The sequence below is a fragment of the Ischnura elegans genome, chromosome 3, assembly GCF_921293095.1.
Source record: "Ischnura elegans chromosome 3, ioIscEleg1.1, whole genome shotgun sequence".
Taxonomy (NCBI): Eukaryota; Metazoa; Arthropoda; class Insecta; order Odonata; family Coenagrionidae; genus Ischnura; species Ischnura elegans.
This window is the reverse complement of record NC_060248.1, coordinates 47,549,881-47,694,059: the sequence shown is the minus strand read 5'-3', so window position 1 is coordinate 47,694,059 and position 144,179 is coordinate 47,549,881.

Below are 144,179 nucleotides of genomic sequence, written 5' to 3'. Positions count from 1 at the left end.
ATCTGCTTCGCCCCTCCCGTGCACTTCCCTCCCTCCCCCATCGAATTTGAATCACAGTGCTGAGGACAGGCCTCACCCCTTCCCATTCCACACGATCCACAGCCTCCCCACCTCCTCATCTGTTTGGCGACTCATCCGCTACATCCCCCCACCCTTCCATCAAATTCCCTTCCTCACGACGACCGGCCTCCTGGGGCCTATCACCGCGTCCCGTTGCGACTACGCGCCACCAATCGCAGCCGTCCGTCGCTGAAGCTCATTTTTTTCGAAACGGGTTGTCACCTATGAGAATAGGTGAGCCGGGACAGCTGAGGAAGGGGATCCCATGGACCGTGTTTGAGGTCGGCTTCTTTTTTTTTTTCTTTCCCCCGTTCGACCCTTCATTTCGTTCAGTCCCTCACTCTCTCTCTGCACAGCCATCAGGCCCAACAATGGATGATCCTCATCCCTTTCCCCAATAAAAGGTGATGAAGATATGAGCACTTTTTCCGCATCGGGAACGCGTAGTAGTCCGTACCTACCGAATTCTCTCCCTGCTCATCCTCGTGCCCTGCGGCTCATTGGTCGAGCAACTCCTCCCTCTAACCTTTTCGCTCGGGAAATCGGGGACATTTCTCTCTCGCCTTTATGTATTCATCCTTCTTGACACCGCGTCTTTCGCAGCGAGGGCGACGCCGGACACAAAGCGTTGTCAGGGTCGCGAGCAAGTTGTCACTCGGCGGTCGTCGCGGTTGTGGGACGCGGTGTTGCCAGCTCGTTTTGTCTGGGAGGCGGCTATGATGATTGGAGATCCGTGGCTCAGGTATCGGGGTTGCATCGGGTGGTTACGCTCAGCGTCTCCACGGTTACCTATCCGATTCTGCACACGCTTTTTTAGCGCGTGATCCTTTGTTTTACAAAATCACTAAGCAGACAGAAAGAGATGAAGCGAGTGAGAGAACTGTTACACGTGATACAACGGTGTAATACAACAATTTCCCATTGTCCACATAGCTTCAGGGAAATTTCAATGTGGCTGTCCCTCTCCTGAAATTTCATCATGCACTTTTATCTCTTCCAGGGATATTTTTTCTTCTACGTAAATACAAGCGATGTATTATCTTTTTCCAGTATAATTGGACAGTCCACATTGTACTGTGCTCCGTACACTACTCCATTTTTTTTTCAAGATGACTGGATACATGGGCTTACCCAGCGAGGGGCAGGAGGGGCAGCTGCCCCCTCCCCCCTAGAAGCAAAAATCGTGAAGTCTTTAAGCAAAATCAGTACTGATGAATCGAAACGAAGGTATTCAACAGATTTTCTTTAAACCCACGAAAAATGATAAATATTAGTATTAGATATGTAACTAAAAAAACTAATTAACTAATAACGCGTTTTTTAATTAAAAAAAAAATGTTGGTTTCATTCACCTTTTCCATGCTAAAAGGTCACAACTTGGCTTGCCCCCCTTAGACCATGGCTTGCCCCCCCTCCCCCTAGTTACGAGCCTGGGTACACCCTTGACTGGAAAGATTAGTTTTCCGTCCAGAATCTATGCTTATGTGTCTGCCATACTTAATTGACCTTTCAGCCTCTCCGAGTAAAATGTTTTTTGATATTTATTTGTAATTGATGCATAAAATATCTTCATAATTTCAAAACCATTAAATTTTAAGTTCCACATCACCGAAAATGTATTGGTAATCATTCTTAACTATGAGGCGGTATCATCATGTTATTTAGAAAAAATAGCATTCTTATAGACTTTTTTTCAAAACGAATATGGAATTTTCATTGGGAACAAGCATTAATACACCTACCGGAACAAGCATTAATACACCTACCTACTCAATGGTATGTATTGTGTGTCAAATATTTGGTTAGAAACCTTCATGCTTACCTTCTCAACATGATGCCATGCAGGGTTTCCTTAGAATATATTTTTATCCATCGCATATTACTAAGATATTCATTTCGATTTTTATTTCAAGTGTCATGATCATTAACTTCTTTTATTTTCATTTCAGGTAATGAATGCTTCAGAATTCAGGCTGGTACGGTTCCGTAGTAGTTGAAGGTTATAGGTAACGTACACCCACGTCATATCTTTATTGGTACGTATTATATAGTGCCAGAAATTACTTAATACTAATACTATACTACTACTGATTTTTTATTACTAATAATTATTTTATGCCAAGGATGTGAGGAGATGATCAAGGATTTTAGGATGGAGGGCTGCGTAATTGGAATAACGATTGAATAGATACTATGCGGTAGATGTGGTGCGTGTTTTACCTGAATAATATTCATGGTATTCGATTGCCTACTGAAACTCATCTTCTTCTGTGACGGGATAACTAATTGCCTACGTAGCACTTCAAATATTCATTTTTATGGCCGGGCTATTTTCATTGCCGGAATAGAACATGAAACATTCTCACTCATTCTATTATTTGATTAGTTTGTACTGCGAATTAATGTTTTGAAGGAATGATTTTATTAAATATTCATTGAATAGTGCAATAAAACCATATCCAAAGGAGTAAAAATGCCATACAACGAAAGCTAAAACTATGAATAGTTAATACTTGAATTTCTGTTATGATGAACTTGAAAAAATGTATCTTCAGTTTAAATGTACTCAAAAAGGAAAGAAAGCGCTTTTAGCCTATGCTTTTATGAATTTATCATCTTATTACTGCATATTATGCACTTTCCTTGTATTTCTCTTTGGAGTTTTAATTTTTTTACAAAATTTTATGTCTGTGAGTTAATGTTTTCTTGGTGGTAGGAAATGTGCAGTCCTGCAGACGGTTGAAACATATAACATAAGTACGCAGATAAGTTACGAGTGAATTTCATGCTGTTTTCCGAATTCCTGTTTCTCTCCACGGTTTCTTCGGTTACGCTGGCAAAAGGACATAGCCGTGGTCCATACGTTCGGTGACCCTCATGTTTTCCCAATGACTGCGATCGCCCCTTAATATCTACCTGCCGCCATTTCTCTTCCCAGCCGCCCTTTTTTTATGGCTTGGGCCAGAGGAGGAGGCAATTCATTCCGAATCTGACCGCCAAGGGACCAATAAGAGTTGAGGATGTAAGTGCCATTTGTCGTCAGAAATGACTTTTTCGCCGGAGATGTTTTATTTCCGCTCTCGGCCACCAGAAATGTATTATTTCATCCTCAACTCCGCCCGTGGTTCCTACCATGTAAGTAGGAAGGAATATCCCGGGAGAGATATGTGCCAGACCCAACGGACCAATGAGGGGAGGTTACTCCATTTGTTCTCCCTATTTCCCCCCCCCCCCCACCGAAACTTTTTCAAGCTACTACCACCACTACCAACCCTCCCCTTATATCCCTACTCCTTTTTAGTGTGTGAACTTTGTGTGAGCGAGGATAGCTCCTGTGTTCGGGTAAGGTGGGACGTTTCCTTTTTTATGGATGGGTTAAGGGGAGAGCTGAGGGTGTCCAAATATAGTCCCCAAGCTCGCCGTTTATCACAAATGAACAGTCCCCAGAGTGTAAGCCGCATGGAGAATTACCCTCCCAACATAGTTGTGGCGAGGGGAGTCCTTCTGGGAGAGGCGGTTCGGGCCTGCTAGACCAGCAAGGAGAATATAGGCGGGAGGGGGTCACTTTATGGCGGACTATCCGGAGGTTTGTGATGATGCAGGGGAAGGCGGGTTGGAAAGAGATAAGGGAGGCCATTGAAATACGACGTAAGATATACTGCATCGGATGAAGGATCCAAACGGCCTAGGTCGTGGCGTAAAAAACACTTCCACAGACAAAGGAGATATGATATACCTTTCCGGGTTATCTTTTTCATGCCTCGAATTATATACTTGACCACGCTTCTTTGCTCTTCTCACATTGATGCATCTCTTTATTACTCTGAAAATGTCTCTGAAGAAATATAGATATTTCTCCCCTGGGATAGTTCCTGATCCGATTCTGCCTCAGAATGTTCAGGTATATTTGTATATGTTTCTGCAAGATTTGTAGCACTTTTAATACTTAGTTAAATCGAAGGATATAGATAGGCCATTAAGATACTATTTGGAAGAATATGTTTTGATGTAATGCGTGACTGCCTGAAGAGGAATTGATAATTCGATTACAAATGGTAGCGTGTAAACTACAACTTACAAAGAAGTTCAATCGCAGTAAATATTTAATATGCTCCCACAATAGTCCAAGTACCTTAAATTACATTTTCGGTATTCTTAGGTGTTCTTTACGCAGTAGAGCAGAAAAATTAACATCTTCGTTGATGCAAATATTCTTGACGTGGAGTTGGACTAGGGAAAACGTTTTGCATTCCTATACTAAGTCACGACTCTTGATGAGTTTTGACGGCAAACATTATTTAAAGTCATGATATGATCAAGCCGTCGAGAAAATAATGAATATGGAAGTATGTTTTGAGAGATAACAAGAGAATGTAAAAAAGTTGAGAGAAATTTACATTTTGCTACAACATAAGCAGCCGCATTTGCTAAAAGTTTTACTATCATTTGAAACACATATTTTGGCTGATTTTGAGTAGACGCCATCTTGCATTTTAGTGGTGAAGCGGACTACTATCTTTTTGTGAATGGATATTGAAATAATGTATTAAATGTTGCATACTAAAATTTTGGAAATCGACATTTGAATAGTGTATTACACGTTAGTTAAATTTTGTAATACTTGATAGCCTACACCATTCTTTATTGTGAAGGAAAATTATGGGAGGAATTTTGGGGGAATTTAATGATGCATAAAGGACTGAAAACTAGTGTGATTGATAATAATTTTACAGAAAGTTGTTTCGACAAATTGTCGGCAGCACCATTGATGTTAGGATGGTAGTGATAACAAAATTTAGTTATGTATATGCAATGACGAAGTATAAGAGAAAAAATGTGGCTGATCATTTGTTCCGATAGAAACGCTGAAAAAGAACAGTACTAGTGTCAATTATCCTCTGTCTTTTAACGCATACATCAATGAATGATTTATTTGAATCAGCGTTTCATTAGCATTAGGAAGAAGCCATTTTCATAAAAAAACAGCAACTCAGTAAGATAAAGTCTCCAAAATTGTCTCTTTTTTGCGAGGGATTATTTCCCTTGCCTTAACAGATCGCATCACCCCCGCATGGTCGGACGCAGCATTTTTCAGTGAAGTATTAAAAAAAATCAAATTAAAGTTATCATTATTTTCACAATTTCGTTTAGGGTATTATAAGGAAAGAATTTTGAAGTTGACGAGAGTAATGTCAATATTAACCTTTATCTTAAACATGAAAGATTTACTTCCGAAAAATACATAAAATACTATAATTTTCACATTTGATAGGAATGCAAATAATTTCTGGGGTCTGCTATGCATATCCAGAAAATAAATGTTGTTATTGTGAAGGAAAGCCATGGTTAACAAAGGAAATAATAGTCGAATTACACTTTTACCAATTTTGCTGCCTCAAAATTTCTAATATATATACATTCTTTACCAAAATAAAAAATAATAAAACGTAAATAATAACTTGTTATAAAAGAAAAACACATCGAGTAATATTTCACTTCTGAAAAAAAGTTAAGGAAAGTGCGTTCCGGCATTGCTAATTTTGCTATGACATCACTGCAGAAAATATCAACAGGAAAGGGATAAGTTTAAACCAGAAAACTTTCACGAGAATATACCGTTCGACTGGAAGTGATCCGTCCTCTTAAGAAGTCGCTCGGGAATTCCTAGCATCCCTCCGTCGAAGAGGACGGATTCCGGAAGATTCTTGCAGGTGCGAGGGTGTGCCGACTCTTCTCCGGCCTCGCATCTGTTCCACGCCTTCTTCAGTGCCTTTTTTTCGCCGCCGCCTGTAATCCGTTTGCCCACTCCTCTTTCTGCACTTCCCCTGCACCAACTCCCTCCTCCCCTCCTACCCACCGAGAGAAAGAGAGTGCCTTGGCATAAATCCTCGACCGGGTCCCCCCCTCGGGCTCTAGGCTAAAGCAGGCATTATGCGCGACGGTGGTGTGTATAAAAAAAAAGAAGAAGAAGTGGGAGGAATTTCATATATGTAATTTTTCTCCTAAAACGTGGGCGGGGGAAGCGCTCGTTGCTCGAGGCGCGGTCTTCGGGGTGTGCGGGGGTGAATGGTGGAGGGCGAGAGGGGGTGGAAGGGAGGGCTGAAGAATTGTGTTGCAGACTGGAGAGAGAGAGAGAGAGAGAGAGAGAGAAAGGGGTGGCAAGAAATTGGTGGTGAAACGGAAAGAGGTGAGTCAGCTGCGGGGAAGTGGGAAAGAGGAGAGGGAGGAGGGAGAGCGAAATTACTTATGAGAATAAAAAGAGAGGAAAAGGAAGGAAAGCCCTTTGATACATTGCGTAGGGAATATCAGTTGTATTAGGCCGGGAAGTACGGAGTCACCGAGTAGTGTATTTTGAATAGCGCTCTGAGGGAAGAGATTTGTTAAAATTTCTGTTTTGAAATTTACGGAATTCATAACATAGTTATATCTTCGGGTGACCTTCAGGACCTGAAGATGTAACTATGCTATGAAACTCGGGTCATGCCTTTTTAAATATATTAGTAAATCTGGAAAATTGTTATTCTTTTATTTTCCTTACTGGAAAAGATTCAAGAAGTTAAACCTGAAATTATCGGTAATAACTTAAGAGTAAGATTATGGAATAAAAAAAGAAGAGAAAATATTGGAAAGGATTACAGAAACATTTAGTTGTATGCTCTGGGGATTCAATTAGTCTAGTTCAAGACCTGACAATATAATAAAAAGACCACTAATTGTAAAGCAGAGATTGAGGATGGATTTCAGGTTTTCAGTTTGTTTCTATCCTGAAGATGGCTGTTTTATACACCTGACAAAGTTGTCCATGTTAACTGAGAACTGAACGTTTAGGAGCATCCTGAAACCGTTCATCGGGAATTGTCTTGTTTTTGAATACTGCCAGTCGCTTAAGCAATTATAATGCTGTTTTAAATTTATTTTTAGGTAAAAATGGGGTTGTTGTCCATCCAATGGTAGGCTTTGTGACTGAAATGGTCATGCAAACGAAAATGACATATGAAGGAGCAACCAGTCAGGTGGAGCAGGTACTTCACACCATATTTTTAAGAATTTGCTTCTCATGATCAACGTGGTGTTCAATTCAATGGTGTTATAAAAGAGATAATTTGCTTGACCAAATAAGGACAGAGGCCAGAAGAATTACTTTACAGAGTGATATGGAGAGCATTACCTTTGAACCGTACTATACATATATCGGTCTGATAAAAGCGAAAAATATTAGAGATATTTCTCCGAACGAATTGGTATTGATATTCATTTTCTTCCCAAAGCAGGCAGTAAAATATCTTACAAAGATTACCAAAATTACCATTATTAATTTTTTACTATAGGTAGTTTAACAGCCGGTGTCGTAGACCCTGCAACCACCTGACTACTGTGGCGGCTCGTGGGTTAAGCCTGAATTACTCCATTTTTTCCATCCCTTTGGAGGGATAGCTACAGCGACAACTCTAGGGTCATTCTCCCACAATCGTAAAAAAATACGTCCATGGACTGCCATAAAAAACCAAAACTGGTAAATCACAAATAAACTGGCATATTATTTTATGTACTCTTTTACTAATTTTAATGAAAAATTATCTAAGAAAAAATTATATTCCCCAAATTTAATTTCAATAGACTATGATTCGTCATGTCCAGAGACAGTCCCACATAGATTTTCGAAGAGTTTTTATTGTATTAACAACCTTTACTAAATAATTTATTATAAAATCTATGATTTAACAAGTTGCAAGTATATAAGCATTCCAAAATAATCTTTTTGGACTGCTTTTTTCATAATATTTATTACAAAATAAAAAACATTTGTCCTACAGAAAAAAGCAATGCCCGTGGACACAGGAAAAAGGTGATATTATTCATAGGATATGAATAACCAGTGTGTTGAGGAGATAGCCTGATATTTTAGGTTGTTTGAGTTTAAACTTGATTTAGCGAATGTTACGCTGGAAGAAAAATTTTGGTTCATTTTTTTTTTAAAGAGCCAAGATCATCAGTCATGTCCGTGGACAGGTAAAAATTAGTTAGAGTAAAATCTTTTACTAATTACAATTGAGATATCTTTTACAGCTATAAAATGCAAATTCAATGTTGCAAGGACAGTGCCCTAACTTATAATAAGTTCCAAATATAACTTAATTTAGAAAAAATCGTCATGTCCGTGGACACCATATCCGTGGACGTCATATCCGTGGACATCATTTTCGTGAAATCTGCAGTCCATGGACATGAAAGATGGTAACGGGCATGATGACACCTACACTATGACTGGTTACAGAATATCCAATGACAAATTAAAAAAAAATTTATCGTGAGTAAACATAATATTCTGCTATGCCCGTGGACATATATATCATGTCCGTAGACAGCACATAGGTAAAAATTAAAAAAAGTGTAAATATTGCTAGCAATCTCTGCCACTTACGTCATTAGATTGTATGATTGGCAAACTGTAGTTACACAATTTTGGTTATCAACAAACAAAAATAATTATTTTTTTGATTTTGCCCGTCAAAAACGTAAATTTTTTAGGAGATCGACTATCTAGCGTTGGAGAAAAAAGTGACCGTATCTTGAGAACACTTTCCCTGATGGCTTCAGGGATCCATCCATTTTCCCATCTCTCGGCGCGTTCCTTTGTCCGTCGCAGAAACCATAGTTGGCACCGTCCTTCAGTCGATCAGAACAAAGGGCCGCTAAAAGAAATGGTAACACCACGCTTGGCATTCAATTAAATGACGATATTGTGGTTTTCTTTATTTTTAATTGCCTTTTTAAAGTCGAAAGATTATCATTCCTGGAGTACGTTTTTTACGCTTTTAGATTTTTAAATGACGATATCTATTTTTCGCAATTAAATGAAAATTGAAAAATTTCAGGCGCGCGAAAATCAAGTATGCGATGGTCAAGTATGAATGCTGGGAAAAGCCCGTGTGACGTCATTCTAGTCCCAGCTGCCGCCGTGTGAGGCCACCTCGGTGCGAGGCTATAAGCTTCGCCACGACGCTGGCTGCTAGCAGGTAGCCCTTGGCTTAAATAAGGATTATTAATACCCTATCAAACGAAGGAAACTTTCCGACCATAGGAAATTTTAATAGGCGATTATTAAGAAATGTTTCCCTGAGCTCTGTGCCACATGCATGCATTGGTAATCTCAGACGATGCAAAACTCCTGACTCCTCGTATTACATATTGGTCCCTGTGACGTCACGTGGAATGGCATCGCATGGGCACCAATCTGTCCTTTTTCAAATGAGGTTAAAATTGACCATTAACATTCGTTTAAACTGGGATATCTGAAACCAAATAATTTTTTTATTATGAATACACTAATGGTGAGTAACGAATCGCAATCAATGCCTTTCGTTTACTTGATGAAGGAAACTACCCTATTCTAAATACGGAAAATGGCTTAATTACCGATGGAAAAAGGGACAATATAAATGACCTTGTGATTCAGAAAATGAAATGGATCGAGTGATAACTATTTTGGTCGCTGAAAATCTATCGTTGAAGCTATAACTGAGGGACGGTTAATATGATCTCATGCAGGCTTTAGTAAGTATGGATTCAATTTTGTTCTAACTAATAACATACCTCAATCCTTCAGTGACTTATCGTTAGGGTTGCCCAGTGATTCTTGCATTGTATAACGGACGATTAGTACCGTCATATGGAGCTAACGTCTACTATTTTATATTAAAAAACACGCATAGGTGGTTGAAGTTCGAGCGTATTCATATCGATCTCTTATCGATTACCGACTTCACGCGGTCTTCCTCCCGCGCCCTCCTCTCTCTCTCTCGTGGCCTATCTGAAACTTTTGGTCCAGGCGTCCTAGCGTCCTCTTTTTTTCGAACGCACTTCGTTATATTCCTCCAGCGGCCCATTTCTTCCCATCCGATTTTCCCTTAGGCGATCCCTTTCTTGCCTTCCTCCCCCACCCCCAAACCCACCCTATCCTCGAAATGCCCGTGATTTCCTCGCGCCCTCCCTAACAGGCGTGTTTAACCCCCTAATCTCAAACCCTCCCTCTTCCCCCCGGTTATGCTGGCGTGCCGTTCGGAGGCGTATTATTCCTTTTTATTGTGCGGTCGCTCGGCTATGCGGAATGGTGGGGTTCGACGAGAGAACCGAAGCCGGTCGGTCCATAGCGCACGCCCAGCAGCCATCTTCCCAGCATCTCCTCTCCAGTGGTTTTCGTTGTCATGTCAGGCTTTAGCAACTTGTGTTTCATGTTGCCATGAGGTGAATTAGAATTCCTAGCAATTTTTATTCTGTTTTTCTCTCTTTCTAAGTATTTTCATGGACTTGTGGACGGATTAACAGTAATTCATCCTCATCTACATCTACAAAATACCCTGCGAGCCACCTCTAGGGTGTTTGGCAGGGGGCGATCAATCTCCAGCATGCAGCATGCAATTTGACTCCCTCATGCACAGCACACGGTCCAAAAAACGTCACGCACACTAACAAATTATACTACCATATGCTGTTAGAAATAATAATAAAATTCAGAAAAATGAATTAAGTTTTACATAAGTTAGTAGGCTACACTACAAGTCATCTAATTTATTTATGAGTTCTAATGCTGCCGTTATAATATCTTATTGATTTCTATATTTCTAGGAAATACACTGTGGATTGCATTCATTTCACTGATTCAATTCAAACCTTTACTTTAAAGGAGCGGTAGACCAGTGGTTACCGTATCCGACTCCTACCCAGGGTCCTTAGTTCGATTCTTGGACGCGGCATTTTGCTGCCTTCGGTGGCGGGGGTAAAGTCCTCCCCTACCAAACTGTAAGTCGTGGGTTCGAATCCCGCCTGGATAGGTAGTCCCTATTCAGTGTATGGATGTTTGTGATGCTCCATTGTTAATGTTGAAACCCTCGTTGTAAAGTCCGTTCTGTGCTGTTTACGGGGAATCCGAAAAATATAAAGAAATACTGCTAAGAAGTCAAAATCTATGTTATATTAACAAATATCTTTATGAACCATTGCAATTCCTTTATTTTCTTATTGGAAACCGAGTATATATCTCAGATGATAAAAACTATTCAGATATTACATCTGAAGATCGGAGGCTAGGAATAAATGAGGAGCTTAAAATGACTACATAACGGCTAAAAAGTGCATATCTGCCATACTACCGGAAGAGTCATACTAAATCTAAATATTGTTGCTACGATATAGCCTGATTTTACAAGGCTTGTAAGTACATGTGACCCATATCCCTTGCACAAACCTTCAACCTAACCAATGGATATGGTGGAAATACCTGAGACTCAGAACTTGGCGTGATGGGAGAAAGCCCCATCTTCAGCGTTATGGCTCGATAGCACTTTGGTGCAGTAAATATATTTTTATTAAATTTGTGCTTTTATAGGCCTTAAGACCTTAGGCTTTTTTTTAAGCCGAAACTTCAGACACCCTTTCTTGCCCAGGACTTCTTCTTCAAATCCATTGATGCCGATTCTTTTCATATCTGACCCTTCTAATCTCGGTACAACAGCAACCAACCCAAATCCACTCAACTTTTCCCTTCTTTTCCAAACGCCATTTCCCTGTTCAGTTTTTTTGCATCTTCGATCTTGTTTCCATTCGTCCTAAAGATGGTTAATGTTTAACTTATTTTGGTATGCTCCTCTGGAATCATAATTTGTAATACTCCCTCTAAAATTGAAATTTGAATAAAAAAATCTATCGAATTCTCTTTTAAGGGAAGATTAGGTTGGGATGAGCAAAGTGTCTCTTGAACCTACATAAATAAATATGACGATGTACGTGCAAGAGAAGCAAATTATTTGTAGTTTCTATAAAAAAGTTAAAATTACTCATTAATCATTCAGTATTTCCCAAAGTTATAAACATAAAATGTATGATGCATAAAATTTTGGGTTAGTTTTAGGTGCTAAACAATGGTTTTGTTTAAATGTTAGACGTCTGAGTAAATTTAATAATTAAAAAAAGAACTATAACTTAACATGTTACCGTCAGATGAGTTTAGTTATTCTAGTTGTAAATACAGGAACATTAAGGGAAATGTAAAATAAATGGGCTTATGATATTTTTTTTCATCGCAACTTAAATAACTCACTGAAACTTGATCGACATTATATCGCGTATTATTACGTCTTAGTTTTTTTCCTGTTTCTTGGCCCGATTCTGGTATTTTTTTAGGTTGATAGTACAGTATATTTCCATACAGGCCAGTATTAACCTGTGCATGTTCATAAAAATTACATCGTACTCTCTACCAATGACCTCTCATTTCTTGTATTTTCCATCTTTGTGCATATCCTTGTATTTTCTACCAGTCAAATGAGTACACTCCACCAACTATTTCCTGGAAATCACTGTTTATTCATCATTAATTCTATGGAAATAATGAGGAAAAAGAATAAAATGCCATCAATTCTATTTTCTACTTCCTATGTCTCGGAACTTATTATTTACCTCTTTATTTTTATCGACTATCAATTGTTTCGACCCCCGCACGTGAAGTAGTGCACGTCACGACTCCTCCCTCACTAATCGGTCCAATTATGCACTTGCTCGAGGGTCTTTGAACCTCCGATAACGCTCTGAAATGCCTTCCCTGGGCCCTCTACGATTCTGGCCGCCTGCTCGTCGCTCGGGGTGCTACAGGGTGCCCTGACCGTAGGAGCACGGTGGGAAACCCCGCAAGGGTTTTTTTTTTTGGCTTCGCACCTCATTTCGCCACTGCACGGCTCGTTTCCGATCCCCCACAGTCCGCACGAAGAGATTTTGCCAAAAATAAAGGGAGCTAGATCACGAATTCGGCCCGATGGGAGGCGAAGGGGATAGCAGGGAAAACCTCACGAATGCGCTACTTCACACTGTTTTTCCTCCTCCTTTAAGAGTCATTATTTCGACTTATGACCCCCTTCGTCTCCGTTTCATAAGGTTCTCCTATATTTCCGTGTATGACCTCCTCCTATGCTTCGGTTCATGAAGTTCTCGTCTTCCGATTCCTAATATCCATGCCTCCCGTAAAGTAAGAGTTATTCAAGAAACCTCTTTCACTCATTTTTTTCCATATAACATGTATCCAAATTTTTCTTGGACTTCCTCTACGCGGTGATGCGTTTTCTTCTTCCTGGGTTCCATTGCAGCATATCGATCGCTAAGTTCTAACAACACGTATCTCAAAAATAGCAACTTTTAAGGAGAGAAAAAAACTATTTATTTTATTAATTTTACATAATTTTAATTGAAATTAAAAACCAAAAATACATTAAACTGAAAAATAAGTATACATTTGCAAACAAAAAGTTGTTTTTGCTTGAATTTCATTTTTTATTGACAGTATTAGTAGTATTCACTCGGGCCTGCCAAATTTTGAGATACGTGTTGTTAGAACTTAGCCATCGATATGTTTCAGCTGTCTCTCGTTTCCAATAACTTACACGCGCCCGATCAACTTCTTTCATGTACTAGTGTTTCATCCACTACAAGTCACTGATATTCACTGTTACACTGGACCTTTGAAAACTTATTATTTCATTTTTGATTTGCCGGCTGCTCTTTGCCAGAAGTCCATTTCTGTGGTCAATAGTAGTTTTACTGGTTTTCCGTTATCGCCCGAAATTCACAGCTGCATGCTACAAATTCTCTTTACTATTATACTGTAGAATTTCAATTTTTATTTACGTATTTCTGATTCTACAGTTAGATATTCAGTAGTGTTTTTGCCTTTCTTTTTTCATTATTTGCATCCGTACTGTGGCTTAGCCAGGTGGGTTCTGGGGGTCCGGACCCCCTCCGAAATATAAAATCAAAACTATTTTCCTTCATAAAAGAAAACAAAATATTGAAAAATCAATTTTCAATCAATTAAAAAATAAATTAACAAAATATTTCTATAACAAATGAAGTTATTTTCGATTATGAAAAGTGTTGAAATTAGCTTAAAACCCATTACTTGGTAACCCATTTTTCAAAAAGTTTCCCCCCTGGTTTCGGTCCCCTCTCCCCCAACAAAATTCCCGGATACGCCACTGCATCCGTAATTGCTGTCCCCATTGTTTTATTTTCTGCAATCTGCATCTAATCCCTGAAGGTTTTTTTTTTATTTTTCTCTTACAGTCCCAAAAAAAAGAATATGGCGCTCTTTCCGAGTGACTCTGTGTACCCTGTGTCTAATTTAAAAAAAAAACATTTCTTCTTCGCATGAAAGGAGAGAAGAAAAAATCGTGCGTGACCGCGAGTCCGATGCCTCGTCAGAGCGAAAATATTTCATTTTTGAGATTTTTCGAACGTTTGCGGGATTTCGTGTCGGTATGGGAGAAAGAAAAAAAATACTTCTCTTATTCGCTCTCGGAATACGTTGTTTCGGAAATTGGAAAGGAAAAGCTGTCAAGGCAGATGTCTTATTGATGAATGCCAAATCGCTTCCACGGCACGGGTTTACAATTACCCTTTTTTTCAACCCGCAGGGCTTCGTTCCGTGTCGTCGATTGAAGGAATCGTCAAGATGCAGATCCAGGTTTTTTTTTATATTCCCCGGAGGTGACTAGCTGCTGTGGCGGAGATTTTTTTTATTCCGAGGAAAGTCGATGCATGATGCAATGATTCATTGCTGTGAGGCATTTTCGGTCGAATTTTTGAGTGGCCTGTATCTCAAAACGGACGTCGGCGTTGAACCCGTCATCCTTTTGATATCCTCAGCACGTGATCGACATTGAGGTGAATATCGCCCAGAATTTCGTTCTCCCGATTTTTACTCACGCAGAAGAGAAAATTTGATTCGTGATTGCAGGTCAGAGTTAGTTTTCCATTTGTTCGCATTTGCCTCTGGACCAATGACAATGAACATGAAATACAATAGGAGCAGCAAAATAAACTGTAGAAATAAAAATAAATGTTATAATAGTAATTAATATGTTGTGTATTAATTTTCGCGAGTTATCCAACAAATGTTGTCAAGATTTGACTCTCGTTTTGGTTTGATAACATTTTCTTTAGTTGCCGAACGATTCGTAGTTTTTACAGGTATTAATTAAGCTGAGAACCGCAAGAAGTATGGCGGCTACGAGCAAGCCTAAGGCTACTTGAACATATACCTTTCAGGGCAAATCGAAGAACATTTTCTCGGAACTACACTACATTTTCCGGTCAGACAAAAGCGTTAGATTAAGGCGTAATTTACTGAAAGGGAAAGAGTAGCAATTCGTGTTTCCTTATGAATTAAAGGACTAGAATGTTTTTTCGGTAAAATTAAGGACTCACATCCCTAGCAACATGCTCTTTTATTTAATAGTACTCATTCTCTAACCTTTCAGCGGCCGGTGTCCAAACATCTCCCGCCACTTGTTTATAGAGGCGGCTTGTGGGACACTGTAGAGCTGGCTTAAATTTAGGGGTCAATAATCTCTCAAAAATTATGGTGCCTAAAATATGTGGACCTTGGTTTTATGATTGGCATTTTTATTAATTATGCCTATTGTACCCCATCGTGTGTATCGGTTGGGATAGTTACGGCGGGGTAACGATATCTAGAGTTTTACTTATTGCATGTAACAAAAAAATGCAGCATAATTTGTTTATCGTGATATTTACATAAATTAATTTTGGAATAAGCAGTAAATTGCCTCTATTTGACTGAAGATGATCTAAAAAATTATAACATATATCCCGTAAATATTTAACTTCCAAAAACAATTTGGAGCAAGCTTTGGTGGTAAGTGGTCGTACTCTATTTTGCCCGTTTTTCTTCATTTTCAGCGTTAGATATTCATGCTGAAAATTCTAGTTAGAAAATGATTTTTCTCTGGAACTCTAAAATTATTTCCCCCTCCCCTTCCGCCGGAAGTAATACTTCCATGTCGCAGCTGCAATTACTCTCTTTGATAACGTAAAAATAGTTGGTAAGTACTTACCTACCCTCTCGTCCATGTAGCTTGAAATTCTTGCTTAATATATACGGTGGTTTTTTTGCTATACCTTATATTTTACACGTAACCCAATAATTAATGTTAAATATTGTAATCCATATGGGCTGGACAAATTTCTTTTCAAGTCGCAATAGCATATTTCCATTTTCATGGAGGTAATCTCCAAAATAATTTTTTAATCGCCTAAGAAATATTGACCAAGTTTTGATGACACTTCATCTTGCTGTATTTGACCTGTTTAGCACCATTGCAGGCTCCATCAGCTTATCATGCTTAGTACTTATGTTAGTACGAGTATCTTAAAAGAGTATCTTCTCACTGTATTTAGCATGCTGGGCACCATTCTCGACTTCATCAGTTTATCTTGCTTAGAAGTCATGTTAGTCGTCAATGATTTTTTTCTCTCTGTGGATCTGTGCAAATATTGAATTTTCCCTCTTTAAATGATCTTCCAAGTTTGTATTGCCATTTTAGCTATATGAAATGCTTAGCAATAACGTAATTAAATAATATAATAAAATAAAATAAAACAAATAATTATGTAACTTAATGAAGGATATCAAAAATTATAATCCATATTGGCTGGGTAATTTCCTTTACGAGTTGCCACTATTTGTTTCCAATTTGGTATATATAATCTCAAAAATACTTTTTTAAATGCCCTAAAAAATATGAAACACGATTTGATGACACGAAATCGCACTGTATTTGGCTTATCTTCAGCTTATCATGCTTATAACTCATGTTAGTACGAGTTGCGTAAAAGATTTTTTTCTCTCCGTCTTTGGCACTCTGCAAATATTGTATTTCCCCCCTTTAGCCCGGGCTAATTCTTCCATGTCGCAGTTTTAAGCACCCACCACGGCGAGGACGTTTGAAAGAATGAGTGTGCCCGTATTTTGGGATCGCCGCGGGGGGTCTCCAAAGAGTGTCCCGCCCCTCCGCGCCCCAGCCAACCTTCTCGCTCTCGCAACTTAACTCTCGTGGACCGCTCCGGGGTACCTTATGCGCTCGGGAGAGTTTTAGCGACCCACTCACGGCTTAATTCCGAGAACATCGACACCCCTGAAAATGCTTAAAACTACACTTGGGCTAAAGTCATCCCGCTGTCAAACCCATGGCCCCCCGAGTCAGCCTTCCCCACCCTCTTCAACTTTTTCGTCTCTTAAAAAATATCACCCACTCCATTCCCTTTCTCTCGCTTTATCTCCCTCTCATAAATTACGCACACACAGACAACTGAATGTTATGCTCCTACTGCGCACCCGTCTGTCCAATCTCCGCTCTCCTTCGCCACGATTGTTTCGTTCACGAATGAATCTTTCTTTTTGATGAATTCATTGGCATGAAACAAATGAATTGAATCGTATTTCCATTACGCCGGTGTCATTCAGTTCGTACAAACCGGTGAACATTGTTTTCTGAGCGCTCTATTTCTGCTCACTGGTCAGTCAACATGCTTTATATTGTGCACCGTAGGTATAGAATGTTGAGTTAATCAGCTTTTTTATACACCATAGGTATAGTAGTTAGGTCAGCGAGACCGGTGACCCAACGGTTGTATCTACGAATGAATCAGTCGGTCACTCATTGATGAAACGGTTTTACATTTTCGGTTAAATCTCACAACATGTCCAATGACGAATGAATTACCATGGGGTATTCAATGGAACATTTACTATGGTTTGTTTCGACTGAAGGCGGTTAGAATGTCCGTGAAAATGATTACTTAGAAATTGCATGCGGGCTAAGATCGTCCCAATGTATAACCTAAGTCCCAAATCACCCCTCCCAAACTTTTCTCTCTTAAACTTTTCCGTTTCTATAGCCCACTCCACCATCTCCTTCACAAACCTCTTATCCACCCAATTCGTATTTTGCCCGACGATCCATCACTTATGTCGGTCATGAATGAATCATTCCCAAGAATGATTTATGATCAAGAGCCTAATGAGTTGAATTACAGCTTGAGGTATTGCAGTTATGTTATGTTTTCTGTCATTCTTTTTGCCAATCATCAATTAATTTGCAAGATTCACCACTTATTTGGAATCCATAAAATAATTTTTGAACCACCTCGAATATTTTTTTTACTGCCAAAACATCGACTTTCTTGAAAATACCACGTGTTAAATTTCAATCATGTACGTTATGAATCTGATTATGGACGAAAGAAGATGCATGTATGGGTTAATATTTCGGCCACTACAGTAAGACAATGATGATATTCCCTCAGTAACTGAATGGATAAAAAATTACTAATTTACGTCAAAACCGATGAAGGATTAATTACAGTTATGCATTACAAATATTGGAGGCATTAGAAGAGGCTTTGTGCCCATAAATTAAATCACTTTAGTAATTATCTAGCACGAAAAACATCATTTCACACTTGGGATACCCTTGATAATGCTGAAATGTAGTTATATATCATTTGGTGACCTTCACACCGTTGCGTCGTCCAGGCCCGTACAAGACCCCTTCTTAGGGCGGTGGATGTCCGTGGCCAGAGGGCGCTGGTACTTTTCAGGGTAAGGACTACCGGAATGATTCAGAATAAATTATATTAATTTAAATTATTGTCTTTTTAATATAGACGGTGTTAATTATGCTATTAAATGAGGCATCATTGAAATCAAGTGACTGGTCAGTGTTGGTATTCTGACTGTGCAGTTAGTCAGTTTCGGAACAGGAGGGCACCAAAGATTTTTAGGCTGGAGGGCGCACCGGGATACGTCCCGGTATCCCGCCGGCCCAGCACGGGCCTGGCGTAGTCCAGATTTTTAGGGATAAGTATAGCAATTCGCTTTACCCTGAAAAAAGAAAGGCTTTCGTAAAAGCTAGGTGGAACTTGGTTAGTGCATTTCCTTCTTATTTGCAAACGGATGGTAACCTATTCCTAAGACCCCTCGCCACACGCATATTCATGCGGCTTGTGGAATCGTATGCAGTTGTATATTTTTGGCTATGACCTGATATACGACTGAGTTAAATTAAATCTTCAGAACCTTGATCTACCTTACTTCATTTTAACACATTGCAGACGGGTCTCGAGTTAACTCGTGTTTCCAAAATTCTGAAATTATACGTCACCTGTAATGATATATCGCAACTACTTTGTCTAAGCACTGATTACATCAGTAGAAAATGCATTAAACTCGAATGGTTTTAGGTTTCCGTAAGTTATTTAGAAATTAAATTAATTTTGACTGCAAAAATACAAACTTCCTGGAAAACATACCCGGCCACAGGGGTAAGTTCGAAAAAAAACATTCGGTCTTTAATGTGTTAACTTCCTTCAGTAAAGAACGATTCGAAGAACCGGATCACTAATATGCTCCAAGTTACGAGAACCGAATCATTGAAATGAATCGCAATTCCCACCTCTATTCTCCCACGTCCTATTCACCCTTCCCCACCTGCCGACCCCTCACCTTAGCCGCTCCAGCACCGTAGCGCCAGGCACGAGCTCGCATGCTTCAGCACTCTCCACATTATTGTTATTTTTTTTATTCCCGCGTCTCCCTCTTCGGCCGCACCCCGTGGGCGAACTAAATCTCTCCGGGCAACGCGTTAATTAACTTTCACCACACTTCCATGTGTCCCCTCGTCCCCCCCCCCTGCCTCCCTAACCGACACTTCGCTTTCCGTACTCTTTCTCCCTCACTGTGTCCCTTCCTCTGCTCTAGCTTTTATTAAGCATTCGCTTGTCCCTCTGCGTCTTTTCCACCGTCCCTTCCTCTTCGTCGTTGGTCCGGTGGAATGTATGTGGAAGTGAGATCTCTCTTCACCCCCTTTCGCTCGTGCTAGGATTTCCGCTGAGGGGATATAAGGACGGCTGAAACGGTAATCGCTAGCATCTTAGAGCTGCTATTAATAACTACGTCGATGAAATACTAGGTACAATATTGTGCATGGGAGGAGAGATAGCTTGAATTCGGAACTCAAAGATCTTGTTGCAGTGGAAGCCATGGGAGGGCATTAATGTTTTGCATTACATATCTTACATAAATTACTGCCTTATATTATTGTCTCCCTTGAAACATGTTGTGACCTGCTGCTGGCCCGACAAGTAAAAATAATGATAAAACATTTTTCTACACGTTTAATTCCAAAGATTCCTGGAAACCGTTTGTATTCATAAATGTATAGCTTCTTAGAAGAATATTTGTACATTTCTAATTAATATAAGGGGAAATTTAAGAGTGCATGTTAAAACTGCATTGGATATCTGTAATACTGTCGCAGTGAAGTGTAAATATTTTCCCTCCTTCGGTCTAGCCATTTTGACCTGTTCCCTTCTCTTCACTACATCGCCTCGATCCCTGAATAATAAGGCAACAGCTAAGTTTTATCATTTTGGTTCATTCTTGGTCCCCTGCAATGATTGGAGAAGAGGAAATTTCGACACAGAACAGCTCCAAGCCCGTTTTCAGCCAGATTCATAAAAGAATATAATTTTAGAGATTGGACCTACCTATTTTCCACAATATTGCTCTTCCCCGCTCGTCTGATTGTGTTATCGTCACTCGCTCCCTCAGTGCTTCGATCTTAAGGTTGGTTTGGATTTTGTTGATCGAGATATTTAGTACCTCATGAGAAAATATGATAATTTAACGTGAGTTACACTTTTTGGCCTCGAATAGAATTAATGTAAATATCCTGAGAGCACAAACGAAAATGGAATAAAGTAAAAAGTTGTAATACTAATAGCTGTCAAAAATGCTTCTCCTGCCCTTGATAAGTTTTTTTAGGGCCTAGAGAATATAAGACAGCATTTCGATTTTTTTTTCGCCACCAAAGGTTCTTTGCAGATATTATTTTCAAGAGTCATTTTGGTATGTACCGTCTGTAATTGTTGGGTGTACAAAATCTCTCCGAATGTGTAACGTAGGAGAGGATTTTACAGGAGATGATGATTAAGTAAGGTACCCGCCTGGGTAAGTTACCCTTATCCAGGGCATGGATATTTTTGATTCTTAAATGTTATCAACCCCGATGTTAAGGCCGAAAAGTGCTGTTTTCGTTGGTGTGTGAAATAAATAAATATTAGGAACCAACTATTGCATATTAAGGAATCCTCTGCCATGTGTGCGAAAATAAATATGGATGTTCTAATGGACAGTCAGGGCCAGCCTAACAATTTCCTACACTAAGAAAGCATTTTAAGATTACGTGAGGTTGTGGTAGGGAGGAGAGAGGAGGCCAATATTAGGAAGTGGCATTTTTTTCAGTTCGCGAAAGGAATGTAAGTGGATGAGGAAAGAGGAGCCTGTAAAAAATTTGATGATGTCATCTGGGTGAGGGCGTAAAGAGATTCGATTCATCGGAAGAGAAATGCATCTAATAGGGTAATTGACTCTAGTTAAATAATTTCAAAACAATTTATGATATCGGTGGATAAGTTCACATTCAAGTTTAAATTATAATAATATGGCTATCCTTTTCTATATTAAAGCAAACGTTCACGAATACTGCAGCTCTTTCGAAAATTTTATGGGCTACAAAAGGGTGTTGATACTGGTAACATTGTACCCGCTAGTGCGCTCGAAAACATTCTTTGTTTTATACATGACCAATAATCGTGTGATTAACAACATCGAATCGATACAGACGTTTTCTATACTGTGCTTACGACAAGCAAAGTGATACATTAATCTGGAAACAAGTTGCACTCAAAAAGATTTTCTTTCGACAATATTTAATCTTACTCTTGGCATATCAAAATGGGTAAAAGGCGTTTAAAGAAACAAAATTTGAGGTAATCCTCTAAAAAAGCATATCCTCACGGACTTCATCTCTTCCATGAAAATTTTGTGCAGCCTGAAAGGTTGTAAGTTATTCTTGTGGCAAATATTTTTCCTCAAGAATATCTTACAACCAATGAGGTGTGGCAATTTCAACATATCTTAAGACTATTAAGTATTATTATTTATTTATTCATTTGGGAGCATGATAGTCTAGTGTGTGAAGCTCTGGGCTGCTAAACTACGTAAATTACTCACAAAAATCCTCGATGTGGCTGGTGGGAAATGAACTGTCATCCCTACCCTGAAAGTATGAATTTCACACAGCCCTGGCCAAGTCCTGGCTGACTTCTACCCTCTTCTTTCCTAACCAACCTACAGTTTGAATCTCAAAGTGGTGTTTATTTATTTGTGAATGCAAATATTTATTAATTTTTTATTCCAAATCCTCAACACTTGGATATCATCACTAGTCTTCCTAAGTAAGTTTTGTAAGTGGTTAATCATTGCTGTTTTATTGAAAATTTATAAAAATGTCTCAATAAACAGTTTTTCACTGTTAAAACAATTCCTATCAATATTCAGAACAAATATAATTTGAAACAGCTTTATACATTTTTTTCTATAGAATAGAATTTTTTTCTATACAATGGGGGTATAATTCCAAGGTAAACAGTTGGTTCATATGTAATTTTTTTCCATTGTGTAACACGTGTTTAGGAATTAATGGGAATTATTTCAGTGAAATGATTTTGTTTCTGAAACATCTAAGAGATATTGCATCTTGCTCCTTAATCTACATTCAACAAAGAAAGTCGAAAATCGTGTTAGTTAGAACACTTATAACTCGAGAATGGCTGCACCAATTTTAATGATATTAAGTTCTTTGGATTCGTCCTAGCCCCGGATAAAATGTAGAACATTAAGAAAAGTTAGCAAAAAAGAAAAGTTCACAAAAGATATACCTTTTTCTTAGGGATATGTTTTTAGAGGCCTGGTTACACGGTACATGAGAATGTACAAGAAAATGTGAGAATGTCTGAATCTCAGAATGAACGCGAAAATTCACCGTGTAACCACGCAAAATGTAAGAATGTATGAATTTCTGAACGCCTGCTCTAATTTCATTCAGACAATCATACAATTTGAACTCAGAGTCACCTGGTGGCAGAATATGAAAACGACACATTCATTTCATCTGGCTTGTATAGGCGACTTCTTTGTTTACGTACGGCCCCGATAGTTATTTCGATTTGATATGATCTTGCTTGACTTGGATATCTCACTGATTGGATATAGGTAGCGAAAGAATGGAACGCAAGAAAAGGGGATGGGTAAAAAGAAGGATCAGATGGAAAGGCGCTGAATGTATGAACCGCGAGAATTGTCCAAGATTGAGATCCAAATGATCGTTAAAAGGTCATAAAAAGCATGTGATAGGCAAAGAAATAAGATTCAAGTACTATTTACGCTGTATTTACTCAAGTTCCTGTTTTTGAATCGAGACCGACTGCAAAGCGAGTCAAAATTTTAGGTGTTGCGTTGACATGCAGCGAACGTTATGGGCATCGCAGTAATAAATATTGAATTTACCTTGCCAAAAGCCTCATATTTCTCGTATATTCCTGTAGCGTGCGCCGATTCACAGGAGAAGGATGGAGAGAAATCACGACACACTCGCTTTCAAATCTAAAATTCAACTGCCTTTATTATGTCCTGTTTATTATATCACATGGCTTAAGGGCACGAGAAATTTTGAAAATGTGCTTTTATTATGGAACACTACTATCCAACAAAATTTTAACGATATCGGCGAAAGACACTTTGAGAATATTCCTTGTTAGGGGCTCCTTGTGACGAGAGGCCGGCCGCCCATTACATTCCTTATTTTTCACCGTGGTTTAATCGTAATCAGTATTTATTCTCGTAAACAGCCACTTCCTTATAATTTGATCCTACAATGGGTAGAATGATAGGTACATTTATAGAGTTGTTTACAAAGTGAAATAAGTAACTTGATAAAATCCTGCGGTAACCCTGATTTAATAGTGTACTTACGTTGAGGATATCCCGTTGACAATATAGATAATATATTTGACTCCATTCTGTGGATCATCAACCACTCATTACTCTTATTTTTGTCCCTTCGAGCACAAGCAAAAAACTTCTCCGGCGAGTAAATAGAGGTACTAGACGTCGGGGCACTTTATATGGTTTTATGGGATACACTATTTATATGGTTTTCACACGTTTTTCTATTGAAGGTCCATGCTACAATATACTTACTGCATTAAGCAAATGATGTTGGTGTGTAACGTAGATCACAATCTGCAATCAACTTATTTTAATTTAATCTTTCCAAAGCCCCCCAAACAATCGCCTTTATTTAATTCAACAACGCCTTGGCAACCCAATATATTCACAATCCGAAGTTTGACGTTAAAGCAGCAATTACATTCGCCAAATTTGCGTTTGAGTCCCTAAATAGACAGTTTTTCTATCCACTTCCTCAGTCTGTCATCAGTGGATTCCAGGCCGTGATGTAACGGGCGCACGCTCCGTCACGTGTTTTCAAACAGTCGATGAAGATTATTTTTAAAGACTCATATCTCAGCTATAAAACCTTATTCATCCGCGAAATTTTCGGCAAGTACATTTGAGGTGAGGATCTTATTACTCTAGTACTTTTAAAAAAGTTTGCATGTTCCCCATTGGTTTATATTTGAAGTTGAAATAATTTGTTGCGCATTAAAAAATGTACGAAAAAATGTCCGAAAAAATGTACCGTGTAACCACCTACTCGTGGATCTTGTCCATGAGAATGTACAAGAATCTGTTCAGAAAACCATTCAGAAAAATGTACAGATTCTTGTACATTCTAATGCACCGTGTAACCAGGCCTTAGGAGTGGGTAACACTACAACAATTGATAAGTCGGACAAAACTACAAATTAAACTATTTCCTTTGTTTCTACCAATTTAATGACTGAACTTCGTAACCACTTAATATTTTGATTTTTAAATATATATTCAAAATATTGAAATTGTATGTAAAAAATTAAATTCAAGCTTATTTTAGCCCAGCTCGAGTTGACTCTTCACTACCGTGTTTGTAAACAAATCTCCAAGCAATTGTTGACAATCGGTAATGTCCGTGTTCCTGTCGAGGAATCGAGCAGTTTGATTTCACTTCCTCGGAATGTTTGCAAAGTAGTTTCATCGGAAGGTGAGCTCATCAACAAAGTGTACCCGAATATGATTGATCACCACAAAAATCAAAAATGGTTGGTTGAGCGAACAATGTTTACGGCCTAGAACGAAGATGTGGATGACTAAAAAAAGGTAAATCAGGATCAAATAGTTGGTACTCTGTATGGATTCAATTCTATTAACTGTGTAACAAACGAAGACCTATTTAATGTCCTTGGACGTACCTGGCTTACCACGACACGATTTACAGCTAAAGGTAGGCTCTGTGTTCATGATCTTTCGAAACCTAAACCAACCAAAACTATCCAACGGAATGTGTTTGGTGATTAAAAAACTGATAATGATTGTGATTCATGCGACTATTCTCGGAGAAAAATTCAAAGATTAGGAATTTCTCATTCCGAAGATTCCATGATCCCAACTTACATGTCCTTTGAGTTTAAAAGAATTTAATTTCCGATTCGTGTTTCATTCGTGATAACGATTAACAAATCACATGGCTAGTCTTTCAGTTTTTGTGATGTTCGTGCTCATGTGCTAATAAAAACCCATGATTTTCTCATGTTCAATTATATGTGGTATGTTTACGAGTCGGAAAACCATCCGTTGTATTTCTTCCTTCACATCAAGGGCGCAGCTAGGAATTAAGGATAGGGGGGTTTTAGGCGCAGCTAATACTGGCGGGTCTGGAGGGTATAGAAAACCCGCCAAGGTAAGCGAGAAGTGTGGGGGCCTTCCCCCAGACATTTTTTATGATAAATGGTTCAAAATGGTGAGTTTTACGGCTGTGTGGATAATTAAATATGTTTTGTTAGTGACTCCTCCGTCCCCCTAATTATAATTACAACTTTTTTTATAAAAAAATGCTCTGAGCTCTAGGGGGGGTTTTATCCCCCAAAAACCCACCTCGTTGCGTCACTACTTTGCTTCGCTATATTTATTTAGCTTCATCCGCTTTATTTTGCGCCTGATAACTAAACAAAATTTTTTTTTTCAGAAGGTGCTTGACGCAAAACATTAAACCCGAATGTGTACGGCACACCGTGGTGCGTTTACGCATACAGTACGTTTATGCAGTGCATTTTTTCCAAACAGAGAGACTATAACTGGCGCGCCTAAAGTCATTTAATACGAATGCTCCTTCATAGAGGCTTTTATTACACGATTTTGAACATCAGTCAAGCGTCGGTCTATCGTTGCGTTAACTGGCCCCGTGAGCGGGCCAAGTTTACGCAACACACTTAGACCTAAAAACATCTTTTTACGGCTAAGTAACAACACAAATAGCCAGCAATTGAATGCTTATAATTTTGATTTCATTTACTGCTCTATAAAACCACACAGTCCAACATTTCTTAAGTTAAAACGTTAGAAAATTCATTGAAAAAAATCCGCGTAAACGTGCTCCGATCCACCCCATGTAGATTCAATAAAGAAAATCTCTTTCTGACCAGCAATTTTGATACTCATTTACGTAGTTTTATTTAATGTGTATCCTTATTTTATTATAATAAATCAAATATGATTTAAAATGATACAGCCGCTTTTGATTTGTAAATGGTGTAACTAAACTGTAACTTCATTTATTGTTTGGTGGTACGAAGTTCGCCGGGTCAGCTAGTCTGGAATAAAGTTAAGAGGTGTCTTGCCCTTATCGTAAGTTTTGATAAAATACTATGCGTCGGTTCATTTATTTACTTATATTTGTCATTCAAAATACTGGAGTCTTAGTTATGAGCTTGGAAGCCAAAGGAAGAGGGCATTTCATAGCAAAATAAGCAAATATATGGCATTAAATATACCTGCATTGATCTGGTTTTCGCAATGTTCCTTCCGTTTTGACAGGATCATTTTCTCACCGTCACCCTGGTTTCCGTTACCCATAGGCTTCTTTTCCTCCTTATGACTAACGCCCTTTATAACTTGGCGCTGTTAGTACCCCATGTATATTGCCATTTATTGAATTACCTTTCTTTCCAACTCCTTCCGGGCTCCCGATCTGGTAGACTTTATGGCTTAGTTGTAGAAGACATCCCCTCGGAAAAATGGTCGCAAGTTTAGATAAATATGAATTGCCGTAGTATTTTAGTCGCTTTACGTATTTTGATAAGCTTGATGGAAGTAAGAGTGGAGCAATAAAAAAACTTAAAGGAATTGCCAATTTTAATCGCGAAATTTCGCATAGATGAGCTACGAGTATAAAATTTAACTTTATCTTACTTATTCATGCGAATTAAATGTAATCATATGTTGCACAAGATCTTCATTAGTAAACCGAAGAACGCCAAAGAGATTTCAGCGGAAGGAGAAGCAAACTATAGATTCCTATGTACTGATAACGCGTTGTTTTTCCTCTCTACCGTCAACATCGTCCCGAGCTTTTTTCTTTTTCATCCTGTTTACCTTTCTGCTCAATGTTTCTTTCTCTCTCCTTTCTTATCCCACTCCTTACGCCTTTGAGCACTTTGTTTCATCTTGTTCTTTGCCCTTTCATCCTCCTCTTCTTCCACATGTTACTATCTTCCCGTCTCTCTTCCTTACTCCTCTTACCTCCCGTTTTCGCGAGCCCACCTCTCTCCTTCCACATTTCCCCTCCTGCGTGGTTTAATGAGCGCGTCACTGCCAGATGACTCTTGCCTGTGCCGCCATAATGGGATTGTCACTCAGGCGGTTGTGCGGCGTTTTGGCGACGGGGCGCGAGTGGGCGGGGGCGCGCGGGTCGGGCACGAGGAGGACGCAGGATGGGGGGTAAAACATTTTAGGGATCAAGGGGTGGGAGAGGGTGGAGGAAAATTCGTTTTTATTTTTTGGAAAATAAATGGAAAATGACAAGGGGCGGTTCGGTTTGGTCCAGGTTGACAGGGCACAGGATGATGGATCAATCAGGCGAAAATTGTTTACGATAGTCTATCCTGTGGTTATTATAAAAGTTATTCTTCCGATTTATGTAGTTTTAGGTAGGGAATTTTACGGATCAGCCCCTCCTGTCCCCTCTTACAAATGAAATTCCTTCACAATAATTCCGTTAAAAAATTCCCCCGGACAGGAAATCGAACCATATACCCTTTTACTTTCCGGGACACAGCGCAGACCACTACGGCATTCAGGTTCATTTACACCCATGATAATTTTTCCCGGTCCCCATTTTTCCTTGCGTGTTATCCTTGAATGATGGCAAGGTCCCAAAATCTAGCTCCATGAACCGTGAAAAATTGCCATTGGATTTACGGAACCTGGATAGCGTAGTGACCTGTAGGTGTGCTGTGGTCCATGGTTCAATTTCATTCCAGGGGAATTCATTTCCATGACGATTAACGTGAATTTTAACGCCGTTGAAAGGGAGGACTGGAATATACAAGTTAAATACCTTAATTCGAATAAAATGCATTATCGCTTTCATTATATCCGCAACACTTATTAGTGTGTCCCTCTCTTGTTAGCTTACCTAATATCCTTCCCTGTAACATGGTTTTAAAAATCCCCTCCCCGCTTAATACTCGCTTCATCCAAACTCATAGTATAGTATCTACGGTATCTCCTCTTACAAGTTTCCGCTGTTCCCCCACCTTCATTTCGTCGTTTCTTCTCTTCTCAGACTACTTCACCTCCTCCTCTCTTCTCATCATCATATCTTAAATACCTTCCAGTCTTTTTTCGTCCTCTTTCCAAGTCATCTAAGTTTATGCACTGTTGATTCCTACACTCCAGACTAAAATCCAAGCCTTTTGTGACCTCTGTAACGTAAAAATCCTGTAAACTTACATATAAAGTTTATAAATGTATATTTTACAGACGCAATTCTTTTTTATAGCCTTATTGTTGTAACCATTTTCCTCTAATGTAATTCCCAGATATTTGAAATGCTCCACCTGCTTCAGTTTATGCCCATCTACTTCTCAGGCGCACATTTTTTGCTCAAGATGCTGAGCAAAATCGTGTTGAAAATAAGGAAGATAACCTTTATTGATTCCGCTAGTTTATAGACGGCCCTAGTTTTATCTTGGGCTCACGCCATCACCGAGATTAGGCTAACATCACAGATTCACTTCATTATTAAGTCTTGGCCTCATGGTAATTCCAAATTACGTGGAAACTGCGGCATTGTGCGATAAAAAATAAGTTTTGCTAAAGATGTGTTTTAATGAGAATGGAAGGACTCCAAATAAACCAATAAAAAGTGAGATATTTATTATTTAGTGCCGTCAGCGGTTATAAAATAATTTCAGGAAAAATGGGAAAAAACGTATAATAGCTAGCTAGCGGATTCGTCATAATGTACTTACGTTTTTTTTATTTTTGAACTGTGTTCGTTTGTGATATAAAAATCGGAAGAGTAATTTTATGAGTACCAACCGCGGCTTTTCTAGCGATTAACCTTCACCTACGGAGTCTCCCACGGATTCATACGAAGTGTACAAATTTTATAGATGAAACATATCTCTCACCGTGGCCTGTACTAGACCCTGAATCATTCCTCTAATTAGCGCAGAGTACTCAATCGGCTACTATAGCTTTGTAAGCTAAATTAGTTTCAGCGGAATGTGCGAATTCGTGGTATCTGGTATGATTCCAGGTCAAGGCAATGATTTATTCTCTGTGGAGTATATGCTTTTAGGTATTATGATGAATTCATCGTTATAAAGCCTTTCAAGTTTCTAATCATGTGTCGTGCTCCATTTCTGGAGAAAATGATGTCTGTCATTTTCAATTGCCAATATTCGTCGATTTTAATTGGTCAGTAGTTCTACGCGGCTTGTTGCTTGCAAGAGATAAATGCCACAGTTGAAAAGTGTGCCAAATGTAGGATTATTGAGGGCATAACGGATAGAAAACAGATCATTGCGGGAAGTTTGTTAAGCCGAATAGTTGCAGAGATACTTCATTGTGAAATGGTTAACTTGAGGCACAAGGACAACATATGATGAGCCTCTAATCTGAAAAAAACCTGTTCAAGTCTATATTTCCTGGGAAACCATTGTTTGCTTTACTTTGGTATGGATTACGAAACATACCTAAGTTCAAAATAAATTGACCGATTTTCCCTTCTCTACAAGTCCATAATCAGCACTGATTCTCGTGAGCGATATAAAATTTATTTTTTCTCACTATCAAATTTACCTTAGTTTTCATTTATATGTAGTGCAAAATTCACCCAAAAGTCACGTTTATATTTATATTTTTTAATAATAGGTTTTCTTATTTTCTCATGAAATTTTTGGCTATTTGCGTTCCTACTTCAGAGGTTCGAGGGAGAGAGTGTGAGAATAGATTGGAGCAAACCGTCATTGTAAGTAGTGGTGTGATGGTGACTGGTGGAAGGCGGGGAGTTGCCACGAGGCTTTCCCCGGTCCTCGGTGGTTGTGGCCGACGCGGACGCTGGAAACGGAAGGACGGGTCGGCGCCCAGCCCCCGGAGAGATTCTCTCCTACACCCTCCCTTCTGCGATGAGATCGGCTCTTCTGCCACGCGCCAGTGTATATACCTACGCTTGGGCATATATTTCTGTTGTTCCGTCGCTATAGGCTAGCTGGTATACATAGATGGCGTAAGATAGCCATAAGACAACAATTGTTGCCAGAGTCCGTCGCTACATCCTTCGCTTACTCGTCTTAGCAACCGCTAACGATGTCAAAAATAAGCACACTTAGTGATACCTCGAATAGAATATCGTGATATGATTTCAGTAAGCACTCCATACGTTCGACGATTTTGCCAGGGTAGCTCAATTTATATCCACATAGGTGATACCTCATATGGAATATCGTGGCATAATGATTTTAATCCAGCGTATTGATGGCGATACGGTATTTTAGCTCCGCCTACATAGTCCTGGGTGGATTATCAAGTGGAGTAACGCATTATTGCTCACGCTCGCTTATCCCGTAAGATGCGAATTATGCGATGTCATTTGATCTTCTGTCCAAAAAAACATACGACGATGAATATTCATTCCCGATTTGGTGAAGTCTACGGAGTATAGTGTATGAGTGTTCAATACCTGCACAATAGTGTAGAGAATAGGGTACCTTCCTTCATCAAAGAAAACGAAAGGTATTGATTGCGATTCGTAACCCACCATTAGTGTATTCATAACGTACAAATTATTTTGTTTTAGAAATACCAGTTTAAACGAATGGCAATGGTAAATTTTAACCGCATTTGAAAAAGTCAAGATTGGCGCCCATGCGATGCCACTCCACGTGACGTCACAGGGACCTAGTTTCTATACGAGTAGAAAGGAGTTTTACTACGTCTGAGAATACCAATGCATGCATGAGGCACAGAGCTCAGGGAAACATGTCTTAATAATCACCTATTAAAATTTCCTATGGTCGGAAAGTTTCTTTCGTTTGATAGGGTATTAATAATCCTTATTTAAGCCAAGCACTACCTGCTAGCAGGGTACTCTGCTACGTGCTAGCAGCCTCCCACGCCGACAGCGGGAACCAGAATGACGTCACACGGGGTATTCCCAGCATTCATACTTAGACGTCGCGTTTTCGCGCGCCTTAAATTTTACAATTTTCATTTAATCGCGAAAAATAGATATCGTCATTAAAAAATCTAAAAGCGTGAAATACGTACTCCAGGAGTAATAATATTTCGATTTAGGCAGTAAAAAAATAATAGGAAACCACCCTATTCCAAGATTGCCGTTTCAGCCGTCCGTAACAGAAAGCGTCCTGGAGGCTTTGGACGAGAAAACAGGAAGACTCGATCGTGTAAATTTCGAGCTGTTCTCCGCGAAGCTCAATTTTATTGATTCCCGTGTCAATGCCTCCTAGAATGTTATCAGGTGGCAAAGTACCTAGGTCTCGTTCTAATCTTTTTTTCACACAGACCTCCTCTCGCAATCAGTTCTCTCATCAATCTCGGTATAAGTTTTTACCATACCTACTAGCTGTTTCTCTTTATGGTCCTTCATTTATTGTCACTTCAATTTTATCCGAGGATTTCCCCTTTGCTATTCTTGCCATTCGATGTTTTTTCGACGACTATCTTCAATCATTTCTCAAAATTTGGCCGGCTAAATTTTTCAGCTATTTTCTTAAAATTTTCATAATAATTCTCTTTTTCAGACTATTTTTAGCACCTCTTTAACTATGATTATCATCGCGGAGTATATCGATATTTTATGATGATTTCTATTGATAGTTACAAAATGATATATCTCGATCATTGCGATTATTGTGGTTAAGCCTGGTTTACATGTCGAAGTTGTCTACTACAGCAGTCAACTATTACGCTCAACTTGTACGTGTGGAAAGGGGCTGTAAACCACTAACAGGACTCTATTTTCGTCTCAGTACCTTTCAGTCACTGTCCATACGTATTCCAAGCCGAACGTACTATGATCCTTTTTAAATATCTTTGCGACTGGCCCATTCGCGCAAGCTCGGAATGTTTCGAGTGTCGTGGCGGCAGAAGGTGGGACCAGCGGCATTAGGGATGTGGGATGGTTTAAGGGAGAGGCGGCAGTTGCCATAATTCCTCAAATGACTTTATCAGCGCATGGAAAAGTAAGACTTCATTCAAAAAGAGGGCTCTTTTCATACTTGGAAACACAGCTAACTTACAATAAGACACCAATGGTACACCATGGAGGTCTAAAAGCGACTGAATTTCCTGGAAGCCAGGGTTTTTTCATCCTATTTTAGTTGTTTTTTTAGGAAGTCACGTGCCCCGAAATACTTGGGCTTGTCTCTCAATCGAAAAGACATTCTAAATGAACAAAACTGACTAATTCTTCATTTACTTTGTGGTATTCCATTATAAGTGCTCCTGGATATCAGACAATTACTTATACCACTTATTTTTTGTCAGAGCGCGACCCGGACTTCAATGAATTATCATCAAAGAAGATGACGAATAATAATAACACCTGAAGATGATGACAATTCATTGAAACCCGGGTCGCGCTCTGATAAAAAATAAGTGGTTTAAGTAATTGTCTGATATCCAGGAAAACTTATTCTAATTGAACTCTAGCCGACTGCGATAGCATTCCGCAACCACGCATAAACCAGTATTATTACGCCTAGCATGAACACCACGGTCATATTTAAATTTTCAAACATCAATATAGTCTTCGCGATATTTCAAATTAACGCGAGAGTTGGGGATAAGGCGATATATCTCCTAGGCCTGCGTGTTTACAGCGAGAGAGTGCTCGGGGCAGGAGTGGAGAGGGTGGTGCGTGGGTGATGAAGACAATGGACCCATCCGAAGCATTTATCGCCGCGGATGGATTGGGAGAGAGAGAGAGAGGGAGAAGGGAAGCGAGAGAGATCTGCTCGGGAATGCATATTTAAAAGTTTCGGGCGTGACGGAATGCCACCGATCGATCTCGGAATTAATTGCTATCCGCTTCGGCCCAAACGCACGCCTTTAAATCGATTCATATTTTAGGGAGAGGGAGAAAAAAGTGACGATCCGTATTGCGTGCGAGCACCTTCGGATTTAAACGGTCGCGAGCGTTAACGTTCATTCGAAATTCATCCAGAGCCTTCAGCTTACGGTAACAATGGTTATTTTATGGGTGGTTTAAGCGTGTGTTATATACTGGTAGTGAATTATAAATTAGAAAGCCAATATTAAAAGTAATTATCGTGCCCTATTCACCGGTCTTTAATTGTGACTTATTCCACGTTTTAATGTTACTTAATAACTGGATTGGATACGTACGTACCTTGGTGAAGCCGTATCGTTACGTAAAATGAAATAAATGCACTTCACCAGACGCTGTTCCAAAAATTGTTGCACACAAAGAGGATATGTAAACCATAAGAGGTGTTTTTATTTTATTATACCTAAGTTATACACTCCTCTTGCGTATTTTAGAGCACATTTTCATGCATTTTTACCCATAGTATTGCTTGCATGCATCTCGAAATTGAAAATTTCATTCAAGTAACTTCCCAAGTATGAATTTTATGAATTAGAGTAAAATTAAATTATCAACAAATATATACCCAATGTATTCTGGAAATTTCAGGGTGATAGCATACGTTTGCATCAAGTTCTTTGCAGTTGACTTAAAAAGATAAGAAGACTGGTCGAAATGAGGAGGTGTGTCCTTCCTCTTCATGGATAGTACGATTTGGTTATTTTTTGCGTAAACAACTATTTCTCCTAGAAAAAAATCCCAATTTCGTTATAAATCGCTAGTTTTAGTCCGGGAGGCTGTTTCGGCTTCAAAAATATTTATCATACTGCACGTGCGTAAATTGAAGGTAATGAATTCAAGATTCGTATGCAAAAATAAAATACTTACGCGATTCAGTTATTCTATGATAATAATTGATAACTTCCCAGCCAAGGGAAATTTAAAACGCATATAAAAATCAACATCGCCTTTATGAAGTTTTAGGGAGCCAATACGAGTCAAGAGAAAAATTTATAGAGAAAAAACAGGGATAAATAAAGCATTCAAAGATATGGTTCAACACTGTTCACGTATTAAATGTGAGCTCATATTGTTATGCTTGCTTTTATGTTAATTTATTATCCTTGTTACTTAAATATGACTGGTTGAACAGGCTCATTTGCAATCGAGAAAAGCTAGTGCATGCCACGGTATTTTTAAATCTCATGTGGAAAGAAATGAATCGTAATAAAATGCCAGCTAACTGTGACAAGAGACATTTGTTTTCAAGCAGAAGCGTGGGAATATGGTATTCAGGGCACAAACAGCAACATCTCTATCTGTAAGTAAAATTGCTGAAGCAGTTACGGATAACTGCTAGCAATAATTGTTGTACTCGTTTCCATTGATGATATATGGCTTGTGTGATTATCCTGCAAACATAAATCGTTTATCTGATACCATAATCACGCGTCTGACGTATTCATGGTCATCGTCTGTCGTATTCATTGGTCATAATTCGACCTATCACAGCTGTAGGATGCATAGAACGCCTCTAGATGATGCAGCCGCATCGTCTGTATTTAATGCTGGTAAGACATTGATACCATTCAGTAATCATTCTTAGTCTTATTAAAGAGGAAATACTTCAATTATCATTGGTAAGAGTGCCTACCTTTCCAACCTTTGTGCTTTCAAATTTTCATAAGTATTCATGCAACTAATCTATTCATATATTAACATGTTATGATTATGCAGTATTTATTATTCTGCTCGACATTTTCAAATTACCGTTTCTCTATATCATTTTGTGATGACACAAAGATCGTGTCTGATCTGATGACGTCGAATCTGTTAAACCCTATAAATTATTTATATATTTGTGAACTATTTTTTAGCCTACTTTATGACCGTAAGACGAAATGTAGCGGGGAATGAATCCTTTTACGTGAGTCATAGGTCTCGTGTAAGAGCTGAGTTCATGTATTTATATATTTTCGTGTGGATACTCAGTAATAATTGAGAAGGTTCATTGAATTAAGCATGGTATTTCTGAAACTGGCTTATCAAATAAGGGTCTTATAATCTTTGTTTCGTAATACACTGTACCTACTTCGTGAAGACGCTATTCAAGTTCTGTCGCCTTTGGCCCAATCGAAGGTGTAATGTAATTTATTCCGATTAGGGAAGCCTGTAGTACCTTTCATATTTGTATTATTACACCACCCGAATCGCCTCAGCAACCAATCAAGATATCTTCTCTGATTTCTTCAGACAACGATTCCGGATGATAGCCACAGGTTACGGCACCAGCAAAGTATGAAATCATCAGACCCATGCGTATTCGTGCACGGTCAAGCAGGTTTGTTGTTTCTACGAAACGTTTCCATTTAATTTTGCTCTTCCGTTAATGAAGCGAAATAATTTATTCCAGGTGTAAAATCTTATGAGCACAATGAGTGTACATCCGAAGCAACGATACGTGCTCAGTATCTCGGCAAAATGCGACGATATGAACCATCACGATTCCCCAGACCACCTTGTGCATGGCGGTACTTATATTTTTCTGTACATTCTGACGCAAGGATGGATGATTGTGGTTGAAAAGAGGCATTTTTCATTATTAAGTTGAAGCCGAGGAAAAATAGAATTAAAATTAAGATTTTACTCAGTTTTACTATTTATATTCTTGCATTGTTGACCCCACAAATGAAGACGTCACGTAATAGCAGCAAATACTGGTCCTTTATCTTCGAATGTTAGTAGCATGCATTATTTCATTTGGGTTGAAGAAGATTTATTATTTATAAAAGATACTTACGGATATTTCACGATTTTTCTCTGACACTTGCTTAGCAACATCGATAAAAATTAAAATATGTCAAGTATATTCTATTCTACGCACTTTTGGGTGTATTTTTAGCATTGCGAAGAGCTTTGATACAAAGTTGAGGGAAATCACTGGTGTTTATTTTCGAGGGGCGATACGCTTTTGGGTAAAGTAATATGCCCCCTTGACGCTGGTGTGGATACCCAGGTACCCTAATCGCTGAATTTTTCATGCATAATACTTAAAGGAAATATTTATCTTTTACCTCGGCTACGGATTTTTCCAGTAAAGCTATAACAATAATTGAACAATATAAAAAATCATCAAACGCTCAGCGGACTCGAAAAATATCAATTTGCCATATGTTTTAAATATTTGTTTCTAATTTGGTTCCTGCATTCGTACATGTTTCGTTCAGGTCCGCAAAAATCATTCATGCAAACAGACATTAACTTGTACGTGTTAATGTATGGTGTAAACAGGCCTTTAGAGATGAGCTGCAAGTAAATTATTGATTATACTGTACTTTTCTTGCGAGCTGTATTTATGGATTTTTCTCTTGTTTCACACCTGGTAATTTAGCCTTTAAATGCATGTAATTAGAATAATTTGTACTTAATCAATCTATCCACATCCTTAATCCATTGCTTACGAAGCTCGATTGCCACGCAAATTTTATAATTATTATCATCATTAAATTGTTACAAGTGGGCCATTGGCCTGGTACTAACATGAACATACGATGGAAAACAATTAAAAACGACATAACGAAAACCTTAGTCGCTACCTCGTCAACCGATTTAAAAAAAATATGCAAATCGTTTGGGAAGGGCTCTTACAGTTTTTCTGATAGGTCTTTCCAGTCCCTTATGGTCCTATTCAAGAAGGAGAACTGCTTTGCATTAGTTCTTTGTGATCGGCACTTTATCTTGAACTGGTGATCATTTTTTCCAACAAAACTGGGTTTTGTAACGTCCTTCCAAAACTTTTTTAATGTCTTAGGATAGAGTATCATGTGCGGCAATTTTATTTCATCATTTATTTCTCTTTTTCCTTTATCAGAAGCTTGCGATTCTTCGATATTTTCATCATCTTCACTGAACATTTTTATTTTATTTTATTTCAACACCACAACCACTGGACTACGGCGAAATATTACTAAGGGCCAATTTGAAGGCAATAAATATGACCTGTAAATGTTTAAATGCATTTTTGTAAATGAGACTATTAGTTATGTAACCCCTTAAAGGGATTATTTGAGGACAGGGCCTGATAGAACATAACATTACAAAGCTTGATTGAATTCTGAGACTCAGATTTCAGGCAATTCCCCTGTAGGAAAATTCAGGTATCCACAAAAGGGTTTACGGTAGAAAATATATCTCGAATACTTGATCCCCGTACGTGCGGACGCGGTGGAGTGGGGGTGTAGCCAGGCGAACAAATCGCCTCTTCAGTATCACGATTTCACAGGTGTGTTTTCTCCCCCTCAATTTACCCCCTCCCCTCTCCGTTTAACTCACCACCCTCTCCCCACCCCTATGTATCCCCTGCGGTCAATTCTTTCCCCTCCCCTCTTCCTCGTCCAGACGACTAATGCCCGCATTGCCGTGGAAACGCGCCCTGACATTCGGAAAGGCCTTCACATCTACATAATGACTCGGCCAGGAACTGACCATTCCGTGACAGTGGCTAGGAGCACGACTGCATTCGAAATCGGAGCGAAAAGGAGATGAAGGAAAGAATATTAAGCATAAAAAAAACACTGCATCCCTCTCTTTCCCTTTACCAGAATTCTTAACTTTCAATGTGCTTTCCCGGGATAAAATACTGCAATTACCCTGTCATATTTAGCCCGATCTTTTGATAATGTTGGGCCAGACCAAGAATAAAAAATAACCGTGGTTGGATGAGCATCGCTCACGATGTGGGATGAATAATATTGAGTTCTCCAATTGGTGGCCGGATTTGGTCGAATGCTTTTTCGAGAATCTCGTTTCGTTATTTTTATCGTGGACGTTGGATGGAATTTTTTATTTTAAACAGGTGCACTCGCGCGGAGTGGATTGAGTGGATGGGATTCATTAAAACGTTCATCAATTTGCATAGGTAAATTTTTGTTTGAGGGATGAACGAAATTAAATTCCTGTTGGCTTTAATTTTGTGTGCTTTCCAGATGAGATAAATTTTTCTCTCCAGCTCAATCTTTGAGAGAATAATTCCTAATGCCGGCTGATGTTCGAATAATTGTTGTGTTTTAGCTTGAAGTATGCGTGACCATTTCAGAACAACTGTCTCATCAATTAATAAATCTAAGTCTATTAATCCAACTTATGCCTAGTAATTATTAGGATGGCATTCATTCCCAGGCGCGTGGCCAGGTGTTTGTTTCAGCTGCAGAGTCAATAGAAACAAGTCTTTAGGCAAGTCTAGTTTGTTTGGGAAAAAACAGCCTTCGTTTTTTTGGGTGTCCGAGAAAATAAATCCCATGTATTTTTTTATTTCTTTTTTATTTCATACAGCAAACAGAATAAGTTTTTTGTACATGAACTTGTGAGATTATACGTGCTAATTAGGTCTGAATTTAAAGCATGCCCAACATTTGTGTGGAACCTACCATAAAAATCGGGATGCAACTTTTTTCTTTCTTTCATTTTTCTGTCTTTTGTCATATATAATGCATATATTACGTGATTCTGGTAGCCTTTTCTTCCTATCTACTTGGCTATTGTTATTTTTAATGCACTATTTTTTACTATCATATGAACTACACTATTATTAACTATAATTTCTACCACACTATTACTTACCATTCTTTCTACCACACATGATTACCTAGTGAGTTTCAATCAACTCACCATCACCACTGACGAGTCCTTCGACTGACGAGTACTGAACCTCTGCATGGATGCAACCTCTTTTAAATCTTGTTTTCAGTCCTAAAACTCCGAAAATTCCTTTAGTAAGTAAATAAAGCATCCAAAAGTCGCTTGAGCTAGGTAGCGGGGATGGTTTTCTTTATGAATTCTGAAATTTTGATGGCCCCTCTTCAATACTTCTGGGTGCTTGCTCTCGAATCAACGTAAGAAAGCAATTTTTTATGCATGGCATAAGACTGGAGATACCTATATTTTCCCATTATTAAATTCCGTGTTCAATAAGTCGAGTGTTTATTACATTCTACTCATTATAAATAATTCAGACTTCTCTTAATTAAATAAAAATCTCTTTTGAAATATAATATACCGCATTGAAACAAGTCTTTTTTTAAATTTTTTGTGACACAATCACCTGCTTCTTTCTTTTAGGCACTTGGTAATGTAGTACTATTCCTTCTCTCAGTAATTTTGATTTCAATTGTACTTGAATTCGATAAAGTTATTACCGGATTAATAATATAATTTGCGAAATTTCCTGATCATAGATTCGAGGCAAGTGCATCATTTTTTTCGTATTTTTGTGTAAGGACTTAGGCATGCCACGTAGGATGGTTATCGAGCATCTAAAACCACTGCTTGTGTTTGGAGCTTCTTGTGCTTTCAGTGCGCTTAAACCCCCGACTTGAACCATTCCCCGAGGCAGTCATCCCATGGAGTCAGTAACTGGCCTGCCCAGGAATCCGATTTGTCGCCGCTTGTCGGGGACCGCGCGTGTGGTTGGCTCACATTTCATCTTTGCCCATCCGTCTGCCTATCCCCACCCACCTTTCCGTTTAAACATTCAGCCGCGTCCTCCGGTGCGCGCTAGCAGAACCTTCCTCACTTGGCCCCTTAGGGTGATTAGCATCGGGGGCCGCCGCATTATATAATCACAAGGGCCCCGTCACGGATCCATCATGCTCCAGATCGCATCGCGGAGATAAGGGTAATTTATATACAAGATGATGGAGCTTCGCGAGAGGTCGGAAAGTGGGATGGAGAAGTAAGAAGCTTTCACTTGAGGTGTTCCGAGGGAAGGAGAGAGAGCTTCCTATGTTCGGAGGAGGGAACAGAGTTTGAAATGTAGACGCGACTTGCTCCTCGAAGAGCTGATGTTGATTTTGTCAAGGCATTCAATGTAAAGGGCGTAGTTATGTAGAAGTTTATTCGGAAATTGAGGTAAACCACAAGCGTTTTTTCACTGCTATAACATGGACAACACAGGCCTTTGTCTTACAGCAATACGTTCAGTTGATATTCAGTTTCTCTAACATTTGGAAACGGATACAGTCATAAGGACATCAGGAAGAGAATTGCATTAGCAAAGTAGGCGTTCATGTGAAGGAAGGAGCTTTTGAGAGGTTCGCTATGTAAGAATTTAAAGAAAAGGTCAGTGAAGAGTCAGATCTGGAGTGTAGCGCTTTACAGTGCAGAAACGTGGACATTTATGAAGGAGGACGAGAAAAGACATACGAGATGTGGGAGTGGCGAAGAATGGAGAAGGTGAAGTGGACGGAGAGGAGGAAGAACGATGAAGTGCTGGAGATGGTGGGTGAGGAGAGGCAGCTTTTAGATGAGATACGGAGGAGACAGAAGGTATAGATGGAGCGGGTACTTAGCGGGGAAGGGATGTTGAAAATGGTTTTTAGAGGGTAGAATGTTAGGTAAACGAGGGAGAGGAAGGAAAAGAATAGGGTTTTTAGATAGAATGAAAGGGAGTAGGTCTTATTGTGAAATGAAGAAGAAAGTGCATGATGGAAGGGGAGGCTACCGGAATTCTCCTTAAGCACTCAATGGAATCCTACCTCAATCGGGAGAATACTTTAATAATAATATTAATAATAATATTAATAATAATGATATTATAATTAATAATAAAATTTGGAAGAATTATGCCAGGTGAGGTTAAAATGCAACAAGAAGATATATCTAGTGATAGGAGAGCTATATATTGGATTAGGCTTTTATACACCAAAGTTTATGCAAACTTAGCAGAATGTGTTTTTGCAAAAAAAATTTCGAGTATGGTGCACTGCCTTATTTTTATCAATGATTTCAGATGATTTGTATGCAATATGGAGCAGCGTACTGCAATTCAGGACAGTAAAGAAAGCATATTGTATATCATGATGCTTTACTTGAAGTGTGAGGAGGGAATGAACGACATCTTCCAATGTTTGGAATGGTGAACTTGTGACTTCAATATCATTTTCGATGTAGAAAATGCTAAATTAGACTCTAGATTTAGCTATGCTGCATTTTCTAGAAGCTTGAAATGTTTCCGCTAAATTTCGATAGTTTTCGCCAGTGTTATGCTCTTAAAAATTTTTTGAACTAACGATAAGTAAACATTCTTTTTCCATTCGCTTAGAATGAGAATTATGTTTCATTATCTAAGTCTTCTTCGCCATTTAGTGTTTGAAGATGGATTTGATAGTTTTAATCAAATAATTGCTCAATTTTATGAAGCGGTGTGCAATGCATGCGGGAAACGGCTTCTTTTTTGAATAAATGAGAAATTTAAGATACTTTTATGAATATGTTTAGATATCAATGTAGCTTCACATTCAAACTCTTAGGTATGTAGGAAAATATATCTGTCTTCTGCATGAATAAACTTCTTCAGTCTTAAAAATCTCTTATATACTTTTATAATCCTAATGCAGTCTGTAATCTTTTTGTTTTTGATTCCGTTTGGGTCACTTTCTCGGTCTTTCATTAGATCCCCAGCCGTATTCATGAATAATTTATAATACTCTCTGAAAACATACCTTATATTGCATTCAAATTAGTTACTCCTGCGCTTCTCTGCGGCCTTGTCCAATCGAAAATTGAGTCCCTTGCAAGTCAATGTACTTAATCAAAGTTTTTAATATCATAGTTTACTGGTCTCAGGTAATGACGTTATCATGAGGTCTCTATTACAAGGAAAATAATGTGACAAAATGTTCATTCTAAACATTACCATAGGTATAACTGCTGCTGAGAAACCTTAACATTGATAAAGCATTTTGATTACTTAGATGTTGCAATAGATGAGTAATCATTTGCATTATTACTCAGTAATAGTTAATATCATTTATCATAGCAATTGTAAATACAACTAGGTATATCAAAGATATCATATGTAGGCATTATTTTTTCATGGGATATTTAATACTACAAAGTTGATAATTAATTATTTTAAATTTAATATTGAATTTTCACTACTTACGTACAATCACTATCAATTAAATTTTGAGTGTATTTAAACTAGGATAAGATAGATCTATTATTAAAGCGGTTATTATGCAAAAACGATGCGAGTTTTATCCTTTGGGGTGGTAGTGGTCTGTGCAGTGGCCCGGAAATCCATAAGTACGTGTTTCTATTCCCGGTCCAGAGGAATTATTTCTCCTCCCAATCCATGTGAATTTTTCCACCAGTCTCGCGGCAGGATTGAAATATTGCACATCAACGCCTCGTGCAGCATAAGCGCAGGTTTCAGGCTCTCAGCAGGTTGTGGTTCCTTGAAGTCCTTTCTCCCTCGCGATGCCATCTTGGATGGACCGTAGGGGCCTAACATCTCCATGAGCCTCGGTACAATTGCCATGGGAGATAAGGAAAATGGATTGCAAAATGTTTTTCGCAGTGGCCCGGAAATTCAAAGGTCTCAGAGAGCATTTTATCATGACAAATCATGTAAAAGATGAACCACGTGATACCTATAAATATTGCTGCGGAGCTTGAGTTTTTGTCGTGTGTAGCTCGAGAAGAAGACGGCGAATTGAAAAGCGGAAAATACTTGTCTACTTATTTTTCAAACTTTATCGCAATTGACAATGAAATAAAATTTATTAAAAGTGCCCGTTGATTAATAAAAGTCGGTTTGAAATAAAAAGTAGGTATTTGCGTAATTAAATAATATGTATTTTTATAAATTTTAGTATTCCCGTTCAGCTTAGCTATTGTTTTCCGAACACATCCCGCCGCACACCACTTGAGGCGGCTTGAGTTATTATTTGTCGATGCAGACGTAGAAAGGAGATGTAGGGCATGAATTGATTCGGCAGACGAAAGCAAGAGGATAGAACGAGCGTATAAGGAGTCCTTCGAGGTTGAATCTAGGTGGGATGGGCGTCGGGGTGAGTGGGTGCGGACTCTCGTCTCCTATTCGTCATCGCCGCTGCAAGGGCCATTAAAGATTTGGACGCAGCAGCGTCCCGTGAGTGGCGTGCTGACAGGCTTATCCTTAATACTGATTGCTCCGTAATTCGTCCCGACCGTGCCTTCGCCTCCGTCGTCATTTATATTCCATGGGCGAACCAGCGCTCGCCGCTTGCCTACCTATCCGGAAAACAAGTGAGGTGGGGGCGAAAGTACTCCCAGGGCTTTATTCAAGTCGACTGTAAGCGATTAGCTGGTTGACAGTGTGTTTGGTGATGCCGCCGGTAAGGATGGCATCCGTTTATGCGGGGCCATTGTCGAGAAGATCCTCAGCTGAGTCTCCTTCGACGACTCTGATGCGTTTGACTCTAGGAATGCTTTAAGTCGACGGATAGCTAAATAAATTCAATGTGACTTTATTTATATTTATTTTGCTCATAGAAAAATCTATCTCCTCTTTAAGGATCTAGAATTTTTGCCCGTCTACACGACTATTACATTAACATTAAAAATACACGGCTAAAGGATGTGATTAAATAATTTTGGAGTTTTTTTTACTTCTTTTTATGCTCTGTGGCCATGAAAGAGTATTAGCATTTCGAATAAAACTATGAATTTTATGAAAAATAATGGAAGTGTAAGTTATATGCTTTACGGTACTGCGAATTTAATAGTTATAAAACAGTATTGCACCTAAGAGCCGGTGAGTGAATTTCACGTTGGACTACGTCCAGAATCGTTACCAATAGGTACACGATATGATGAAAATTCGGTAAAACTGGTATCGTGGTGATGTTAATGAGAGAGATAAATAAAGGCTAACCACATTTACTTTTAGAGCCATATCGTATTCAAGGAATTTAAGTTCTAAAAGAACTAAATACAATGCAGCCCACTTGAACTTACGTTTTGATGTAATAGGACTAATGTCTGTAACTGAATTAATATTTACTGATTCTTCAATTGGTCGCGGTGACTCTTAATGCAATAGTAACTAAATTATTTCTATTTAATGATATCTCATAAATTATACACGATTCACTTTGCCACGATAATTTTCCTGCATTACGTATATCGAGGGTGATTTTGCTTAAAAATTTATTTGTATGCATTTCATGTGATGTTTCTCTACGTAGCCTGTTTATTTTTGGACAAAGTCATTTTTAATAGTCATTCATTCTCACCTGTCGTTAGAATTCCTCTCTGTTGCTATCAATAAACGTTGCGATGCGTTGATAGCATCTAATACATAATTCTGGAGTTGCGAGGAAGCCAGTAGCACCCCTACTGCGAAATTCGAACTCACTTGGCTTAGCTCAGCATGAGTTCTAACGTCACCAATCCAAAAAAGCCAACGCAACGAGTTGAATCACTGTCTGCGAGAGAGTAATTGTTCTACTTTTTGTCGCAGTTTTCGAGAGCGCATTCTGACGAGACATCGGGGAGTGACCCAACTGTCTCGGCATCCCAATCCTCAAATCCTCAGCAGACTATTTGCGTCTCCTCGATTTCCCTTCCCCCCTTCCCATTCGTTTCTCCTCGATCTTCATTTCCTCTCTCGTCCTCTCCATTCTCTTTTCATTTTATTTCTTCCAATCGACTCAGTCTCGTCCCTCCCCGTATGCCTGCTTTGCATATAACAACACGGCGTGTACGGCGCGCGAAAGCTTTCGACGAAGGGGGTGCGCGGTAAGTGGAAGTAGCAAGGGGGAGTGGTGGGTAGGTGGTATGCAGAGATAGGTTATAACTTGGTTACCGGTAACCATTACATTTTTGGTAACTTCTGCCTCTATTAGTCGCATTTTTATAAATGTAAAGACTGTTTTAGATTAAATTATTGTTATCTAAATACGTATAAACTTAAACGTGCATAGGCAGTTACCCAAACCAGGAAAAATATTAAATATTCTCTTAAAATTTTATAGTACTACATGAACTTTCTTAAAATTGAGGCTTATATAACTGAATTAACAAACGATAAGGAAATAATTACTGAAATAAATTGAAGAAAATTTGTATCATTTATCGATAGCACCATTTTTGTTGGAACAATATATGATGGTGGCCCCAAAACAGGCTTATATTAGGTACCTAAATATTCTACTGTTTGTACAAAGGGGAATGCTATAATTTTGTAAGAGTAAACTAAAGTTGTATTTTATGCATCATTGCATTATTGTGAAAACCTATAAACTTTCGAGCATGAAGCTTAGTGGACATTTTAATAAGTTTTAAATTCTATCTATATACAGCATATTATACAACAAATTTTATCTTACCTATTTTTTTATTTTATTTACTTTTGAGACCTAGTCCTACATTAAGGTACCTCGTGCATTTTTGGAAATTGTAATTGGTACCTACAACTGATAGGAAATTTTAAGAAGCATCCACAGTTAAGCCTAGTCACTTTTTCACGGCACTTAACCCATCTTTGGTGGTGTGCTAGGTGAGAGAAAGGCACAGAAGTGGTGGTTGTGGATTTTATTTCTTCTACGGGAACGGGGATGGCGCAGGGCGGGAGTGGATACGGGTGGCGGTGGTAGCGATGGGGTTGGCGTGAGGTTTCAGCCGGTGGAGAAGGACGCCCGTGGCAGAAAGGGAGCAAAGGATGGGAGGGGAGGTTGGGGGGAACGAATCACATTTATAAATTCCTCTGTCCTCCGCTCCGAACACCCACACGCACTTAAGCCCAGCCATCACTCTCTCCTCCTCCTCCTCCTCTTTCCCCTCTCTCTCACACATTTTCCACTCGCTTTTAGATACCACTACCCCCACTTCCACTGCTGAAACTCATTTACCTATCACTTCAAGGCTCTTTCCTCCAGATCCATGGAGTAAAATTAATTTTTTATGGTAAAATATAAACTGAAAATGGTAATTTCCACACCACAACATAAAACTGTACTACAGACCATGGTTTCGACATTCTAAGTCATTTTCTTGGAGTTTGCTTTAGATAAATCTTAATGAATTTAGGCGTGCACAGTTACTCACAATAACGACCCTAAATCTCTAGAAGGAAACAATACGAAACATGCTCTTATTATTTATTAATGCTATATGAATTTTGGCTTATAAAGCGCTTTACATTTTTAAGCATTTAGCTCTTTGTAAAATTTTAATAAGATAACGATGGCATATACAACGATCTCTCATGACAAGGTCTTGAAAATGACAGACATTGTCGAAACCATGATCGGCCCTGGAGTGTTCTATTTAAGTGGAGAAACCACCGTTCGCAGTTTATATTATATCATGGAAACACATCGCATTTCCACCAAGTCAAGGATGAAACGATTTCATAAGTAAAATTCATTAGTTTCGTATCAATTTCGTGTCTTGTGTAAATGGGAAACTTGTGTTTTAACAACGTAAGCGTGTCATCATATGGTCTACTCTTACTTAGCGATAAAAAATTACCATCTGTTCCATCAAGTCTAGTCTGACTGACTGTATACTTCAGAAGATCGTTCATGGTGTTTTGTTCGAAGGATTGAGCGAAGTTGGTAGTCTTTTTTACTTATTCCCATAGGACTCATACTTAATTGTTGAACCAAAATCCTGAGGAACAGTTCCACATATGAATTTAATGTTTGTGTCGCCTTATACTGTAAAGAGTTAAAATTAACGAGAGTTAGAGCGTTCTAACATTCGAATAAATCTAATATTATGTGCCTAATGTCGCCATTTTCATAATTCCTCAAACAATCTAAGCCTAACACATATCCTCCGATGTTCTAGTGACTCTCAACCAAATCCGTGTACAAACTGTGCTACGCTTTCTATTTAATTTGTTTTTAATAAGTTCTGGCGAATTTCATCGCTTTCATTCCAGTTCTTGTGCTTCAATTGCCCATTATATCCTACTCCCTTTGCCTCGTTTTTCCATTCAATCATTAAATCCTTATCAACCAGTGTTTATCTTACTCCTTTGCAAACCATGTCGCTGAGTATGTCCTCTGTGTGGTAGCTTAAGTGTCTTTCGTCGCCATATGGCAGTCTGGCGGACACAAGCCCACTATAAATATTTCCAGAGGATTGAAGACTACTGGACCGTCATTCACTTGAGTTAACCGCTGCTGGGGTAGGTGGAAGGTCGGTTAATCTGGAATACCCATCCGTAGTATCAAACAGCTCTCGTAACAAGCTTCACTGAGGGAAGCTACATAAATCACTTCTGAAGCAATATTCTCCCATCCATTTATTGTATGTCTTGCACAGAAAATGAAGGGTCACTCGATTGTGGAGCCTGACCCAACCTGGATATATTCACGACCATCACTTATTTATCGCTGTGATTAATAGTGTGTGTATGTTATTCATCTTACTCGAGGATGATGAATCTTTTTGTCATGTGGGTTTTGTTAGTGTGGCTGTTTGTTTCATCCGATTTTTGTTGACTTTAGTTCTTAGTTCAGCAAACGCCAAAATTTTAAGGTTAAAGGTCGTCAATACGATGCGAAGTACTCTTTTCTCGTGTTTATAATTTATATGATGATAGAGTGTATTTGATGTGATATTTCAGTACTTGCTCAGTCATTTGGGTTTTCATTTATTTTATTTTATTTTTTTTACTTTTTATTTTTGAAGCTTTTCATATCAATTCCGATAAAAGTAGCATTATACATAAAAGAGATATGCTTCAGGGCCAAGTCAAATTTCACCGAGCTTATTTACCTGAAGCAAGCTGAATAAATAAAAACTGAAAAAATATTAAACCTCATATTTTTTCCTGATGAATTGGTTAAGACGATGATGCTCTTTCAAATAAATTCTCAAGATTAATGGTAATTATGGATTTTGATGGATCACAAATTTATAGGTATTTATTCACTTGGAGGTCAATTTTATTCTTTAAAAACTTGGCAAAAATGAATTTTTGACTCAATATTGTAATTCTGCTATTGGCACTCAGTGGGTAAGAAAAGCAGTCACAAGGCGGGAAAATTTTCAATTTAGCATGGTACTGCTGAAAAGTTTGCCAGATTTATAACGAACGAATTGCCAGATTTATAACGAATAAAGAATCTAATGCAACATTAATGACGGCAAGGGCGAATGTTACATGAGCGACTCAAATATTATTCAAATCTCAACAAACTTTTTCCTAAAAAAATTAAAATTCGCAAAAATGGCTAAGAATAATCCACCTCTCAGACTTATGCCGAATCACACGTTTTTATTAACTCATTACTTATTCTTCAAGTAAACATGGGCAGTGAACCATTTAATGAAGCGCTATACTCATAAAGAATCGTGTTAAGCATTGCTTTTTTTTCGTAGTCCTGCTAAATGTAGTCTACTTTCCCCGGATAAGAATTTTTTTCATTTTTCTAAGAAAACTTCCAAGCGATAGCCACACTAAAAATATGTGATGGAGGCTGAGATTTGTAATTCAATTGCTTTAAATATAATCCGTGGTTGATGCGAACTCTCAATGATGGGCGTTCTCGGTCCAAACGTTTCGCGGAACTCTTGGAGTGGCACTTTTGTGCGACGAGAGGCACTTAAAGTTTTCGAAATCGCTTCCACGGGGAGCCGCCTAATAAGCATATACTACTTTTGAATGGTGCGACGGGCACGACCTTGGTGGCCTTTATTCGGCGGGTGAAGACAAACTCCATATAGGAAGAGACTGAGGCGTGGTGAAAGAAAAATGTAAATCGGCTGGAGGCAAATGGATGGAGTATTACTTGGTGGTCACACAATTTGACTTCAATTTCTATTCGTGCATAAACAATGCAGTGAAAAATGAAGATTTCTTTGTCACGATTATCTTTTTTTATCAAATAAAGATTTGGAGGTACGGTTTTCTCTATTGTTCACGGGTTTGCTATGCCGAAGTTGATTTCAGATTCGTTTCGTGGCCTATACATGCGACATCTTCAGATCAGGTCTGAGTCCCGGTAGATGGAAATGGGCCTCTGTATACATATATCACTTGTATATCACTTAGGGTGGGTTACCAGAGGCGCGTCCAATCAGCGTCGAGGACCACGATTTTATCGTGCTTTTGGAGTCTTTTCCAGGTTTTTTTAGTCGATGCACATCATATCTATTTATATTTTCTGCCAGTTTTTCAATTTCAATAACCTCCCGATTCATGCGAGGGAAATGATGTTTTTCACAATTATGATAATAGCCTCAAGCAGAAAAAAATATATGCAAATGCTTAAAATAACTTATCAAATCGATTCGATTTTCTGATAGTTTGATACATTCCTTCATTGGAGCGGGATGGTTCGATAACGAAATATAAGAAATATGTGGAACTTCAGAAATTTTGTGAACGAAATCGAAAAAAGAAACGCTTTGTCTGACGAAGTAATGATTTGTTCAAGTTTCCTGAGCAAATGCTTATCTCAAAATGAATAGGGAAGTAAAATAAAATACATTTCTTTGAGGCGAGTCCTGTATTTCTGTGGAAAATTGGTTAATGGTCCTTCTCGTGATGTACATAGCTGTAGTAAAATTAATCCTAAATGAAGGAAAGTGAGTGGGGAAATTGTGGCTGCTTTCCATGAAATCTCCCAAAATTCATAATAAATTATTGTGATGCCATTGGAACTTTCATAAGTCCTTATTCTGCTGAAACAAAAATGTTGGCTCGTTTGCACTTGGTTCTGGTATGGAAATGAATTTATTTAGTGTGATTATATTAGCTTCGAAAATTTATTATCATTCCTTTGGGCAATAATATAAAACTTACTATTTTTAAGCAGATAAAACATCGGATTATCGGCACCAAACATCTTCAAAAACGCAAGTAAATTCTGAAAGATTCCAATGGATTTGATCGGATTTACTTTTTCGAAATGGAGCCCTGATCTGAATGACGGTAAACACTCCAGTATGACACATTAGCGTCGAAACGTGTCGTACCGATAAAAACTTTCTGTGGAAATTTGTAAAGGTTATTTAATTTCATTCAGCATGAATTTTCACCAAGTTTAAGCTGGATCTTTTCATTTAATCCCTGATCTGCCCGGCTCAACGTTCTTTATGTTTTGAATGTTCTCAGATTCTTAAAAAAATCTCAAGTCAAGGGGATGGGCAAGGAGAATTATTTATCTGCACATCCTTTCCAGGCAGTCATACTCATTCACTCAATTCTGTTCAAGAATGTTCGGGAGGCGCTGTGTATGTTGTAGCTCCTTCCCTGGACAATTTGACAGTGAGCCAAGCGATCCCATGATGAAAGAAGAATGTAAATCGGCTGGCGGCAATTGGAAGGGGTATTGCCTGGCGGTATCTCCATTTTTTCCAGTTTCAATTTGTGCATAAGCAATGTAGAGAAAAATAAATATTTATTTTTCATGATTAACTACACATCATAATTTCTTTCTTTATCCGATTAATATATGTCATTTCTTAAAATAGCTAATCAAATCGATTCGGCTCTCTGATGGCTTGGTACTGTCTTCCATTGAATCAGAATATATCGATAATGGTAGATAAGTAATATTTGCAAATAATCGCAAAAAAAAAACGCTTCATATCTGACCTAGTAATGACTTTTTGACGTTTCTTATGCCAATGCTTATATCGAAGTGAATCATCTATCATATTTTGAACAAAAAAGACGCTATTAAATTCTGAAAGATTCATATGGTTTAGATCAGATTTAATTTTTCGACGTTTTGAAAGAATCTCTACTTCGTCCAGCTCAAAGTTTTTAATTCCGTTACCAATTTCAAATCCTTATAGAAAATTCAGACCAAGGGAATGAGCAGTGAGATCCTCAGTGGGCAGTCAATCACAGTGGGGCAGCGAGGGGGGGTTTTGGGGATTAAAGCAGATTAAAGCCCCTAGAGCTCAGAGAAATTTTTAAGTTTAATTCATTTTACTTTATTGGATAAATATTACTTATAGAATAGTGTAATGATTAATAAAATATCCCTCAGAAAGCCGTAAAACTAACCATTTTGAACCGTTTACCTTAAAATTCCGCAAATTATTAATCTCGCACCTACCGCTTATCCTGGTGGGTATTCCATACCCCCACACACCCCGGTATTATTTGTACCTAACCCCCCCCCCCGCCTTAATTTCTAGCTTCGCCCCTGGTAAATCATATGCACTCAATTCTGTTGTGTAATATCCGTAGTAGGTTGTGTATGGTGTGGATCCTTCCCTGGACAGTCTGACAGTGAGCTAAGCCATCACTCCTCATCTCGCCTACCAGCGTATCCCTCCGTTCAGCTTCGTCCTCCCCGGGTTCCAGCAGAGAGCCCTCCGCTTCCAAACCTCTCATTACTGCCCACTCGCGGTCTCGCGGCAACGAGACTGGCATTCTTTCGGACAATCCCTGTCGCCAATCCTCCTTTTCTCTCTCAACCCACTGCGCCTCCATCCACCTCCTCCTCTAACTCTTTCCACCTTCAATTTTCTACCGCAGGATACTCGACGCGGCTCCTCCCCTCGTTCATTCGCTAATGAAATAGGATTACCGGATGCCGAAACTGAAAGAGAAGGAAAAAAAGCATGCCGAGTGTTCTCCGTGGCGTATAATAAGAAGCAATCACTAGGGGGGGATGTGATGGAGATGGTGGGACGATAAGATGATGGAGGGGTCAGATGGAGATGTAGCAATGGGCTGTTTGGACGTTAAAAGGGATTGTTTCTCCTCTTTTAGGAACGCATGAAAAGTTATTTTTCGCGCATGGGTTCTTTAGCCAAAGGAGTGGCTCGCTTCGCCAATTTCGCTGCGGAGTTGCCCAACCTTTATGGGCAGTTGTTAGGTCTTTTTCTCCGTGTGGAAGGAATGTTACTCTCCCATCAACCGTGGTGGGTCAAGCAAAATGGTCATTTACGTTTGTAATACCCAAGCTTTTGGCGGCTGGTAGTCAATTCGTTCTTTAAGTATCTATTATCGCTCATTAAAATGCGGAATTTTTCTACTCCCGACAGGGCGTAGTTTATCTTTGTTTATTTTCTTTTTCTATCGTTAATTTAGATTGCTTCGATATAAAATAAATCCCGTATTTTCCATCCCCTGCTCTGTCACCATATTATTGCGGCGAATTATTCTAGTCTCGGGCATTTTAGCAGAAATAGATGAGGATATAAAAAATCCTTCCCTCACATGCTAGCGAGCTAATTGGACAATGGAATGATCTCTGACATCATGATCTTTTAAGTGGGCAGCCTCTTTAGCAGTTTGCTTGATGAACTGTATCTCTAATGACATCTAAAGCTATCTTATTGTTAGTGCTTTGTTCCAATCTCTATCCCATTCGAAAATTAAAATGATGGTGCTCGAACCCATTACTGACTATGCACTTTGTCCTTACTACCCTGGAATCAGTCGAGGCTATCGTCACCTGACCACAGAGGATGCTGCGGCAATCAAAGAATTGGTGCGCTATCATTTAAGCCCCCCGGGACATATGTAGCAAATTAGTATGGCCTTTCAAATTCATTCGGCTCTCCATACCACTGTAAACATCAATACGTCTTCCAGTTTGCTAATATTCTTGGAAAATATCACTTGTACGTTCATACTTGGTTGAATTACCGTTTCAGATAATTTTTTCACGTGGCATTCAATGGTTTATTTCATCTCCAATCACGCGGCAGGCATAAAATATTTATTATGTAATATATGAGAAATAAATACATAACCACATAATTTACATAAAATCATGAACGACCGACCATAAAGTAGACAAATAGGCAAATGATATCCGTTTATCCTCCACCAATCTCAGTCCTTATTGATCGAGACAAGAGAAAGCAGCATCATCGCATATACCTTGAAATGTACTTTTTTCCATCACAGATCGACACTATAGGTTGAATCACTGACCTAACTTCTTTTCCTTACTTCTAAGATTGATTGAGATCAGGTAATTTTGTGATCCCTAAAGTTCATTCGCTTCGAGGCATCACCCAATGTTGTTACAGTGGAAAGATTTTTGATTTAATAGCGAGGCGCTCGATTCCCGATCCAGGACATCTTTTCATGTGGCAATTATAGCAAATTTCATCGCCGATCACGCGGCGGGTTAGAAATACCTTCATAACAAGGGCGATGTGTCTTCCGTGAAGTGGATATACTTTTTAACCAACGCCAGCTTAGACCGCGCGGATCATCGAGACGTGCGTATAAATCATGGACACAATATCATCGCCGACGACACGTAATTGACCGCGTTGGTTATTTTATGTGCCTATAAAGTTTGCTCGCTATCAGGTGTCCCTGAATGTAGTACCAGTGGAAACTTCTTTGATTTATCAGTGGGGCGCTTCGACTCCCTATACAGGTTATCTGTTCAAATGACAATTATCACGAATTCCACCGCGGATCTACATCAACATAATACCTTGCGAGCCACTTCTAGGATGTTTGGCGCGGGTGATGAATCACCAGCATGCAATAGGATCTCCACATGCACACCACACGGTCCAAAAACGTTACGCATACTAAAATAATTATGCTACCGTATTTATTCAAAGGCAAAACTTGCCAACTACTCATTAAGGTTTTCTGTCAATATAGCTAGAACACACAAAACATGCTGTTAGAAATGATAAGAAAATTCAGAAACATTCATAGGTAAACACAGGTTAGTAGGCAACAATACAAGTCATCTAATCCATTTGCTAGTTCTTACGCTGCCGGTATGATTTCTTATTGATCGTGGAAAAAAATACATTCTGAATCTGTCTGTTCTACAGTCTATCTGTCTTATATTATTTGTACGGTCTTATCTAACGCAGGATGTTGGCGTTCGTAAGACATGGCTAACTTCGTCAGAAAATACCTTGTCTTTGATTTTATTATCGTGGTAGGTTTGAAATATCCACGTTATAAAGACGATATGTCTTCCATGGAATATACCACAAAAATACTTTTTTCATCAACGACTAATGGCCGCGTGTATCACGGAGGCAAGATTTTGAATCATCGTAGCCGACAATCAGCGATTGTCCGCGCGCGGATAATTTTAGCCCATGTAAGTTACTTGTTCTGAGGCAGAGCTATATGCAGTTCAAGAGTGGAGGGACTAAAAGAAATTGAATCCTGGTCCTGGGGATTTTTATTACGTGACACTTTGTGAGAATTTTATCTCCTCTCACACGGCTAGTTTAAAATGATATCCATGCAACAAGATGATCCTCCTACCATGAAGTGGGGAATGACGGTACTATTTTACCACCGCCAAGTAAGAGCCTTGTGGATCAACTGTTTAAATGACCATCTCACATTTAATGAAGTGGGCATATGTTTTTCAGCAAAAATAAAAAAGTATAGTCCTTGTCCCAACGTCGTCACCGACAGTCCACAATTCACTATTGGCGGAAAAGTCTGTCCCTGTTTGTTTACTTGCTCGATACATCACCTAGTGTTGTGCCAATGGAAAGACATTTTATTGAGTAGGGGTGCGGCTCGATTCCTGATATAGGTGAAATATTCAAGGGACTGTTATGAAAAATTTCACCCACGTTCTTACGTTTAACGCGCTAGGTTTGAAGTGTAGCAAAGCCCGATCCGTCTTCCATGAAGTGGAAATTTTTTTTTAACTCCGTCTAGAAGCCGCGCAGTTCACCCAGACTTGTGATGTCTCCATGTTTCTGGGTTTCACCGCGTGGATTTTCTTTTTGACGACAGTTTCTCCGGTATTCCAACCGGCGTCTTCAGAAACCTGAAACAGAAACCTGAAGACGCCGGTTGGAATACTGGAGAAACTGTCGTCAAAAAGAAAATCCACGCGGTGAAACCCAGAAACATGGAGGCATCATCTAGACAACGCCGCGGAAAACTACGCATCAACCACCCAGAGTAGTGTTTGTAACCACTGATCCAAAATCATCGCCTGATGTAGGTGAATTATTCATTCGACTATTGTAAAAAAATTCACCTATGCTCGCATATTTCATGCGGCAGGTTTGAACTATCAGCATAACGCAGATCGATCCGTCTTCCGTGAGGTGGACAGACTTTTTCCAACTCCGGCTAGAAGTTGCACGGTTTATCCAGATTATGAAGAGTTTGAAACCGCTGACCCAAAATCGTCGCCGGTAATCTGCAATTGACCGTGGGAGGGTAATTTTATGTGCCAATAAGTTTACTCGCTCCGAGGCATCGCTGAGTGCAGTGCCGGTGGAAGGACTCTTGGATGTTGACCGGTGTGTGGGGAATGGTAGTCCGTCGTAGGGGGCAGTGCTCTGCGGCCGAAGGACGAGACGGCATAGCGTAGGCGTGCTGGAGGAGAGAGAGAGGAGTGGGGGATTATAAGTGCGCGGAGGAGGCGGAATAAAAATTGGAGGCTGGACCAGGCCGGTAGGAGGGAAAGGAGGGGAGGAGGTAGGTCTATCGCGCGGACCTGTTTCTCTCCATCTCTCCCTCGTTCAAGGCCTCAAGGGTGGGGCTATTTGTAATTCCTCTGTGCAGTGACGTGATTGGCCGGTGAGGTGGACTAATTGCCGGTGAACAGAGTTCTCTCCCCCTCCCCTTCCTCCCTCCACTTCTCGTAGCCTCGCGGTCAGCAGCAGCGGCGGGTGGGAGGACTCGAGAGGAAGATAGTTCGGTTGCGAGGCAGGGAGAGAAAAAGAGTTGATGCCCGGTGTGTCGGACGGCGTGTTCGGTGCGTTGGTGTTCGCGGAGGCTCGCGCGTTGATGTAGGGAAACGACGGTGGTTTGGTTAGGTTGGAGATAGTTAAGTAGTGAAATTGTTAATATTATTGAATTTTTGGTGGTTATCCGCGTCAATACCTAAAATAGCCAACGTTTCATCTCCCAAACCGTAGACCTCACCTGGGAAAATGACCGTGTCGCCTATTTTGAGCATCTATTTTAGGATATATTATATTATATTTTATAAATCTTTCTTTCTAGAAAGAAAGACGTCCAAAAAAATCTGTCATCACCCACCACCCACCTTTACTGGGGTAACCCCCAAAATCCATTATTATTGGCAAACATGGACCCCGACATTTTTGCTTAATAATTGGACGAGTAGTAAAATTTTTAGTGTAGGGTACTTCTAGGAATGCCCGTCTGCGTAATCTTATGGATTTGTTGTGCCAGGATTATCATTAGGTCTTTTTTTGAAACTACCAGGTATTAAACTTCTCAGGAAAATCATAAGCGAATCAGAGGTCTTTATTTTTGAACATGTGTATCGCACGTATCACCTGAAGCATTCCTTAGATGAGCCCTTGGAAACCTGAATACCAGTACCGGAGATTGACCATGTTTTTTGGAATGCCCTGCCAGCTCGCTTCGAGAAAACATCGCCATTTTAGTCACTGAGTTGGTAATGATCTCAAAAAATTATAAATACTCGTACTGTCGAATTGGAGATTGGACGTTGTGAAGTTTATTTAAGTTTATCCTTTCCAAGGGTCATAATTTCCGTCCCTCATGTGCTTTCAACTTTTTTGATCTTTTTTTATCTTTGACATTTTCATGTTAACCAGGGCTGTTAATGTCGAGTTTAGGAAGCTGTAAGTCCCGAAAGCTAAATTTAAACGTTGGCTGAAATGAAAAGCCCAGGAAAAATTCTCCTTAATTATTTATCGACGAATCAACAAAACCTCTGCACTTAACTGATAGATTTTCAGTCCAATCTCCCTTGCGGAACAAGAAGTTAACTTAGCCTAACCTTAATAATTGTGAAAAAGGGATATATTATATTTTACAGCAATTTTTGGTCTCATACCTGGAGTCTTACGTTAAGGAGCCAGTAATTGTGAACTAAGTATCTTCATCAGGAAGCCATTCTTTCCAGTTAAAATATAAAGTGATGCTAGTGGAATTCCTTTCATTAGGAAACTCAAATGTAAGAACATTTAAATTAATACGTCGTTAATTAAATGACAATGAAACGCAATTTCCACCAACGAAAACTTTGATACTAATTATGTTCGTGGAAAATTGCCAGTTTTATAATTGTTTAGATAGTTTTTTTCAACCAAATTAAGCCTGGAACGACTACCTTACTTCTGTAATAATTATAATATAATTTTTCACTTAAAACTGTTCCTGTGGTAGTATTTTTCAAATAAGATACGAGGTAATTATTAGAAAACTGTTTCAATGAAACAGGCGACTGCCATTTGTTCTTTTCTTCCATATTGGTTGTAGGACAGAATCACCGTCCTTCTAAGCTAAATTAAAATTTATGTCAATCGACCAAGAAGTGGGTCTGCATATTTCACAGCGCTGATCCTCCTCACCAACGTGAGTGCTGACGGGAAAGAGAACGCATGCATCTTATTCAAACATATCCATCCTTTGAAGTACTCGCCAATCGCGACGTGGGATTTTTTTTATGAGTGAGCAAAGGTTCAGGAAGTTGGTGGGAGTTGTTTTAAACGTTGCCGTGGTGTGGAGAAGGGGAAGCCGATGGAGCGGTTAAAGGACCTTCGACTTGATCGCAGAGAAGGAACTGGGAAGTTGTCGCTGCTTTGGTTTATGGGCTGCCTTAGGGACGAGTAGGCGGATAATGGCAGCCGTTGGGCAATTATAAGCGGCGCGTCTGCACTAAAGAACTATCGACTTGTTCCATTCACTACGGGCTTTAGGTTCTCACCGGCAGTATGGCTGCGGTCACCATTGTTTTTGTACGTGCTTGAAATCTGCTTTTAAACTGATGATGAGGGTGGGTACTCATGTGAATTCTATCAAGTACATCTATAGAGCAGGATTCTCAATACTCACTAAAGTGCCTTTTATTATAAATAAGTTTTTGCTAAATTCAAATTTCATAATTGCTCGCTTTATCATTTCGATAGCTCACACTTTATGTCAGACTAATTATGATCGCTAATTGGGAAGAAAATCCCACTTACCAGCTCCTTGAAAATAGTTCTGCGTTTCAGGCAATTGCTTACTACCCTTCTTTCCAATTCAATGCTCAGTTACCATCTTATTAATTACCATCACAAGCAGTTATGATTTCAGTCACATCTCGTCTAAAAAATAACTTTGGGGGTACTGCAGATTTCCAAGATTTGATTGGACTAAAATCTGAATGGTCACTATGAATTACCCTTACACATTATGAATACACTTTCAAATGAATAGGCTCATCTCTTCTATTTGAAATAAATTTCAATCATATAAAATTTTCTCGCCCAAAATATTTAAAGATCTTTGTGTTATATTACTAATTGAGATCATTATTACTATTCATTATTGCTAATTGAGAGCATAGGAAACAAAACAGAGCTTCGAAATGAATGAGGCCATTCAAAAATTATTTATGCATTAGGCGTATCTCATTGAGATACATGAAAAGAATTATATTCTTTCTGAGTCTACTCCGTGATAAAAATATATTTTCTTATACTTTGTTTTTGAGACAAGATTGTGTTGGGTTAATTTTTCGGGGTACTTTGCTAAGAAATTATTCATCCTTTAAAACGAATGCTCCCCTTAATTGTATAAAAAGAAGCAAATAACATTAACTGATCGCATTAATTTATATTCACTGCAGGAATGCTGAATTGGCCCTTTTTATTTTGAAACTTGTTTTTCAATGCTGACTGCTGTTTTTGTGAGTGTAAACTACTTATCCTTGCTTTATTTGACTAGGTCATCTCTTTCTTAGAGTTAATCATCCTATGTCATCAATCTCTGGGGCTGGTCTCCATCTCTTCTCAATTTCCCCATCAGCTAATATTTTAAACCGTGTATAATTCTTCTGCTCGTCTCTCATCTTCTACTACATGTATCATCATTCCTTGGCTGCCCTTTTACTTGTCAAGTGACGATGGTCTTCATCAGATCATGGTACCTCGTCATGCTGCCGATTCTGTTGCTATGTATTCTTTCCCTGGAAAGAGCAGTGCTGAAATGCATTCCGGGAAAACAAAATATTTCCGTTTCAAGTTATCTGAGAAATATTGTGTGTGCTTCTTTTCTGCGTTGAATTTTAGTCTTTTGTAGGTGAATTTAAATGCAAATTTTACTAGTAACACATATTTATGGGGAAAATTACATTGATTAATGTAATTAATCGAATGAATATGCCTTAAACTGAGCCAGGTTTCTACTTTTCGTATATTATTTAAGAAGTCTAACAATCAGGTATGATATGCATTGCCATTGATTTATTACCGGTGGAATAGGTGGAGAAATTTTTAAGCCGAAAAAACTTAGGTTCTACGCCCAAAGTAAAATCATGGACGGCTAGTTAGTTGCTTAGGTTTGGGTAAAATAGCTAAATGCTGTCTTGGTAACCTCGGCTTTTGGTACTATCATAGAGAAAAATTTTGATCCCTTCCAGGTTTGGCTTCATTTTCTACTATTTGTGCACAGGAAAACTACTTTCATAATTTAAAGTTCACCTCTGTTTCAAATCAAGTTTCAATTTCACTTCGTGGAATGGTGACATGGTACATTTAAAAATAAACTTGGTTGTATTCCACCCAGTATTAATTTTAAAAATCTCTTTCAGTTTCAATTTCGACCTATCCAAATCATTACCTAGATGTAATAAGAGGCTATCAAGAGTTTTCACCTCTTGATAAAGAACTGGAAAGGTTGAAACCGAAAGGGTTTTTAATAAATACTGTGTGGAGTAGGTATAATAAAGTTAATATTTTAATCTACATTTCGCCCCTGTCTTTTTTTTTGAACAGTTGGTTCGCTTATCATTGCCACTAGACCAATCCCTTGAATCTCGTCAAGTATTGCATTTCCTCTTCATACAATCGCCTGTACATCTACTAATCTCTCCTGCGAAGCCCTCAAGCAAAACTTAACTTCATGCAGGGAGCGAGAACGTCGAGACTTCTGTGGGAGAGACCCACGAAGAGTCAATAACGTGTCGGCGGAAAGGCAAACCGAGGCACACATCCCTGGAGGGCCGGCAGAGTGAGTTGAGGTGGCGTTGTGTGGGACTTTCCACGTTGATGGCGAGCGAGTCGGGTGCCATAGCTCACGCAGCCGCTTCGCTCTCTTCTCTCCTCGTGGCCAGCGACGCGTGGGGCGAAACGAACCACTGGTCGCCGCCGCCGGCCAACTTCCACGCGGATCCTCTCTCTTTACCATCGCACGGGAAAGAGACGTCACAAGTCGTACGGAGAAACAGACACTGCTGCCATCTCAAAGTAATGCCTTTTTTCACTCGATGGTCAGTGAAGGGACTTAGCGGAGTTTAGACGCATTAGAAATGAGCGGCTTGGTTGGTAAAAATAGATCGCTAATGTGGCCCGACAGGTTTTTACCTTTGCATATAATATGTGTCCGTTTGTTTCCGTTTTTTTGTTCGTCGCAGAAGGTTAAGGTGCGCTATCTAGGGCTATGTCTCAGGAAGTCCCGAGTTGGGCGTGATAAACCCTCGAAGAGAGTTTGCGCTGTTGCGTAAACTATTACTGTTGCGTAAACCAAAACTCACATTAAATATGAGCACCAGTCAAACTCCATCGTCAGATTGAGAAGTAATTGTAAACAGAAATGCCACCTCATATGTCTTACGGGTATGATAAATGAGGGTGATTGCATGAGGGGGTGGGCTTAACTGCTACACTCATTTCTCCTACAGTTTTCACGGCTTCATTGACTTTATTAGGAGGTAGCGTTATGTACGTAGAAAAAAATACTTCTGCTGTCTTAAAGACCTTTGCACCTTTTACTAATATGCAATAGTTAGCGAAGGAACTTACAGATAAGAAATGAATTGCTTGCTTAATAACACTAATCGTTTACTACGAACCGGCAGCTTTTCATACTTTCAAAATATAACCATTTTATCATGAAAATGAGTCATAACCCAGAAGAATAAGATTTATATTTCGAATTATTTTTATCTTCAGTAGTTCCCTTTTCTTGAGGATGACCTGCAAAGAACAGTAGCGGTATACTCGTTATAACAGCTACAGAATCTACAGAATATTCTACCCCTAAATGTTGCTTATGCCTCGACGAAAAAAAAGAATTAAAAATTTATCTACTGGAAAACATTTCGAATTCACTACGACATTACCATATTGACAATCTGCAATTTTTTTCCACGAGTCATCATCTAAGTTTTGAGAAAGGTGACACACGTTACAGCTTCTCAGATAAATTTAATGCGTCTTGTCTCCCAGTCGTTGAAGTCTCCGAATAGAATGTAAATTCTTATCTTATAGTAAGGAAGAATAACGGAATATTGAAAATAATATCATTCCTTCCTGCTTAAATTTGTTTACTCTCAACTTGATAAGATACACCTCCGGATTTGCTTTGTAGATTCAGGATGATATTTTTATTTACCATTTTTTTAATGAGAAGTGAAAGATATCGGTAAATAAGCCGTTACGTGTTTCCAAATTTCTGTTTATCTAATCATTAAAATAAATAATTTGGGCATTTCTACTTAGTGCCCGCCACCTCCAGAAATGTGGAACGGATGCGAGCCGCTTTGTCAACTTAAATCCTGCATAGCCTGGAGTGAGGTGGTACCTAGCGTGTGCTATCAGAGAAAGCTATTCGGATCCGTCATCGTTACAGATTGTCCATTGATTCCGGTTATGTTTCCACGGTTTACGCATTCACCGTACTGGGATTTTTTTTTGTTTAGTATATGCTGATGCAATCGATATTGTTACGTGCACACCATTTGTTGATTATATTCATAGCATGGCATCATGTTTTATACGGCAGAAAACTCGCAGTCCCCTCATGAAGCTTTGAGGACGATGGAAGTAGGCAGTTTTGCGAAGAAGGCACTACCATTGGAAAGTAAGCGCTGCCCCCTCTATCTCCAAAGAAGTGGATGCAGCTGGAGTGTTAGCTTTGATAACATCAATAAAAAATCACGTATCTGTGATAGCAGTCCAAATTTTGCTCATTTTCATATTGCAATGGTATGTGCTTGCAATTTATAGCCATAATATGTGAGTTGCACTTAACCGCAAGTATAAAAAAGGTGGAATTATCTCGAAAATTTTGACCCGGTTGAAAACCCATATATTTTTCACTCCAGTGAGTTCGATTCGGTGAGTCGGTAAGGAGCTCTTGCGAGGGACCAGGGGGATGGATAGGGTGGGACAGGGGGTCAGGAGAATAATGAAAAGCGCCGTGGAACGGGAAGAGGGATGGCAAGGGGTATAGGGCTTTTAAGAGCCTCTTCCTCTCTCCCCCACCCCAAGCACTTCAACTCTCTCCTCCCCCCCCCCATTCCCCTCGCTTCAAAACGATTCCCCCACCCTACTCTCTCCGCCACCGCTACCACCGCCCCCCCATACTTCCCCCTCATCAACGCTCCATGCATCATCAAGGTCCATAATTGTGCGGAGTGAGTCCCTTGTCGTCATTTTTCCTTTGTTGTTGCCTTCCCCTCTGCCAGCCCCCCTCGTTAGTGTGCTGTTTTCCCTTTTGATATCGTAGGAGGAGAGGGCGCGTAGGTAGGAGAGCGCGGTCGCTCGCCAGCCAGTGCGGCATGTCGGCGGCGGAGAGGGACGACCAGGGTTCGTCGCCCGGGACGATCTCTCTCTTTAACACTTTCAGCCCGAAGGTGAAAAATTCAACTTTGCCGAGATCCGAAAATTTTTTTTTTGTCATTTAGACGTAGAAGTGTTACATTTTATCAAAAATGATTGAAATAAGTCGTTACGCACAAACATTTGTATGTTACTTGAGATTTTTTTGCCGTCATCTATAGATGACGCTCGGATCTCGCGAAGGGAAAAGGCTCTGGCGCTCGCAGTATCTTTAGGTAAATCGCCCGCGGCAACTTTTTGAAGTCTTAATTCAAAGTATTCCACTAAGTGTTAAGCCCACGTGGTGACGCAAAGTATCATTGAAAATAATTGTGATACCGATATTCATAATTTCTCCACCTTAAATTTTTTCAGTTATCGGAACTAGGCATTATTTTCAACGATGTATGTGTTAATCTCTTTAAAAGGGATGAAGAGCCTGCATCTTTAAAAAAAAACTGTGTTAATTATTTATTTCCATTACCCCTTAGACAAGATGGTTTACGGCCTTCACAATGGGGAGTTAACAATAAAGGACATTTAGACACGCCCATGCCCTGGATAAGGGTAACTTATCCAGGTGGGACTCGAACCCGCGTCCTTCAGTTTGGTAGGGGAGGACTTTACCCCGCCGCCACCGAGGCCGATATAACATATAACAATATCCGAGCATTCTTTGACTCAGCCAATTTGACTCACTAAAAAATTCGCCCTCCATTTTCTACCCTTTCATTAGTTAAATGAAACATCGCATCACTTCCACTGAATTCATATGAGCACGACTCGTTTCTTTGTTATTCCAAAATTCTCACTTGAGAATGTTATTCTAACAACAAAACGCTTCGTTCTCAAATAAATTCAGTGGAAGTGATACAATGTGTCATTTAACAAATGGTAATAACTTCCACCAGACCTTACAGACTTACATAGCATACAGGCTCATCTTACGTATTGAAGAAACATTGCCAATATTTCATCAAAAATCAGTTGGTATGGCGATCATGAATCATGATATTCGCTTGCAAAATCATTTTGATTTTCAATCCAGTGCGCGTGACGCCAAATATTATTCGTATTTTGGAATATTTTCAATACTATTTGAAATGCCTAAGATGCTGAGAGCAAACTGCAGATAACTAGTATTTTTTTGATACTTTGTGGTAAAGGTGCGAAGCGCGCATATCCTTTCCTAGTGCTATAGTTTGAATTCCCAGAGTCCGTCACCTGGAACGGTCATCCTCTTTAAGTGCACATGGTGCAATATATTTTTGAAACCATCTCAAAGTGCCCGTGTTTTAAGTCTCCAAGTTTAATTCTCCTACTCAACGCATTTAGTATTTATTATCTCTAAGGTGTTTGAACGCCGATCCTTTAGGGATTGTACCTTGCAATTATTTTGGTAGGATTGCAAGTTCCTGAATTTCCTTGCTTCACCAAATTTTCTTTTCTGCTTCCCTGCATCAGTCTTACCCATGTAATATTGAAATTTAAGGCTATCAATATCACCCCTATTATAGCTATCCATAGGTTTTTTTTGCAAAAAGTGAATAATGATTATTGTCACCCATGGGTACTTATGCATCACTCTGGAAACCTTGAAACATACATTTTTTATGCTAAATCCCATTCATAATTCAGCCTTTTGTTGCTTAACAATTAACGTATGATGGTTGATTACTTATGAGTGAACGGTGAATTAGTATGTACATTCCTTCTCCTCAGGTCAAATTGAGAGTGAATCGAGTAGGGAAGAAAATCATCAACGGAGTAAGTCCAACTATCGCCAAGGCACTTGTGGATCTAGCTCTGCTTTTAAACTGAAATATGAGAGGCAGAGTGCAGTGTTTCCACTTTGGTGATCATTAAAGAAGGTTTTTGCATCGTATTTCTGACAGCCACGATATTTATCGCTGTAAAGAACATTACTCTTCCCGTTTCATACATTTGGGGATATGTGAATTTCTATCAAACTCAATTTCCCTGGCGTTTCCTTTGTTTTAAAATTGGTAACTTTTTGTCGCACCAAAGTTTTCCAGAGAATTATTATATTACTATGAATTAATAGTGCATTATTTTTCACTGATTTGTATATAATTTTTCATTTGATGATTTCTTTGGGAGCATTTCCCCATTGGTACTGCGTAACATTTTTAGCAGTTTTATCAATGTAATTTTTTCCCAATTTTTCCTTTTGAGATACAGGTAAGATTCATGTCGTCTAAGAATGATTAGCATTTAACAATCATTACAACGTTCCTGGATTTGTTTAAAGCGAGAAAATTATTTTCAACCCATTTTGAAATATTACCTATAAATACCTGCTCTGTCTCTGGCGATCGTTCTGACGATCGATAATATATTTGAAGATCATCAGCGTGAGCCTACAATTTCTATTTTGGGCCTAATATTGAAACAAAAATGTAAGGATCAACTTTAAAAATAAAAATTAATGGAGAAATACCAAATATATTTATCTCACCTTAGGTCAGTTTGACCGCCGCGGATCTATGGTGGTAATTACCATGGCATGGAGGAAACTCTTGTTATAGGAACATGTTACGGCAGTCAATATTTTTTTCTGATCACCTTTTATCGTGTAATCATATTGATTTATGAAGCTCTACCAATATTTTGGTAGCTCTTATTTCAATCTAATATTCCTGAAAAACAGGTCCGCGGTATGAGGTGAAATATTACGTATGGTTTTGTGCAATAATTACTCCTCTTGCCTGGTGCATAGCTTTTAGCTTGAGCACATGAGCTTGATAAATTGCCTAGCGGTTAGAATTACTTCTAAAGAGTTATAGAAAAAATACATAAAAAGTACATGACGCCAGGTCAATTCATCACGCTAATATTGCTGTAAATTGATGAGGCTACGTACATAATAATTAGCAAAGAAAGTAATCTCATGGCAATATCGTTTTTAAAATTTTATGAATAAATCAATGATTACCTTTTAATATCTTTGCGTTCAACGGCATCGTACTTGGGTATTATCGTAAAAATTTATATATTATTTGAAGACAGAATTAAATAGCCGAAACTGCCATTCACTGTATTGCGAAAACGTTTTGTGCAGATAACTACCATCTTCAGTAAATTTTTCCAGGAGCTACAATTAAATTGTTTGTTATTAAATTTATTTCAGAATGCTTTAACGACTCACGGGATTTGAAAGTCGTTTTTCATGCAGTTTTGGCGTGAATGGTTTAAGATAAATAGCTGATAATATTAATTTCACTTAAAATTCAGAATCAAAATAAATCAGTTATAATAATACTAGTGTAGGGATTGTTTCACAGGTGGAGCCTTTGAATACTAGTTTAAAAAATCCTAAATTCAAACTAAGGATAAGTTGTTGGACGGCAACGCAAATTCCATGAGCTGCGAAATTGCTCTGCGGGGGATGAACTTTTTTGAATCCAAGTGTAAGTAGAATTTACTCGCATATAGCTTTGGCAGTTGTGAACTCTACCTTAACCTATTGATATCACCGTTCAGGCTGAAACTGGAGCAATGACGTATATGTTACGAATGTGGTGAATGTATTCGTTTTTGAACAAATATTTTTTGTCTATTCAACCTATAACGGTCTTAATTTTTTAAGTTATGAGAACCTCATTGAAGGATTGTTGTTATTGTTCATAATTATGTAACCGCCTCAAGAATCAATATGCTATCGAGCTCAAATATATACGTACTTTGTTGTATGTTTTCAGTGGACGAAGACACCTAAGGACGATAAATTGATATTCTTATCTTTTGCGCTGTGAACAGCGCTGTACTTACAAGGATTTCACCATGGTGATCGATAGAAAAAAGAAATGCCTCTTATTGTTACTATTCCATTTTTTAAATGGTTATCGTAATAAAGTATAAACATATCATCCAATGCTTAAAGAATTAGGTTATAGACTAAGATTAAATAACGTGGTTGGTGCGCGCAGAGGCCCGGAATGCTGAAGATTCGTGGTTCGATTTCCGAACCAAGGGAAGATTTTCAATAGCAATTAGTGTTAATTTTACCCCCGCTCGCGCGTTTATGTTGAACTAAATCACAGCATTGAATAAGTTTCGTGAAAATTGTATCTTTGAATTTAATCTAGATATTTTACCCCCGAAGTTAACTTTCCCTCAAACTTGACCAATTGGGTATATAGTCACCCAAGTATGGTGCTGTTAATACATATCTGACACTCATTGCTATAAAGCAACATTTATTATCCACGACTACTAAGTACTACACTGGTATGGATTCATTGATGTATTTACGTAAAATGATGCATATGAACCGATTTTTATATTAAATATAGAGGAACAGACGTATGTAATCCGATTGTTTTCAGAAATCTGTCCAATAACCACCCCTACCGCATGCAGCGCTAGAGCGTTTTAAAGATGATGCTCGTAATATATGAAGAAGGGAAACCTCCATACGATTACGGATGTGACGCGATGCTATGACGGAGACAGGAACGCGATCGAATTTTTCGACTGAGGATAGAAGAAGGAGGATGCACACATATTGTTGAAGAGATGAGGGAGTGAGCGAAACGATTGAGGATGAGATGTGCTGAAGAAATAAAGAGGAGGAAGAAGGGAAAACACGGGATGGGTCGGAGCAAGGGGTGGAAGAAGGAATGGGAACTGGCAAGTTATTATCAATGTCAGGCGGAGAGCGGTGATTAAAATTCCAGCGTGCATTCCTCCAGTCAGCTAGGCGTGTGCAGGGAGGGCCGGGAATAAAAACATTGGCGTTTGGAAGGAGGATGAGAGAGAGGGTGATGGGGGGGGGGAAACAGGTGTCCCGGGTGCCTGCAGTGGAGGGGGGCGGAACCCTTCCCCCCCTACCAGTTGGCAGGAGCAGAAGGGTGAAAGAGAAATTGTAGCGTTTTGGCTGGCTGTTTGATGAGGTGGGCTCCACTTGGGAGATCGGGCAGAATATGTTGGAGAGGAGGAGGGGATCGAGTATAGTGTAGGGTGAAGAGATTTTTTCGATGTGGGGTTGAAGAATTTTTTAAGAGTGGGGGCGAAAAGGGATTATATAGTTTGTGCAGAGTCCTCGACTGTGTGAGTGTGTGTGTAAGGGTGCATCACCCTCTCCGTTCTTCCTTCCTATATGCTCAGTGAGAGGGAAGAAGAGGTGATAGGAATCGATTTTTGCGTCCGCGATACGTCATCTGCGTCGCGCGACGGTTCCTTCAACCGTGGAATGGTCTCTCACCCCTTGTAGTGCTATGTCGCACTTGCAGCGAACACCGACTTGCGTGAAATCAATGCTTTAGGTTGTGCTCTTAGCCGAGAAGTGTGTCACTAACTTTCAATGAAGACGTAAAGTGATCTCAGCCATTGTTTAACTTTTTGGGACTCGTGTGTCTTAAATGCATCCGAGTGGAAGAATAAAATTTATGGATTAAGATAAACAGCCTTTGGTAAATTCCATAGAATATTTTACTGGTACGACGCGTATCGACGGTAAGGCGTCATTTTCTGATAACCGAGTAAGTAAGAAATACGCCTCAGCGTCGAAACGCGTCGTACCAATAAAAACTTCTTAAATTTAAAAAGATGGCAAAATTTATAATTTCCTCTTATTTACCATGAATTGCCACCAAGCGGAATCCGAATCTTTCGGTTTCAATAAAATTTATTTTTGCTCAAAGCAAAGATAGCAAGGGTGTAATCCTGGTTCTTGGAACTCAGAAATCTGTATTTTAAAATATATCGGATATCAAAAGCACTCTATATATTTGAAGCTATTCCATGTAATGCATTTGTGTTGGTCTCAGAAGTTTGATTTATAAAATTATCTAAAGGAAAATAGATAGATAGTGATGTTAATCGATAGATCATTTGGACACGGAGTCTTCCCGGTTGGAAGAATAAAAAACAGTTGGGGAATGTGTTCTAAGTCAGTCTCTGATTTCTGCAAATTGAGCGTTTTGCACTTAAGCGTTCTAGAATAAAATCTTCACCACGTATTGGCGCAGAGATTTTCAGCAAAAAAATTGTAGCGTGGACGTGTCAGTTCTTTGGAGCTTCTGTTCTACTCTTCGGCGTTTTTCTCGCCGCCTGAAATTGTACCTTAATAAAAAAAGGGGCAAATTGAGGTTTGTAATGAGGGGGAATAATATCCCTGGAATTCCAGGGGGAGCCCTTCGCTGAGTGTTTAGTTGCCTGCTCCCTCTTCAGCCAGCCGCCTCTCCGAGGACATCTCATCAATTTCTCACGCCAGCCAAAACACGTAATTTTTCCATCTGTGCCACCTTTTAAATATAGCTCTGCCGTTTTCCTTCCATGCCGTAAAATATGTCCTTTTTTTCATTCGCCTTTTCGAAGGGAAGATGTATAGATCTGTGTTTGGCTCTCATTCATCGGTTTATCTACTATTTTATACTTTGTGGAAACAGAAATTTTTTGCTATTTTGGATATAGCTCTTTATTAATCCTAAATAGTATCAACATCGATGTAGCCTTAATAATAACGTTATGAAACCATATTATCTTTCTATACCGGATTTGTCAACTAATTATACTTGTAAGAATATCAGTTTTACATCTCGTAGAGTCGTTTTCACATTTTAATTGGGATAGTACTCTATTGTGCCTTAATTATCATGAAGTATGCCTTCCATTTAAAAAAATTGACATGCTTATGAAGATTGCCAGATGGTTAGAACATAAGAAAGTCGTTTCTTGAGAATGGGTGTATTAATCGAAAATTCTTTTGGTTACCGTCTTGCGGTATCTTTTGGAAACTATTGATGTCGTGAGAATCACAGTTGCTGAATTAATTGCGGAGTTTTTGATCCTCGCATCGATGAATAATCAATGATATACGCATTTACTATGGTTTTTGGCAATATTTGCCACCTAATACCATTTTGAATCTGGAAAAAAAAGAAAAAGTTTCTCCCAGGAGACCCTACTTGCAATTTATTGTCTCTAAAACTTGTAGGTGCTCAATCGTCCATTCCCAGTGTCTTGATGAACAATTTACCAGTCAAATGCTGGTTTCGTCGTCCTCTTATTCAGCTCTCGAAGTTCAGAGAAACACTTATATTTATTTCCTCTCGTATAATTTCCTCTATTGCCATTCGGTATTGTATCTAAAGTATCGAACGGTTTATTGAGGCTTTTAACTTCTTCACATCTTCTATTAACTTCTCTTATCAACTTCGGTATCTTCAAAAAAAGAGAATGGCATTTTAGGTGCAATATTTCTTCGATATCATATCTGCGATAGTAAATAAAATCAAACGCTAAAATATTCTAGTTTGCGAAGAAGAAGTTTATGAAAACTCAATGTTTTTATCATAGGCAGTAATGTAGGCTGTAAAAAGTAAATATAATAACGACGACGGACAGATTGCTTTCCTGGAAATTCCTCATCATATCGATTTTAGCGAATTCACACATTCATGTCACTTTTATTATGCTCGAAGAAATTCAATTTTGTAATGTGTTTTTTAATTCTGTGTATAGGTATATGAACTTTCAAATAGTATGATAATATAATATATTAGAAATATTTTTTTTGACGGAGCCCTGAAGAAACTCATAATTCTTCATTCAAGCAGTAGGAAGGATTCTGGATGAAGAAATGAAAGAGATGTGTGATTTCACATTTGTCAACCTGAACTTCGGATATGGGGCGAGGATATTGTATTCGGTGCCGAAAGATTTAATCCCCCAACTTAATGAAATACGATGGAAAGCTCAGCGATTAGTCAAAACTTTTGGGCGAGTGCCACTGGATTCGTAGGCTATGCACTAGGCGTAGATTACTTATTAGAACTATTGAGAGCATATAACTATTAGAACGACACGGGGAACATCATCTTAGATGCTCACCTTATATTTAGGTCCAACAGAAATGATAAAATAAGGAGATATTTTTCCGAGCAAATCGCGTTAGATGTGGGATTCTTTTCTCCCTAGCAACATGGAACATACAAATTCTAGGTGAGACTCAGTGTGTGTCATAGGGTGGGCCATAGATCTTAAACTCGTACTTCATTTTATTTACTTGTTCTGTAAACGGTTTCTTTGTCCTGACATCCCCCGCCACACGCCTATTACTGGGGATTGCGGTGTAGAATATAAATTTATATGTATAGAATGCACAATGACGAAAGCCAACCAAAGAGTAAGAACAAAAGTGTTAACTTAAAAGACTTTGACCACAAAAGCGGGTCCGATGATGATCGAAATAGATAGCCTTTTATTCCCCTGGGTAGAGTCCTCTGCAGCCGAGGAAAGAGCCACGCTAATGCATGTTCGGCGTCATTATGTCTGGCAGTGCCTAACAACTCCAGTCCGCCTCCTTCCTCTTTTTGCCCCATTTTACGTATATCATCGCCGTCAAACCTCCGCCGAGGCCTTTCGTGATCAGTTATGCCTTCACGGGCGGAATCCGTATAAAAAACGATGGATCACAATCATCTTTCCTCCTCCATCCCCCTCACCTCGCGATCACAGGATCACGGTTGGAGAAGATGAACCACCTCGCTTTTAAATTCTTTCGCCATGGTTGGACACAAGGAATAAATAAGGCCCCGTTATAAAGTCAGTACTACACCTCCGTTCATTTATCGTGCGTTTCGATTTTGGGGGTTATAGTTTTAGGGTGTAAGGTTGTCCTTTATTTTATTTTTTAATCTAGGGACAAGTAGGTTCGGGAGTTAAATATCGGGGACTGGGTCGTTGAATGTTCCATGTATAGGTATGTGTGTGGAATGATTCTCAGATTTTCTCATGCATTATTCATGTCGAAGGTGGTGTAGGTTAAACCCTGAGGGAGGACGGGCGAAGATCTTGGGGCGGGAAAAGAAATTAAAAGTGGAGATATCTTGTGTTCGGATGGACTATCTGCTTGCGAGGGCGGTAGGCCTATCGAAGGATATTTTGAGCAAAAACACCGCGGTCAAGAAATTGAGCGAAAAAAAATGTTTCCACTTAGGGTTCGATTATTCAGGGATGCTTATATTATACTGTAAAGGATTTTAGTCGAGATATGGTTACATGAATATGAATTATAAAGAGCTTTTTGAGAATTTGAGGGAAATTTTTTTTTCTGAGAAATAGTATCCCTCAAACCATGCTTACGGATGTCCCGTTAGTTTTTTCTAAATTAGACTTAAAAGGTTGCATATTATACATATAAGTATGCTTCATCCCTCATGAATTGAAAATAGTTCTTTGAAGTGTGGAAGTTATTAACATACTACCGTTAAACCTTGGCTTTCCCCGATACACGCTTAAATTATGGTAATATCTGAGAATATGAGTTTCTTTCAAGTGTGTCTCATTTCTATGACCTAAATCGCCAGTAAATAATGTAGGTGTTATTAGCCTTATCAAATCGGTTATTAGGCGGAAAATCTATGGAATGCTCATTCCGTTATCCTTATATCCATCAATATCGATTTAAAACTTAGTGTTTGTTCTTTGCGTGCAATTTTTTACAAATCTTATAAACATTTTCCGTCAGAGGTTTTGGTGACTTTCATAAGTTCCTTTGACAATTATTTAGGTGATTTTTTCATTATGGCGTCTTGACGATTGAAATGTTTAACCTGCTCTGCCGTATATTTTATAGCTTTTGTATGTATTCTTGTATTTATACTGCTCATCCGCCAAACATATGATACCGAAGCCTAAAAGAGTCTCATATCACGTTAATTAGAATCACAGTTCGTATCTTCGAATCATCAAAGATGCTGTTTGAGTGCAAAAAAAAGTTTCTCCAGACTGTAGCCGGAGGCGCTGCCTGGTATGGCGAAAATTCGAAATGTGCGGGGACAGAAAGCGACAAACACTACAAGGGAAAAATAATTATAACACTTCGTAATTTTTCCATGTTGTTTACCTTCTATCAATGGTACTTAATTAATTTCATCTATGCTTGTAGAACTTTACGACATGTTTGAAACACTGTGATGTATGTAAAAGACCTAAAAAGAGGTAATTAACCTAAAGTAAAAATATTACTAGCGTCGGCATTGTTCATAAATGCTGAGAGTTTCAATATTTTTTGCTTTATTTCGACACTTTTTTACGTTATTTTTTTGGCCCAGTTTTCTTGCACGATCTATTGAATCTGTTCATTCATTACCGCTAACGTTAATTGAGAGTCAAAAGAGAAAAAAGGTAGAAAAAAGAATAAGGACCGGGCAGGCCCAGAAATATTAAGATAGGAATATGTGCTAAGGCTATAGTAATACGCTGCCGTGGCTGCCTCTGTAACATACTTTTGAAAATGAGTATTCAAAACTACTGCATACTTAGATAAACGTAGTATCCATTCTTCTATTTTCTATAGATTTACGTTTTATTTCCAAAATATTGTTTTCATCTGGAAATCATCTGTTTGTTCTCAATTTTACATGGCAAAATACTAGGTTTAAAGGGTTTCATGGAATGCTGACTAAGGGCAACGCGTTATCATAGCTTGTGAGGAATAAGTACCAATTGAGTCCGCAAAAAATCCGTAGTTTCATTCTGAGCGTGCGGGGAAGAAAAGCGCCCTTCTTGAGCCGTTGGTCAAGACAAGCGCGAGATGGGAGAGTATTTTCCCTGGAGCATGTTCCTGTTTTGGTCAGCGACGGGGCAATTCCTTGTCTTTAGTTTTAATCGCCGCGCCGTAAATCTCCTCTGAGACGCGTTGTGACTCTATGAGCGCCTCAAATTGAGGCCCTCGGTTCCTCAGGAAAGGCGAGCGGGAAGCAGTTTCAAACTGACCGCAGCCATCGAAGGCCCTTATGAACACGTTACCGGCGCGTAGGAACATATCCACCACCCTTTTGTTACTCCCTTTGTTCCTCATGTGAATTATCCTCGATTCTCATCTTCCCACTCCGGTCGTTGTATTCCATAAATAATAACGTCTTCTTAGTGTTTCCTAGCAAGAGTCTTAAGTGTATCAAAATTTAAGTATACCGGGACTAGCCACGGTGATAACTTTAACGGGAGTCACCCGCAATGCACAATTGTGCAAAAAATCCACAGAGAAAAAATCATTCGCCTTGACCGGGATTCGGGGATCCGGGTTCGAATCCCGGTCAAGGCGAATGATTGTATCAAAATGTTAGGTAATCGTGTACCGACATACGTACCCGATTACTCAGACATGTAAATCTAGCTCCTGCCCCGTAAGCTGCGTGGATTAATAAGTGACTGTAGGTGTTGGGACATCACCCGTTAACCTGTTTGAGAAAGCTACAAATTTAAGTACGCGAAGTGAGAAATTTGACTGCCTGACTTCAACTAAGTGTTTAGTGAAGTCCTTTATTGACGCCTGACGATTGATTCCTGGTTTACCGGATTTTTTGAATGGGTGACCACCCTGGCTATCCGAGTACCAAAAGAAATAAATTCGTAAGTGGTGGACGGGCTTAATTAGCAGAATTTTTCCATGCTTTGGAATGAAATAGCTTCAAGTTTTATTTTCCTCTTTGCAACGCGAAAGCCTATTTGTCAAGAGGCTGCAAACACTCGAGTACGAATCCATGCGCCATCTAGGTTAATCAAATACCTATGCTGGAGAAAATTTGTCGCACTTCCCCTTCTGAATCTCCCACTTCTCTTCCTCTTGCCCCTTTTACGTCCCTGACCGATTTCTCTCGCAAGTACGCCCCACCTCACTTATTGAACCCCTTCTTCAACCTCTTTATCCCGGTCTCTTTTTCAACCATCATCCCCATGTTGCACCGTCTCGGGGCGTCAGACCTTGGGGCGGGCATGTCGGACCCCGAGGAGAAGACCAAGTGGGGGCGGGAGGTGGAGCGGAGAAGGCCCAAGAGGGGGCAGGACGGGGGCAAAAGGTGGCGGCGGCGGCGGATCGTGGACTCGAGGAGCGATTGACTTAAGGAGGCGGGCGAGGGGATTTCGCTCTCGCAGTCCAGTATGCACCACATATATATATATCGTCATCACAAGTATCAAGTCGGGAAAATCTTAAAAGGCTTGGCATTTTTTTTGTACACACAATTTTTATTAATAAAACCATTAATATTTCGCTTCTTCCGTTTTGAAAAAAAACAATAAATTGTTACAAATATGGATTCAAATATCCTTTTTAACACTGGAAACGTAGCCAGAAAACAATCCTGGGGTCAATAATATCGATTATTAGTTCCTAAATCTGGCAATTTATTGACAGTGCCAATAAATTATTTTCAATTATTCTTGAAATTGAAAAATAAATGAGTTGCGAAACTTTCAATAGAATTAGATAATTTTTAAACGAGACATACGTTATATAGAAGACTAAGTACTGCGAGACACAACGCACTTTAGTAACCGTGTTTCGCCGTTATGGATATCGATATTCAGCAAAAGTACTCTGCAACGGGGTCCTAGTTGTGCATATGCATAAGATTACCTTACTATGAGAATACTCGTGTAAACCGGCAGCAAGGGAAGTTTTCCGAGTACCCTCCCGCCCCACGCGCACCCACTCACTGCTCCACACACCAGTTCCCCGATTATCACTCATTCAACGCTCACTTTTTTACCGCCTTCCTTCACTTCTGAATTCCCTTCCTCCGAGTATTGATCCCTTTTCCCTATCCCCGAAAGTCTTTACTAAACTGGCTCTATCTTATCTCTCTGAACATCAGTAACAACGCTTCCCATTTCTTACCATTGCTACAATTTTCCTTAGTTTAATATACTTGTGTCCTTTAATTTCGAGGTTTTGATTCTCGTTATATTCTATGTACGTGATTTTTTGCATATTTTAGGTTGATGTGATTCCCGTAACATTATGTGTATTTTATTTCTTGTTATATATTATTTATTATCTTATTATTGCGCCACTGTAAATTGGCAATAATTGCTGTATGTGGGCTTTTGAAATAAATAAATAAACGCATTTTGATTTGACTTGCAAATGCCGGTAATCACAGTGGTTTACCTTTTGTGTTAATGGCGCTATAAGGGGCTTGGACAATTGTGTTTGTATTAATTTATCGGGAGTGATATAGCTTTTCAGCTTGATTAGTTGGACGTTATAGCTGAAGAATCTGAGTTTTTCCCGGCGTATGCTCTGCAGGAATATTTCTCGGGTTTCCCACCGGGTGTCGTATCGGGTTGTAGTTCCCAACGTTTCCATGACTAAGTCCGTCATCGTCATCAGGGGTCCCTGATGACGATGACGGACTTAGTCATGGAAACGTTGGGAACTACAACCCGATACGACACCCAGTGGGAAACCCGAGAAATATTCCTGCAGTTATAGCTGAATTTTCGATCCTTTAAACTTGTGGAGCCTTCATTCTGCTTCCCTCTTCTTCCTCCATGTATGTGTGTGCGTATGTATCTATCCATCTTTCCACGCAATATTGCGCGCGGGGTGAGGTATGAGGTTTTGGCCGACCGTGGTGGTGGGTGTTGTGGACCGGCTGGAGAGAGATGGAGGGGGGAGGGAGCAGGTGGTGGCGACGGTCGCCTCGAGGCCATGGGAGTAGTCGCCCCCACTCGCATCTTCTCCCCTCCCTCATCCTCCATCATCCTCTCTCCATTTCCCTCTATATATCTCTTAGACTCTCTCCTTCTCTTCCCGAGAAAATTTTTCGGGGAAGGAGTTGGGAGATGGGAAGGGGTTGTGAAGGATCTCTTTCTGGATAGGACGATGTCGGAGGAGCTGGGTCAAGTAAAGGTTTTTTACTCGCGGAGGAGGAGATGATACTCTCCCGAATGCGATACCAAGAGAGAGAGAGATAGAGCTATTCTCCCCGCGACGCGACGTATTTTGAATGAGTATGATAGGCTTTCACCAGGATATTAGTAGAAGGAATTCTTCATAGGTTTTCCACCAGGTCAATGCAGACTACTCCCCTCTATAGAAATGTACTATTCTCTTCACGAACAAAATTCACTAACTCTCTCTTTACTTTGTGGTATTCCATTATAAGTTTTCCACGATATACACAATTACTTATACCACTTATTTTTTATATCAGAGCGCGACCCGGGTTTCAATGAATTTTCATTGGGTTTCAATGAATTATTAATTATTATCATTAATTTGCGACTGAAGATGATGATAACTCATGAAACCCGGGTCGCGCTCTGGTATAAAAAATAAGTAGTATAAGTAATTGTGCATATCCAGAAAAACTTGTACTATTCTCTTCGTGTCCCTTCCCAACCTATGAAGTATTCATCTCCCGCTCGGTTTTTGACATCCCCTCCCCGCTCAGTACTCCCTCAATCCAAACCAGCGATGGTAATCAAAACTAAGCAAAAGTCAAAACAGGTTAAATTTAAAAAGTTTTGTTTGAAATGAAGAAACGCAACGAAAAAGAATTAAACCCGGGGAGCTAAACTCAGGGTCGAAACGAAATCGTAGTCAAAACTATTTCGGGTCGAAACTGAGCTGAATTTCTGGGACGAAACAAAACACTAATAATGTTTCGCACCGGAGAGACCCCGTGCTTCTCTTTCGACCAGTTTAGTTTCGAGCCACACACTGAGCACGAAGTATAATTGAATAAAGTAGAGGTTCAGCTTACCGCCATTAGATGCATGGGGCACTCATATTTTTACCACAGACAAGAGAGCGGTGAACGTCAACTGGCCATTCGATTTTTAAGCTCAATGTTTTAACCTCTCTATATTCTGCCATGAAATGGGTCGAAACTATTCCCTCCTATCCCCCTTCTGCCAACTTCTGAGATCGAAACTTAGCTATGAGCAGCGGAGTTTCGATTAATTTAGTTTCGTTCTCGAGAGTAAAATTCGTCCGGGTCGAAACTAAACTCCTTGGTGATTTTAATTTTGTGCGGGAAATAAACTAAACCTAGGCCTATGTATTTTCATTTCCCTCCGGGTCGAAACGAAATTTTTTTATTTCGTTTCAATTGCCATTTCTGATCCAAACCTCTGTTTTTTCCGAGTCTTTTCTAGTCTTTCTCTCACCGTTCCCCATGATTCATTTACCACTTTGCACACCACTTCGTCATTCCTTTTTCTATCCATCCACTTCACCTTCTCCATTCTCCTCCACATCCACCTTTCGAACCCTTTCAGTCTTTTCATGTCGTCCTCCTTAAACACCCACGTTTCTGCACCGTGAAGCGCAACACTTCGAGTAACCTCTTCAATACTCATTTCTTCAAATTCTTACACATTGATCCTCTCATCAGCTCCCTCTTCTTCATGAACGCACCCTTTACTTACGCAATATCCTCCTGTTATCTATACTACTGCGTCCCTTCTCCTCTAATGTGCTGCCGTAGTTCAATTGCTCTGCCTGCTCAAGTTTCTGTCGATCTACTTTATCATGAGTCACAAATTCCTCGCTCGTAATGCTTAAGAAAACCGCGCAAACCTACTTGGTCAACATCAAGTTCTCGAATACCTATACTCGCGTTCATTTTACACACTTCTACTTCAAAAGGCCGAAGTTCACGAAAAAAATATAAAAATATTGAATTAAGTAGTTGACGAAAAATTTAATACCGCCCGTTTTGTCCGTTTAAAAAAAATAAAGCACACCGGAGGCCCTCTATTACTCCTCTATGAGCCTGCAGCAAACTGCAGCTCGCAATGCATTAAATTTGAGTTAAATTGTTCCTTAGCTGCCTTGATGCCTTTTCAGAATTTTATTTGTCCATTCCAATATTAATACCCATTCCATTTACTATACTGAGTTGTGTTTCACATGATTCACAGACTAGGTGAACAATAGAGATTATTAGAATTATATGAATACGACAATGCGCGTTCAAAAAATCTCCACTCTTATTCTTAATTCAGCATAATCCACGTAACTTTTCTCCTACATATTGAGGTTCCGCGCGAAATTATTCTATGAACACTGCCGATAGTGATGTTTCAGGTGCGTCATATTTTTTTGCTACGATTAATTTATCACTTACTATTTCTCTTAACCGGATATGAGCCCCCTATCTCTATCAATTTGTACCTATCTGGCTCTCGATCGCCTACGTGGCTTCTCGCTTATCTATCGGAACATCAAAAACTCTTCTCTCTCTCTCCTTTTCTACGCGATACGTTTCTGGGATATCTATCTCTAGAGAATGGTATCAGAAGAGTTGGATCATGAAAAAATTTTAATGCACGGAAGAGAAAAATAAAGAATGGCTGCGACAAAATCCTATCAACGCATTCTGAAATTTTTCCAAACTTAAATCTAGCCGTTCGCTCCCACCAAAAGCAAGTGATCAAACCACTTCTAATTTCCGTTGATTTAAGTATAAAAATTCCAGAATATATTGTAATTTTATTCATATTATTTTGAACAAAACTACGTGGAACTAAATCCTTCTACTGTAAATACAATCTATTTTATTTTTGCTTCGTAATCAATCATCAATATCCTCCTATCATTGAGTTCAAGCTTGATGCGAAGATCTGAGTATCATCTCCTCTTTTGTTATCGTATAAATACAAATACATAAACTGTATGTAATACTTTGCTTCTTGAAGTGAATATATTATCAATAATTCTTTTTGCCTAGATTGTTTTATTACACCCATTTATCTGATACGAAACTCTAATGTGCGCTATCCGATTACACTGAGGAATGCATATTGCCATGTCTTCATAATTGGGACGCCATATACTTCCATTCTGGTGTGAGTGGGCGCATAGCAAGCCAATGCCTCAAGACCTGTCATCTTTAAATCTTAGCATCGCATTCGGGAGTGGTGGCTTGAAAGAAAGATGGGAGATTTTAAAAGGTATGGTCCGAGAGTGGGAGAAAGGTTAGACGTGAGATTTTTCGGGAGAGTGAAAAAGGAGTGAGAAAAAAATGGGAAAATTTATTATATCCTAGAACGATGTCTTCCATTCCATTCTCATGTGATTACACCAGTAGGCTCGGGAGAGAAGGCGGAAGAAGTTATTGGGTAAAAAAAATTACAAAAAAATGATATCGCCGGCAACAATATGGCTTCGGAAGAGATGTTTCGAATCGGACTATATTTCGTCTTTATGTATTGTGTGGCATTGTAATAATATTTTCCATGGGCCAGAAGGCGGTAAATTGCTTGCTGAGCGTTGAAGAACGTTTATCAAGGGAGGGATGGGAAATCTTACTGCACAGCGTCCCAGATTAGAACGGTGGGTCATGCCGTTATTTATGTAGGCAGATAGGTGTGTGAAATTTAATGCATGTCACCGGGAGAACCGTATTTGCAGCATGAAATTTATCTGTTTAATTGAGGCAGTTGGAAAGAGTAGTGTTACTTTTTATGATTACATTTTTTCTTCTTTTTACTATAATACTTGTGACAGCACTTACGACTCATAACAATATTTTACATCTCAAAGGATAGGTATCATATTTGAGCATTTCAATGGAATGTAAAACTATCTCACGAACTAACTCCGAATCCCACCACGAACTACTTTTTTCGTTAATTTTTTTGTGAATTACTCTAATTCTTTAAATTGAAGTGCTGGTGGAGGCAAAAGTGTGTCAAAAATTTATCCAAGCTTGCCCGTTAATGCAAGGTATAAAATTGAAAATAATAATTTCATAACTGGTTCATTATACTTAAAAATGCTATAAATTATCATAAATGGCCAAATCCGGGGAAATGATCGAGGTTTAGATATTTTAGTCTCCATAAATGTATGACAATAATGACCGCTTTAGCAATATAGAAAATGAATGAGTGGGTTCAACACACTTTATCTTTCTTTGCTTGAATGTAAACCGTTTTCAATGTCACATGAAATACTCGTAGTGCATGCAATCAATTCTCTGATGGCTTAACTTCTTCTGGCTATATTCTAGATAAGGAATATATTGTTATCTGATGGTAATGTTCATGAACGAGTTTATGATCGGAATAAAATTACTTTTAATATCCCCATTAGGTAACTATAGCTTTTATAAATATCTTTGCTATACTTAAATCCGTGTAAAGCCACCGAAAAGTAAATCAAGGCAGACAGTGGGATTAGGCAAGGATCCATTCATCCACAGAAATATTTTTACAGTAACCTCGGGAAGAGGACTGTAACCAGAAAAAAAATTCTAGGGGAGCTGGTGAGGGATAAACTTTTGGGGTTTTTGTTTTGAGAGATTACAGACAGGGGTTACAATCCCAAATTTTAGGGGGAGGTGTTTCAACCCCCCTCCTCACTTCCTCCGCTGTTAACTTCGCCATTAGGGTAAAGTAGAAAATAAAATGTTAACAAAAAGCCACGAATGGAGACCATTATTTTACGGTTTAAAACTGTTTGCCCCTGCAAATCATGAAAATGGGAATGAGCTGCTCGAGATTTGAATTTCGGGGAGAATCGATGAGGTGATATAAATGGCTTTGAAAATGATGGAGGGATTTTGTTGCATGATTGTTGAGGAGACAGTATTATCATTTAAACTAGAAACAATGCAGAAGATGCAGACAGACAGTGTTTTTACAGACGGTAAGTTTACCGACAGATTATGTGTATCACAAAGAGATAAAACGGCCATCGGAGCCTAGGAAAGAGTTACGAGCAAAGAATTATTGCAGATCAGCAATTTGCCGACTTCAGTAAAAGAGTAACTGCTGAATAGGATTTTTTAATATCGTCATTCATTCCCACATTCAGAATAAAATCCCATTCCATTCACCGACGCAATTTTCTCCCATCATTTCTCATTCCGGACAGAATTTGCTTGCACATAAGGAACTACTTCCAGATCCTTTAATACCTTTTTTTTCACCAAGATTCTACCTCTCCAGCAGTTTTTCCACGGATCTTTATTTTATTCCTACGCCTCTTGGAATGTCTACACTGTTTTCGTAAACACTTTCACAGCCGTAACCCTTGGGCTAGAGCGTGGATACTCTTAAAGGAAAAGCGGACTGATAAAAAAACGAGAAGAATACGTCTGGTACAATAAAGTAAATTGAAAGGAAATTATAAAAATGTATTTCCTCCTCCGGTGAGCGCCTCACCACCATTACCTTTCTCCCGATACGGATTCCTTAGAGACGAGAGACTGAGAAGGGAATTCCTGCGGTTGGGTCGAGATCTCTGTTTTAAAAGAATCTAGTGAGCGAAGAGGACACGGATCGGGGGACTCGGCGAAGGGGGGTGGACGGGAATGGAAAGAGAAACACAGGAGACGTAAGATGGAGAGAGTAATAGGGTGGGGCCGAGGAAGTCAAAGGGTGGAGACCCTCTTTGGAAATGACGGTGGCCGGTTTTCGGATGCCTTGCGCCCGAGGTACATATCTACCGTTGGGACAGGATTCGGTTGGGAGGAGTGAGAGGGCGCTCATATAGCCGCTTCTGAGAGAGAAAGAGACAGAGAAGGGGTAGGCGTTCGTTCGTAAGGGGTTTGACCGCCCGCCGCCGCCGGTGGGTGGTTCAAGATAGATGGGTGTGGTGGCGAGCTCGGAAAAAGGCGGGAGGACCCTTGAGGGTTCCTTGTGGTACGCCTTCGAGGAGCGGAGGAGAAGGTGGCCTAGATGGGGAGGTGTTGGTCTGTCTGTGTGTGGGTGGGAGGTAAAGACGTCACCCCCTCGAGGGAAAGACATTCTTTTTTTATCCCTCGACTCGAACGGTCTTGCTCAGTCCAATAAAGGAAAAAAGACGCACTCTTACTTTCATTTCCGAGACACCAAGCGAAAAGCAATGGTGTCTCGGGTAAGGTTAAAGTAATTTTCGTGACAGGGGACTCCAGCTTCCCGAGAGACGGGCCGTATTAAAGTAATGGTATTAGAAAAGGTGACATCGAATAATACGGTCTGTTATCTTTCTATGCTTTCAGGAATAATTGAGTCAATCAAGTAAAATGGGTTGGTGCTACAAACTGATTCCAGACCTATAGAACCAAAATAATTTTTATTCATCTTACATTACATTGAATAATTATTCCATAACATAGCATCCTATTTTTCCAAATTTGTTTAAACCTAAGAGAATCAGGTTTACCCAGCTGCTCCTTACAAATGCTAAAAAATTTTGAAGGATGATAATTTTTGTTGAAAAATCAAGAGGTGATAATACGTACCTATATTGAAATTGGTTTCATGTCGGTGGATTAACAGATTTGTGGGATGGCTTGATAACATGATAACTATGCATTCCGAAAATTTGCAATGGGCATTAGGAGTATTCTCCCACAGTGTCCAGTCTTATTTCTCCTAACAAGCAAATTTCACTGCTTGTAATGTCACAAAGGTATTCATTTACCAGCTCCAAACAGTAAGTACGATGAAAACAATAAAACTATCAGTCGTGCACTTAATTAAACTTTTCATCATGTTTCAAGGCACTTGGAACCTCGTTTTACTCGATTTAGACTGCATATATGCAAATGAATCAAAGGCATTCGCTGGACGGGGAAAAGATTCTGGAAGCCTGAATCCCCACTGACTACGTGGACGACGTTTTATTTATTGTATTTAAAAATAGACGCAGAGTACCCCATTAATTAGGAGATATATCATCCATAAAAAAGCTAAAATTACCTATATATTCTAATAAAACTGATAAATATTCCGCTTCGTGGTTTATTCCATTGAATGATAGAAAGAGCACCCTCTCCATTGAGTGGAAAAAGGAGGAGGGGAAATCGCAGAAGGCAGGGGTTGCATGGGGTAGGCGAGGGAATGAATCAAAAAGCAGTCGCCGAATGCGGCAAACATTATAGGGGTCTAAAATCCCTGTGACTACGTGAATGCCGTTTTCTTCATTGTAGTTTAATATAAACGCAGAGTACTCTATTTATTAGTAGATATATTATCCAGGAAAAACTGCAACTAAGTATATATAATTACACTGAGAAATATACCGCTTCGTGATTTGTCCCAGTGAATAATAGAAAAACAGTACCTTGTCTATTGAGTGGAAAAAGAAGGGGGGAAATCGGAGGAGGCAGGGATTGTAAGGAGTAGGCGAGGAGGAGGGGAAGAGGGGGGAGAAAAGGCTGGAGAGGCTGGGAGGAAAGGTCGTTTGAGGAGAGGTTACACGCCCGCGGGCTAAGAGCTCCAAGGTTCGCTATGGAAAAGCCTTGATGATGATTATAACGATTAGGTTCGTACGTCTAGCACGCGCACCGGCTATCCGGACTACGGAAAGGATAAGAATGGAGAGGAGAGAAAAAAAATGAGCATCTAAACTACACGCCCCCATACCCCGTCGAATCTGTCTTCTTTTTACCTCGCTCCGAAGCAACCCTTTTTATACGATACACGCCTTTTTTTTACCTTTTCTCTTTAATGCTTCTCAGCTCCCTTTTTCTTTCTTTCCCTTCCTCCAACCCACAAAATGTCCTCCCAACCGCCTTAATCTTTTGCTTGACCCCCTCCTCCACCTGTACCGTGTCCGTCTAAAACTTCCAAGCAACCCACACCACCCACGTATCGAAAACCACAGATGCAAGGTGCCATAAACCCCTAATGCTTGGCTAAATTGATGCCAGTTTTGACTTTCCATGTTTCTTTCTATGGTTATAGTTGATTGATTCGATTGATGGTCGACCGACTTTGGCCTGTTATCGATTTTTGACATAAAAGAAAATGTTTGATTGGCAATGGTGTTCTCTTTCTGTAAATAGTCCACCATTATGGACCTTGAGTCAAAGTATTTTACCTTCATGAGAATAAAATAAAATGGTAAATTTCCAGGTAATTTTATTTACAAAATACCGACCCGGTTTCGAAACGTAGTGTCATTATCAAGGTCGAAACCGGGTCGGTATTTTGTAAATAAAATTGTGTGGAAATTTACCATTTTATTTTATTCTCATGGATATAAAACATTTTCACCAGATATCGCCGGACACTGTGAATTATGTTAGTTTACCTTCTCTTTTGCAACATGAGTGTAGGCACTCTAAGGTTATAGCTATTACTTCCCATAGATTTTCTAAAGAAAATATTTCCGCCTCAACGCTCATCTCACATCATCACTTCGACTCATTACTTTTTCTCCATTCACTCTCGTTTATACGCCTCTTTTACACGGACATTTTTACAGATCAGCTCTTTCCGCGACTCTCACGTTAATACTTTTGACTCTTTTTCTTGGTCACTCCCCATCACCAAGTTCCAAGCTATCTCTTTCGCATCGAAATCTCAAATCATTCCATTTTTTCACTAATATGAGAATTTTATCAATTTTTATAATGCTTCCTTGTTGAGTGAAACTTTAACGTATAACCCTTAGATTATACCTGATCAGGGATATTGAGTGACTCCTGTGGACTAAAACCTTGGCATGCTCTGCTACAAAAAGATATCTTATGGATTTGTCAAAAGGGGTAGTAGAAGGTTTTATGCTAATAATCTCCATATTATGCGCAAAGTAGCGTCGTTTTACAAAAAGGGTGATATATTTTAGCTAACCTTTTCTACACGGTTAAATATTTTCCGTTCATTGATATTCAAGATTCTCTATATTCATTATAATTCATATTACATACTTCATCCTCTCACGGCAAATTCAATTTTAATACGAAAATGAAACTGCTTGCGCTAACCATATATAGATTTAAAAGTGAAAACCCAGCTAGTTTGGCCACGTCGTTCTTATTTTCGTTTCTTGCATAGTTTCCGCGATCTGAGGGAAACCTGTTGTGTATCAAAACTCGTGAATTCTCTCCTTCATATGCATGCTTTTTAATTTGCCGTTCTCAGCGAAAACACCGGCTTCCATGATGACACATACCGCACCTTCTCGACGCATCATCCGAGGCTACGCAAATGCTTTCGTGACGTAGTGCGTCGACTGGAGAGTAATTACTGGTGTGGTGACGGCTTCGTTGCAGGACCCGCACCGCCCTGTTGATCCGTCCCTCCACCCCTTCTCTTTCCTCTTGAGCGGTATTTGAAGGAGATGACAGTCTGCGAAGGGGATAATTTTGGTGGAAGAGGCAGTGATGTGAGGGAAAAGTGAAGTTTCGTCTCACGAAGTTGCCGGCCATTTCTGAATTACGGAGGACTTAAGTGCGCGAGGGAGGAAGTTTGAGACGAGAGCGGAGGATGAGAATGGCGATTAGGTTGAGGGCGATTATGCATCCTGAGTGCGCGAGTGAGTTAGCTCCGAGAGGACGCTTGAGTTTGTCCCTACAACTCACCCCATTCGCCTCCTTCAAGTTCAATGCTTCCGCTCCCGGCCGCTTGTAACATGAGTGGATGGAAACTATGAAAATAATGTTCATTCGCTGTGCTGAGGAGTGTGGTGGCGGAATTTGTAGAGCGTTCGACTGGTGATTTGGGTTTAAATCTCGGTTTAAGCCTTCGAACCGTCCCAAAAATTATCTTAAAGAGGAAGCATTTCTCACTATTTACCGCTCGTATTTGGTCATTTGGGTGGCGAACGACTCATTTATAAATTTACGCAAATACTTTGGAATTTCCAGGGTTAGTAGATTATGGAAAATGTAATTATGGAATGAAATGTAACAATGGAAAAATCAATTTCGATTGAAATCGAAAATCGAGTTTTGAAAGGTCGAGGAAATCGAGATCGTATCATAGTCTTCGAGTTTAGATCCAAACTCGATTTTTCAACTTCGATCTTGACTTTTTTATTTGATTTCGGCAGAATTACTGCCGATCTTTGATAACGTCAGTTAGATAACGTTATTAGCTCAAGAGAGCTGTGTTCCTTAGCCTGATTTTGAGAAATTGTGTTGCGCAGGTAGTCCGCAATGAGGTCTACTTTCACAAATCCAATTTCTTGACGAATATTAAAAGAACAGGACTCGAATGGCTTGACATTAGATGCAGGAAATAGATAATGCGATGCATTTAAGCCTAAATTGTACTGTATTTCATGTTTTATTTTTAGCGTTAATTCGGATGGGAGACCTTTACTTAGGGCCGGTATACAACGGGACAGTAGCACACATAAGCCAGAAGTCATACAGCTTGCTTTTTTCTTGGCTCCAATGGGAGACGAATGCCACTAGAAAACGTTCATTAACTAGGTGCTAAGGGAGGCAGGTTAGTTCCGATGTCATGTTTGTCACTCCAGAATTCTATTTTATCTCGTTTTTTCGCATGATGCTGAATTCTTCCGTGCAAACGTTTGCATAATATTTTCTTCCACCCTCTCAATACGTTTATTATACGCTCTATATGGCTATTTACCTGATTTTTCAATGTTTTGACCACATCAAACGACTTGATACAAGTATTGCCGGTGTTACCCGCTCAGAATGTTGATATATTTTCCTTATTCTTAGGTGCTAGTTAATATCAAGCAACAAAATCCATTAGCATATTATGAAATGTTTCAATCAATAAAGCGTAAACATAATATTCACTTTAATATATTTTTATTTGCGTTATATTCACCAATCCTTCTCCGCTGTTTCCATTTCTTGTACGTATTACTGTGATCAACTGAATTACCTTCCACACACTTCCGAGATAGCGAGACAATGCTCTGACAGCAGTCGCCTTCAAAGCACGCCCTCATTGGCTATTGGCAAGCCTTTAAGCTTTAGGATGAATATTGAATGTCTTTCTTACGGTTTATATCCATTGTAGAATAGCATTTTGGCTCCTTTACTGATTTTGCCTCATAGTATACCAGCCTTTAAACTAGTTTTTACTCTCATTTTTCCACTTAGCTAATGGGGCTTAAGGATTAAAAATTACCAAAAGTAAATGGACATAGAAGTTTTCGGAAAATTTTGTAATGTGATTGCGTCAATCTGTGTTGCATCAAAAGCTACCAGTATTTATTTTCTCCGATGCAGTACGAAAATGTCTCCATTCCCCATTACAGTTGTGCGATATCCATTCTGATTCTCAGACGTGTACAATAGTGTGCATTATTTGTGTAATCAATCCTTAAGGATCACAAAATCTATGTTTGGTATAAATAGTGCGAATTATGATAACACTAGCTATGAATATCCTGGAAGAAGAATTGAAATACTCAAAATATGGAGAAATGCTCTGTCTAGAAAATATACAGAAAAAGTTTTCGGGACTCCGGCGAAACATAACTTGCAACTTTTTCTGTTATTCTTTGAATTTTTGAGCCGTATACTTACTATGGTGTGCCACACCATATTTATTTTTTAATTATACGTTTCATTTTTCTCACCCATCATATCCCTTGTTTTTCCTCGATCGTCATTAAACTGCTAGCATGATGTGTGGTAAAATTAGCGCCCCAGTGCATCAACATGGAAGAGTCTGAGCGCGCTGTTTCTCGGCACTCATAACGGTGATCTTTTTCCCCTAGATAGAATTACGGCCGGCAAGTGAGAATAAAGGTGGTGATTTGGTTGATGTATGAAGATACCAACAATAGAATTAGATTTTATCGTTTTTAGTCGTTTGATACATGAGTCAAATGCTCTTTCATTTCATTTTTCTTTTTTTACATAGGCTTATTAATGATCCGATATCGACTAATGGTTAGTTTTTTATAACAAATATGTTTTAGACACGCATTCGCTACTTGTCCTGAAAAACAGCAGGAGCGTAACCCTTGAAAAAATCCGGCATTAACGCCATTAAAAAATTGCAGACTATTTTGAGGTGCATGTGATATATAGTTTTGTTGTAAGAATAAATGTGTTAAGTCACTTCCTCGATGACTCTCTGATGCAATCCGAGATCAAAGGGAAGGAGTGGAGACGGTAATGTTTTGTGATTTTTATTATGGTGACTAGACGGGAGTAGACAGAATATTGAAATTGATAAATGAATAAATGAAACATAGAAACAAACTCAGGTTTTTATTTTTCACACTTAGAGAGACATATAAAACTGGTGGGCGATAATAGTGTTACCATTTTTGTTTGTGTGAAGAAGAGTTTATTATTACAGTATTCTACCGATTTAGATAGGCTTCCATGGAGTACTTGAGAAGCATTCTGGGAAAATCCCCTTCCCTCAAGTACTTCCACCTTCAATTCACAATAAGGCCTACTCCCTTTAATCCTCTCTAAAAATCCTATTCTTTTCCTTCCTCTCCCTCGTTTACCTAACATTCTACTTTCCAACACCGTTTTCAACATCCCTTCCCGCGAAGTACTCGCTCGATCCATACCTTCTGTCTCCTCAGTATCTCATCTAAAAGCTGCCTCTCCTCACCCACCATGTCCAGCACTTCGTCGTTCCATTTCCTCTCCGTCCATTTCACCCTCTCCATTCTTCTCCATACCCACATCTAGAATGCCTCCAATCTTCTCTCGTCTTCTTTCCTCAGTGTACACGTTTCCGCACCATAGAGAGCTACACTCCAAATCAAACTCTTCACTAGCCTTTTCTTCAAACTCTTACATAACAAGCCTCTCATAATCTCCTTCCTACTCATGAACGCCTCCTTTGCCAATTCAATTCTGCAATTCTTTTTGTGGTGCCTTTGCTAGTGTACCTACCCTTTTTCTTCTAATATGCTTCCTAAATAGTTGAATTGAAGAAGAATTTTAGTCATTGAATTTATCGCCGCATTCTGCCTAGAAGCTTCACGCACCTCTTAGTCGGAAACGCAGCATAAGGGAAGGGATGACACCATCGGATGCTGAAGCGTATATTCTTGCTCAGTGTAAACTCGGTGCTCCGATGATGTGGACTGTGGAGGGACTGTGTGGTATGAGGTAATTCCATCACCCATACCCTTGAAGCCGTTAGAAGTTTCAATTTTACGTCACCTATAATTCAATCATTAAATTGTGAAGCGTAATTATGGAAGCATGTAGCTCATTTTGTTTTTCAAACTTCGTTAGTAATAAAATAAATTCTGGGCGAGAATAATATTTGTTTGTGCGAGGGAACAAGAGGGGTCTATGATTTTACTGCCGCCGCGGCGCTATAATAAATGTTCCATGGCTGAAAATGTCTGAGGTGATGTCATGTGCATGAGCAGTGCAAACGCTGACAATGATGTATTTTGTTAACTATGATTAATATTGTTTGTAAAATTATTTTTTATATTTTATATTTCGTACATTATTATCTGCGTAGATGAAAACTGATCAATTGTCTTATTGAAACATATCAATAAAATTGTATGACCATATTGCAGCGGTTCGCCTACTCGATATTTGCACTCCTTAAATATCCACTAAGATAAAGAGAAGTGCCCGCAGGAGTTTTACATCAAAACATTTTAACGTCCAAGTCTAGAAGCTAAAGCAATATAAGCTAAAGATATTTCGTCAAAAAGCTGTTAAAATATTAAAGATACAATGTTTCTTCGATATAACCCCCACAGTGCGCCGTACTTATTAGAGCTTCCGCACCTCTTTGCCGGAGACATAGCTCCAGGAAGCTTTCCTCGCATGCAGATGCGTATATTCCCGCCCGGCGTACACTCGGTGCGCGGTAGAGGGACTGTATGGTGGGGGCGGGAGTCTCCAAAAGCCCTCTTCCTCCCCCCTCCCCCACCTGCCCCATCTCTCCTTCGCCATCATAACCCTCCCCCTCCCCCACCCCGTTCTCCCAAAACTCCACGATCCAAAACTCCACCCTCCCACCACCAAAACATCTCCTCGTCGCTGCTTCCCCCATAATTACACTGTTCGGGGACGGAGGAGAGGGGTTGGCCTGCTGGCCAAAGATATGCGAATGGCCCCGAGGCAAGAGGCGGAGGTGGAGCGGAGGGATGGGGGGAGAGGGTATTGCGTGGAGGGGAGGAAGGCGGTGTGGACCACGGGAGAGGTACCTATGGCTCTGGAGATCTTCCAGCAGCCTCCCACCCCACCGCCTCCTTAGATACTCCCTCATTCTCTTTGTCTTCCTTACCTTTCCTTCAAGTGGTCGTGGTGTTTTGAATCGATGACCGGCAAATTATATAGACCGGATGGTAGAAAAATTATCCAACTTATCCTAAATTCTAAAATTATCCTTCAATTCCCTTAGATACTCCCTCATTCTCTTTGTCTACCTTACCATTCCTTCGTGCGGTCGTGGTATTCGGACGAGTTGACCGGCAACTCAAATAAACCGGATAATAAATAAATATCTACCTTATCCTAAATTCTCAAATTATCCTTCATTTCCCCTCTTTTCTTTGTCTCCCTTACCTTACTTTGACGTGGTCGTGGTGTTTGGAAGTGCTGACCGGAAACTTATATAGGAAAATTATTCATCCAACTTAAAGTCTAAAATTTGGTTACACTCCCTTAGATATTCCTCCATTCTCGTTGTCTCCATTAAATACCCCTTTGCTGGGGTATTTAAGGGAGACAACGAGGTGAACGGGTATTTCGACGAGGTAAACGGCAACTCAAACAGGCCGGTTTATGGAAAATAATACCAAAATATAAAACGCAGGGAGCATTTAGCGTGATATTCCAGTATCCTTAGGTAACTTTATAGAAATCGGGTCATCATCAATTTTCTTCTACTATAAACTACGGTAGTAGGTACTTGAAAACTAAAGAGACCCAAATTTTTCTGTTTTTGCGATTAGAGACTTGCTTCTCGAGTTATTCACAGCGAATAATCGGCTACCATAACTCTTTCACATTTAAGTTTATGATGCCGCGAGCTCATGCCTGGCGTCATACCATGTCTCAGCAACTCCTAAGCAATGCGTGTAGGCCTCGTGTGGTTTGTTAATGTTTACACTTCCGAATCTTTCCCTCAGTAAAAGCTGCTTATTGATCAAGTGTTGAGTCCAAAACTTTTATGGCGTCATGAACTCATGATAATTGGGCGGCTTAACTTTGACAATTTTTTAAAACTTAATGAGAGAATTGTTGAATTAGGAAGATTATTTCTCGCCGTAATTTTTTTTTCCATCTATTTTTTTGCAAACACTCACTTCAAGCCATTCAAATACTTTTTGTTTTATATTTAATTTAATTCTTATAATTTTTCCCAAAATACTGCCTTAAGATTTTGAAGGAAGTGTAGAGGCGGATGGACGGAGAAAGCTTTGAATTTTTAAAGCTGCTAAAAACGGATGAGGGGGCGTATCAGTGAAGTGACTAGAGTTTTGGGTTACTGGCTAGGTTTCTGGTTTGAATCTCGGATGAAGCCTTTAGATACCCACATTTTAAAAAATCGTTGCTTATCGACGTGGTCCTGGGTTAGGAGCTGCCCCCCTCCCCTGAGTGTCGAGTAAACCTGTGACTTGATTTGGGGTGAGCCCTACTCTTTAGTATCCAAAGCAACTTACGAGAGATTCACTTATTAAGTGCATAAAGGTAGGCACCTAAGGGACCACGGTTTAACGTCCCGTCCGACGGATGGAGTGCTCTCCCTTAGGTGCCCTCCACTCAGCAGGGATGGCAATAGATACTAAACGAAAGTCAAAACCAGTAAAATTTCAATAGTTTCGATTCGTTCCTAGGAACGAAATATAGAAACGAAACGAAATATTTTTAAACCCTGGGAGCTAAACTCAGGGCCGAAACGAAATCGGAGACAATACTATTTCGGGTCGAAACTAAACAAAAACTCTGGGACGAAACGAAACATGGATAATGTTTCGCACCGGAGGGACCTCGTGCTTCACCTTCGAACGGTTTAGTTTCGACCCACACACTGAGTACGAAGTATGGTTGAATGAAGTAGAGGTTCGGCCTACCACCGGGGCACGCATATTTTTGCCACTAACAGGAGAACGGTGAACATAACTGGCCATTCGATTTTTAAGCTCGATGTTTTTACCTCTCTACACTTATGCCAAACGTAATGGGTCGAAACTACTCTCTCTCATCCCCCTCCGCTGTTTTTCTGGGATTGAAACTTAACTATGAGTAGCGAAGTTTCGATTAATTTCGTTTCGTTCCTGGGAGTAAAGTTTCGCCACGCGTCGATACTAAACTCCTTGGTGATTTTTATTTCGTGCTGGAAAGAAACTAAACCTAGGCCTTGTATTTTCGTTTCCCTCCGGCTCGAAACGAAACATTTTCGGTTCATTTCCCTTGCCATTTCTGCCACTGAATCAGTACTCTAGCAGAAATCGGGCAATCTTTTCATACATCCGCCCCCGCATGGCTTTGTACCTAACATAAGCTAGGATAGAAATAAATGTTTCTTTCTAGTTTCAAATACTGAAACGGCCTAGATACTTGAAAATGAGCATGAAAACCAACGATTAAATGGTGTCTACAATACGTTTCTTTTGGTTTTGTAGCTTAAAGGCAACATGTTTCTCATTTCAATCTCTATTACGCTGTGGAATGAGTTGGAATAGGTTTAGGTTTTTGACAGATATTTATTGCTCTAGGACTTGAGCTCGGTGAGTACAAAACAATTTAATGTACAGACATTATAGAGTAAATATAAACATAGAATAAATGGAAACACCGAATCATGAAATCGACTCACTTACTCATTCCTAGTTTCATGCTAAAGTTAGTGAGAGTGATGTAGAGAAGCGGTTTGTTGAATAAAAAATACCATGGAGGTATTCGGAGGGTAGGTAGCATCAGCTATGGAAGTGACTAAGGAGAGAAGTCGATTGGACGACGAGGCATTTTCGGTGTTTGTCAGGTGGAGCGAGCGTTTGGATGGATGAGGAATGGCCATGATGGTCCGCGGAAGAATGGGTGTGGGGTGGTCGGAAAGGAGGAAATAATGATACGTCAAGCACGGGAGGAGAATATTTTGAGAATGGCTTCCCTTATAAACGCTCCTGCAATCTATCTAAATCTGGAATGGGCCTCAAGAGAGAGAGAGAGCCACCCTTCTTCCATTGATGGATATCAATCGGTCAGGGGTGAGCTGCTACATATAGGCACGTAAGCAATGTTTATCGTTCCGAGGGAAAGGCTATCATAAGAGCCGATCGTTTGTCATGCTAAATTTTCCTGTCCTTAATTTTAAGTAGTAGTAAAAAGGTCTCGTCGATTATGGTTGGTACAATGTAATCCTTGGAGTACTTTCACGTGGACTTTCACGTGCTTCATGTGAATCAAGCACTTGTACTCACACATTACATTTATGCATTGTTTTCTTAATTGATCCTTATTTCACCAATGTATTCCATCAAAGAAGACATTTGTATGTACTCAACGTTACAATAGGTTTTTAGGAACTGGTAAGATCATTGTAATATGATTAATTTCTACTAATATTGTGATGAGATCAAAACATTTATTAAGATATTGATTTATTTAAATTCCCCACAATACACGAATAGTTTTTACTGTAGATTTTTATTCACTTTGCAGCCAAAAATGTCCTCATCATATTATAATATTTCCTTGAATGCCAAAATGCCGTTATTTTTTATATTAAATCATTTTCAAAGAAATGATGACCTTATATTACGAAACGGATCTTATGGAGGGAAATGAGGAAAAACATAATTTCTCTTAGTATGGTCTCATTTTTGAAATCATAAATTGCTTTTTTATTGCGTTGCTACGAAGTTAGTTTGCGTAGATTTTGCCGTGTAATAATTCGTACCGTGAATACCGTAGCTATAACTAACTGTATTAGCTTGACGGGAGCATGTTTTCGTCTGTTTCCGTTGTTTAGCGTCATTGTAATGTAGACTAATTATGATGAGTGAGTCTTCTCCGCTAGTAAAATGTCATTTAGGAGCGTTAAAGGAAATTTGCGATAGATCAATGCTTTGACGTTGTTTTGTAACGATCATCATTCGTTGCCGTAGTTACTCTTCTGGGTGCTTGCCAAGATTTTTCCCTGCGAGTTTCAACCCTTAATGATTACATGGAAGAAAATGGAGGTACATCCTTGCATGCATCCATCTCATTAATGTGTTTCTTTTCTACCGAGTCCTTGGAAAATCTCCCTTCGCGAGATTTATTCGTGGTTGATCATGTCATCAGTCTTATAACGAGCCATTTGCATGATGATCATTTACTTTCTATCAGTCGCGGGGATAACAAAATTTCTGTTTTATTCCTCAGCATGTGTGCTAGGTCGCACAGAGGAAATGGAAACCATATAAGCCTTTGTTTTGGTTAAGTATTAATTTTTGGAAGTAGTCACCATTGTCTATTGACTATACATATTGTGAGCCATAGTACATATAAGTATTTTTCTTTTACTTACTTTTCCTTCGCCTCATTAGAGTTAACTGCCTCTAAAAATTTATTTTCTTTTACATAGAAGCGCCTCGAGAAAGCTTAGCATGAATTCTCCAGTCACCGTAGAAGGTGAAAGAGAAACGATAAAACACTTTTTAAAGCTGAAATCCCTGGATCGTTTCAATATCATATTACGTATGTTATTATCAATGCGCGGAAAACTCAATAAGCGTTAGATGAGCGAGTCTCATTCATTAGCGGTGAAGGAAACACGACCGAATGGAGTCTTATAATGGAAAACTTGATTCCATAGCGGAAGCTTTTGAGGCACAATTTTTAAACACTCGCTCATTTCTGTGTATAAATTTGAAATCTACCCACACATGACCTTCACTGTCCGATAATGTTCTATGCTTGTACCTTGATTCTCATCGATCGTTGCTCGGGTTATTTGGGGTCAGCAATAAAAGCTTTCGTCGTCTTAATAAGTAGTCTTAATTTTCGCAGAATGGGAAACCACATTATAAAAATACTTCTGTTATCATCTTTGGGTTTCATTTATTCTGATGTTAGGTTTCCTCGGAATTTTCTAGTGGAGTTAGAGATACAAAGAGACGATGGACAACAACTCAGAGTGTCCGTCAACCATCTCTAGCCGAATTTTTCGAGGTGTGCCATGGATTACCGTAAAATGCGACAGTTATAGTTCTCACAGTTCTGAGCTATTGTTAATATCTCACTCTGGGCTCGATAGTTATAGCGAGCCGAGCGGGCCTGGCCAAAGAGTAAAGAAGAGATTTATGGCTTCTGCTAATCAATACGAGATTTAAAAAGCAAAATTAGAGTCCGCGTGATCGAATCTTGTTTCTTGGGGGAGGTAGCCCCCGTTTCCCCCTTTTCCACCCAAAGCCCTCTCATACCCCACCCAAATCATATTCTTAGTTACTCCGCTGTGCTGTGGTATTGTAAATTAAATGAGTGCGTGGTAAAATTGTGGATTTAGGCGTTTTTGTTACCCAATTTCTGTTACCCATTCTTGTTCGTTCCTAATTGCTTCCTAAAAAGTTTCACCTTTAAAAAATATTTTTCAGCGATTTTCATTTTTTGTTCTTCATATTGCCTAGGTGTATCATTATGAAGACGTATTTCATTATACGCTTTTTAAGGTGTTTTACGTGAGCTATAATACCCGGAAAAACTTGAGTTTGCATGTGCGTGTTACATTTTCATAAAAAAACTTAAGTGTCTCGACAATAATCCAATTATTATTGATTCTCTGGAGTTGGTGACTTCTTTGAATCTCTTCGATATTAAGATCTTATCTTTGCGATTATCATTCCAAGCCGATTGCCTTCGAGGAATGATATTCCGGAATTTTCGGAACTCAGAAGTCAAAACTGCGTCCCAAGATGCGAATCGCATGCACTCTTATTTCGGATGTGTCATTTATCAGTTAACGGTTTTTCCTCGTCCCCTCATTTTCACTCAAAACTGGCAATTTCCCGGCGGTCGCTTCTATCAAATACCTATCACGGCCAAGAAGTTTTCCGAGGGATTGAAAAAGGGACGTTCTATTCGGGGATCCCAATAACGCGAGGAATTCTTCCGACCGCCAATTACTTTTCGAGTCGTTCCCAACAATCGCATATTCCCACACAATGGTCCTCATAACGACTGCTATTACGCTCTCACTCCTTTAAGGACCCTATAGAATGGTCGGTTGTGACTGTGACTGCCTCCCTGAATCCCAATCTCATCTCTTATAAGCCGCCCCTTACATTCAGAACCTCCCCGATTCTTCGGAAGCCGTCCGTTTTATTAAAATTCCCACGGACAAACACACGTATTCATTCGAGACGGAATCACGGGGTTTTGGTCGGGTCTTTCGCGACCCGTGGTTCCCGGAATTCGCCGGCACCAGCCCGACTACAGAAAAAGGTCGGGATAAAAGTGGAGGGAATGGTTTCATTTATGTGGGGAATGCCATGAAAGTGAGACTTAAGGAAACCCTTTTGGGTGTAGGCGAGCGTTCAAATAGGGGTCCTGTTCCTCGGATCTAGGACGGCGCCCAGTATCTGCCGTCTTAGTCCCATTTTTCCCGTTATTTTGGTTACTCGAAACCATCCTCCCGTGCAAGAAAAATACCTTCTAATACCAGTCTTTTTCTTTTAAGTTTTCTTATACGCCCGCTTACAAAATGCAATCCGCCTTGCAAACTTCTTTTATCACTTAACGTGCTGACCTTAGCACTGCAGATCTGTCTGCAGTGGTGGCCATTTTGAATACTAATGTAATATAATTTGTTTTTTCCTTATCAACAAACATATGATACGAAGAATACATGTTTTTTATCATTTTAAAGAATGAATTTGGCTCTTGTTTTTTTATTTGTTTTTTCATAGGTTAGTACCACTTAAATAAAATATTTTAAAAGGCGGATGGCGTACTATTACTCCCGTAGCAAAAATCAAAAGATTTTTTGTGGCACAATATTACGCCACTCGCACGCAAATTTAAAAAAAAATCGCCAGCTCAGTGGGAGTTTCAGAAATTCCGTTGTTCGCTAGGAGTACGTCTCGCTTTTTATTAAACTTTTATTTTTCATTCTTTAATTCGGCCCTTTTGGTTTCCGCATTTATCTTGAACAGCATCAAACGGTTTTGTATCGGTCCGGCAGAATAGGTACCGCCCTGGGGTTTGTTTCTTGGGCGGTGGTAATGAAGAGTGCTGATTGTAATACGAGGTCTATTTAAAAATCGCGGACTCTTATGATTTAGCATTATTCGATAGCAAGAGTTTTTTTTAACAAGATTACCTTCTCGATCGCTCCACAAAGAACTACACTTAATGCGATGAAGTTATGATTTATTTATAATACTCATTATTTACTAGACTTTGCTTTTTTATCTTATTTTGTTCCTCAAAATACCCCTGATAAGAGACGATTTCCGAGTTCTTGGCAAATATATTGAAGGATATGACGTCAAGAGTTACCGGTACTGTTTCAAGAAGAGAAAACACCGTTGAGAAAAGTATTCGCGTTTCGGAGAAGGTAATCCGTAAGAAACCTCATCATCATCATCATTAGTCAACAACCCTAAGATTGGTTTGACGCAGCTCTCCATTTCTCTCTCCTATCCGCTAATCTTTTCATAGCTACATATTTATTCTCTTTTACATCCTTTATAACCTGTCCTATATAACTCATTCGGGGCCGTCCCTTGCCCTTTTTCCCTTCCACTAGTCCTTCAACGATTGTCCTCATCAGACCATCGTGCCTCAAAATGTGGCCAACTAAGTTGTCCCTTCTTCTGCATAAGGTTTTAAGGAGGTTTCTCTTTTCTCCCACTCTTCTTAGCACTTCCTCGTTACTCACACGGTCAATCCATTTTATATTCATCATTCTGCGATAGCACCACATTTCGGTTCGGTAAGAAACCTAGACTTGTAATTTATAAGTATTGTTCACTTTATTTTACTACGTGCGTCCACGTTTTTTCTTCATCAGAGTAGGATATCTTTCGAAATGTAGCGGTCGTGTATGTGTATGTCTTAGCAAAAATAGGTTGAAGATCGGGTTGGTTTCCTGATTTGAGTTAGATTCGGATCTAGAGGTCTTAATATTCCAGAGGTGGCAGTGTCCTTGCACATACATCCATATCTTTTTGATAAAAACATAAAGGGTTATTTCCACACTGTTTTTTACACGACACTCACTCGACCAAGCATGGTTTCAACACTTTACGTCATTTACCTTGAAAATGACATGAAGTGTTCAAACCATGGTCGGTCGTGGAGTGTAGCATTAAATAGTGTGGAAATTACCATTTGTGTTTTATCATGGATATAGCAAAATTCCGCAAAATCTAGCCTAAAATGATTTTATACAAATCTTTTTGGCTGCTATTTGGAATGTACTTGAAGTAAATATTCGTAAATTACTCTCAGAGGCATATTATCCTATTTAAAGCCCAAAAATAATATTGAATGCAAATTTTATTCTAAATGAACCAATAGAAATTTTCTAAAATAATTCCGTAAAAAAATATTAAAGGCTTTATCGATGCTTTCCAGTTCACGAATAAAGGGAGGATTTAGTTGACATATCTTTCGGTGAATGACTTTTTTCATATCCTCACTTTATTATATCGTCGTGTGCTATGTTTTTCATCTTCTTTAAACTATAAAATTTCGGCTGATATTTTATTACTTTCTTCCAACAGGTGAGTGGATGTAGCAGCGAAACCATGAGCCGCATGGATGGATTCGTTATACCCACGGTCTGTAGATAATTTATTTATCATTTAATTCTATTTTAGGTAATATTTTGGTATCCATCGCCTTCCCATGGCGTAAATTTTTACTCTTTAAAGGATGACGATTCCTACGCTACCTTTTCATTGTGCTCTTTTCATGTTTTACACGATTTTTTTTCTACTCAAAGCTTGAATTTTCCTTTTTAAAGCAGAAAATATTGAAAACTGTATATTGAATATATGGAAAGTGATAGCAGCGCACTTTCATTATTCGAGTAAGAATATTTTAAAAGATGTTAATCATGATAGTCGGCAAATATTGCAATAAGTCATCGATAGATACGGATGATACCGCCAACTATAGTCCACCACTACCAGATATCATGGAAACTGCAAAATTGCACAGGTTTCGGTCAAAAAATCAAAAGCTTGTAAATCCTAGGAATTTGGAATTGTCATCAATATATGTATGAGAAAAAATTATCATCATACGCATATTTACTTCGCTAAGCTCTCTAACCTTCTTCGATACTGGAAAGATAAATCCATCGCTATACCTACCCCGCCAAATATCCAATGCACGTGAACTTTCTGATATCGAATAAAACAGGAATTGCGGTATGATTACAGTTTTTTTTATGAAGTGAGGAACGTTGATTGACATTCCAGCATGTGGTGGATCTTATTATGAGCCTGGATTGTAATTGCTCTTTTCATAGCTATCTACCAAGTCGTAGAATTGTTCTTCCCCAACCCTAATTAGGGTTAAAATACAAAATCGTCATTTCTCTTTGGGAAACAGAAATTCATGGGAAAAACATTTGTTCAAAATTCAGTAAAAACTTAAGGCACACCGAACTTGATTTTTCTGAGGCGATGTCACATTATGATTTCAAGTATTCTTGGAAATAAATGCGTTTGACAATTTATTTAAGAGAGCACTAGAGGTAACAATTTCACCAAGACATTCCGGAAATTCTCGGCACAGTGTTTATCGCCTCTACAGATGATTTCACGACTCAATGTTATTTTATTTTGAATCGGTTGCAGAACGAAACCATGGCTTTCAAGAAAAAAAATGTATCGATATTTGAACGGGAAAAAATCACAGCCCTTGAATATTTGGTCACGTACTGTGATTGAATTTTCTCAATTCTAAGAGGAAGTTCATTAATTTCATTTCGTTTTAATCGGTCGTGTTCCCATTATTTATTCCTCCAGAAGAGCATGTAATTTTGCGTTCAGTTTACCCACACACTCTTCTATCCAGCAAGCGTCTCTGTCCCTTCATCATTGATTAAATGACATGAAAAATTATTTATTATAATAAAAAATCATGTGTTTTAGTTATAGCGGATTTTCAAGACTTATCTGGTAGTCTCATACGGCCTAAGTCAACTGCAATTCAAGGGAGGGCTACATCACGATTCTTGAGGTTCTAACACAATTCTTTATGCTCCAACACATGTTATAATTACCAGTTTTCATAAAAGAAGTTTGCGCAGAATCCTTTGGCGGTAAATGAATGATTCCATTTAAAAGCACACCTCACTTTGTTTTCACCCATCGAACTTTTTGTTCTTTCATAGAAGCGTTTAATTTCACATTTAGTTTTTCCGCCCTCTCCTCAATATCAGATCTTTCTTTCTCACAGTCACTTTGCCTCCAGCGAGAGCCGTGGAGTAAAAGCGCGGGGATGGGCCTAATATGGTTTATGTGATGTTGTCCGCCCGAGAACCACTACAGCTACAGCAGTCAACTATTATAGATCATCGTTCTCCTCTCATAGTCCTCTCCATTTTGCGTGTGATCATTTATGTATGTTATACAGCAATGGATATCAATGTAGTAACAGGTTGCAAGTGCATTTTAGAGAATATTTTATTGCAATCGTACAAATCGTTTTACTCAACTAAGTATGAATCAAAATTTAGCTATAATATCTTAAATGTCTCAGGGCTCATCGAACCGCAAAAGTTATTTTTTTCCAATAAAGCCCTAGATTCTTCAACCCTTTAGACATTTATTTTGCTTGCCGTAAGATTTTTTGCCGTAAGTTCATTTACCGGAAAAAATGAAAGGTATATTTTTAAGTTTTAATTGTTCACCATATATATTTGTAACTAATTTTATATGATTTTATTATAACTTATTTATAATGTTCAAACATGTTGTTAACCAATGTCAGGTACTTTTTCTGTGTGTTTACTCATCTTTAATGTTATGTACATGCCTAAATATAAAACAACTCCCTTGAGCACTGCCATCCACCCCTCCATGACTCTCAGGCTCACGGTCCACCCTCGAAACAGGGAGGCAATCATGGTCGTTCTACCTCAAGGCACAATCCTTCTCCCGCTGTTGTCCGTACCCTCCTCGATTACCCCTTTTCCTCCTTCCCACCCTTCCGCGGACACCTTTTACCTCCCACGGATCCTCCGCTCTTTGCGTGATCTCCGTGCGCTACGCCTGCGTGATAAACCATGATTTCTCTCTCTTATTCGACCGTAAAAAATTAAAAGGTTCCGTCTCGGCCTCATCTTTCCTTTTTATTCCTTTTATACGCGGTCCTCAGCATTCATGGGACTATGCGGTTTAGGGTCTTAAAAGAAGGTAGGCTTATGGGGGACATGGAAGCGAAAGAGTTTAAGGCAGCAGCACAATGATGAAGGAATTCTTATGGGAAAAATTCTGCAGGATTAGAGAGGTGCGTATATCGTAAGTACATTTTAAGTTAACTTATTTCAAGCATGGAGAAGGAACTTAAGGTTGTGTACTGGATATTGTCTGAGATTTGCGCTCCCAGAGGTTCCATATTATTTTTCTACGTTTTTCCTTTCGTAAAAAGATTCGTTTCACGTTTCATTAATTGCTCCATCTCAAGTAGCGTTTCATTCTATGAATTCTCTTTTATTAGTTTTAGATACCTTAAATTTTATTCAATTACTTTAGCAGCACAGCATCCACTACATTTGTATTTGTATGTGTAAAGGAAATTCGTTGAATAGGATGGTTACGGATACCTATGTTCTTCAACGAGAATCCACTAAAGCTGAGGATGAATTAGAAGTAATGCTTTCTGTAATCAATATTTCGAAGACTTTGCGGTACTACACTGGCTTGAAGCTCTTCATTTGCACTTACCTGTGGAAAACAGCCCGCTGGATTGCATTAAGAGTTTTTTCCTCACAGCCACAGACTAACACATTTGTTGCAGAAAACCATAGACAATAGCAACTCTTGACCAGTTTCTCCATAGACATCGTTCACTTTTTCCATTCAATAAACATTTCTTAGTTTGAGTTTATTCGATAAGACGTCATAGCGTATAGCTTAAATTTCATATTTATCCATTATTTTAAGGCAAATTTCTTAATCTCTGTTAGGGTAATCTTGCACGATAGAAGGATGCTAGGCAAGCGAGGATAGGGAGGAAGAGATTTTCTAGGTGCATGCATAGAATAAAAGGTTGATGGCCTTATGCTGAATTAGTTTGTAGAGAACATGTTTAATTCATTGTTGATTTGGGAACAGGTCGAAGTTACCACGAAGTGATTTCACGCAAACACTACTTATCCTGTAGGCTATCTTGAAATTTCTCTCCTCACCAACCATGTAGAGCACTCTTTTCATCCTCTCATTTGTCATTCAATAGACGTTTCTGACATTGATATATTTTTGATTTTACCTTCTTTCATTGCGAATAGCTCAAAATTGATATCATTTCCATAATTATTTAGCCAAAAACATTTACATTTCTGATATGATAATCATGCACATAGGAAGGATGCTAGACCAGCGAGGAAATAGGAATTGCCTCTTGTCTGTGAGGATCCAGTTGTCCATAAGGTTTGCTCTTCGTGGTACAAGACCTCAAGTATTTCCCTTGCGAGTATGGCTACCTGAGAGGCGGCGGGTGGGAGGGGTGTTACGGCGGGGGCGGTGTCTGAGATGGCGAGGGGCTTTCTCTCTCGGTATAAAATCCCCCAAGGGACATTCTTCGAGTCCTCCTCCTTCTTTCGGCTGCTTCCGAGGGAGTTAAAGGGTAGGAGGGAGGTTGCGGTCTCGGGTGCCGACCGGGTTCATGGGGGGAGGGGCCGCGGTGCTCTGTGGTGGGACGATGGGTGGGGAATAGTCCCTCAAATGCGCTGGGGAGGGAGTCAAAGAGATGTGGAGATAGGTGGGTCTCCATCGGGCGCCGGAGATGAGGGAGCAGATGTGACGGTGCATGCACCTACCTACCTGGGTTTTTCGCTCGAAGAATCGACTTAGATCTTTAAAAAAATCACATAGATAAAATTTCAAACCTTTGAAAATATTCGGAGCTTTATCGGCAAAAATTAATTCTATACATAGGCGGATCTAGGGGGGGGGCACCTGCCCCCGCTCCCCAGACCCTTAAAAAATATGCAAGATTTTTAATACGGTCCCATTACCATTGCGTTCATTTTGTATTACGGGGTATCCTTGTGCCCCCTCCCCCCCAGAACAAAATCCTGAATACGGCCTTGCTTTTGCCCCTCCCCCCCCAGAAAGACATTCTGGATCCGCCCCTGATTCTGTATTTGTTATAATAATAATGTTTTGAGATGAAATGTATCCATAAACTGTTTCCTCTAAACTAAGAAGTATTATATTCTTGGGTGGGTGTGCTCGGATCATTCGAAAACGATTCCGATCCAAAATGTACGTATCCAAAGACGCACTCATTGTTAAAGCGTGAGCGTTAGACATAATTCCGTACTGTCCCTGTTCAGCACCATTACTAGTTCATTTGGAATTCTACTTTTCTTAGGATTGGTATGAAAACTGACAATTACAAATAATTCTCCTAACTGCCATTTTCCCTATTTGAAAGCTTGTACACTGGTGAGGAAACACCGGATATCCAACAGTTTGGTAGAACGTTGGCTTGTCTAATGAACAAATAACTTAGAATTAACCTCTTAATTTCACTGCATAAAACTATTTTTAAGCAAACCATACTGAATCTTAGAGCAAGCAATTAAAACAGTATTCTGTGATCATCGTATTATTTTGCCGTCAATGCTGGCCATGTTGTTGGGCACCTTCATCCAATGATAAGATTTTGTGATTTTGATTTTGAGAATGTTAAATCGATGAGCGTTTTGTACAATTTCGCAGTAGTATTGTCCCTGATCCTTACCACCACCAGCTGATTTAGAATTCTGCTTATTTTTTTAAATTTGTGTGAAAGCTGACAAATCCAAATCACTCTCTGCCCTCAACTACCATTTTTCCCATTGTAAGCTACTACCCTGGAGAGAGGAAATGCCGAATATATTACAGTTTTGCACACAGTTTGTCCAATTAACGAATAACTAGGCAAATTAACATGTAATTTGACTGCATAAGCCGAGTTGGATGCGAACCACACTATATCGTCAGAGCAATCAAATATCACAGATTTGGTTTCAGAAAAAAACCGCATCATAGCCGTTGATGTATAAGGCTACTTTTTCCTACATATCGCGTATTTAGAAAATTTCAAGTCCACAAAACTCAGTTATCAGTACCATATTAGCACAGTTGAGTAGTTTTTTTTTTGCATGATTCGGGGGTTTCTCGATAGAGTTGATTATACTGCGGGTTATTTTCCTTTGTGGAATTTTCTTCCGATTAATGTTAACGCAATATAGAGTATCAGAATAAGATTGAGATGATAGAGTGAGATTCGAAGTCCATCGTGATTCACTTGGTACTTAACGCATGTCTAGCCCTTTACGATGAAAGAAAAAGAGTAAGTTTTTTTAGATTCTTAGGGCCAGTAAAACGTGAAAGGTGATGTTTCTTATTTCAAATTGGCTTTCGTGAAAAGACGATTGTCAGGCTGTATGCTACGGCGAGCTCAAAACAAACGTTATCTGTTTCACACAACATAAAAAGTTATTCAATCATGAATGTTAAATATATTTTGCCGCACCTATAATCAGAATGATCGATAAGGTGTCATCCAGTTGGCTGGTAGGTATTAGTCGCAATAATCGGTTGTTTGGTACTCGTAAATTTTTCTTCATGCATTGTTTGAAATTTTATCTGACCGTTTAGATTTTGTAAATAATTAACATATAACTTGGACCAATTGGACTTTCGCTTCCCTGTATTTTAATTGAAAGATATTCAATCTTGTAAATCCTAGTCAATCTCCTATTTACGATTTCGTTTTTTAGTTTTGTTCATTTCACTGGCGTTGAAATACCCGATATCTCCCAAATTTCCAGAAAAGCATGCCACCTGGATGATAATATAGACTTATTCTTGGTTCACCTAAAGGTTTCCCACAAATTTTATTTTCAACTAATGAGAATACCATTAAGTTGAAGTTGCGTGATATATGCGTCGTAAAAAACATTCACGGTAAGAAAATGTCATGTATTATTGCTAATCATTGGAGTAATTTGCAATCAATCCGTACTTAAATGCTCACGAAGTTCGGCGTCACGCGCAATGGTTTAAGATTTCATTAGCGTGGGGTTATAAAAACCTGGAGAACAGAAAGAACTTCCGCCTCGGTAATAATACAGATTATCTGGCACTACGCGCAATTTTCTTTCGCACGCTGAACGTTATTCTCGCAGAATCGTTGATGGCTCAGCATGCGCATTTGAGACAAGCAATGGAAGATGGAGAAATAATACCTACGAAGTCTACTCTCCTGTTTCATAATGTCAGCGCTGTGTACATTGCACTCTTCGTACATCTTTGCAGCCCATTGTGCGGCTTTCTTGAGACGTTTCTTTCAGGCGGCGAAAATGTCATTATTGTTGAGACTCTCCATACAGGTGTGACTGGAAATCTTACTTACTCATTTTATACATATTTTATTTCTTTATTGTATTACCTTTTATCCCATTTAAGAGTAACGTCTTTGTCGAGATCCATAGGATCAATAATATGTTAAAGCTGATATTCCTAATTTCAGATTGGACGATTGGTCCGGCTGTGATCTTGGCAGTTGTTAGATTGGATTTTTCTCTTACCATTTAAAATGTCGTCGATAATTAACGTATGACTTTGTCCATTTGGACTTTTGCTTCTCTGTATTTTGATTGATGGACATTAAATCTGATAAATCCTAATCATTCGCCATTGAAGATTTGTTCGTTCGTTCGGTGAGGAAATACCTGATAGCTCGCTTATTGAAAGATAAATATTTTACCGCGATTTATTAACTTAATTTATTTACCTAGTTTTATCTCTCGGATGTATTAGTGGTGCCTTGGGTTTCCGAAGCAAGTACCTACTTGCCTACCCCAATCTTAGACGATATAGGTAGTATCTTATGATTATACTTATGGTATGGTTTTTTATTATATTTTGCTTGGCTGAGAGAAACTATCACTGTGCTCTATAAAAGTTTATGCTGTCGTAATTTACTGAAAAATTTTCATTGGTTGTGTTTCAAGGAGAACAGAGCGATCATAGACGGTATTAGTGTGATAGAAATTTATCCATTATAAGAGATATTACGATTTCTCGTTGATTTTTGGTCAAATATAGACGATTTACCGCATTTATTCTTTACTAACTCGATCATAGAAATTTTGAGAGAATTATTCAGGTAATAGGTGTATACTTACTTATATTTAGTCCCTTTCCTCCTGAACATGTAACAACTGTGTATGCATCTACACAAGTCTTTCACTCTTAAAAATTTGCTCTATAATTTTTTCGTAAAAATTTTACGCATTTACGTTTTCGCCTTGTACTTTCCTAACGAAACTTCCTGATTGTCCATGAGAGCTAGCTGCGACTTAATTCGTGAATCAGTAGAAGGTACTTTTTTATATATCTAAATGTCCCCACATTTTTGCTTAATTTTGCTGCCTGAGTACAGATATTCTGTCATAGTATTCACATGTTGCTTAAAAGTTTCTTGTTTTATCGGCTATTATTAGAAAAGTAAAATAGCTGAGTAGGAGTTTACTATAGTTTTAGGTTTTTTAATTGAATTAAAATATTGATATGAAAATTATATTTTTTTAAGAAAACTGCGCCATCATTTGTCCTTAAAATCAGGCGCTAATGAACTTATTTCAGTTTCACGTAATATATGCCAAATTGTGAAGCGACATGAATAGTTTACGCTTTTCTTGTCAAGACACAGTGGCGTCGACTCCATGGGCCGATCCCCTACAAAATTTCGCAATAGGTATGAGGAAAAAATGTGTCAGGCTTGCCGATTTTCTCCGGAGTGTCCATATATCGAGACTCGAGTTATCAGGGTTGTAATGTTGATTACATGACTCTTCTAAAATGCTTAACAAACTTAAAACTCACTACTTGTAAAATTATCTGGGGCAAGATCCCCGGTTTGGGCCCCCCCTAATATTTTTGTAAGTCGGCATCCCTGGTAAGACATCAAGACGTGCCCACAAATCTCATTTAAGTCTTATTGTTCCATCCATTGTCATTATTCAACAGAGAATGATCGTGATGAAATCATCTATGGAAGTAGCATTTACATCCTTCACAAGAGATATAAAGGCAACTAAACGTTACTAAAAAAAGTACGTTACTGACTTCAGGCTCCAATCAGTAGAAAATTTACGTAATAATGCAAGCATAGTGTCAATGGTGAGCTTATGATTTTTGAAAATCACCCTTTTGCCAGCAATCGCTAACTGCAAATAGTAGTGACAGAAGTCCTTGAATCCTCAGCACTGTAAGGTTCATAACCCAATTACAAAGAAAAATGCTCTCATCTTTAAACTGTACACGCTTATTATAAATATGCACGTTAGTGGCGTGGCGTAAAATAACAAAACAGTTGCATAAAAACATACACCTATATGATATAAAAATAATATTAATCGTAGAAAATCGACTATTTTTTTGAAATTGCCCAGCATCGACGATTGATAAAAATCAACCATCGTCGACCACCAACAATCGACTGAAATTTAGCTCCATCGAATATCGATGAAACTCGGACATTGTCTACAAACGGTAACCACGGCAAATCGACAACTTCTGATTCAGCATTCAATTGATCGATTCCCGTCACGAACGTTGGAATTCATTGATTATTTTCAACTGGAGGAAGTCGTTGACGAAATTTTTCTTGCTAAGCAAGTAAAGACCAAAATCCGTGCTAGACACCGAGCATATAGCATCCTTCCTTCCTTCCCCCTCCACTTACCTATCCCTATCTCATCCCTCGCATCTCCGCGCGTTTGGCCCCGGGCTTTCGATCGATCCGTCCCGCGGCCACCCACTCGGGCCCTCCGCCCTTAGAGCCGTCCTCGCTTCGGGGCCCTTGCGACCGCCGCCGTCCTGCCTGACCCCGCATCCCACTGACCCCTTAACATTTTCCTCCGCTGCTCCTGCGAAACCACTGCCGAACCAGACACGTAGCCAGGGGGGCGGCTTTGGGGGCCTCTGCCCCCTTGTAATTTTTCCCTTATGGCGGCTGCAAGCGATACATCTATTGAGAAGGCCACAACCCCAGGGGCATACATCCTCTGATCCTCAATTTTTCTATATAATTACATTTCATAGTTTCCGCAAACAACGAATGACAAATTTTACTTTCAGCATTTATTATTATTATAGTATTTTACCTTTCAAGGCAGGTTTCCATGGAGTAATTAGGGAATTATTCTGGCAGTCTCATTTTCCTTAGTAGTGATTGCGCTGAATGAAATTCTTGTAAAGTTGCTGTAGAATAGCGTTTGTTATCACTTTATAGTACAGACTTATTTGGTAGCCGAGATGGTTTGCTTATACATTGGCGGCGAACTCTCCTGAACGCTGCGCCGGAACTTCCTCGAATATTCTGGAATTTCTCCGTAAAGAGACAGAAGAAATACCGGCCGGCGCCGAGATTTGAACGCGGGTCTTCCGGTTGAAAGTCGAGCGCGTATCGACCGGTCCAACACCTTGGTGTGTCAAATGGTGCACCACACCTTCATTGACTTCCCTCTTCAATTCACAGAAATGCCTACTCCCTTTCATTCTACCTAAAAATCCTACTCTCCTCCTCCCTCCCATTCGTTTTCCAAATATGCCGCCTAAGCCAGGGGGGCGGCTTTGGGGGCTTCGGCCCCTTTGTAATTTTTTTTCCTTATGGCGGCTACCCGCGATACATACACTGAGGAGACTAGAAGCCAAGGGGCATCTATCCTCACACACTCCATTTTTCTATGTAGTAAAATTTCATAGTTTCCCCCAATAACCAATGAGAAATTCGACTTTCAGCAATTATTATTCTAGTATTCCACCTAAAATGGTAGGTTTCCATGGAGCACCTATTAAAGCATTCTGGCAGTCTCCGCTTCCATCATATACTTCCCTCTTCAATTATTCAAAGTTTACTCTCTTCCGTTCTATCTAAAAATCCTAGTCTAATCCTTCCTCTCCCTTGTTTACGTAATATTCTACCCTCTAACTCCATTTTCAAAATCCCCTCCCCGCTAAGTACTCGCTCCGCTTTCAGCATTATGCAGAAGAAATATACAGCTGACTTATTCAAATGTATGGTTTTCCGATGGATGCGAGTGGAGACCAAAATGTTAGTGTTGATCACTAAAATTAAGAGTATGTCTCAAATTGTTGCATGTAGTTTTTAGTCCCAAATATGAGATGAGCGTTTGCCTGTCAGATCCTAGTACCCCTCCCCCCAAGAAAAAAAACTCTTGGATCCGCCCTTTAGCAGTTCCAATGACATACAACGTTTAAGCCTCTCCAATCATCCCTTTGGGTGACGAGCGTAACTTCGCTATGCGTCACACCTTCATGCTGCAGGTATCTATACGCGGGAGGGTCTTTCCTGATTACAAGAGGTCCTTCTGCTATGGTTAAGATATTATGGAATCAAAACTTGTTTCCAATTTTTCCCAAATACTTTAATTTTCAATACACGAGTATTTTACATGCATTTTTTTATTACCATCTGGTCGACGCTAATACAAAATGCATTAAAAATGGTCGTGGATGGAGAATTTAAGTGTTACCGGAAAATTGCCTGTAAGTTTTAATTTACTTATATGCTAGAATTCCATCAGATAAATCATAATTAAAACTCTATATTCCTGATGAAGATGCTCATTCATCAGCTCTCATTGCGTTACTTGCTTCATGGATCATTACGTCAGCCACAATAGTGGAATTCCTCAGAAGACTTTATTCACCTACCATCAATTTGATCAATTTTCAAGGGAATGGGTAAGATTCTCGAAACGCATGATATTTTCCTCGCAGTATTTCATCTCTCTCTCTCTCATTTATTGGTTTTTCACTTTTAAGATATGGTGACATAGATTAGGATAGAGTATGGGCCGGACTAAGTAACCGGCTGCGGTACTACTTATCCCGGATAAGTGGCCAGTGTTTTCTCAGGATCTCCTCGCACTTCGAGAATTTTTTCTGGAGGTGTCCGAAGACTCGGATCGGAAAGTTCCGAGATTTGAATTCAGGGCCCTCCGATCAGCAACCACGCGCTCTATCCACTAAGTGACTACACTTACCCCTCTGTATTGTTAGGTTTGGTTTGGTAGCGGAGCAAAGAGACGAGAAATCGTGTCACCACAAAATGTATTTGAGACATAGCTTGAACCATAACCCGACACCGACTCCAATTAAAAGAGAGAAAATTGGCGGGAAAGGTTAGGGAGAAACAAAAAAACTTCGGAAATGGATTTCCAGCCAAGCCAATACAAATACCAGCACAACTTTTTGACATACGTTAATAGGTATTTTATGTAAAACCTTTTATCTTTGCCTCCACGATCTCCACTGCATAGCCTTTAATTCCCAAATCACCAACACATCCTCCTCATTATTTCTTAAGTATTCTTGCTCCGCGTGAAATTGATTCTAACCGTAGTATTACTAAAATTAGGCATTGCAATATTTCCACTGAGTTCACTAAAAAAACTCAGTGGAAATATTCAAACGTCTAATTTTACTAATATTTAGAACTTACACCATATCGTGCCTCGTATCATACAAGTGATTCTAACCGATTCACTCCCATATGTGGGAGCAGTCTCGGCTATGATGTCAACCCTTTGCAAGCCAAAGCTCCCTTTTGGTGATGGACGGATCTAGTTTAATATTACCGGTGTCGCTCCCCACGAGGATGACTTTCACGCAATTCTTTAGCAATTGGGAGGTTATTCTTTATTTTCGAATGAAAATTTCAACATACAGATTCAAATTAATCGTTCAATGAATCCTTCATTGATATAGGAAATGACAGTAATAACGATTGAAGCGAACCGTTTTTACGGTGGAAGTGAGGCGCTTGAGTGAGCAATGACTCGTGCGCCGTGGACGGTCTCTTATTGAACTTTCAAACAATGCCTGTGTCAGGTTAAATCTGTGACGTCTTCTGAATTTGAGGCCAAATTCAGATATACAGGATGACTCCTCTGATGGCGATGCGGATTCGTCAGTCGTAATGACGATGCTTGTGTCAAGAAGGGGCGCAGCTAGGAATTAAGGTAGGGGGGAGGTTTAGGTGCAACTAATACCGGGGTGTGTGGGGGTATGAAATACCCACCAGGATAAGCGGTAGGCGCAAGATAAATAAATTGCGGAATTTTAAGATTATTGGTTAAAAATGGTGAGTTTTACGGCTTTCTGAGGGATATTTTAGTAATCCTTACACTATTCTGTTAGTAATATCAATACAATTAAGTTCAATGGATTAAACATAAAAATTTCTCTGAGCTCTGGGGGGGGGGGGGGTTATCCCCCAAAACCCCCCCTCGCTGCGCAACTGGTGTCAAGAACCGAAATGTTTAGTACAATGGTGGCAATACCGAGATTCTAATCATCTACAATGAAATTGAATGTTTGCGGCTATATTGCGGAAGCGAATTTTATCTTCCTTGCCGTCCTTAATCACCCGATCCCTCTGCCAGATAATCAAAGCAGGTTTCGATTGCTTGGGGTTTAGTTTATCCAGCATAAAGCCACAGGCGTGTTGTTCAGCACTTTCAGGGTAGGGGACTCCTGTTCCTCAGAGCATATTTGTGTCTGAGTGTCAGAAGACTTCACTCGACATTTGAACCCGGGAACTTCCAATCAAAAGTCTTCCCACCAGGCTAACCACGCGCCTTCTGGTATTTTATGCAATCATCAACATCTTTACCTTCATCGTCTCCACTGAATGACCGTGACTACTTCAATCCCTTTGGGCATCCGATCTTCATCCGCGCGTAATTGATTCCTACCGATGCACACCCACCACGGAGATATTCTCATGCACGGGTGCAACCCTCATGCAAGCCCTTTTAAGCCAATCATTCCTTTGGGTGATGGGCGGATCTCACGCTCCTCTCCATACTCCCGGGATCGCTTCCCGGCGGGATGGCTTCCACGTTCCACGCACCCTGACCGCCGGCTAAGGACCGCTCCAGACTCCAATCTCTCTCTCCTTCCCTCCCGAGGAAGTCTTGTGTCTATCCAATCCCAGCTCTCTCCTTAACGTCCCTCGCGGTCGTACTCACCTCTCGCACAAGAACGATTGAGAGATTGAATAGAGCCTATTTCCCGACCGTGTGTATCGTCCCCGCGGGGAGGAATGTTATGACGTTCCGTGGAGGAGAAAGAAGAGGCGATGTGTACAGGGGGGGGGGGGTAGTGGTGTATAAAGGCCCTAGTAGTTCCGCCCACATCTTTCCCAGATGCACCGGCGCCCGATTTTATTGGTGATTAGACATCGCGGGCGGAGGGATGTCACGTGACGGGATTGGTGGGAACGAGTTTTACCACTTTTGATGGGAGGCGTCCCGCGGCGCTCCGCATTATATACGTTTCTAATTATAGCCTACTTGGACTGGTAGATGAGGAGATAGAGTTGGTTTTCCAACGGTTAATACCGGCCATATTCTATCCCTTCCCCCCTCAACCTCCGCTGCGAGAAGTGCCACTCTCGGTCGGGATGATAAAACCAAACAATGTTTATCGGCCATCGTATTTAATTTCGCATGGGTTGGGGTGGGGTGGCGGGAGAGAAAACAAAAGAGCCATTTCGCGGCGATGAATTAACATTCATCCTCATGTTTTTACTTCCGGCTATTTATTTTTATTATTCGTTTTAAGAGTGGAAGTTCAGCTGTGGTTTTACCGTTTCGCATCGGACAAGATTATTGAATGCACCGCGATGATCGTAATTACGGGGAGGGTGGACGTCATAACTCTTCTCGTGATTTTTTTCGCGAAGTGGAATATGCATATATAATAGAGTGATGTATCACTCTTATTTTGACTTAATGGAAGCTGATCGGTTGTTTATTCGAGGTATCGCAATCGGTTGTTGAATCTTGATAGGGGGTGGTGTACGTAGGTAGTCATCATAGCATGTATTTGATCGTAAGGTTAACTGTTATGAATATTTTGCTCCGACCATTTCATAATTAGCGTTTGCTCTGTTTCTTTTCATTTCATGCACAGGTTTAGTTTTTTTTAAGCATCACAAATTATGTTATGGTGTTGTCAATTAAAACATTTGTCTTGATTAAAAAAGAATTCAGAAAGAATTACCTTACATTCGTAATGCCTGCGTTTGATAATTTTCTAAAATATTTATCATGTCACATGTTAACCCGGTAACGCCTGAATTAAAATTTCTGCGATTTTTGCGGTAATCATGTATCTAAATGTCAACGAAATTCTGAGTCATTAGGTGCAAAATTTATTCTTTTGCCACTAATAGTTACGCCTATCGGTACTATATTGTACCACCAAAATATTCTGCATCAGAACATCCCAAATATTAAGGTCAAATCAAATAACCATGCTTTTTATGATAAAAAAATGTTATAACCATCATAATTAAATAATAAAACTTTTGTAATAACAGTACATAAGGCGTAAGTGAAGAAAATCGAAATGCTTGCTCTAAAAATTCCGTTATTTTTGGCTAGTTGATAATTCTCAATTTTCAAACGGCTTTAAATACGTTAATTATAGCTTTAAAATAGCAAAGTTTTGGGAAAAAAGTTATTGAAAATATTCTTATCAATTTAAACTCTCAAAAACCCTAATAAATTACTATAAATGACAAAAAAGTTAAGTTTAGCGCTGCACTACCAGCTGGTACCATTTGGTTAACGGGTTAATAATTGAAGCGTTGATTTCGGAAAGGTAATAAGAAAAAAATCGAATTTTTTTATTCATGAAGAGGATAGTATATTCATGCACATGCCAATAGCATGGACAAGGTAGAAAGTCAATCGGTACAATATATTGGTAGCCACGCTTGACGAAGTTTGCACACTAATGTAAACTTAATAATATTGGTAAACCTCTTTCTTTCATCTCCCGTAAAATTCACATTCAGTAATTACTACCTTTCCCATGTCGACGCTTCAATGTAAAAACTAAAGTGACAAAAAAATCGGTAACTTTCCATTAACCCGGGAAGGGCGCGCGGGGTGTAATGTATCACCCCATGGTCCTTCTTTATCTAATAAGGATAATTATTTGTATCGATTTAATTCGGTTGATGTTTTTAAAAAAGAACACAGCGTAACTATATCATTCCAAGGAAAGAGAAAAGAAATATTTTTTTGGGGTGTCAATGACACTCCACGCGTCTTCTAATGCTACATTTCGCCGCGCGCCCTCTCCTAGATTAAGAATTCTACTTGCGAAGATCTAATAGTTCAACTCATTTATAATCGCGTCAAGTGCGTGAAACGATGAAATGATTACTTCCTTTTCCGGTTGCTTGTTTTTTTTATTTTACATATAATTATAAATATGTATCTGAATTGACGTCACTGTGGTAAATTTTGCCTTACTCAGAAGTTCTAGCGCATTGATTTTTATTAAAGGGCAATCACAAGGGCGACTAAGAGGCATTTCTATCGGAGTGTTTCGTGATTAATGCATTCACAATGTATACACACGTGAGTATTTTATTATTCCCGAAGAAAAGTTTTGACTCCTTTAGCTAAGCAGCCATTTAGGTCCGTATAAAAAATTTCGCACACAACTAAGGGAACGCTTCCGGACATACATTTTTCCATGTGTAGGCATAGTTTGGATGAATCACCAATGGGAAAAGAATTTCATCATGATATTTTCAACGTGAAAACACTGCAATACTCACAAATCATGATATAATGACAAAAAAGTTAGCCTTGAATTTTTATTCCTTCCTAGGCTTTATGCAAATTGTTTTGAGTTTCATTTTCATAGATAGGTGTAATTTATTATTATTATTCCTTATAGAATGTAGAGAAATTTAATAACTAAATAAATTAATTAATTAAAAATATCCATTACTTTACTGAACGAAAAAACTTTTCGTTAGTCAAAGAAGAGTATTAATACGAAGGAGGAAATCTAAGGCAATAAGAAAGAAACAGTCGCAAGGGTGTTAAGTGGCTCGCTCCTTTTTTTCGCCTCAGCCGGAGGTTCGTGGATCAAATTGACCGAATATGGAAAGGGTTCTCGTCTTGGATTCCGGATTCAATTGGAATGGAATGTGACTTTGCGTGTCCGAATGCGTGCCAATTTGTGGAATTCGAGTCCCCGACGAACTCGGCCACGGATCCGCTCGCACCCTGCGGTGATGAAAAGAGTAGGAGGAGCCCCTAGGCGCCCATACCCGGCGGTGCGTCCGGAATCTGTTGCGCTACGGAACCAAGGGATGGCGGATTCCAAATGTTCCCACCAGCCCCGAGGTGTGCTCCCCTCTTTAACATCATCCGTTAAGACGGGCACAATTTCTTTCTCGGCATTTCTGTCTGGTTTCTTCCGTGAGTCAATGTTTCGCCGATATCGCCCCGAGTCAACAGGCATAGCGTGTACGAATTCTTTAGGTCGGTCACATTTTATTTCAAAGTTTTTTTTCTGATCTAAGAATCTATTTTGTCAATCAAGTACGCTTTCTTTCCCTCATTACTCAGGAAAATCCTGGAAAATGTCATAGGTCCACATTCTAAGGTACGATTCAATTGATTGGCGAATAAAAGATTTTGAATAGAATGCATCCCATATTAAGAGGTGTTATCGCCTAATGTGTGTTGAAAACCTGCGTTGAAAATTTCGAAGCCTCAAGCCTCGAATAGGAAACCTCAAGAGTAGACCTGGAGGAAAGAGAAGGTTTCAGTGGAGTAATACAAAGTGGAAAGAAGTTGTTATAAACCATGTGCAAGCGGAAAGATGTCAGCCAAGGGGGAGAATAAGGCAACGGTTACAGTTTATGGATAGAATGAGCCGGAATATGCCTTATCGTGAGCTGAAGAGTCCATTGTGGAAGGGTGGGGAAGGCTGGGGTAATTCGCAAATACTTCCAGGATAAACTTGAACGATATAATATCTTCGATAATAACTCCTGAATCCTGTTCCTTCCTTATAGTTTGGTCAAGTAGAATAAAGGCCCTAAGAGGATATTTAACTAAATTTTTTTGATAGATTAAATTATTTATTTCTTTCAGAGGAATTTTTATTCTTTCAGGGTGACTCACTCATGTCAGTAAAAGTTAACAGATGCCTATTCTGGAATCGTCTCTTGGCGGAAACATTGCGAAAATTTGCGTTGTTCGGCTAAAATATCCCCAAAAATAATTCCTAAATCCTGCTCGGTGTATCGTTTGGCCAAGTAAAATAAAAACCCAAAGAAGTTACTTTACTTAATTTTACTTTTGATGGACGATATTATTTTTTCTCCAACGAATTTTCAAACTTTGATGCATGTGCGGCTGATTTAGTGAAGTACACAGATGTCTATTCAGTGAATTGTGTCTTCGCCAAAAAATTGCGAAAACGAAGTCCGTAGCTCCCTTGCATTCTCCCCCATATTTCCCAGTCCTCCGCGCTGCTACACTCGCCAACCCCGAGACGAACCTCTCCCCGAGAGAGCGCGGGAGTTTTCTCTTTTGTGGGGGTGCACTTCCCTCCACCCTCTCAAGAGCCTCAATAAGCAAGGTTGTGGTTAGAGCACGCGCTTGGTTAGGCCATAAAAGAGGGAGTCATGAGCGAGCCGGACGAGGGCCAAGCAGAGTGCCTATCTCATTAAAGAGCGAGAGAGTATAAGGGAGGGGTGTATGGGGAGAAAAAATCCCGACATCCTTTGCAATGGACTGTGCTTTCCCGGACGAGGCGGCGGGGGTGGGTTAGGGGGGGGGGGGATTATTGGAGTGGCCGGCGACGGTGGGCAAAAAAAAGGGAAAGGAAAAAAAATTGAGGTGCGTTGGGGCGCATCACATCCAGATCGCTTTGCTGAGGGCTGCACGCGATGGCCCCTTCTCCGTTCGGTCGACCACCGGCGCAAATTGCGGCTCCGCTCACTCTTAACTTCCTTATTTCCCATCCTCTTTACATTCCCCTTCTCTATCACCTTATGTTCCTTCTCAGAATTTCTCACCCTGCATTTCTACGGGTCTTCAACGTCTCGTATTGCCAAAAGATTAATGCCATTTTTCCGGCTATTTCCCGTGAAAGTGCAAAACTGTCGTTTACTATGACGCAAGAATGTAATTCAATTTATCAGCTATATAGTATATTTTTGATTGTGTTTTTTTAAGATTCCTCCTCCTCAGCCTTTTTTCTATGCGTCCTCTTGAAATTTGTCTCCCGCTGACTCTTAACATAAGATATTAAGAGTTTTGGATTGCGGCCAATGTTGCCACCTTTTTTGAATATCTCTCCCTCTTACTTCCTCCCATGGATTCCCAACTATTCAGTGTCTTGCACTGTCAAAAGTGTAGCTCCTCTTCCTATTATTAGCCTATGTGAAGTTATTAAAACCTCACGGGAAGTTACCCACTTAAAATTAATTGGTAGGTCAGAAAGAGGAGTAATTATGCATATGTGTGGTACTAGTTTGCCAAACAAAGTGATTACAAACAAGCCAAAAGTGTTTAGTGCAATATGAAGCGGTATTTTCAGACTATATTTTGCTATGCATTATGTCAACACCATGTTCTATCCAATAAAGTAGGTCATACGTCTTTATTTCTCGATAAAAAATTCATGGATCATTCATTCATGTCCATGGATCCTTGCAATACAAATAAAAAGAAACCCCAAATACGATGCCGGTCAACTAGTGGAGACGAAAAGACACCAATAATTAATGCTCCCCGTCAATTTGCAACATAGTATGTGGACTCGCTATTTCGCCCATTAGATTTCTTACCCATTGAAGACTACTTTACATCGTTTTGAACGGAAGAATGAGAAAAGGTAAGTGTAGGATATCATTACTGACGGACAGGATTGCAATTCGATTATTGGTTGCCAGAGAGTTCGCATCTTTTCCGAATCATCACGAAAACTGCAAGGGAGGAGATGGAGTGGAGAAAGCATGCTGGAAACCGTGATAAACGGATGTTGGGTAAGCGAGGAAAGGGTGGAAAGTGGACTGGTTTCATGGGTAATATGATGAGTAATAGGTCTAATACAGAGTTGAAGGGTGGGGTTCAATGCTAAAAGTGAGACAGGCTGGAATGATCAGAAGAATGGTTCAAATGAATCTGTATTCATCGTCACAAGTCCTAACTATCCTGACATTGGTTTGAAGCAGCTCTTCGCTCAATTATTCTAGTAGCTAATGTCTTACACCTACGTATTAATTCTCTTTCATATAATTCCATATATTCTATAATTCCGTCTAACTAGTTCATATATTTAATTCGAGGTCCTTCTTTTCCGATCTTTCCAACCACTTGCCCCTCGATGATTGTCCTCGTCAGGTCATCATGTCTCAAGATACGGCTGATTAGGTTGCTTCTTCTCCTTATCAATGTTTTCACGAGGCTTCTATTCTCTCCTACAATTCTTAGGACCATCCCATTGCTCACGAAGTCTTTTGATTTGATTTTCTTCATTCTTCTGTACCACCGCATTTTGAATGCCTCCACCATATATTCATCCCCTGCTGTCATTGTCCATACCTCACTTCAGTAGAGAAGCATGCTCAAAAATGTAAAGTCTGATAAATTTTTTCCTTACTTCTATGTTTAAATTTCCCGATATAATTGTCGTGAACTGGACTGTTCTGCTAATATTTCTTTCTTGCTTCTCGCACTATTAGTTATTCCTCTTCCCTAAGAACAAAATTCATCCATCTCTACCAGTTTTGTTCCCCTATTACAATGTTAATCTAGACTCATCTCATGCTGCTATTGACCATGTATCACTTTAGTAGAGAAGCATACTTAAAGTTAAAGGTCTGATAAATTGTTTCCTCACTTGTATGCTTTAATTTCCCTATAACCCTGAAACGAAGTCGACAGAAACCCCCTGCAAAACCTGACTTTACCTTCAAATTACCCATTCTAATTACATATTCTTGGTCGCCCGCACTTGTAAGCCATTTCCGATGTGCATTGCATGTGCACATTTGTGACCGATGGCTTCGCACCCTTCTCTCAGAGATGCGTCCTTCAAAATGTGGAGTAATTGTCGGGAGGAGAGTAGAGCAGAGGGAAGCGCTCTCCTTATGATGTGAAAACCATTTTGTCCACCAACTGCCGCTCGACGGCACCTCCTCCTCTTGATGTTGGAACCGAAAGGGTGCAATCTTTTCGAAGACACGGACGGGGGAGACATGGGAAGGCGGGAGGAAAGGCGGAGAAGGGGTGGAAACGCCGTAATTTCTATATGATTGCGAGTAAAGTGCTTCACAGTCTCCTCTCCTTCAAGTTAGAGGTCGCCCTTCCCCTCCCTCTCCTTCCGCAGATGGTAAGAAAATGAAAACGGGAGGGGGGGAGAGGGATATCATTGTGAGGTGGGGATTCCAGCGAATCGCCTCCACATTTTTTTGCTCTTCACCCCTTTTCCGTAATCACGTGACTGAGTGTGTGTGTGTATGATGCTCGTTTGGTGTCTGGGCAACCTGACGGTCGCCCTAAGATTTTTCCCTCATCTTCGCTCCCAATTCTTAAACATTCCGACCAGGACATTTTTCCCATGGGAAAAGATCCAGTGGGAAAAAGGATTCAACCATTTCGTGTAGTGTGCGTGTGAGAAGACAGTCATCCAAATGTCACCATTAATTTCTATAATGAATACATTATGAACTCCAAATTTGTATCTTCAGTCCACCGGGCTGGTTAGGTATGTGGTTTTAGTGAGTAGAATTTTCCGGGAAATAGTGGCGCAGGTAAGATTCCTACTTAGTATATGTTAATACAATAATTTTGAAGAGGTATTGATTATATGGAAGCTCAGGGACAATCACGATTGCCCCCCAACTACGGCCTTAAATTACTGTTCTCTCAAGACAATTGACACTCCCCTCATAATTCAAGGAGCACTTAAGGAATGTGGTACAGTTTGATCGCATTTTTAAGTTTTTAATTAAACCTCGTCTCTCTGTGAATTCCAACGAAGATATGTTTCTCTTTATAGTGGAAAATACTTCTTGAACGATTTTTTGAATGCATTTTTGTGATAATTTAAATGAAAACAGTTATGGTCAACTCATTATTAATAAGATAAAAATTCCATCATTCTCTGTGCCGCTGATTTAAATTATATATAAGCACCACGTAACGATGAACTATGTGTTTCTCATGCAAAGAGATCACCGACAGCCACCGCACTCTTGCTAAGAAGAAATGTTCGTTGACAGCGGATTTATTTTCTCGCCTATTAAACCGAAGGTCGCGGGTTTTATATCGCAGAGTGCCGCAGTACCCGGTTTCAGCACCGTAGGGTTGAAAATACTCTAGAGGAAATGGGGCGTACTTATTATGCTTTTCGTTTATAGTTTTTTTCGGTATTTGAGAATATCTTGGAAATGTTGCCAAGGCAAATTACATTTGGCATAAAAGCCATTTTTCGAGAGATGAGTTATCACTAGTCCCACTGCTGGTAGTTGCTCTGTTTATTTGCGCTCTCCGTTTTTCAAGTTAAAGTTATGCTGTATAGATGCATTAGTTTGGTCCGTCGATGTAATATTGCTGTTTGATATTGAATGTTATTGCTCTGGGAAATTTGATCATATTTGTGGTATTATTGGTAGATAAATTGTAGCAATAGTAAATTCAAGTATCCTCTCAAACATTATCATGTCGAATGTTAACTGCCCATGTAAAGCGACTCCCGTGGTCTTGTAAGACCTCAGGGGGATTCTCATTCAAAATTATTAAAAATGTAAATCTAAATTTTAAAATTTACATTTCCATTTTTCCATTTCGAGTGTAAGGGAGAAGAAAATCGATTTCCCTCGGTTAATAATAAGAAAATGATAATAAATTTGGCCACTGAAGGCATCATTTTCTAGAATAAGTTTGGGTGCTATGTTTAGCATATCAATTTGCTGAAATTTATTCTGCGGAACTCTATCGCGAAATTTATAATTTCCTATGATGTTATTTTATATGTTTCCTATGAATAGAAGATGTTTTGCGATCGGAGCGATTTACCATCAGGGAAATTGAGAAGACGTACTTCGGAACACAGATGAAGTGCTCATCGAAGTCTGTTTCTGCGCCGGCTTTCTTTTAAACCCGACAACGCCTGAAAAAAAAATTCTTCCAAATAAACCATCGGGATACTATGTTGCTTAATTAATTTATTAACTAGTAATTAAATTTGCTTCATATTCTGAGTGGTGAGACCCACATTTTACTTGAAGTACCATTACTTATTAAAATAAAGCCTAAACCCTATGGCTCCGTTTGGCGTTGAGGGGTCAAAAATTTGATTTTTAAGAATATTAAAATATTCACTTTATATTGCCATAACTCTTGGCATGATCGGGAAGTATCACTCTAAGTATGTATTAAACGGATTTTAAGTGATCTGTGGTCACGCCTCTATTTTTATCAATATCAAACGTGTATACTTATAAACAAATTTTTTAATGGAACCAGCCGCCAAAAATATCGTTGTTTGGTACTTACACAATGGAGATTTAACTTTGAATAGCAATTGAAACGTATGACCATGCATCGAATTAGAATGGTCTCCAGGGGATACTAATCCGCAGTCTTTAGGTTTAGGTTTTCAGTCGAATAGGCAGGTACTTAATACGCGTCACCACTAACTTATTTGCACAGAAGATAAAAGTCTTTCTGGTTGCCCCCCAGGTCCACCGTTGAAACTGTTCTGACACAATATCTATCGTCTTCAGATTTCTTAAAGGCAGGTAGCGTCTTCAAAAAATTTGGCACACTTTCAACTAGAGTAGTAAGGGGCACCATAGTTTCATATTCACCGGAAAACCTGAGACGTTACGTTATTCATAGTGAATTTATGTTGAAGTTTAAAAGTTTTCATTTGTCATACTTGAAGAGAGGCCTCTTTCTTACTCAATTATTCAACCTAGTGGCCCTATTCAATCCTAGGGGGGAGGTTCGAGGGGTCCGGAACCCCCCCGAAATATAAGAATACCATTACTTTCCTCCATAAAAGAAAACAAAATGTTGAAAAATTGTGAATTTAAAAAATATTTATTTGACAAATAAAGGTTTTTTTGGTGATGAAAAGTGTTAAAATTAGTATAAAACGCTCTAATTAGTTCTCGGTGCTTCAAAATTTTCTCCCCTGGTTTTGGACCTCCCCCGAACGAAACTCCTTGCTACCCCACTGATTATTCAACCCCAATCCTGGTTGGGATGAGTGAGGGCAGAACTCATCCCAGATAAAGTCACAAGCATTTGAATATCACACATATTAACAGGAACGAGGGTCAGTTTTTTCCTAGGCCACCTCTCAATGGGAAAGGTGACCTTTCGTAAGGCCTTCTATTTTTGAGGTGCCGGCGGCCCATGTAGGTATGGGATTTGAACCCGGAATCTTTTATTGTGTAGCTGATACACTTGGTTACCACGGAAACTAAGTAAAGGGTAGCCTATACAGAAATTTTTGGTAGACTTTTTGAGTCTCCACATCTTCATGGGAAACGTCGAAATTGAAATTGGCTGTATTAATTTTTTGTACCCCTATATGGGATTTGAACCTGGTACCTTTCATTTAGTAGCTACCACACTTGATTTTTTGAGTCTCCACTGTCTCATGGGCATCGTCGAAATCGAGACTGGCTGTAGTATTTCTTTTCGCACGGCCCACCATCAGGTTCCTCATAGTTTCTTGTCTCGCTTGACGCGTTGACGCAAGCTAATCGCATGGAAAGGGCGGGAGGTATTCTTCACACAGCGCACGCGGTCGGCACGAAATTTCCGCCGCGGGGACGATCGCCCATTGCCCACGCCTCTTGCTTCCCTTCACCCGTCACGCAACCAACGCGCCCGGTCACATCCCCTCCCACACACGAATGTCTACCGAATATTACCCCCTCCCTTTTCTCCACGCATTCCATTGCCACCCAGTCCCTCTTCCAAGATCCATCTCTACAAGCAACAATCTTATTCTCACTCCACAGACCATCGCCCGTTCGCGGGACGGACGCATATAATTTTAAATTTCTTATCTTCGAAAAAATCTCGTCCTCTTTCCGTCGAAGTCATTTCATCGGAATCCTTCTCCCGGATTCTGTTCCGATCGCTTTTAACATGTTAACCCTTCCTTCTTAAATTTTCTTGCCGACTTTCAAAGAAGTCGGTTTCAATCCTGAATGGTCTGGTTGGTGATGTGTATATTCTTATTTTTTTCAGCATAACTTCAGTATCTGTTTAATTCTCTTAAGTGTTCTGCGTTATGTTACCGGTGGATTTGGTCGTTTGGTTATTGGTGGGTCGCGAAATTTCGGTGTTCCGGGCGTAATTATGGAACATTCATGCGTTCATTCATGATGGTTTTCATTATTTTGAGGAAATGAATCAAGCTGGTTGAAATTTTGTAAAAATTAAGATGAGATCAAAGGGAAACCTTTACCATTCCACTGTATTAGGCGTGGTGAAGTTTATTTACGATCCTGCGCCCATCCACAACTGTCAGCAATTTGATAAGATTGAATTGAATTTGGCTGTGAAATGAATCGTTCCTTATTTATACATTATTATATATTTTATTTGACTTCAGCTTCATTATTCACTGTTCGTTTTTTTTGCTAATCAGTGGCAAACATTTTTTTAAATTTTTGACTGCCAAGATCATACCTAACTTACTTCTTGATATGGTCAACTGTAACTTGGGGAAAATATTTTCATAAAACATCCAAATATTAAGTTGCAATATTTCAGGCATTACATGTTGAAAGGAGTTGTCGTAATTTTCCATTATAATACTGAATACATAAGTTTTAAACTGACTGCACTGATACCATTTAATTTTTTGAAGGTGCATTCTTATTGAATGCAGTTAATAATTTTAGTCATTTTTATGAGGAAGTTCATTAAATACACTGATTTCGTATCTCACTTTTTTATTGCTATAATTAAAACCGATAAAATCTTTAGTGTTTCATATTCCGATCTCTCTCATTTTGTTCCTAACTAATGAAGTGGTGTTACCTTTGATTAAATTTGAAAATTAAAAGAGCACTCCGTGACCACTTGTTTGTGGCGAAAAAAAAACTACCACTCGACTAGGATAAATTGAAAGAGCTTCATTTGTAGTCAAAATAGCTTTTTTCCCGCGATCCTAATGAGTAACAAGCGGTGAAACACCTTTTATTGCTGTTAATTTTCCACTGCAGAGGGCAATTAGATAATCGTTACCTTCTCCTTCCTGTGCTAATCGTTGCGGTATGATGCGATGCTCTTAAATCTTTTTTTGCGCGATTCTCGCCTGAGATTGTTTCCCGACTATCGCTTTCCTCCATTTCTTGCGCTGATGAAAGCGTATCGCGTCCGCCATAATTATGGATATCTGTTTAACATTCATGTCGATCACCATAAAAACTCGAGCGACCAAAATTTCGACCACCCTATCCCCTCGTTAGCCTGTCACTCAAATTCCGACACCTTCCGTGTTTGACTCCCGCATTTTGCAATCCGCTTGACGAAAACAAATTGACCCAAAAAACGACGGTAAACGGGTGTTCCGTGAACTTCTCCCGCCTTGCATGCATTTAAACGAGTCATTGTTTGACGTGAAGGGTGGAGGTAATGGGGAGGTTATATTCGTCAGCCACCCACCCCGCGATGTTAATTTTATGAGCCCTGTTTACTCGGATTTGCATAATTGATTCGCCGTTGTTGTTTTTTTTTCTTTCCTCCCTCCTGTCTCTCTCTGCCTCCCGCACTCCTCTTAACGCGTATCCCTTTAAAACCCGGGTTCGCCTACAATGTTTGCTCCCCGTAACCGCTAATACCGTTTGGAGTTTAGATTATCTCGTTTGATAGCGAGCCAATTAAGGGTCTCGCTCCTCGTTTTCCCCTGCTCAAAGCCATCTGCTTCGTCTCTTTTTCCTTCGCGCGTCGCGCAGCCGGCAGTTGTTTTTCGGTTCGGCTTTTGAGGCTTATAAGCTCTTCTTTCCGTCCTCAGCCCCATCTCTTCAAACCCGGATCCAGGCGACGATCCTCCCCCGCCTCCGACCGCCGCGAGTTCCATTACGTCTCGGATAAAAAAGAAACATCCCGGACTCGGTTGGTAAAGCCCTCCTGAGCTGCCTTTTCTCCCTTTTAAACTCGATAATTAGCGATTTTTCGGAGGATATTGGCATCTCGCGTTTTCTCGTACTCTTTTTTTTTTAATTCGCCTCTCTCCTTTTCTTTGTGTTAGCGCGCCGGGTCAATTTCAGGGAAGCGGTAGTCCTGCTTTGTTTTCAGGTTGGATAATTTTGGCATTTCTCATTCCATATTGTATATCTCTTCTTTTTTCATTTCCTACTCATCTTTTTGTTGTTAGTTCTGTGATTCCCTGTTTGATGTTGCTGAGAACACAGTTGAAATTTCTTTGCTACGAGCTACTGAATAATATTATTTAAGTTTGCCCCTCCATTCAAAAGCTCGTAGCTTAACCCTCAGTAATATATAAAAGCTATTTATCAATAACACAGTGATTAACACGCGATGCTACGCTGTACAATAAAAAATTAGGCATAAGAAATCAAAATTAAAAGCATCAAAATAGCACTTACGTATCACATGTCTCCTTAAAAAACACCTATTAATCATCACACAAGCACTCAGTGTATCTTTTTTTAGGTTTTACATGGGAGCGGAAATTGGGCACCATTGTTAATAAAGGCTGATTATGCGCATAAAAGGCAGCGAATTACATTGTAGGAACTGCAGAAGGCCTTAGTGATTCCCCCTAGCGAAATGATTGAAATAGACCAGAAAACTCTCCCTGAAATAGATTATCTATTGTCATCCCCATTCGCATGCGTTGATTCACCTTTAACACAAGTTAGTTAGTTAGTTAGTAGTTAGGGATTTTTGGAAGCATTGGCATCCCATCTATCTGTCCTTGTATAATTTGCTTCGATTTCTTTGCAAATGTTCTGCTCTGCTTCCGACCTGTATAATGTTGAAATTTTTCCTTTCCTCTGTCGCCAAATTTGTATATATCATTTTTCCATTTATTTTTCCGATGGTTTATTTTTTCCACGATAATTCTCCGTTCATACCTTTGTAATACTCGTATGGGGCATTTTCTCTGTATCGAAGCGAGCTAATGATTTATGACTTTTACGTAATAAAATGTATTTTCACAACCAGATGATAATAGGCCAAGTACTCATAATATTCGAAAGTTTTAAAAGTAGGATGCAGTACAATTGCCATGGAGATTCAGGTACGTGGATAGCGAAGTGGTCTACGCAGTGGCCTGGAAAGACAAAGGTCCGTGCTTCGATACCCGGTACAGGGGGATTTTTTTCTAATGGCAATTCATGTATATGCTACCTCCTATATTAAATGATTATTGTTGGATACTCGTTACTGATTTGAAAAATTTTAAAGTAGCAATAACGAAGCACAATTATTTTTGCCGGTAGTAAACTCATCTTTCCATTTCATTTGAAGAAATCAAGTGCCTTATTAGAAGTGCGGCAAAGAGTTATGACATCACCCTAAATTGGCAAATTTGTGGGAGCAGTTATAATTTTTTTGTCTGGCTTTCTCTTGTCTTTTTGTGTACGAGGATCTCACCCACAAGTCAACCGCGGTCCCGAAGTTTCCTCTCACAGTGACGGCGGCGGGTCGGGTGCCGGCGCCGCAGGGGTGGCGGCATAAAAAGACCCAAGAGGACAACACCTCCTGCCCCCCTTCCCCTATACCCCCTCCAAACCCCCACCCTCCCCCACCCTAACCTGCACGCGACTCTCTCTCTCTGAAGAGGCTTGTTTATTGACAAGCTGCCCGCAGGTGAGATTTTTTCCGACCAATAAACGTTTCAATTATTCTCAGCCCATTCCGTCATTATTACCGCGCTGTGGGAAAAAAACCGGCAGGCGAAACAGTTTTCCCGAACCCTTAACGTGCACGTTTCAACTCTTTCTCGAGTCTTAGTAAGTCTCGAATCTTTCTCTACATTGTTTCAGCTGTCGCTCTTGTCTACCATCCCGAATGTTATCTGTCAGGAGAGAAGAAAATATGCTAAAATATATTGGAACTTATTTAATGTGCCACTTTCACTGTTTCATAAAATCTTGACGCAACGTCCGAGTGAAGTCATAATTGTAAAAATCTAAATAAAGTTAAACTAATTTTTAAAAATATCGGAAATCATATCGGTTTATCACACATACAAGTAGTGTTGTTACTTCCCGTAGTTTCTAGGTTTATTTACAACTCGATTTCTCACAATGTTCCTAGTTTATGACTAAGCCTGGTAACCTATGTTCATTGCATACTCTTCTTACGTTTGTTTGTCCAAATATGATGCGAACTTATTTTACTTAAACGGTGAAAGATTCACCAACAAGAACAAATATGTCCAACTGAAGGAGAATATTGTAGAATTCTCACTGATGAACCTTCACGACGTCACTCCTAAGTGGATCAAAGAGCGTAAATCCTGCGTAGTAAAAGCAAAAAAAAAAAATAAAAAACAGTTAAGAAAATCCCGCAAACACGCTTTGGCTGCTTTAATTTCTACTAATTCAACAAGCTACCAATGCTGAGGAACCTGATCTAAGTACAAGCGAAGACGAACGACGTGTGACCTATAATTATATCATCACAACGTTTTCACAGTGATTAAAAAAATAGTTTTCTGTCCCCAAATAATTCTTAGCCTTTTTCGAATTAGGTATGTTTTTCTCTAGATCCAACTGGTTCTTTTGTAAGGTGCCAGATTAAAATTTTATTTGGAAGTCTGATAAGGATCATCGAATCATTAATATTTTGCATGAGCATTAATTGATTTGGAAAAGAATATGCAAAGGTGGACAGAACTTTCAAATTATCCGTTGCAAATGAAGTTAGCTTTAAACATCTCCCTGAAATATTCAGTACATTAGGTACCATTCCATGAAGGGTAAGTCAAACCTTTTTACACTCCAAAATGTGATGATAATGAGGAAAAGTAGCAGAATTAAAAACAAAGTTGAGCGTCGACTGTATCGTATCGTTATTGTCGCTGTTAGAGCTTTGTTTCAACCCTATCATATTGTAGAAAATTTCGTATTTTTCAAGAGTGACAATTAAAGTTTTATCGTGATTGCACGGGCAGAAGTTATTTCTAATATCTCTTTCAGCTAAGATCCATTCAACGGTAAAATTTTGATTTTCCACATCTGTCGTGATCTATTTCCCGCAGTAATATTTCCTTTATTTTTAGGAGTAGTAGGTCACGTTTTTTCTTGACGAAAGATGCATTTTTTCTTATTCCTAATTATTCAAAATGTTGGACGAGTTTAATAAATTTTGTGAAGTCGATTACCTTGGTAATAATCGCGAACTATGATATCTAGTTTTTAAGCAGTCATCTATCATCACTGGTCCAGCATTATTTTTCGCTGAACGGCTCGCATTTGTCTCGTGTGGGCCAAAATAGGTATTCGCAAGATGGGCATGTAAGGAACCCAAAATAATGCAGGCGGAGACACAGTGACTGAGGAGTTCGACTTAATAGCTGCGTTTTTGGATGTTTCCAACTTATCGTCTATAATACTGATTTGTGGAGCATCCATCAGGTTCGTAGAAGAAGTGACTCGTTTTTCTTCTCATTTTTTTCCTCCCTTCAAATATCGCCTTGGAAAGCGATCCGGCGATAAAGTAAGCAGGTCTCTAGGGTCTCAACTGTGACGTATAATATTCACTAATTCGATTTGTGAGGAGTTTTATTTCCCGAAAATTCGACCGTCGAAGGGCTTTGTAATGATCGGTTTTGGTCCTTCACTCCCCGTCCTAACCTTTCCGTGCCCACCCATCCGAGTCGTCCGCAAGAAGAGGCCGACGCCGACCTCGGCCTCCTCCACCTCCCCTCCTCCTTTCCCTTTTTTTGGGCCACTCTCTCCCACTCCACTGTCGCCTCATTACCCAGACCCAAAAACTCCCTTTATACTCTCTCGGCCGAGACATTGAGAAGGACTGCTCGGCACGACCTGCTCCGAATACGGAGTGAGGCGAGGTGACCGTGAGTTATTACCTGGAGTGCGGTACATGTACTCGAGGACTCGCGTAGGTATTCGAGTAATAATCTGGATACCAGAATATTCGAATAGGTATTCAAGTACCAAGGTAGTAAACGGTTACGATCTGGTACAAACCGAATAGAGAGAGAGGTGTATGGTATGGAATTTGGAGGCGGCGACCGACAGCTGAGGTCATTCGCGCCATGAGGGAAAGGTGGAGAGAAACCCGGCGTCGGAATTGATCTGCTCTTAACGAAAGGCGCCGAGTGGACCACTGCTTAACCCTTTCACTGCTGTTCAATATCCGAAAGCCTTCACCTCACATGCGGCGAAAATGTTAAAATGCGTTTCGTTGGGACATGGAGCTGGTACATCCAGGATGGGCGTGGTACACCCTCCATAGGTTCGCTAATCCAGAACCCTTTACTCGGCGAGCTCACCTTCGCTGGCCCGTATCTTGGACCCTCCGAGCGTGGGGCCTCCCTCCCGAAAAGTGACCGTTCTGACTTCAATTTGAAAATCAACCAATCAATCCGATCATCAAAAATGATTGTTTTCATCGCACTCCTGCCAATTAAGCAATCAAGTACATCTTTGAACCGTGTTTTTAGATGAAAAAGAATGATTTTATTAAAGTCCCATCTAGCGGACGGAGTGCTGCACTTGAATTCCCCTCCACAAGGCACTCAAGCAGGGATCGGGCAGCATCTTACTCTATCTCTGCCACCGGCGCGACGGGGTTAAAACCCGGACCGACTGGGTGAGAAGCCAGCACTCTAGCCACCACACCAACCTGATCCCCATATAGGGGGGAAAGAGAGAGAAGCGTAGGCTTAACGTTGTAGTATTCCATCTGGATACCCAAACGCAGGAACCCAAATGTTATTCCAATGGGAATCAAATACTCAGATGCCTATTCGAATACTTAGATATGTACACGAGTACTCAGATAATTATTCAAGTATTCAGATGGGCTATCGAGTACGCATATAGTTGAACTCCTACGAATCGAATAGAGAGAGAGAAATATTTGTAGCCTTAACGTAATAGTGTGCCATATGGCTACTTGTGTACAGGTATACTAGAACCAAAATGCTACTCAACTACCGGGTAGTCGGCAACCCCTGTATTTTTCTGTGAACTCGATTACGCAGCGTAATGGATGAATATTAAGAGAACTAGAAAAATATCCTTGGCCTCAAGCGGGAACCTTGTAAGTGCAGGCCTGTCATTGGAAAAATTAACGAGAAATATTTGAAGAAGTATATTGATTAAAATTTCATTCATTCAAATCTTTCAAAAATGAAAGACATGAGTTCAAGAACTATACTACTGCCAAAAGTGTAATTTAACATAAAAATGGGGAAGATATAATGGTTCCTACTTTCAAAGAGTGGATCGTAAGTTTTCAACATAGTCTTCTGAACTTACTCGGAACTTATTGTTGAAAAAACCGAGTCTGCCAGAAGAGGGGAGAAGGGGCTTCATGTTTTTGTTGAAATCTCGTTTTTGAAAAAAAATTTCATTATCTGGTTCTTGCACTTAGGCCTTCAATTTTAGGGGCGTCCTCGGGAGATATTCAATGAGAGGTACAACCGAACTTCGATTTGGTGACTCGTCAAATAGGTACTCTCTAAGCAGATTTTAGCCCTACGAAAAAATATGAATCCTAGAAATTATTAAATTGTTAAAACAGTAGAAGAATCATTTAAAACATCCTTAACTGATTGTGAATCTTTGACACAGCTTTTTATTTGAATACCACGGTCTTCTATGCATTGGTATAGATAGGTAGCTGAGATTGTGATATAGTAATTAGACTTTTGTGTAGCATTTTCTATGGCACCTTACTGAATCGCCGAGATACAGCGAAAATATTGTTATCTAGGTTCATAGAATAAAGAAAATTGCAGATAACCGATAAAATCGTGGTCCTAAATGGTGTTTCAGCCTAAGCGATTGTAATAAATTTACATGAGTTAAGGCTGTTCTTTAGTGGGGTCAAGTGTATATCAAATTTTAGGAATATATTTCGTTGCCAAGTAGGGTGTCTTGCCTTCATCCGTTATTCCATAAGGTCACCATAACAACCAGAACGGGCGTGAGCCGAATTTTAAAGAGCCCCTTTCGTCCGTGAAACCACGGCGGCGACGGCGCGGTACACCTTGAGGTTTTCCCGAAAGGGATTTCCTCCGCGGCGGAATAAAAAAAATGAGTCTCGCTCCCCACCTCCCCACTCCACCTTGCGAGGAGGAACTGTGGAGGGTCACTCCCGGTATCGCCCAAAACGGTTCCACGGAACTGCGTCGATTACTGGGGTATTTTTTGGCGTCATCTCCCTCTCCGAAAGGGGTTAGACTTAAGGGAAGAGAAAGGAGGGAATTTCGTGGCGTGAGGTATTGAGGAAACAGGAGAGGGATAGGAAATGTGGAAATGCGCGGCGTTATACCTACTTTCCCCAATACGTCTCCAGTCCAAGGCAAACCAACTTGTTGGACACTCCATATAACCTACCCTTAATTATAATTATGATTATATAATCAATACTAATTAAAATTAGGTATATAGGGTATTAGTAATTAAAAATTAAGGTATAAATTATCTATTTCATAGTACCATAATTTATAATTACACTACAATTAAATTGCTAATAATTATTTTATCTGTCGAGTAACGTAAAGGAATATGTTCATTCGTTATTAAATGAAGATAAAAGTTTCTTGAAAATAAATACAAAAAGAATAAATATTATCTTTATCAAATTTTACCTTCAAATATGACTGGTATAAGGTTGGCTGGACTTCGGGTTGTATTTCTCTAGTCTTTGAAAAGACCGTAGGTTTATTTTTATTCCACCATAAGCATATGGCCAAAATTTATGTATCCAATTACAAAATGCTTTGACGCCTAAAATATTGGCCATATTTCTTACAACAATTTAAATTTTAAATACGTTTCAGCAAATAATAGAGGGACTTCATTCAATAGAATTTTAACTTTCGATGAAGCTTGAATCATAATTTGATTAACATTTTTTAAGTGACATTTACCACAGAGTCTAATTTTCTGTGTCTAATTCAAACTCAATTTCTCAGAATTTCTCGGTCTGATTCCTAGCGCTTTCGCGCTCATTGTCTCAATCAAATGTCTGTCACAATAAGAGGGGATAGAGCTCACCCCGAACTGGTCTGTTTGCGTGGGAACAACAAACATTCAGGGTTATATTTCCCTGGATTTCCTGCAATAGAGCGCGAGGTTCTGATAACCCGGCGTTTACCAACAATTATACCAAGGAACGATGAGATTATGGTCAATACCTTGTAATAAGTACCCTTCAACCCTAGTTCAAAGAGGCTTGAGGTATCTCAGATGATATTCTCTCCCCGAACTCAGCTGTTGGCGTGAGAATTTAAAGCATCTATGGTTCCTTTCCCTGAATTAGCTGCGATACGGCACGGAATCAAGACAACTTTGTGCTTTACCAGCGAGTATTCCACGGAACGCTGCCTCGGCGGTCGATATACTGTAAAATAAGTATCCTTCAGACCTAGTTTGGAGAGGCTGGAGGATATTTCAGGTGATAAATTGGAGGAGGACCGCATTGGGGGATGAAAAACGGAGGATGCTTGAGAAGAGTAATGCATCAATCCGCGGTCCCGAAAATGATGATGAAAGGGAGCGTGGATGCAGGCAAAGGGGTGGATGAGAGTGCTAGGGAGAGGCCGTGTTCAGTGGGGCCCTTTCCCCTTCACGTGTGGTCCGTGGCGAGCGGCCAAGTGGTGATGACCGCAGGTCATAGTCTGGAGAGAGAAAAAAAACATGCAGCAGTTCATGGGTACTGACCAATGGGAGTTAATACTTCTTTTGTTGTACTAACATTGTGGAAGGCTTATTTTGTGTATATTTTTCACCCATTTTTATAAATTGTAATAAAATACCGTTAAGAAAATATTTTTATTAAAAATTTACAATTTCTAAATTATCGTTAAATTCAATATTAAAAAAATATACGTTGTAAAAATAATGAATATATACTTATATATTGATGATTTCAGGCTTTGCTTTGAGAAAATTTTCCAGTATGGAGCATGAAATAATAAACATTGTAATGTTCACTAATATATTTAATATATTAATGAGCCTTACAAGTATATTATATATTAGTGAACCTTACAAAGTTTCTTCATTCATTTTACATAATATATATATTATAACTAGGCAGACTTCTGCTCTAGTTACTCACGCACATTTAGAGCCTTGTTTACTCTCCTCATGGCGTTTCTCCTCTCTCCAGTTGCCCAAACACTAGATATAGTACGAGCGTGACGATTGGGGAATCGAGACGATGCGACGGTTCAATGTGCTGCCATGTATGTTATAATTTCAATATAGCTATCTAAAGAAGCATTAACGTCGAAAACGAGGAGGGGTTCAAGGTGGAGTGACGTTTGGTTTTTGAAGTAGACGCATCAATCTCGCTAGTCTTTTGTCACAAATTTTAACTTGCTCAAAGTATCACGTTGAAGCTTTTAGAATGCATTGAGTTCACCTTGTTCACAATGGGCTCATGAGTTTTGACCGATACGGAAACGTAGGTATATAGATAAAATATTTAGTTTGTGAAATCGGTTAATGCCTCACTCCTTTAAGAATTAAAAGATATCGATTGATTTAGCTTGTATTTGTTTTAAAATACTAAAAAAAGTAACACATATGATAAGTGAATTAGGCTAGGAGCCGCTAGAGATTCTGAGGCTGCGCGCTAGGTTTATATTGCCTGAGCAATCGAGAATAGATATCATGAAGAGCGACATGAAGAGCATTATATTAGAACCCTAGCATATTTCCAGGTTCGACAGAAGCGATGAATTAAGAGGGTTATTTTTCCGAACAGGTCGCTGTGGGAATTCATTTTTCCCCCGAATCATAAAGGACTTAAATAAAATCTAGTGGTAAAGAGCATTTGCTTTTTATGTGTCAACGGCTGGTGTCCTAATACCATCTTCCGCACGACTTTTCCGTCGGCTTAAAGAGTAGTATGTTGATGTAGATGATTAAATGCATGGAAAAAATTCTATTCAGAATAACTTTTGTTACGGAGGCTTCCGCGGTGGTTAAATTGATGATTGGTGTCCGGCTTAATTCTGCGTCGACTTATTGAAACTTTCAACGCGGAATTAAGTCGGAAACCAATCATCAGAATAATTATTGTTTGGTCCCAGTTATATTTTGCCGCACAGCTTAGAAAAATATTAATCAACCAGATTCACGATTACAATGGGTAGGTACTCCGTGTAGTAGAACATTCATATGGTTAGAATTGTAACACTTTCTGGGTATTGATTTTTTCATGAATAAATTTATAAAAAAATGACCGTGGGCCACCGGCTTTACGTAATAATTGATTAGCCCATAAGCCTTTGTCTGGTAAAATTAACCAGATAGCCGCTACCCAACTTCTTGATCCTAATAATGGACTAGGCCTGGCAACAAGAGCTATAATTCTGGTAATTTCAATCATGATTCCCGTCATTCTACCCAAGAGAGTTTCAATCAGGATCAGAGTCGTAGTTTTAACTACACTTTTTCCTTCGTGTGAATGACCGTTAATTGAAAGCTTTTATTCTCACCAATCATAATTCATATGAATGTCAGTCAAGTTTAACAGATGGTATATTCCTTAAATGAGGTGGCCGTGGTCTCAAGGAAATCATAGCGACCAAGTCTGATGAAAATCGTGATAGATAAGAACTTATAATTGTGGGTCATTCAAAATGAGATATCTTTCTCCTCCGGCCCCACCATGTGTTGATCATTCCTACCCCCTGATATTGCATCTCATTTGCTATGCGTGATGACAAAACAGGTACCTGCTCTACTCGTCTGGAATGGATGACCTCCCGCACACCCGACTCATGTTTATTCAACATATATATCTACAGTTGAGTTGGGTCAATATGTATACGATTCTCACGGGCACGCATGAATCAATTTTAAGATATATGATTGGACCTGACCCTAACGGTTAAATTGGTGTCCCGGAATAGTTTGTTATTTTAATGCACCATGGTATTAATATCCTTTTCAGCTATTATCTAATTATTTTTTCATCTCCCTCTGAAATCTATATCTGTTCGTGTAGTCTTTTAGTTTTATTTGTTTCTAATTTTTCTATTTGAAACATCTGTGAAATATGTCGCTTCCGGAACTAATTAGACAATTTGGGTTTTCAAAACTTCTCTATTCGATTCATTCCTCTTAAAATCATTTCTAACTAATAGGTTTTATCAATGAAGGGCAAGGCCTGCAATTTTCGACAATGGAATTGATTTCAAGATGAATGGCAAATTTAAAAGTTGTTGTCTTAGATACGAGCTGAAATATTCCTCGCAAATTATGCAGCCTTATTCTAAATTTTGAAATCGATTAAGGTTAAAGGAATGAAACTTGGCCTATCCAAAAAGTTAGGCTTTAAATGTAAAAAATCTTAAATCTTTAAGGTAAACCCTTTTAATTCGGTTTACGGCCCATCACGTCATAACACCCATGACTCCTGTTATTTCTCTTCCCAAGCCCTACATACTCAAAATCATCCACTAGTTACGATTTGTAGCATCTCCTCACACCTCAGTATACGTTTCATCTATCTCCTCAATTTTGAATGGACGGTAATGGACATCGCATTGGCATGAACTTATTTAAATGAAATAAGAAGATGATAAGATCACTTAAAGATATATCTTATAATAAAAAATAATGGATCAGCTGTAATTCAATTCAACGATAGCTAGCTGAATGATAGTTTTTCAGAATTCTATAACTCTACCGCAGCAAAGATAGCGACGCAAAGACCTTATTTTATGAGTACTAATACTCAGACCAAGTAGGTACTTAGGTACAAAGTTCAACGTTTAAATTAACCACTCATTCCTGCTCTGATAATGGCAGGATGTACTTGGAAATCAATTTTTAAAATGCGAAAACCACTATCTGTCCTCGACATTTTTGAATTATCAATTTTCTAATCACAAAATTTGCAGAAAAATTCTCACCTCAAAATCAATTTGTAATTTTCAAAAGCAGAGATTTTTTAAAATTTAGAGCAAAAAAAATGGTTATATTTTCATTAAAACAGTGTGAAAAACAAAGCATGAGGTTTAAGGGTACGAAAAATTTGAGCACATCGCGTTATTGCATCGAAAAAATCCACAGAGCATCAACAGATAGTATGAGAGAGATTCATTCCGCTTGCTAAGTGAGTGCCATTCCCAGCGCACACATTTCAATTCATAACCCATTCCAGGCAATATCGCGATAAGGGAGACGAAATTACATCGAGCCATGGCCTCCCTCATATTGAGAGATTGTGTTAAATACTCGATTTTAACGCAATCATCGATAGAGTGAGAAACATGTTCGACGCAGGTCATAATGTTATGCCACACAACATCAAAACATTTAAGTCAGGTCTTGTTAAAAAAATTACGAATGCAATAATTTCTTTGAAATTAGTCGTCAAATATTTCCTGAACCTAATGTTTCCTTTTATTCTATCCAGGCATAAAATGCACACCTTCTTAATATTTAAAATTGAAAAAGAACCTGAATTGCAAAGGATTATAATCGTTTTTAAAAACGTTCGATGTCAATCGCGCAATGAGGGAAGGTAAGGGAAACATGGTTGGAGAAAAAACAGGCGTTGTAATTAGTCTACCCTTATTGAAAGGCGCCGTCTTTAACGTCCCATCCGACGGACGAAGCGCCGCACTCAAGCAGGGATCGGGCGGTCTCTGAAAAATCTCCACCACTGCCTGGAAATGACCTCAGACCCACGGGGTGGGAAGACTGTAGCCACCTCATCCCCGCTGATCAAATGTCATCAAATTACATGTTTTTTCTATCGTCAAAGGGGCTTCTATTTTTTCTTTCATTGAAGGGACCACTGCGAATGCTAAATGCGATATATCCAAGTGCCGAACTTGCAATGCCCTCCATAAAGCACAACATTAGGGATTAGGCAATCTTTGAAAAATCTCCTCCCGGACTGGGATTTGAATCCGGTCCAACCAGCACCAGGTCATTACGCCAACACTACTCTTGAAAGAAAATGAATTCACCAAGGACGTATGTCCTGAAGGATATGTTTATGTGTATATCCTCATGGATATATTATGAGGATGCCCTTAATAACTTCTCGGCGCCCTATCCTTACATTACCTACCCCGCTTTATCGCCCGGTAAAGAGTACGCCTTTTGGTAATTCTTGTTCAACGTTTATGTTCATTTAATCAAAGCATCCCACTCTTTGACAATAATAGGTACCTACTGCGATACTCGAAATAATAGCGATGCACATCTTGCCCTCGGAGGAGTTCGGAACTCGGCATATTCTCCGCGGTATTGATACATGAATCTCTCACAGCCTTGGGCGCCCTCATCGCCAGCCTCCGGAGAACGGAAGAGCACATCGCCTTTTTCTCTTTTCAACGCCAAACTGCGCCAAGCCACCGTAACAACCCCTGTCCCTGCTCGCCTTCCACCAAGTCAAGTCGGAGATGGTTCCCTTTGTTGCATGCATTCTTAAGGTTTAAGAGGACGCATCAGTCCCTGCCGAGCTGTCCCTTTTAGTGAATGAGAACTTAATTAAAATTTAAGATGTCATTTTAAAATTCTCAGGTCATACAGGAGGCCCTTGCCAACTTCTTGCCAACTTGCCTTTATATCACCGTTTCTCTGAGTATTTTCTCTTAAGTATTATGATCGCATTTGAGATTATGGTAAATGTTAATAAAATTATTTTTCTTCATCCCGATAATTTAAAAACGATGGCTAATGTTTTAAACAAGTAATGCGTCACTAATTACGACCGGATTAGCGGAAGTGATGCGTCCTATTAATCAACGCAAATACCGCCTCGAAAGACAGGTTTCTACGATATAATACTGGGGGATCGCATTGGTTTGGTGGCTCGAGTTTGGAGGCCTTCAATCCTATGGATCCGGGTTCAAACCCCGGCGTTGGCGGATATATATTTTTCAAAGACTACTCGATCCCTGAGTGGAGGGCACGTGAAGAACAATGTCCTTTTCGTGATTTTCGTAAAGAGCAGGCGGCGCCGGGTTTCTCTCCGCCCTTACTTCCCTACACTTCCCTCATGGCGTAAATGACTCATGTTGTCGGTCACCTCCTTCAATTCCATTCATAACTTTGGGTGCAATAGGTATTTCGATGTTCGAAAAGATTCATTCCATATACATTGAAAATTTTATTTAAGCGAAAGATGAAGACATGCATGTTATTCTCCTTGAAAACAGACAAAATATGACCGGATGAATTGATTTGGTGTTTCCTTGTAAGGAAAGAAATACCCTTCATGAGGCATTCAAGCAGTCCCTGAAAAATACTCGCTTCCTCCAATAGCCTGAATCACACGATCTCAGCGACTGTAACGCCACGCTTGGTTTTAAATTGAATGACTGTTGTAAATACAGGAAGTGGGGTAATAAGCAATGGAAAACGGGACGGTCGGAATAACCTTATGATTCTGAAAATGATAGGACGAGTGATCATTCTTGTGGTCCCTGAAAACCTATCGCTGGAGCTATCATTCTGAGGGACGAAAAAAATTGATCGTGTGATTCAGGCTTTAGCTTTTAGAGTAAAAGGTAGCACGATGTTCGAAATAACGGCGATGAACACATATGCTTAAGAAGTAAGGTTGACTCATTCTCTGCGACACTGATACACGTATCTCTCGCAGCGCCTCCAGCGCCCTCGTCGCCTGCCTCCGGAAGGGAGCACATCCCCGCTCCATCCCCGCACCGCCAAACCGCGCCCCGCCGCCGTACACAACCCCTCCGCCCCCTTCTTCCCCGCGGCGCCCAGGCGGCCCCCGCGAGCGACGTCGGCTACGGCCTCCGCCGCCGCCGCCGGCAGGCCCCCAGTCCCCCCCCCGTTCGATCGATACCCACGTGGCATACGAGTGCGGCGGCGGGCGGTTCCCCTTCCCCCGTTCCACATCCTCCCTTCTGGCGGATCAATGGTAAGCCCTTTGGCGAGCCCTGCCTGCGAGGGAAGGGCGGCCGGGAGGGGGAAAAGGGTTAGAGGGGAAGAGGGATGTTCGGGAGAGGAGACTGGGATGTACACAGTTGATGCACCAAAACGAGTGGAATGGAGGGAGAGGCAGGGTGAGGTACAAGGGCCGTCGCAGGAAACTTGTGGCACTGTAATGCATTTACCACCATCCCGTTCGAATCAGCGGGTCGATAAGTGGTTCTGCGGATTTTGTAGTGAATTCAACTTTACCACCTATGTATATTTTCAATTCGTGGGATTGATGGATAGATAGAAATTTTCCCCAATTCAAGGGCGCTGGGGCAATTCTTATTAATATAATATACGTTTAGGATAATTTTATGCCTATAGTAATAGCGGAGGTGACACGAGCCTCGTAAAATTCATGAAGGAAATAGAATTTTTTTAGTGGCATGGAACGCTCTAAAACGGAGTAGATTTAATATCCAAAAAGACACATTCCCATAAAAAATTGAACATTCGATATATTTTATATTTTTCCTCCAAATGGAGAGGTATAGAGGGAGAGTATGATACAAGGGCCATCGCAGTAAACTTGTGGCACTGTAATGCATTTACCACGATCCCGTTCGATTCAGTCGGTCGATAAGTGGTTCTGCGGATTTCGTAGTGAATTTTAACTTTACCACCGTAATTTTTTATTCGTGGTATCGATAAATGTTCCCCAATCTCCGGGAGCTTCAGCAATTATTGTAGATATAAGTTAGGGTTAAGATAAGTTCATATCTTTAGTAATTACTGGAGATGACGTGTACCGCATAAAATTCATCAAAGAAATGAGAATTGTTATAGTGGTAAGGAACATTCTAAAACTGAGCAGATTAGATGTATACAATGACACTTTTCCATAAATATAATAGAACATTCGATAATTTTTTCGAGTTATTCAAGACTAAAGGTAGGTTAATTTTGACACCATAGAATATACAGTGTTAAGATGATTGGCGAGCTCTACCTGAGAGTAAATGACTAAAAGAAATGGTCAGAATGAGGGGAAAGTTTGATGATCCGCGGAACAGGAGTCTGTTATACGCACAGATGATACAGCAAAAGGAGTGAAACGGAGGGAGAGGGCCGTCACAGGAAACTTGTGGCACTGTAATGCATGTCCCTTAGGAATGAGTGAGTCGATGCGTGGTTCTGCGGATTTCATAGTGAATATAACATTACCCCCATTATTTTTGATTCGTTGGATTGATAAATTTCCCCCAATTCACGGGCGCTTCGGCATTTATAATAGCGATGATAAATAGTTTTGATATGTTCACACCTATAGTACTTGCCAAAGATGACGTGTTCCTCGTAAAATTAAAGAAAGAAATGGCAATTGTTTTGGAGGTCAGGAACACCTTTATATTCTCATTCTCTCAAACTTAGAAGATTAATTATCCACAAAGACGCGTTCCCATAAAATAGTAGACCAATCGATATATTTTCGAGGTATTCAAAGGTAGGCTATTTTAGAAACCATAGCAACTAACTGTGGTAAGATATTTGGCGAGCTCTGCGTGAGAGTAGAGGTCAGGAGGAAAGGGTTAGAAAGAGGGAAAAGGAAAGACTGGGATGTACACGTTTAATGCACCAAACGAGAGGTAAAAGAGAGACAGACACACACAAGCGCTGTCGCAGGAAACTTGTGCCTCTGTGATGCATTAACCACCGTCCCATCGGAATGAGAGAGTCGATAAGTGGTTCTGCGGAATTAGCAGGTGGTAGAGTGTATAACGGTGGGCATGCGGGCAGAGGTTGATGAGGCGCAGCGGTCTTCCTCGTTGTCGGCCACTAGAATTTTCAGCAATTTGAGCGTTTGCCGTCTGGAAATTGTTTATTGTAAAACTCACATTCTTTCCATATGACAATATTTTTGGAGGTAATCAACTGATGAGATGGTAATCATTTCAAGCCTCACTTTGTAGTGAATCCAACTTCGTTCAAATTCGCACTATTTCATACCCACCATGATTCCGATGCGGCATGGGAACGAGTTTACTGAGGTTGTATATTAACCAATGGTTTGCGTGTGTACACCGATTACCGTACATAGTAAAAATATTATATATTCTAGACAACAAGGCCGAAGTATTTAGCAAATATCACTTTGCTAATACCAGCCTATGTATTTACTTACACCACTTATCGTTGGCAATGCTTTAGCATTACTAAATATCCAGTATGTTTCTATGCACTATATATGTTATGGTTCATATAAGCATGCCACAAAATGTATGTATTCCACCGTACATTCTTTCATCAAAGTGCTCAGCAGATGAAAGCTGCCCGCAATGTTTATGTAGTGTGTAGGGATGGTACTGCTGCTCTAAAGCAAGTAGGGACAGTTTAATTCCGACAACGTCGACAAGTAGGGCTTGCTCTGACCTATGTAGGGGAAGATAGGTTGAATTACGGGGCTGATGATGTGTCAAGGGTTCTATGGCCCTACTTGGTCACTGAGAATAAATTTGTGTTCAGATGATGGGACAACTGTTTTTAAATACTATTCGCAGTGAAATTTAAAGTGGACGGAAGAATAATTATTTTCGTTATGAAGTGATGATTTTAGCTTCATAACGAAAAAAAAATTTAGCTCCATTTAAAAATTATTCTTACTCTCAACGATAGGTAAGGTTTTTGGCGTGCCTTCATGCGAGCGAAGAGAAGGAAAGGGTTACTAAGCCGTGGAGGGATGATGAGTATAATGTACGGGAAAGAAGGCTGCGGTGTACACAATTGATGCGCCAAAAGTAGCGACGGATAATGGGTGAAGGATACGGGCCGTCGCGTCGTACGAAATTCGTGACACTAATTTGGTACGGGCGATTAGGCATTTTTTTTTAGAGATAATGAACGGTTAATATTAGTGTATGCTTGTAGTGATAGATCCATATGACTTATTCCCCGATAATTTGACATACGAAAGCACTGATGTCGACGACTTTCGGGTGCAGCTGCGTATTGCGCGTTGTCATGCAAGCTTTCGCGGCCATTGCAGGTCGCATCATCAGGCGATGAATGTCGTCGACATCAATGAATCTCGCTACGTAAGCCTACGTTCCGAGACGAAAGCATTATTTTAGAGATAAATAACAGTGAAGTTAAAGTCATAAGAGCTAAAGACTTTATTGACCTCGCTCTCTAAAGGCCGTTTTACACGGGGCACGGAATTGCGCAGGTTAGAGCTGCATTTATTTCTAAAATGGCGTGGAATAGCGTGAATGCATGAACGAAATTAGAACAGGGGCTTTTTTTGCCGTCTCGCATCCACGCATTCTCGCATGTGTTCTAGCAATTCACCGCTTTACACGACGCAATTTTGATTGCGCCTTCGCACGTACGTCTGATTGCGCAATTCCGTGTACCGTGTAATACGGCCTTAAGTCTGAGTACTTAGATCAAATAACCCCAATTTGTCACCATTAAAATAATAGGCAAAATAAATAGATTTTCGATGGTTTTTTTTCGAGATATTAAAGATTAAAGGTGTGGGTTGATTTTGAAACCTTAGCAACCAGCAGTGATAAGGTCTTTAGCGAACCCTGCCTGAGAGAAAAGCGTAGGAGGTAAGGATTGTGAAGAGGGGAATGTACGACTATGCACGGAAGAGGAAGCTGGCATGTGAACTGTTGATGCACCAAAAAGAGAAAAGGGGACGCTGCAGGATGTGGCACCGTAATGCATTTCCGTCGTCCCATTCGGATCAGGAGATCGATAAATGGTTCGCGGTTTTGGCAGACGGACGGGAAAGGTGGAGTTAAACGTAAGGTTAAGGGTGGAGGTGGTGACTGTGTGATCTACGTAGGAAATTTGATGTGGCGTAGTCAGTCTTCCTATTTTCATACGACTAGAGTAATTACTAGCTATAACATGGTCATCGCAAAATTCATAGAAGATTTAATTTTGGTCTGGAGGTTATCAACGGTTACGGTTGGTTTATTTGCCATGATCACCGTGCTATTTGCCAACTATGGCACTTGAGGAGAGGAGGATATGAAATGACGTGGACAATATGGTACGCTTTGAAAGTAAACAACAGTTGATATAGATTCATTTGGAATCCATGAAGATTCATTCATTCGAGGTCTGTGAAAAGTGAATTGATGAGTTGTTTCTCTCTTTCTTTCAGTATAAATGCTGAAGAGGAGTAATGTTCATTTGATGTCACAAAAATTTCCATACTTTATTTTCGATATATCTACTATGCTCATTTAAGACTTTAATCCCTGAAGCAACGCTACATTGGTCGGAGGAACGACCAGCGTCGAGTGAAGAAGACAAGTGCATTCTATGGTTGATGGAAGCAGGAAGTTAAATCATCATGCATGAAAGTAATTAGGACGTGGGCATTTGTTGTCTCAAGCGAAGCGTAATTGATTGCTCAGACCGCTGAACGCGGAAAATGTGACATTTTCGCTGACAACATCCCTCCCTGCACTATGTTGATATCTTGGGCCTTTATGTGGACCAGGAGACAACCGACATTCATTCTTAAGAGAAACTATTCGTGATACATATTATATAATTTCATAATGACAATAAATTTATTTTAACCCAAAAAAAATTATTATACACGCTTTTAACACATAGCGTAATCTACTGGTGAGACTAAAAGACTGATTAAGGGAATCGAGAACCACTATAGGAAGCCTAACTTCTTTCTTTTTTACGTTAATAATCTAATTACATGGCACCGAGAAACAGGGATTCAGCAATAACGGCTGATACCCTACCCGGAAGTATCCATGAATCCCATTAACAAATACTATTGTCACTGCAAAGTTTAACTATATGAGTCATAAGCACTTTAAAAGTCATAAGCACTAAAATTTTACCGAGCATTTAACATAAAATAATTAACTAGGAACTCGCGAAACTAAAGTTTTAAACGCAGTTCTAATTTATGGACTAAATTAATTTTTGGAATGACTTCAAAAGAAAACATAAATTT